Genomic DNA, 144,179 nt, shown 5'->3' with positions numbered 1-144,179 from the left:
AATGGAGGGTACAGGAGCCGTGGACGCCCAAAATTTACCAGTGTACGTCTTCAAAGCTCAGTGCCTCCAAACAAACACAGTCAACCAAACCTCCCTTCACAGGTTCAAATCTGAGGGCAGAGAAGCAATTGAGTTCTAACTCTCAGCTTCTCTTGTTGTGTATGTGAACATGGCTTCCGCACATGTGTGACACACTCAGGCAGCTGTGCCCTGGCCGTAGGAGATCCAGAAGGGACACTCTTGTCCCTGTAGCCGTTCTGGAGAACGAATAGCCCCTACAACACCCAAAAACCAACGTTTCTATTTATGCAGAAGGCCAGTAGCCGCTTGAGAAAGCCAGCCCTCAGGGGGATCACTGATGTTGGTTGTCAACTTGACACACCTGGGAAGGTGGATGCTCAGCTGAGGGACTGCTTCTGTCAGACTGCCTGTGGCCACATCTGCAGCACTGTGGGTGGTGCCCCACCCCTACCCCCGCCCTGTGGATGGTTCTACGAGGTGTCAGAGAGGTAACTGCATAGGAGCTGGGGATCAAGGCAGGAGCGGTCCTCCGTGATCTCTGCTTCAGTTTCCCTGCCCTGGTTCCTGCCCTGAGCTCCAGCCTGCCTTGGGATCCCTCAGTGATGGACTCCAGGCTGAAGGATGTAATAAGCCCTTTCCTCCCGTGCCTTTGGTCGTGGTCTTTGTCATAGCACACAAGAGCAAACTAGGACCATCAGATCTGAGCTGTCTGGTGGATGGTCTGCCTGGCTAACACCCATGTGTGTAGCCGCAGCTTCTGGAAGTTACTGACGCTTTATAATGTCCACCCACTGAGATCAGCAATGGCTGGCTCAAATCCTTTCCTTGGGAGCTTGTGTCCAGATGAGTGGGTTGGCGGAGCTGGAAGTACTGTTGTGCGTGGAGGGGTTGGCTTACAGGGAGAGAGAAAGATAGGGAGGTGATGACTCCCCCCTGGATGGCTCAACTTGTCTTGGTGCCCTGGGTCGTCTACTTTGGGTTCAGGAAGAAAGCCTTTGGGGGAGAGAGGGGGGAGAGAGAGACAGAGAGAGAGAGAGAGAGAGAGAGAGAGAGAGAGAGAGAGAGAGAGAGAGAGAGGGAGAGGAGAGAGACACAGAGAAACAGAGAGAGGAGAGAGAGACAGAGAGAAGAGAGAGGAGAGAGAGAGAGAGAGGAGAGAGAGACAGACAGACAGAGAGAGGAGAGAGAGAGAGAGAGAGAGGAGAGAGACAGAGAGACAGAGAAAGACAGAGAGGAGAGAGAGAGAGAGAGAGAGAGAGAGAGAGAAACAGAGAGACAGACACACAGACAGAGGCAGAGACGGAAAAAGTGAGCGATTCTTTAAGCCACTGATGCAGTTGAGGAGAGAAGCAGGTTTTTGGAGAAGGCACAGCCCCAGACTTGCTCAGCTCTGGCCTGAGGACTCGGGCTCAGGGTGCTGCTCTTACAGCTCCTGCATCACCACACAGCGCAGCTCACCTGGAATCCCTTTGCCTTGAGGCTCTCAGCTATGGAGAAGATTTACTTTCCTGTGCATCTCAAATGAATCATGAGCCGAGAACCATACAGTTGAAAACGCGGGGGCTTCTCAGCGTTGTGATTGAGTGCTTGGTAATTGCTCCTTAGTTCATGGACAGACACGGGGGTTTCTCCTCTGCCCGTGGCCAAAGACCTACCTTTCTCTCACAGGACAGTCACAGCCCATGACTCCCACCAGGGCTGCACTGGACTCTCAGCTGCAAGACAGAAACATGATATTCCGCTCAGGTCTGATGACATCACACTGATTTTTGTGGTACGAAGCTATGCTGTGGTGGCGTGGGGGGCGGGGATCTCAGAGTGTTGAGGACCTTGGTGAGTTGGTGCTCCCAGCCCCATTGCTTTGCCTGCAAGCTGGAGAGCAGTGTCCTGGGAACGCTGGAGGCTGGACGCCGCAGGCAGAGGTATGTCAGATGCTAACTTCACCTTTTCCTTTTGCTTAGATGAAAACACAAATGAGACCATGAGTGTCTTGGGCTAGGAGCATAGCTCCATGCTAGAGTACGCTCTTAGCATGCTGATGCCCCAAGTTCAAGCGCCAAACCAAAAACAATCAAGCAACCAAACTAAACAAACAAACACTCCTCTCCCCAAAGCCCACTCTTCAATCTGCCAAAAACAGGAGGAAAGAAAATCTTCCCTGTGGAAATATAATATCCGACCCACGTCAGCTACCCACATTCCAGACTGTTCCCCATAGCTATGTCACCTTGGAACAAGCTTATTCTTTAGCAGTGCCTTGTGTCTACTGAAATGTGGTGCGTTGAGACTAGGTGGCCTCCTTGGCCTGTCGGTGACTTGGGTCCTTAATGCCTAAGACATTCCTGCCACATGGTGGGTACTCTCCCAGCTCATGGTTCGTCCTTCGTGGGTGACCCACAGAAAATTTCTGCTTTTTATTTGGTGTTGAGCAATGGATCTCAACCTTTGGGGCCAAGCGACCCTTAAGGTCACCTAAGACCATCAGAAAACATCGATGCCTACATTACGATTCATAACAGTAGCAAAGTTATGGTTATGAAGTGACTATGAAAATAATTTTGTGGTTGGGGTCACTACAACATGAACTACATTAAAGGGTCACAGCATTAGGAAGCTTGAGAACTACACACACACACACACACACACACACACACACACACACACACACACGAACTATCTCAGCCTAGCCTCGATCTTCCTGCCTCTACTTCTCCAGTGTTGGGATTACAGGTCCATTCCACTATGTGTGATTTGTATGGTTCTGGGAATTAAACTTAGCACTCTAGACAAGCACCCTACCAACCGAGCTCCAGCCCCAGCAGCCCTCTTCCAATGTCTTGTACAAGGCACTATGCCATGAATATATACTATGAGTCACAGGTAAGACACCCTGTCTTTGGAATGCAGGAACTCCATGTCTCCTGTATGTATGGTAAAGATGGACCACAATGGAACGTGGGGGGTTGTTCTTTTTAACACCTTTGCTAATGTTGTATTATTTGTCTCACTGGTCCATTGAACGTTTTGGTTGTTTCCAAGCCTTTGCCTACAGTATTAGGATGAATAGAAATATAATTAGTACATAATTACACAGCACAGTTATGATTACATAAAGGCTATAATTAATATCTGGTACATGTTTATTTCCTATGTGTGTGGTTCTGTCTCTGGGGTACAGTCTTAGAAATGCAGTGTTCCATAAAAGAGCATCTGCGTTTATTATTTTGATAGACTGTACCCTCCAGAGGAATGGTGCCCTTTGCCATCTTGCCATTATAGACCGAAGTGCCCACTTCCTCATGGCCACACCCTCAGTGTTGCTATCATAAGGCTCCATCCCATGCCTGCCTTGTCATTCTGCCACTCACAGACAAATTAGAAGGGAAGCCAAGGAAAAACTACGTTACGAATGCAAGGGCGAGAAAGTTGACCAGCGTCAACTGTGTGGTCCAAAGTCCTACAGGTGAAGAATCCACCAGAGATGATTGTACCAGGGGAGGGACCTGTGCCTTCACTCAACTCTCACAGTCGCCAGCAGCTCCGATACCTCCCACCTCTCTGATGTTCTCTTGGTGACAATTCTGTGAATTGTGTTGCCTTTCGCGACTGAGGCCCCGCCCCCTTCCCCATGTGTGATTGGTGGCTTTCCCTTCGCTCGTTATTTTTTCAGTATTCAATTGCAATGAAGCCTGATGGTAGGGCTTCCGGGATAGTTTGCTTTAACTGTCGACCTCACACAACCTGGGCTCACCCGGGGAGAGAGTCTCAGCTGAGGAACTGTTTCGATGGGGTGGACCCGTGAGCTGTCTGTGAGAGATTTTCTTAATTGGGTCAACTGAGGTGGGAAGACTCACCCTGAATGTGGAAGGTTTGGTTTGGTGTCCTAGACTGTTTAAAAGCAGCAAAAGCTAGCTGAGCTCTGAGCAAGCATCCATTTGTTTCTCTGTTCTTGACTGTGGGTGTGATGTCACCAGCTGCTTCCAGCTGCATCTGATGGGACTCCCTGCACTTGTGAGGCAGAGTAAACCCTTTCTCCCCTAAGCTGCTTTTTGTCCGGATGTTTGTATCACTAAGACAGTTTCCTCTTTCCTTGACAAATCGTTTTCCACTGTGCAGATGTACCATGGTTTTCTTGCTCGCTTCCGGGTAGATGGATGTTTACCTTGCTTCCGAATAGGGCTGATGTGAACAATGTTACCATGGATACTCAGTACATGTTTTTGTTATTGCTGTTGTTGTTTCTGTGGACACATGTTCTGTTTTGTCTAGCGTACGTACTTCAGTATAGAACTACTGGCCTAAGCATTGTTCTCAATGATAAACAGGTTTTTAAGCTGAAGAGGCAGAAAAAGTCAAGGGAAAGAGAAAGAGTGAGAATTGAGAAGACATTGTGCATTTTGAGCAACGTCATAGAAGTATAAAACAAGGCGGAAGCAGGTAACTCAAGGCTATCTGGGGAAGAGTGCTGAGGATTAAGGCCAAAGACTGGGGAGAGTCCAGGCCATGGAAAACTTGCTGGCCACGGCTTTTCCTGTAGGTGCCAGGAGTCCAAGGATGGCCTCAAGTAAGGCAGGGCTTAGATCTCCTCTGTGGGCAGGAGGGCCGCTTTGGTTCAGGGCTGGGATCCTTCAAGGCCAGCAGCTTTAATAAACATCTTGCTTCCTACAGAGAACCTTGCTCTTCAGTGTCATCCATGCAAAGTATGTAGATGGATTCTTGTGGTCAAAATAACCCGGATTTGTGATAACGAAGCTAAGAGAGCTTGGAGCGAAGCCATCTTGTTTTGTCAGAACAAACCAAACAACCCAAAATGACAACAAAACTAGCTAGCAAAAAACAAACAAACAAACAAAGAAACAAACAAAAAACACCACAGAAGTGAGGTAGGCTTGTTCATATTGAGGCCAAAGTACATTTATAATGAATGTTGAAAGTAAGAATGTGAGTCTGGCTAGACTCTTTATTCTCTGTCACCCACTCAGAAAGTCTGTTTGCTGTTTGTTTGTTTGTTTATTTGTTTGTTTGTTTATTATTGCAAGCGAAGGACTCATGCAAGCCAGGCGTGTGTCCTACCACCTGGGTGGGACCTCAGCCCAGAAACACTCATTTGAAGCAGGAGAAAAGCACACTAAAATTTTGGTTGAGAAGGAGACACATCATGGCTTGAATCTGTGGGACTAGGAGCCATGCTCGCTTTAATTCCGCTAACAGAGCTTGCCCAGCATGTCCCTTGCTGCTTCTGGTGAGAGTGCAGAGGCACTGTCATCCTGAGTGATGCAGAACACCATTGTGTATTTCCCCTCCCTAAGCTGCAGATGGCAGGTTCTGAGGGTTCTTTAGTCTACCCGTTTAAAGTTTCTATATAATTTATGTTTATTTTATGTGCACTGGATTTGCCTACATGATGCCTGTGTGAGGGTGTCAGATCCCCTGGAACTGGAGTTACAGACAGGTGTGAAGCTGCCATGTGGATGCCGGGAATTGAACCTGGGTCCTCTGAGAGAGCAGCCATTGCTCTTAATGTCTGAACTATCTCTCCTGCCCTCTCTTCTGATTGTTCTTAACTCTTATCTTTCAGTCCTTTTCAGTCATGGACCTTGGGAAATACTTCTCTGTGATGACTGTAAATTGAAGTCATTTGGTTATTAAATCAGCTTGTAGCTGCCCTCAGGTTTTCTTGCTCGATGAACAGCGAACAGTACACTGCACAGTATGAAAAAGTGTGGCACGTTCAACAAAGGCCACTACTTCCTCATTCCTAGCATTTAATTTATTGGATTTGAGTTCTTCCTCTGAAGCAGAGAACCGGTTGGGAAAGTCTAAAGTGACATCAAGAGGTATTTAGCCCACAGTCATGTACTGAACGTACTATCCGATCTCATGGGAGACTCGAGGGCAGGCATCCGAGATAAAGATCCCTTCAGTGGAACTTGCGGCCTCCTGGGGGAGCTGAGGTGGGGCTTAAGAACAAAGAGAGTGGGAAAGGCGTGGGAGGGCAAACCCACCACGCACAGGGGTGGAACAGTGACCGACCTTTAGGGACTTTTCACGGATGATTTCATGGTGGATGGCGTGCGGAAAATAGGTCTGTGATTGAACATTAGGGGACCCAGATTTAACAAAAGGAAGCGGATAGCATAGCACAACAGAGAGTGTCTGGGTTCTCGTCCTGTACGTTCCACTTACACGTGGTGAGGTTCAGGTAAAACTCTTGCCATAGAGTTTTCCCTTTGGAAACATGGCTCTAGTCCATGGTTAGAGGAGATCATGGGATGCTTAGACATGCAGAGCATTTGGTGTTGTCCCATGTAGAGAAAGCGTGTGTGTGTGTGTGTGTGTGTGTGTGTGTGTGTGTGTGTGTGTATTTGCACACACATCAAAATTAAGAGAGGATAAATTATAAGTAAATTCATTTTGAAGCAGTTCTTTAATATAGATCAATGATTTTCAACCTGTGGGTCACAGCCCTCTTGAGGATGGAACACCCCTTTCACAGGGGCCTAAGACCATCAGAAAACACAGATATTTAAGTTGCAATTCATAATAGTAGCAATATTACAGTTTGAAGCAGCAGTGAGAATAATTTTATGGTTGGCGTCACTACAGCATGAACTGTATTGAAGGGTTGCAGCATTAGCAAGGTTGAGAAACCACTGGCCTAGATAGAATCTTACAGTTTAGGAGAGACCAAAGTAAGCTTGCACACTAGTGAGATGGATGTACCTAACTGTCAACACAGTGCAGTCCAGTGGTTTGCTAATCTGATACCCACATGCTAGGAGTGATGGCAGGGACATATTACACCTACAGCGCCTCCTGAGGTTCAGATGTGGCTCATTTGAAGACGGAGGAAGAGGGATACGAGAGACTTTTATAAAGCCGACAGTTGAGGATTCACAAGAGGTTAGAATATTCTTTAATGAAAAAATTTATTAAACATTATATAAACAAACACTTTTTATAAATGATTATATGACCAATTATATATGTATTGGTGTCTGTTTCAGTTAGTTTTCTGTTACTGCAATAAAACACCATGACCAAGGGAAGTTATAGAAGAGTTTATTTGGGCTATGTTTCCAGAGAGTTAGTGTCCATCACGGTAGGGAGCTGTGGCAGCAAGCAGAAGACGCAGCAGCTGGAGCAGATGCTGGGAGAACGCATCCTTTACTGTAAACATGAAGCGGGGAGCACAACTGGAAATGATGTGAGCCTTTGAAGTCTCCAAGTCTGCATCTGGTGACATACTTCCTCCAACAAGGCCACGCCTCCCAAGCCTCCCCAGATGGGCCAACTGGGGACCAAGTGTTCAAATACAGGAGCCTATGGGGGACATTCTCATCTGGACTATCACCATCATCACATATGCACACACACACACACAGGAACCACCATTTTGTTGCTATGCAGAATTCCAGGAATTGACCATCTGGGTGACATGTGGATGGGACTGGGGGCAGAATGGGAGGGAAAGGAGGTGGTCTTTGCCCTCACTCTTACTGCAAAACTGTTTCCTTTCTTCCACTCGTGGCCTAATTGATTTCCAGGGCTAAGGAGTTAGGTCTGCCTTCTTCTTGCTACAGATTTCTGGCCCCTGCAGGAAGCAAGAATCTTTGAATGAAGAAATAGGCTATTTAAGATAGGAAGAGAAAAGAACACAGGAAAAAACAGATGGCCGTCTCCTCCGTACCTTATCCTGTCACACTGGTTTTTGCAGCCGCCTTTCCAAGCAGTGGTGGGAGAGAAACTGTAATAGTTATCTTTGTATCTCTGAGGTGTGGGGACCATGGTGGAAACAGGTAAGAAAAGTAGAGAAGGATGTGCCAGGGAAGAACGCAGTCCCGCTCTGGGGGGATGGACCAGCCCGTAAATCTTGCAAGCCTGAGGACCTGAGTTCAGTCCCCGGAATGTACTTAAAAACCTGCTCATAAGCCAGATGTGTTGGGGTGAGGGTCTAAGTTCAGTGCCTGGGAGACAGAGCTAGGCTGATCCCTGGAGCTCCCTGGTCAGACAGTCTAGCTCACCTATTGAGAGACATCATCTTAAAACAAACAAATCAACAAAGGAAACCACCTGAGGAATAATGTCTGTGGTTGTCTTCTAGCCTACACAGACACACAGCACACGCACACACACACACACACACACACACACACACACACACACACACACATATACACACGGGCACAAACACATGCACACACACAAGCACAAACATGCACACACAGATGCGTGTGCACATACACATGCACACACAGGCACAAACACACACACACACACACACACACACACAAGTGAGTAAGCACACATCTGAGAGTGAGACGGTTTCTTTATGGGCCAGCTAGGTTTCCAGAGCCTTTCCAGAGTCACAGAAGGCCAGTCGCCTCCGCACACAGGCACCATTACATAGGAGAGAAATTTAACAAGCCAGGTTTGTTGCAGTTGGAACTGTTTGAAAAGAGAGTGACTTATGTAGGACGGCGCAGGCGTAATTACAATATGGGTTAGAAGGGGAAAGAAAATTCAAAAGTAAATTGTAATTTTATGGTATGAACTCATTGGAAGCTTAAAATGGCAACTGAAATTTCTGACAAGCCTTGGGGAGAGGAGACAGCCTTCTCTGGGGGTGCTGAACTCAATTACCAGGTGTGGCAAAGAGCAGAATGGATTTTGTAAAATGGTTTAAAATAATAATCGCGCGGGGCACCAGAAGCGGTTGCATTTATCTAAAGGCTTTAGCATGCCCCACCATCAGAAAGATAATTTGTATTATTGAAAATTTAGTGTAATTTTAATACATATGAAGGCCTGTGGGTGTAACGTTTTAAAAAATGTGTTCATTGTCAGGGATTTAGGGCTGACAAAGTGTGTGGCTGTTTCCTTAGTCCTCTGTTGGTAGCCTAGCAGCAAACTGCTACCATGCTCTTAAAAATACTTTTAAAAGCTAAAAGTAATATAACATTACCAATCCTTAGAAAGTAGGGGTAAAATCCTGTGTAGTTTTACCAGCCAACTGTAGGAATACTTCTCAAATCCTTCATGAGGCATAATTTTCATACTATTAAGCAATTTGCTTTCTGCTCCTTAAAAAAAATCCTATTTATTTAATTTTGGTATTTCAAGACAGGGTTTCTCTGGGTAACAGCCCTGGCTGTCCTGGAACTAGATCTGTAAACCAGGCTGGCCTTGAACTCACAGAGATCCTCCTGTCTATGCTGGCATTAAAGGCATGCGCCACCATGCCCAGATTTTTAAAAAAGTGTGTATGGATGCTTTCTCTGCATGTATACATATGCATCCCATGCATGCATGGTACTTGAAGAGGCCAGGAAAGGGTGTTGGATCCCATGGAACTGGAGTTACAGAAGGTCGTGCTTGACTACATGGGTACTGGGAGCTGAACCCGAGACCTCTGGGAAAGCAACCAGTGCTCCTAACTGCCAAGCCATCTCTCTAGCTCTCTGGTCTTTCTTTTCTTGTTACGAAGAATGTATTTCCTTATGATGTGATCCTCATATTTTATTTTAAAATAGCAATAGCTGTATGGGATTCCTAAAAAAAAAAAAAAGGATTAATTTCTTATTTATCTGTGTATATGCCACAGACCTGCAGGTATCTGCAGAGGCCAGAAGATGGCGTTGGAGTGCCTGGAGCTAGAGTTACAGGGGTTGTGAGCCACCTGATGTGGGCACTGGGGATGGATTCTGGCCCTCTTCACCACTAAGTCATCTTTCTAGCCCCCAGCTGGTATGGCTTTTTAGGAAGTATGCCAAAGTGTGTTTTAATGACATAAAATGCTGCAGTGTATGAGACCAGCACACTCATTTGTTGTGATCCTTCCTCCTCCTCCCCTTCCTTCTTCCTTTCTCTTTTCCATTCCTCCTCCTCCTCCCCCTTCTCTGTTCCTTCTATTTTTCCTTCCTTTCTTTCCAGCTTTGGTAGATGGAGAGTGGGTGTTGATTGCAGCTGTGACTGTACCATAGTCTAGAGCCATTCCTGTTTGGTGGCACCTGGAATGTATCAAGTGGCCGGTCAGGGCCTGAGCCTGTCCTTATGTGATAACCTTCCCGGAGAGTGACTGGGAGCTGCAGAGACACTGTCTGTCCATACCGAAATATAACCAGGAAGAGCGATGGCACTTCTAAAATTTGCAAGACGGGGCGGAGACAGAAAGGTTGCCCCGAATTTGAGGTTAGCTTGTATTACACAGTGAGTTTCAGGCTAGCCTGGGCTACATAGTGAGACACAGACTTCCTCTCTCAAACAAAACAAATACAAAAAGCAAAAAGTAAACCGGTGGTCCAGTGGCTCGTCCTTGTAACCCAGCACTGAGAAGGCCGAGGCAAGAGGACTGCCGTGAGTCCCAGCCCCGCCCAAGCCGACACGGATGGAGAATATCATGGGAGCGCGTGCAGCCATCGTAAACAGAGGTGGCCTAAGACACTCTTGTACTACGTGTGACAACCATCTTGATGTCAGAGCCGCAGCATTAAGCCCGGGGGTGGGGGTGGGGGGAGGTTACTCCGGGAACCTCGCTCCGTGGGACTTGGGTTTTCTTTCCTGTGTAGCACATCCTTCACTACAGACCTCACCGTGCCCTCCATTTCTTCTTGCCTCCTTCTTTAGATGACCGAAAGGCCCCCCATTGTTCCCTCACTTCCTGCTTCAGAGCCTGGCATTTAGTTGGTACTCAATGATAAATGGTTGGTGAACAAGTGAAAATATAAGAAGCATTTTTTTTTACTCACATGATAGAATTAAAAAATAAAATAAAATAGAAGAATTATTGGGATAAAAGTAATTGTTGCTATTGAGGGGTGACTAAATAAATTGCAGTAGAATGACGTGTAAATTTCATGACATGAACAGGAAGATTTTTCTTTTAATTTTTAAGTAATTTATTTACCTTTATTTTATGTGCATTTGTGCTTTGCCTTCATGTATGTCTACGTGACTGTCAGATCTTGGAGTTGCACACAGTTGTGAGCTTCCATGTGGGTGCTGGGATTTGAACCCTGGTCCTCTGGAAGAGCTGCCAGTGCCCCAACAGCTGAGCCATCTCCCTAGCCCAACAAACAATAAGATTTTGAGAGACTCTTAAACTCAGGTATTCATAAAACATGTGACATTGTAACATAATTCTTCTTGGGGAAGCTGTGTATCTTGATGTACACATGTCAATCTGTAAAACATAATTGGTATGTGTGTATGGACGTATGTATGTATGTATGTATGTATGTATGTATGCATGCATGTATGTATTCGAGGCATAGTACAGGAGTTAGAAATAGACCTGAATTATCTCATGATAACATCACTTTTGATCTAAGTGCCTGTATTCTACGCATTTTCTGCTTGTGTTTCTTTTCTCTAAATGAAATCACTAGCTGGGAGGGGAAGTGAAAACACAGGCTCGCACCTGGTAAGGTGTTCCAACCCCTGCTCTCACAGAGCGTGGAAAGGCGGCAGTGAGAGGGTCACTTTTCACTCCAGGGTTAAGGGAGAAAATTGTCCTCAGGAACTTGGGGTCAGAAAGACATCTTCTTGTGATCCAATATTAATAGAAATTCCTTGGGAAAAAAAATAACCCCACATGACCTGGGCTATCCCGTCTCTTGCCCTAAGAGCAGTGGCTGCCTGCTGTTTTTCTAGTTGGTCAAATGGGCTACATTCCACAGAGGTGTCCTCAACAGCTGGTTTTCCCTTTGTCCCACTAAGGGAGGCTCCTTCTCTTGGGGTTAGGGTAATCTGTGCTATCCAACCCAAGAGAATGCACCTGCAGGGTAGCCTGTCTGGTGACTGTTGAAAAACCTGTTAAGCAACTGATCTCTCATTGAGAAAGAACACAATAATAGTTAAGATTCTCACTCTAGGGTTTTGCGTGTGTATGCATGTGTATGTGTTCAAATGTGTGTGAGGGATGCCGGCTATCTCTCTCCATCTCCACTCCGCTTATTAAGGCAAAAGTCTCAGCTGATCCCGGCGTTCTGGAATTTAGCTATCTTAGACAGGAATCTCCCGGGTGGCCACCATGCCTGCCCCGCTACCATGCCTACACAGCTTTGTTTGTTTGTTTTGTTTTGTTGAGACAGGGTCTCTCTATGTAGCTTTGGCTGTCCTGGGCTCGCTTTGTAGACCAGGCTGGCCTCGAACTCATGGCAATCTGCCTGCCTCTGCCTCTCAAGTGCTGGGATTAAAAGTGTGCACCACTACACCCGGCTAAAATATTTCTTTTCTTTTTTCTTTCTTTCTTTCTTTTCTTTTTTTTGTTTTGTTTTGTTTTTTTTGTTTTGTTTTGTTTTGTTTTGTTTTTCGAGACAGGGTTTCTCTGTGTAGCCTTGACTATCCTGGATTTTGTAGACCAGGCTGGCCTTGAACTCACAGCGACCCGTCTACCTCTGCCTCCCAAGTGCTGGGATTAAAGGCGTGTGCCACCACTGCCTGCCTGCACAGCTTTTGTGGGCATCCAAATCTGGTCCTCACACTTACTTAGGGTGTTAGTTTCTGTTGCTGCAATAAATCATCATTGTCAAGGCACCGTTTATTTGAGCTTACGGTTTCAGGGGGTTAGACGGCATAATGGCAGGGATGGCATGGCAGCAGGCGTGACAGCGGGGACCTCGAGCTGAAGACTCACGTCTTAAAGAGCAAGCACAAAGCAGAGAGAGCAAATTAGACATGCTGAGGGTCTTTAAATCCTCAAAGCCCATCCTCCAGCAACACAATTCCTCTGGTAGGGTTGGGCGGGGCCTCATAAACCTTCCCTAAACAGTGCTACCAATTAAGAGCAAGTGCTCTATGTGTGTGTGTGGGGGGGGGAGGGGGTTTTTCTCATTTAAACCACCACACACAGCAAGCACTTTATCCACCGAGTCAACCCCTGGCTCTCTGGCGATACTTTTGAGGTGACCATAGGGTTACAGAATTGTTGCTGGCAGGAAGTGAGGACTGTACTGGAGTCTCTGACAGCAAAAGTTCCTAGAGAATGAGAGAGAGAGAGACAGACAGACAGACAGACAGACAGACAGACAGACAGAGACACAGAGACAGACAGAGAGACAGACAGAGAGAGAGAGATAGACAGAGAGAAGGAAAGCTAAATTTATTTATACTCCTCCCTCAAGTCATGCTGACCTGAAGTGGGAACTGGGCGGAAATCAGGAGACAAACGTAAACTAAATGGCTTAGGTAGGTCCCATCTCCTCTGACTCCCACACGTGTATAAATCACAGACCTCGCCTGATGCTTGCCCTGACTCAGCAGGTCTGCTGAGGCCTGAGAGCCCACATTTGAGGCAAGCTTTCTGGTCTCCCGAGCACACCTTGGAGAGTATGGGACTAGGAGATGGAGGGGACGCGGTGGAAATTCCTGGTGATGGGCGATCCTTTGATTTAATGCTGGCCCACCTGTTTCCAGCCAGCAGCATTCGGAAAGCTCGTGGGATGTGGCGACAGTGTGCATGGGGCGACTCTCAAAGGACCCGTTGTTGATCTTGTACAAGATAGGATGCTTGGAAGGGTTCACTTCCTCCTCTTCAGCCTGGGGGTGATGTGCCTCATTTGTGCTTCAGATGCGGACAGCCTATCAAGGCAAAAGTGCCTCCTTTCGTGCCAGGCTGAGGGACACCTTGTTCAGTAGAAAGACTAGCAGGACCAGATCTCAAGCTGGAGTCTTCAAGCTGGGTCCTCTGTGTATTTATTCCCTGACCCTTGCTCACAAGGAGGTTGGCTTTCTTGTCCCATGCCCTTGGTATACTGCAGATGCCAGAGCTGCAGCGTCCTCACCCTTTGGTCAGGGAGGCAGTGTTCTCCATCTCAGGCCTTCTGCATGCTGGGTGGATTGTAGCAGATGTAAGGTGAAACGTGTGTACGTGAGAAGCCCTGCCCTTCCTGGGCACCATGTAGACCTGGGAAATGAGTTGATTAATGAAACATTATTGTGTGCCGTGTTCAGAATGTACTGACTATCAGCTCTCCTGATTCACCATCAGAGAGGACACCACAGTCTCATCTCTTGGCCTAACTGTGTCAGAAACGTCTGTGGTATCCTAGAGGATGACAGGTACCCTGACATGTAAGAGTTTTCACCCCATTGGGCCAGCCGGACAGTAACTAGATGCTCTTTCCTGGGCACAGTGTACACGCACAGCCACGTCCAAATTACAACTGGACACCTTTGGCTACAAAGTTTACACAATTTCGTTACCAAAAAAAAAAAAAAGCTACAAAGATCTCAATTGTTATCAGTAATTTTATAATGTTGCATTGGACTGGGGTTGGGGTGGGGTGGGGGTTTAACTTGTGTACCTCATTGCAAAGTCCATCTCCTTCCCAGGACACCCCACATTTTATTGAGTCAATAAAGCCTCCAGGGAACATACTCACAGAGGAGGCTTAATGGCTTCAGCAGAACCCATTTTTTACCAACATGGAGTATTTCTGAAGCTGGGGGCTGACCAGAGCAGACTTGGACAGTGGCCTATGGAGTGTTAGTAACCGGCGTTGGGGAGGGCTGATGGTGTTCTGGAAATGTGTGCAGGGGTGTCTCTGTTCGCTATGGGTTCCTTCTAGACCTCATCTCAGAGCACATAAATTTCCGAGGAAACATGGCCCCAGCACCCAGTGCCCTGCATCCTCCTTCCCAGTGTGATGCCCAAGCCAGGACAGAGGCCTCCTGGATAAACAGACGGAGGCACTCAAGGCAGGCAAAGCAGAGGCAGCCAGCAAAGCTTCAGAGGTGCTGAGAGGCCACAAGTAAAGAGGTTTTGGCAGTGAAGGGAGAAGTGTAGGATGGGGAAAGTATGGTTTTTGTTACCACAGCCCTCAGAGGTAGAACATTCAAGAATTCAACCCCCACCCCTGCCCTCCCCATGGCAGGGGTGAGGTAGGGAAGTTTTCCTGATGGGATTCCCAAGAAGGTGGGCCTCCTGAGGTGACTGTGGCAGATCTGCCTTTGTACCAGCAGAGGGCAACAGCAGAGTCCATAGACACCAGAGGAGTCCTTGAGCCTGGCTTCTCAGTGGACAGTGACCCCAGGCAGCAAAGGGACTTGCAGGCAGAAGAATTGGCAGGATTACTTAAGGGGGAACTTCTCCTGCGGGAAGATCACTTGTGTAAATAGCTTTTAAAAATACCACAGACTCCTGGGCTGCCTCTGACTTGGAAAATCTGTGATTTTCGGCATTCCTTGGGTGACTAAGTTTGAAACATTTAGTGGGGAGTGGCACCTTGCGTCCCTGGAAAGGAGGTCAGAGGGCATGACCTTTAGTGACCTTGCCAGAAGCTCAAAGTCATAGCGTCCTGACGTTCATATCATACTTTCCATTGGTCCCCAGGGACAAGAGTAGTGACCCCTAGGACCGTGACTGGACCTTCTATCTGCCCACAGTAGGGCAGAGTTCGAAAGCCTCTGATTGACATAGCACATTCCTAGTGCTGCTAATTCTGAGACAGCCGCCTGGGTCGTCTCACTCCGCGCTGTGTGTGTTGATGACTTCATAGCACCAGCTGCATGAGACCAACTGTTCCAGGCTTCTCTAACTCTGCCTTTTCCCTTGGCTGTCTTCCCCCAAGCCTTCCTCTACGTCCCCCCTCCTCCTTTCTCCCTCCTCCCTTCCCCCTCCTCCCTCCTCCCAACCCCCCTCTCCCACCTCGTTTGCTAGAATCTTCATGCTCTGAGGATTTCCGAAAGGACTTTGGCTGTAGAGGGAAGGCAGATGGAAGGGCTGCGAAGCCTTGCTGATAGGACAGCCAGCTGGAGGTGATGAGCGCCGACACACCTGTTTTGTTTTGTCTTGCCGCCCGGCCCCCACTCATAATCCGAGTGGTGTGCTTTTGTGTGAAAATGAAACCAGCTGTTCTCTTGGTGACTGTGGCTGGAGCCTGAGACTGGTCTACAAAGCAAAACCCAAATGTCCTTGTGTGAAGGAGACTGTCTTGGCCCAGGAGAGGTGCTCTTTCTGTACAATGTAGTGTCAAATTAACTCCACTACATTTTACCTGGGATATATACAGGCGCTCCATGCCGAGGCCCCTTTCTGAGCGGGAAGACCACACTGCACCTAGGACAGGGAAGCCAGACCCTATCCATCCCATTGTTTCTGCGTTATCAATGCTGCCCGTGGGTTCTGTATTTCGGCCTCATGGCTGCAGGATTTAACGGCATGACTGGCTCCTCAGCTTTGTCAGCTCATCTGGATGTCACGAGCACACTGCTATTTCTCCCCGTGTCTTGGTGCCCTGGGTGAAAATACTAGGACACGTGGTGAACAACCAGGTTTACAGGATCAGCATGGCATCTGGGAGGAAGGTGCCATGTTAGGGATAGATGCTGTAAATAGAGAGCCTGAGTGACATTCTCCCAGCCACTGGCACAGTGATGGACAGCCTTGAGCTCTCTGCCCCCAGCCTGATCTCTGAGCCCTCAGCCTGTTCTGAGCCCCACAGGCTCAAACTAATAACCTACATGAGTGCCGTGGTCCAGGATGAAAGTCCCTTCCAAACAGCCTTCAGAACAGGGGTCAGTAAAGAAATACCTGCACCCAGTTGACCTGGGCCTCTCCCGAGAGCAAAACCTGCATTCACCAAACCCATGTGGGCCTGACTTAAGGCTTGTCTGCTGCTGGTAACTGCAGGTACCAACACCAGTGAACTTTGGATGACTTCAGAACCCCATCCCGGGGTTAAACCGTAGCCAGCCGTCAAGGTGGTAATTCGATGCACGGTTTCTTAAAAAGGACCCTGAAACCTAAGGCAGAGCCTCTGTGTACAGCGATAAGAGGCTTTGGAGGTGGGTGAGAGTGATGCTGTTGACAACAGGAAAGTTTATCAGTAGGCAGAAGGGCACCAGGGTAGATTGCACTCAGAAATACCTGAAGTTAAGTGACGCAAGCCAAAGAACCCAGCCTTGAACTCAGAAGCCCTCAGCCAGCTCTGTGTGGCCTGGAGGAAGTCTAAATTTATATGGGTCTTGGGATCCTTGCAAGTCACCGCCTGGGGCACACACAGTGGTGAGCGAGCCCCTAAGGGAGTTCAGATCCCTGCTTTGATAAGAATCACATGAGTGAGAAAGGCTCTCTGGGTCTGCTTTCTCAAACAAGATGCTGTATAGTACAGTGCTCGAGAGTAAAGTTTAGCTTTCAGACACACTGGATTTCTGGCCCTAACTCAACCCCTTTATTAATGCATTAGCTTTGTGTGTTGTTACTTCTCTCATTGTGACCCAGTACGGGACACAGCAAGGGACAAAGGATTTGCCTTGTTTGTGGTTTCAGGGGTCACAGCCCATGGTAGTTTGGCCTCATAGGGCTTGCAGAGCATCGTGTTGGTAGGAGCCTGTGGTGGTGGACAGCAAACAGAGTGTGTGTGGGAACAGACCAGGGTGCTCGCCAAGGCCACACATCCAGTGAGGAACTTCCTCCAACCAAGCCTCAACTCTTACCTTTCCCGCATCCCGATATTACCATCAATTTTGTATCAATTCAGAGTTGAACCACTCTTTAGGCCAGAGCCCTCAGGACCAGCTGGCCTCTGGAAAGGCCTTCTCAGACACACCTAGAAGTGTGCATCACTAACCCCCTAGTGGGGAGGGTCTGTTGCTTGAGCTAATCCAGTTGACAATCAAAATCGCCCATTATTCTTGGGTAAATACCCACAGTGCTAGTGTGAAGGCATTCCAGGTAGGAGGGCTGTGAGGCCAGAGCTGGACTCTTAATAAGTGAGAACAAAAGATGCTTTGTGCTGAGGGGGGGGATGACTAAGAGTCAGCTTGCTAACCCCCACCCCTACCCCACTGCCAGCCACCTTAGCATCTGGGTCCTAACAGGTGGACGGGGGAAGGTGGTAAAAAAAATGCCATCAGGGTTTTGATTCCATGTCTTGTTCAATGCTCAAGAACCCTGATTCTCGGGCTTTGCTGGTAAAGGTGCATGGGAGACCTGAGTTAGAGCAATCGATGGGCCAGGTAACATTCGTCCTGCTGCTCTCAGACCTGGATCTGAGTGTTCACTGTGGGAATTCTGGGTATCACAGTGGAACAGATGGACAGACAGACAGACAGACAGCATGTGTGAGAGTGGGGGATGGTTCATACCTTGCCTGCTGGCTCAGAATGGAAGATCCACCAGAGAGTTGGTTGCCTGAAGGTTGCTTCTCATAATTCTGACCTGGGGAGTACATGTGGCTCTTTCTGCACTTCCTCTAGGCAGGGGAGGGGCTGAGAACCCCCCAGGTCAGCTGACCCTCCTGGAGATGGAAAGGAACAGTGTTAGAGAGGGCTCTGTGATGGTCTACCCCAGGACAGCTTCCTGGAGAGAGGCGTGGTATAATCTTAATGTCTGCTACCTTCAGACTAATCTTCTCTTCGAATAATGTTTTGAGTTGGGACCCTTGGGAGGTCATCCGGTCAAGGGGGTGTGGTCTGCTGCCTGCAAGGTCACCCAGAGCATATAAGACCCTTCCTCCTCACAGTCTTTTTTGTGGCTCTCTCTCTCCGCTGTTCCTTTAACCCACAAACTCCTGAGGGCTGGGTTAAAGTAGAACACTGAGTTTACCTGGAAGAGAGGATTTCTGAGAAAGACGTGGGAAGCTGCTTTCTGTTCTGATGAACAAACTAGACAAGCAGAAGGAAGACTAGTTAGACATCTTCAAGAGCGCTTCTCTCTGTGACATGAGATGGCCACTTCTAGTCACTGCGTGAGTGCTTTGGATCCTTTGAAGGAAAGGGAAAGTGGGCAGACCCCCACAGGCTTGGGTGGGTGTCATTGACGTTGACACCAGGCATTGGCCTGGGCTGCAAATGCCCTCCTGTTGTTGATAGAAATGGGAGAGGCGTTGGGTGAGGGTCGGGGCTGGGTCTTATTTCACCAGTTCCTCTCCATATCTGTGCCCCAACTCTGACTCCAAGGTGAGGAATCTGAGGTTCAAGAGATTGTCATCTGCCATAGTAAGTGCTTGAGCTAAGAACCTGCCCCAACCAGTGTATCATGGAAGACGTCAGCTACCCTGCCTCCCGTTCCACACATGTGTTTGACATCTCTTTCACTGACTAGATGCCTGGAAGTCTGGTTTTGTTGTTGTTGGTGGTGGTTTTTTTTTTTTTTTTTTTTTTGAGACAGGATCTCTCTGTGTAGCCCTGGCTGACCTAGAATTCCCTATGTAGACAGGCTGGCCTCGAACTCACAAAGATCCTCCTGCCTCTGCCCTCAAGTGCTGGTACTAAAGGTATGTGTCACCATACCCTGCCAAAGTCTGGAACTGAAAAGCGTGCTTGTCAACTACCAAAAGACTCTGCAGCACATCTCTCAGCCTCTTCCCACCAACGCCTCAGGTCTTCCCTTCCTGCTCTCTCAAGTATATTCTTCTGTGGCTTTGGCCACATGCCTTCCCCTCAGCCTTTGGAAACTCTGTTTCCATGAATCTTTTTGACTCAGCTCACTTAGCTTATTTGGAAAGGCCCAGGTAGTTAAAAGCTATGTTGAGGTGTCACTTGAGACACACAGAATACGTGCATGTAGACACTTCCAGATGATACCAGCTCCTATGCTGAGTCATGTCCGGCCTTCAGATCTTAGCTTTGAGGTAAACTGCCTCTTATATATCCTCCCCAAACTCCAATTCACACAGTTTGGATCTCTACTCAAGTCTCCCCTCCCCCTCCCCACTGGCGAGCATGTCCTTTCCCATCCTCTCCTGTTTTAGGTCTTTATAGCTGTGGCACCATAGAGATACACACGTATGTGCTGTTTTCACTGTGTGTCTCCAGCCATGGGTTGCAAAGTCCACACATTTGGTGCTCAGAGCAGTGCTGAATGTGTATTAGGTTGGCGTCAGGGCAGATAATAAACATTTGCCAATCATGGTACTAGTCCCTTTCTCAGAGCCATGTCACACACTGTGAAGCAATCTCAGGCTCTCTGCCCTTGACCCTGGATTGTACCTCAGAATTGCACAAGGCGGCCATTCATTACTGACTGGAATTAGCAGAAGAAACAGGACCTGTTTACCACATCTGACTTATACCATTAATTATGCTGCTCTCTTATTGTTACAACCAGATCCGTGCAGCTCCCTGATGCCAGAGAATGAGCCGCTTTCTATTTTTGAACGCATAGAAGTGCAGAAAGTCCTGGATGAATTGAAATGATGTGTGATAATATTTGGGTCAAGGCTTTGTCAAAGAGAGCTCATCAACCAAGCCTTTAACGATGAGAGATGGGAGGCACATAATCAGGGCCGTGCTAGTGGAAGGGGCTTCTGGCAGGTTATCTCTTGGCAAAATACAGTGGCTGGGAAAGTCAGCCCCAGCCCCAGAGCTCTTGGAGCATCTGAGTGGCTGTGGCATGTGAACACTGGATATCTTCTGGTCCTCTCAACTCAAATGTCTAGACCTACAGCCTGTGTGCATTGCAGGCCGATCCAATGGGCTTTCACAGGGTCAGGCAGTGGCCACATTTTCTCTGGGCTTAAGGTAAAGAAGAACTTTGTTCCAGATGTACTGGTTAGGTTTTTGTTGTTGTTGTTGTCTTTGTTTTTTTAATTGTCAACTTGACACAAAACCAGAGTCACTCAGGAAGAGAGGGAACCTCAACTGAGAAATTTTCTCCATCAGATTGGCATGTTTGTCTGTGGGGAGTTGTCTTGATTGATGACTGATGTGAGAGAGCCCAGTCCATTGTGGGTGGTATCATCCCCTAGGCAAGTGGTCCTGGTCTATATAAGAAAATAGGCTGGGCAATCTGGAAAGCAGCGTTTCTCTAAGTCTCTACTTAAGTTTGCGCCTCCAGCTTTCTGCCTCAAGTTCCTACCTCAGCTTCTGCAATAATGGACTTGAAATCTTTAAGCCAAATAAACTCTTTTCTTCCCACGTTGCTTCTAGCCAGAATGTTTTATCACAGCAATAGAAACCAAGCTAGGAAACTAAGGAATCTAATTTAGCAAAAATGGGATCTGGAGCTCTTTGAGATCTAGAAGGTCCAATCTGTGTGGATTCTGGGTCATGTGGAAGCATGTTTTCATATCAGTCTTCTCAGAGGTGTGCTTGTTCCTGATGCTTTAAAGGCAGACCCTCTCTCTCCCAGTTGGTGATGAAGGCAGTCATTCTGCCTGAGAACCTATATAGTTGAAAGATGATACCCACAAGACTGGGAGGGGAATTCTATTTTTAGACAGAGCCTGCCTTCACACAGATGACCATTACACACAGACAGTATCAATGTACCTGTCACTCAGAAACAACTAAGACTTAGAAAAAAATAAAGAGCTCCTCAGTAGGATGAGCCTAGATGCTTTTCCTTCTCTCCTCCACTGGCCAACAAAGGAAGTCTTAGTCAATACGACTATGCTATCCTGATGCAAATATTTGAGTAAAACCAGAAAAACTCATCCTAAGAGAAATGCGTCAAAGCCGTTGGAAGAATTCTTTGTTATTTATTAAAACTGGGGTCTAGTCATAGGCTCTGAGCAATGGGTATTTTGTTTCTTTATAGATAATATGGAGACATAAGAATTGGGCAGTGAACCCATAGCAAACAGCTGATATTGAAGCACAATTTTTTAAACCTGGGAGGAGTTAGAGGGACGAGTGGGAGGTGGAGAATATGATAAAGATATGCTATGTGAAATTCCCAAAGAGTTAATAAAAATATTTTGAAGAAAGAAATAGCATCATTTTTTTTTTCTCTTTTGTTGAAACTGAATCTCCCTATGCAGCCTAGGTTGGCTTCAAACTCTTGACAGTCCCACTGTACTTTTGGTGGTAAGGGAAATTCAAACTGCTATGCTGGACCTTTTCCAAGAAGCATATGGCAGAGATTTGTCTATATTAATGTGAATCATTATGATATATTTTTACATGGGTTAGGACAATGTCAGTTGGTACCTTTTCAGGTACAGTCTTTTGTATGTTTGGGGCTAGGAGAATGACTGTTTAAGGTTCTGGGACTCGGGAAATTTTAGATGAACTTATATGCTGATGTTCCACAAATTGACTGGAGAGGTTTTTGTTTTTGTTTTGTTTTGTTTTTGAGTAACAATCGGATGAGTTTTCTTTACCCATAGTTATTTCCCCCACACATGGTCCTTCCATCAGAGCACCTCTTCTGCCTTGGACTGTGTTCTGTTTCTTTGGTAAAGCATCTGATGCCAGGTAACATTCAATACACACAAACAATCTGGGGGTCTGAGAAGTTCAAGGTAGGGTGCTATAGCCATGGAGAGGCTCATGATTTTCAGTGACCTGAGAAAAAATTGGGGAGGCTAAGAGCCATGTATGGGAAGAGACAAAATATGATTTTTTTGGGCAACTAAACCCATTCTGAAAGAGATCGGATTCCTTGGATGTGACCTGTAGAAGGCCTCACTTCTAAAGGCCACCATCTCTGCATTCAAATTTCACACGAGTTTCAAAGGGGACAGAGTGTATCAGATAGTCGTGGGAGCTTGGGAGGTCTCAGAATAAAGACGATGACTGAGCGCTTTCAGGTGCTCTTGAATCATGTTCCTGTTTCTTATACCCTTTCCTCTATCCGCTTGTTTCTTTCTTTGCCTTTAAGACAGTGGTCCTCAACCTTCCCAATGCTGCGGCCTTTTAGTACAGTTCCTCATGTTGCCTTGACCTCCAACCATTAAATTACTTTGTTGCTACTTCACAACTGTAATTTTGTTATTGTTATGAATCAGGTAAATATCTGATATGCAGGATATCTAGTGTGCCCCCCCCCCCAAAGGGTTTCCAACCCCAGGTAAGCTGCATTGAGAGCTCACATTCCAGGCTCATTGCAGGGCTTGCTGTGTGCCCTTGGGGCCATGGTCCTAATACTCCCACCTGAGTACTTGGCCAAGGTGACTCAGTAGTTGGCTTTCCCAGCATCCTTGAGGCCAATTGAGTGGGACTTCCCCAAATCATGTCCCCTCACTGCCCCCCACGCTTGGCTTCTTATCCTTCCCTGCTTCTTCCCCTTCAACTCACCTTCCAAGGGCATTTTCTAAGTAAATCCTTTGTGTGTGAGCCTTCATCTCAGGGTCTGTGTAAGAAAAATGCTCTTGAGACCAAAACGAGACAAATGCAAGGCACTGATCTTGGCTCGTGGCTGTAATGTGCTCCAGATACCTTTTTGGAGTCTGGTAGAGTGGTGCCAAGGTGAGCGGCATTGGTCCACCCAGTTGGGTACAGGAAAGAAGCATCTCAGTGAAATGAAAAGAGCATCAAGAAAGTGTATTATAAACAGCAGACAGGAAGTCTAACCACCCTGACTCTGTATATAAATGTAAGCAAAAAGGGGGCAGTGGAAGCAGCAGCTCCCCTTCCCTCTTCTCCCTCCCCACGCCCACCACCTCTCCTTTCTTTCCTTCATTCTGAATGGCAAGCCCTTTGTTCTAAGAATTAAACATTTCAGCCGTTTTTTCCACTTAGAAACCACTCAAGTATCTAAAGTGAAGGGGCATCTTGGCGGTGGTGTAGAGGGGGTCAAATCCTACAACGGAGGCAAGGCTGGCGGAGCAGTCAGTGGTCCCAAGCCCCTTCATCTGTGTAAGTGCCGGTATTTGCCACTTTGGACAAGGCACTAGGAGAAAGAGAAGTTCTTTTTCAAGACTGACTGTGGAGTGTTTGCAAGGCAGTGTGAGCAATCTACAGTAGTGGCAGGTTATATTTTTCTGGAGCTATGTGTAATGACAGAATCCGAAGGCAGTTTTCAGTGTATGTGGACAAGCGCGCCAGGGAATTATTTTCTCCTGAGCCCCAAGGTATAATTGGCAAATAAAAACTACAATTGCACAGACTTATAGGGTGCAAGATGATGTTTTGATATACGTATATATTAAAAGCTGGGGAAATCCTTCAAAGCCGGAAAACCAAGAATCTTAGTATCCAAGGGACTATTGGAAAGTTGTCTGGGTTTTTCTTTTTTCTTTTTTTTTTTTTTTCATTCTTTTTTTCCTTTCATGAGATGACCTAAAAAAAGCAAGGCCAGACAAAACCAAATAAGTCATCTTTATAGCCCATAACATGCACTGTCAGGAAAACCTATTTAAGCTTCTCAAGTGGCAGGAAGCTAAACCTGGTTTCTCTCCTTGCTGGTCAGAGGACAGCCGGTCGCCTGGCTGGGTCAGATCCTGTCAGCGTCTGCTGAATCATGTTGTCTTGGAGCAGGGGAAGGCCAGGACTTTCATCATCAAAGCCAAGTGTTTCCATGCAGGCCCATCTGCTCAGCAGCTTGTGATTAGTTATGTCTAGAGAGGGACCTGGAATCCTTATCCTTGTTTGGATTTTGATCCTAAGGCATGGGTAAAAAGATTCACTGTAGGGATAGATGTGAGTAGGGGACGTGTGTGTGTGTGTGTGTGTGTGTGTGTGTGTGTGTGTGTGTGTGTAAATTGATCAGTATTCCCATCACCAATGGAATGAGAAAGAAAATAGGGGTGAGCTCAGCATCAGCCCACCCAACTGGGCATGGCAAAGCAACATTTCAATGGACTTGAAAGAGCATGGCAAAGTGTCTTGTACTAAGATGCTCAAGACCCAGCCACTTTGGCTTTGCATGAGAGTGTGTGCAAAATGAGAGGAGCAGGAACCAGCAGAAACTTTGAGCTATGTGGTCATTTCATAAATTAGCACTTTGGAAGAACACATCCACGGCCTAGGGTGCTTAACTCAACTTCCATGCTTTTTTGCCAATGGCTCCTAACCCCTTTAGCCTTCGGTTTCTGCTTTGTGTTGCTTGTGAGTGCTTACAGTTACAAACCAATACACACATTGCACACACACGTTGTTTATGGCTAGCCTTTACCTTATCGACAACTTTTAGACACCAAATTCTTTCAGAAAGAAGATATTATTGTGCCTTGCCTACCAGAATCTGAATATATATATATATATGTTAATTCAAGTGAAAGGCTTGCGAATCTTGAGTTACAGAGAAGCATTCATTTCAGAAACATGACACCAACATCCCCAAACGTGGCATTTAGCTTGTTTTCCTCTGGTACAATTCGTTCGGTTTAGCGGTATCCGAGATAGGAAAACTAAGTTTGGACAATTTGAAATTTTAGGATCACTGAGCTTTCTCATTTGCGTGTTCACAGTTGGAATGTGTAAGCTTCTTCTAGGAGCTTGGGAGGCATGGGAGCTTCTCGATGCCAGCCCCATAGGTGCTTTCGACAAGGGCGGACTTTTTCCTCTGCAGTCTCAAAGAGCTCAGCCAGTCTGTGAGATCTCATTAAAGCCCTCGGACTCCATCGAAGCTTCCATAACCTTACATCTATACGTTGTAGATAGGTCCCTCTAGAGTCTTTTCTCAGGCTTGCTTCTGGAGGACTTCCTCATGGGCCTACCAATCCAGACCTTTTATTTGGTTGCTGTCAGAATTTCTCAAACTCTGATTTCAACCACTCCAATAGGATGGAGATGTCATGGTCGGCACTCCCCAAGACCACAGGATGTCAAGTGACCCCATGGCATTGGCTGAGAAAGAGCAAAGTGGCACACACCTCATCTATATCCTGGAATGGGAATCTGCTGAAAAATAACTAAACACAAACGACAGCCATGCCAACTTTGTTAGTTGAACGAGCTCCAGTGACGCAACGCCTTTGGGTGCTGATAGCTTTTAAGAGACTATTAAAACACACATGAGGATTTTACACAGTACACAAAACTAGAGGCACTTTCTTTTTTATATACTTAAACAGTTTTATTGGCTTTTTGTGAAATAAAAAACATGAGACAAACCACGATGTTTAAAGGCTAGTCAGTGTCAACCAAATGAGCCAGCCACTTGGTTTCAGCAGCTGCGAAGAACACGAGTGGGTTTTATTGCTTATGCCCCATGTTCATGTATGTGTCTGTCATGTTTTGGCAAGAGTACAATCAGATGGAGCTTTGGTTGTTAAATTCAACTACAACTACTTACTGAAAACACAACCGCTAGGATTTCAGTGTGGCCCTATGCCATTGACATATACCCTTTCAGTCTACCTACCTTCTCCTTCCATTAGCAATTCCCCTACTAAGCAAACTATGGAGAAGGCTTGATCAGCCCCACCCCCTCCTATCCGCTGCTCCCTCTCTGTCACGTGAGGGTGGTGCATTCCTGGGTCTTTCTAAGTTAGCTCTTATATCTGGCATGTGGCCATGCTAGAAACAGATGCCTGCCTGTGGTCTACACAGATTTCCAAATCTATATGGCATTTGGAGTTTGAACTCAACTGTCTCTTTCCCATGTTCAGAAAAAAACAAAAAACAAAACAAAACAAACAAAAAAGCAATAGCCCTTAGCATCTGTCAGGTGACCTCCCAACATGATGAGCCCCAGTATCCCACACACAACGTCCTGGGGCAGGTGTGTGTGTGTGTGTGTGTGTGTGTGTGTGTGTTTGTGTGTGTGTGTGCACCCATGTGCCCATGTGACTGAATCTGTGTACTGTAACATTTTAATCTGCAGAGGAGCGATGGTGTGGAGGCCTCTAGAGAGCTCCCATGCTCTGCCAATTCTGTTCTAACACTGAACTTCCCAAGGGACACGGGGTCAGAACTCCCACTCAATAGCACCATTCCCTAGGCTCTTGGCATTCGGCTCCTCTCACTACTGGAGAAGGCAGGACCCAGCCTCCAGCTTTGGGCTTTCACAGGCTCCGTGGGGACTGCTGCAGAAGCAGGTGGTCTGCCTTGGCCTACTTTAGTGGTGACCTAAATTTTCCCTGGGAAGAGTCCAAAAAAAAAAAAAAAAAGGCGTCTTACAAAGTGAAGTTGGCCGCAGGTGCGAGGGCTGAGGTGACAGACCTGTAGACAGTGAGGAGAGCCTTTTCCTCCTTTGCTCATCTCTGCTCCGGTTCCTGGAGGGTTTGCTGGTGGAAGCACGGCAAAATCAGAGAACACTGAAAGCCACCAGCCCTGCCCCAGTTACCCAGCAGTAGGACTCGAACGCTGTTGTAGGTACCCAGGTAATGCCAGCCAGTCTTTCCCCTGATGGTCCTGGGATTTAAGAAGCCCTTCTAATGATTATAAGGGTTATCCTCTTGAATCATTTTAAACAGTAGGATATTTGCCCTTACTGCAGTTTATATGGCACAGATAACCATATAATTACTAGCACTTAAATAGAAAAATCTCGTAAATAGGTTATTATACCAATGTTGTTCACTAGAACAAAGATTAAGCGCTTCCAGCTTGTACTTTGGGGGGGGGCGGGGATTTCAGCCCAGCCCTTTATCTCACAACAAAAGGATAACTCTGTAATTATGAGTAAAGCTCGGTGGCCATGTGGGCTGAGAGAATCGCGGGGCAAACTCCTAGGTCAGTGTGTGGCCTATGAAATAAAAGTAATACACAGCATTGTCATTTCAACGAAATAAACGAGACCGTATAAAAATATTTTCCAATCTGGAATCTGAAACATGAAAGCTGGGCTTGTTTCTCTTTGTATAAAAAAAGGAACAAAAATAACGGAGTAAAGTGTATTAAAGCTTCCTAACGAGGGGGGAAAAAAAAAGAGAGAGTGACAGGTATACGTTGAAGGAATGCGGAGAGTCAGTCAGCTTTCCTTTTCTGTCCAGGCTCATGGGTGGCAAGCTTGTGCTCTGATCCTGATGGAGAGAAACGCACACGAGTGGAGAAGCCAGTGTCCCAAACCCTAAGTGTGTGAATGGCAAAGGAGACTGGTTTGTTTGTCTGTTTTTGTTTTTTTTTTTTTACAGTAGAGCTGTCAACGGTGGAGGTGGCCTCAAGGATGAGTGTCCCTTCTCTGCTCTTCAGGCGACAGCTGGGGACGAGTGCCAGAAACACCACTTCCTCCTTGAATGGTGCTTGTTCAGAGCCATGGCCTCTTTCTCTCGCTCCCTCTTCACACGCTGGTAGTGGTCTTCCTCCTTCAGGTACCACACGGGGGGCCAGCGGTGCCGCTCGAAGTACTCCTGGTTGTCTGCGGGTGGGTGGGGGGTGGGGGGGAGAGGAAAGATGCTGTCTGTGATTCTTGCTGCTCCATGTCTGTCCTGGGTGCTCAGCCCTGCCTCGTGCTCCTCATAAACCTCCCAGCATGCTGATGTGGAGGGAGCTATGAGCTATGAGCAGGCCTCAATTCCAGCACCCCCCCCCATTTCCCTTCCCCACTCTCTAAGTAAGACATTCTGCAAAAAGATCCCCCCACCTAAAATCCACTCGGCTATATGACTACCACACACTCAAAAGGAACTGACTGTACAGTGTCTACTGAGTCGGCTTCCCTCCCCAAGGGCTTAGAAAGCTAAAGGGTGGGTGGCCGGGAGCTCGCATGCTCACCCTTACCTGCTGACTTAGATTTGATCTCCTTGCGGAACTTGGAACAGACACTGTTGTAGTTGGTGCAGATGTGATGTAAACACCAGGCAGCTAGCTGGTTGGCGTTGTGAAACTGTGGAAAGGGGACCAGAGTCGGGTCAGGCTCTGTTTGCTGAAGGGAGGCAATGGGCCAGTGGTATGGCTCAGCAGGTTAAAGGTGTCTGATGCCATGCCTGATAACTGAGTTTGATCTCTAGGACCCCATGAAGGTAGGAGGGGCCTGGCACCTGCAATTCTTCTGACCTCCAAAGGCTTGCTGTGGCACAATACACAGACACACACACACACACACACACACACACACACACACACACACACACACACACACAGGCATGCCAGCATGCACAGGCACACGAACAGGCACAGGCAATAAATATTACAAAAATTAAAGCAAGTCTACAAAGAAATGAGAACCGTTATGAGCATGGGAGAGAGAGTGAAGAGACATAAAAGGCCCGTGGAGCTAGAACAGATAAGCTTTTGTTTTGACCTCAGCGTTTTGACTTTGACTGTGGCTCTGATGTCAGCCGAGTACGGTGTTCATGTCCCCTCCCTCACTGCCTCCTGAGATAGATGGTCCCCAGAAATAAACACCGTATCACACCAAGACTTCAAAGTATGCCTGGCTCTCCTGCCCTGCCTGCCCATCCCCTGGCCCTCTGGTGAGAGGTGACCACGCATGCCCTCTGGAAGGTACCAGGCAGCAGCAGATGGACCGATGTCATCTCTGTTTAAGGAGCCTTAGCAATGAAATACTCCGTGTCACATGTCAGAGCTCAGCTTGCTGGGGCCAAAGATCGAAAGAGGAGACGGCAGCGGGCTGCAGCTGTCATGTACCTGCCCTCTAGTTGTGTAAGAGCAGGCATGTGGGCGAGACAAGGAGAATCCGAATGCTCCACCCAGCTTTGCTGAGCCTGGGGAGGTGGTAGCTGAGGTCCCCAAACCAGATGGTCCACTCCGCCGAATCTCCTCTGATCTGGCAGGACACCCTTGCCCTTCATGGCTCATCCTGGGCATTTCTTTGGCTAACAGGGAACCTGGGAACAGGAGCGTGGCTTTTCGGATGCTTGTCTCTTCATCTCTTAAAAGCCACCCCAAGGAGACAGAACCTACAACTGCAACCATGGAGATGGTTGGAGGCTGGTCCTTCCAGTTTTTCTGCCTGTCCAATTTGATTGGGTACGGGTGGGGTGGGGTGGGGTGCAGCATCAGCTCAGGGAACTGGCTGCACTCACTCTGTCTTTGGTTGTTCAAGTTGGCCACAGTGGGAAAATTTACACTACAGAAATTAGCACGGGTCCCCCCAACTGTGAAACTCTTGCTGGGTTAAGGGCTAACGGATGGGCTCATACATGGGGCTCACGTTAACTTCCTGCCAGGGTTTGTCAGGGCTCAGTAATCACACTGCACAGCAGGTCATGGGTGTGTAGGCAGGTGGGGAGGAGCCAGGAGGGAAGACAGCAAAAGGTTCAGATCTTTACTTCCAGTGAACAGTCATTACGAGTCATTTCAATTTCCTCTGTGCAGGATACTCATGGCTAGAATCCAGTCATAACTTTGGGGCACGGGGTTGTCTCCAAAGACCTCCAGTTTCAATTTTTGGACAACCAGCTCTGATGAGGCCTTGGAGCTTCTACTGCAACGTATCATGGGCCTCTCATGATGGGAGGATGAGTTCTCAGGTTGCGTTTTCACGTCTATTTCTCTCACTTGCCTCTGACTGCAGAGAATCTGCGGTTGGGATATAGTGGAGGGACTTGGGATCACACAACACAACATCTGCCGAGGGTCAAGTCAGAGGGAATCGGCTGCTCCAAGTCCCAGCCTATCTTCTCCCTATGACCCCAAGCCAGCACCTACGGCCACACTTGGCTGGGCTGAGCAACACCTGAGCAACTTCCTGAGGCCACCTCCTCTCCATCTGAATGGCCTGACCCAAGACCTAGTTAGCACTGCCCTTACTGAGAACAGAGGAAGCCAAACTCCACAGGCAGACAGGAAAACACACACACACACACACACACACACACACACACACACACACACAAACAAAAAAACAAAAAAAAAAACCCAAAAAAACAATAACGTCATGAATTCAGAACTTATTTCTCATCCCCTGCCCCCCAGAGTGTAAACTCCTGTTGATAAGTCTGTATTGGGACTGGTTCACTCTACCTATGTACTCTGCAGTGTGTGTGTGAACCTCCACCTTCACGGCTCTTCCCTGGACATTTCCCCCTGTTTCTCAGTCTGTAAGGTTGGAGGTCACGCACTGCAGAGTTTATCTTGGTGCCTAAAGCTTTAATTGGCTACTACCTTTGTCTGGAAGAGGCGTGTGTGGGTATGTGTGTGCTTGTCTATCTACTCACATGCACGGATGCTTGTGTAGGGATCATGGGCACCAATACTAACCAGACTGACCTTTAAAAACTCCAGAGGAGCTTAAGGAGATGGTATGGGGGGCGGGGAATGGAAGGGGTGTGTGTGTGGGGGGGGGGAGGTAAAGCTATAAAGCTTTATGGAATGTTCTACAAACTGTCTGTTCTTGGCCAAATGCTTGTCCGAGAACTCAAAGGAGGAAGAGAAGCAAAACTTCCTCCTAAGCTGGTGGTTCTCTCATATACGAAACCACTGCCTGAGGAGGGCGAGACTGGTACTGGGCAGGGTTAGGGGTGGTGGTGTTCTATCAAATGCAGCCTGGCAGGTGGAATGCTGACTGAAATGTAAAACTCTCTGATCGTCTCTGAATACAGGCACCCCTCTGACATCTTTAATTGGGCAGATGTGACAGTGAGGTTTTGTTTTTTGTTTTGTTGTTGTTGTTTTCAGTGTTAAAGTAGGCTCGGGGACCCACACACCAGGGATGGAAGGTAAATGCCTACAGACCTACCTGTGCCAATTCCAAGTAAGAGAGTACTTCACCATCAATGCCCACTCCACTCACAGCGGCCTTGGTGAGCTCCTGGACAGCGTGCTGCTCTGGGAGAGAGAGGGCAGGATAGAGTTACACTGCCCACCCCAAGCCAGACACCCGGCCTAGCCTGGAGTGGCGGGCAGATCTGGGACCACTTGAGAAAAAGAGGAGATAGTGGACATAGTTCTGGGTAGACACTGGAAAAGAAGCCAACGCTGATTCGGATGTGTGGTCTGTCAGTCTCCAACCAGGGCACTATCTCTCTAAGGCAATGGATCTCGACACCTTTAGGGGTTGCATATCAGATATCCCTTATATCAGAAATTTATATTATGATTCATAACAGTATCAAAATTATAGTTATAAAGTAATGATGAAATAATTTTTTATGGTTGGGGGGGTGTCTCCATAACAGAACTATATTAAAGGGTCACAGCATTAAGGAAGGTTGAGAGCCATTGTTCTAGAGGGTTCTGGTCGGTGTTTCTGGAAAAGTCAGAACTTCCAGACCTTTTTGACCATGCCTAGGATGATAACTGTGGATCACATGTGACTATTTAAATGCAGATAATTAATACTTAGTTCATTGGCCACACTAGCCCTGTTAAGTGCTCAGTAGCCACATATGCCTACTACCTTGGGCTGTGAAGACACAGAACACATCCATTGGGGGCAGATAGTTCTCCTAGACAGTATAAATGTTCTGGGAAGTCTAGCACATTTACAGGATGCTCTGACTGCAGACACAGCCCTCTCTGAGTTTATCTTCAAAGACTGGATGACACAGTACCTAGTCTACTTGGGGAATTAACAACTGAGGATGTAGCTGAGTTGGTAGAGTGTTTGCCTAGAATGCTTGAGGGGCTTGGGTTTAATCCCCAACACTGCATACACCAGGCATGGTGGCCCACACCTGTAATCCCATCCCTTGGGAAGTAGTGACAGGAGAATCAGTAGTTCAAGGTTATCCTTAGCTACATAGTGATCTGAGGCCAGCCTAGGCTACATGAGACTCAGTGTAGCCAAACAAAACAAGCCAAAACAATACAATGTGAATGCATGTATCGGTCTCAACAATTACAAACAGAGCACCCACAGCCTCTTGGATTATAAAGATGGGGAAGAATACTGGTCCTCAGTAATAAAACTCCTGTTTGAGCGAGCTATGTCTGAGTAAGACCTTGCGCCCAGCTCCAGTTGTTGGTGTTTAAATTGTGATTCTGAGGCTGAGGTAACTGTTTCTTGCCTCTGCTTGGACAGTCTCCAGCCCCAGGTTAACAAAGGTGTGTGAAGTTTTGGTGTGGCATTTCCAGCTCTTAAAAATAACGGCATCAGGAATGCTGTGGTGGCTCCCTACACTGCAGGCTGACTGCTTTTGGTTTGTGCTTCTCTTTGCTGCAATTGAAGGTTGTGGTTGTTGTTGTTAATTATCATTTTAATGAATTGAAAGCCATGGGGCTAGTTCATTGTTTTCCTAATTGTGTGCACTTACTTTGTGCCTCTGTGCCCCGTTCTGGTAATTCTTACACTATTTCAAACTTTTCAATTGCTAGTAAATGATGAAATAGGATTGAGACTGGACCCTTATAAGATGGTGAACTTAATAGATAAACGTTGTGTGCATCCTGACCGCACCCCGGCAGGCTTACACTTCCCGGTTAAGGTTAATCTCTCCTCAAGCCTTCCAATCTCTCGACACTGAAAGCAAGCTTTCCACGGTTTCTCAAGGTTCAAGTGATTGAAAGGAAACAGTCTCCTTTGAACTCCAGAGACAGAAAGGGTGATTAAGTTTGTTAAGGAAGGTGTATCAAAAGCCAGGACTCCCTCCACCTCCAAAGCTAGCCCACCGGTCGTGAGTGCAAAGGTAAGCCCTTGAAGGAAGTAAAGAGGGAGGGACTCGCCAGCGACACGCATAAGACGGCAGAATAGCTTTGCTGTTAGCTGGACAAGTCTCACAGGTGTGGATAGAAGCTCAACCCAGTTGCAACATCCCTTCAGCCCACTCCACGGCGAGGTCAACTCCCTTCAGTTCCATAGAAGCTGAGACTAACCAGCAGAGGTTGGCTACGTAGGGTTTAAAGAAAGACACCGTCACCGTAATAGATGAATGGAGGTGACACAGTAAGTGCTGATGGGGAGCTGTAATAGAGCACCCAGAAGGTCAAGCTGAGGTCACTGGTACCCAAAGTACCAGACCCTCAGCATGAAGAGAACAGCCTTCTACTGAAAGAGGCTTCATCATGGGACGTGCATGGCTAGGTGGACATCCTCTTGGCCGGTCTCAAAGTCTCAGAGGGTGGCCTGACTGGTCTTACTGGGGGCTGAGGCAGTGAATGGATCTCATTTCCTGTTCCTTTGGAGAACTTCCTTTTCTCCTAAATGGAGTAGCCAAGCTGCAGGGAAGAGCATCTGGCCTCAGTATGATGTCCTGAGTACTGGGGGGACCCGTGGCCAGTCCTAGTTTCATTTCTGTTGCTATGGTAGAGCGTGCTGACCAAGAGCAGCTTAAGGGAGAAAAACAATGGAGGACTTGAGCATTATCTATAAACTCTCTGGTAAATGGGTGGTAGGGGCCTGGGAGGCAACTCAGTCAAAACCCTGTCCATGCGAGCCTAAGAATCAGAGTTTGAATCTCCAGAACTCTTGCAGGAGCCAGGCTGCGCAGCGGCTGCCTATACTCTGACCAATGGGAGGCAGAGGTAGAGACCCCTGGGGCAAGCTGGCTAGCTGGACTGGCCAGAACTGGTGAGATCCAAGTTCAGCAGGAAACCCTACCTTAAGAGGTAAAGCGGAGAAATGATCGAGTAAGGTACCTGGCGTCAACTTTGGGCCTCCACATACATGAGCACACATGTGTATGAACACCCACATACAGGCGCAGCCACACACTTGCACATGTGTAGCCGTGCTGAGCATTCACGCAAAATAGCATAGAAGAGCTGGCAAGGCTTGTGGGGCAGGGATTGGCTTCAATTTTGAGAGCAATTCTACTGTGGGAAAATCAGCACCAAACAGAATCCCCTGGCTACCGAGTGACCTTCTGTGAAAAGAAGGGTCAGTCAGTGAGCCAAATGTGCCTGTCATCTGGTCAGAAAAAGCCGCCTCAGCTACTGTGACCTTTAGTCCCACACCTGATCAACTACATATCCCAGTACCCAGGTGTGAGCTTGCCCTGTGGCTAGAGGCCCAGAGGATGGTTTGGTTTTATTTATCTTATTTTTTACTTTTTAAAGCAATCTTTATTATTATTATTATTATTATTATTATTTATTAATTTTTGGCCAAAGACTCTCCATTTTCTACAGGTTTCACATTGTCTCACACTGAACCGACTGTAGCTTGGTGTTAACATAATTTTAATATTCACTGAGATTCTCAGCATTTCATGCCACAGTGGTCATGAGCTGACGCCGATGCACTGTGTCTGAGGTGTGCCTACACTGCCCAGGCATGCCGGCCTCCTAGCTGGCTCTGTGTTCTCCAGCCCGCAGACTTGTTTGCACACGCTGATGTTTTCTTTGACGGAGCCCTCCTCAGCCGGGTGGATACATAGGACTGCTTAGCACTAAACTTCCCAGAGAAGTCATCTGGGCTCCCTAAGTAACAGCAAAGGTGACGGTGGTGGATCGCGACTGTCAGGCTCACAGCCAGCATGACCATGGGTGTGTACGAGGACAGTTTTGGAAGGTCCGGCCATGGTGGGAAGTCCCACCCTGAGTGTGGTGGTGCCATGCTATGGGATGAGTTCTCAGACTGAGGGAAAAGAGGAAAAATAAAAACAAAACCAACCAACCAATCAAACCAACAAACATAAACCCTGGCAGATCCCTAGCATCAGCTCTCTGCTTCCTGGGTGTAGATGCCATGTGACCAGCTGCCTCTCACTCCAGCTGCTGCCCTGCCTGCCCTGCAGTGACGGGCCGTGCTACAATAAACCACTCCTTCCTTAGGTTGTGTCAGCTGTTTGTCACAGCGAATGGAAGCGCGACTAAAGCATCAATTATTTCTGGAAACAGAGCTTGGAACATGGCGCAGAGACAGTCTAAAGCGGAGTGGTTCTTACCCTTCCTAACGCTGCGACCCCCTATTCACGCAGCCCGTCATGTTGTGGTGACTCCCCAACCATAACGTTATTTTTGTTGTGACCTCATAACTGTAGTTTGCCACTGTTAAGGAGCTGTGAGGGACAGAGGTTTGCCAAAGGGGTCTCCACCCACAGGTTGAGAACTGCTGGCCTAAACGCTTTGCTGGGACGCAGCACACCAAATACCATGGGTGTCTTAAGGAGCCGTGTCGGGAAGGTATGTGGATCAGCAGGATTTCGTAGCATCACCCAAGAAGACTGGAGTGAGTGCACACAGAAACTTTCTTGGGGGTCACTTAAAAAATAATTCATGTAGAAATCAACACTACATTATCAGTGTCCGAGTTAATCTTTACTACTACGCTGACACTGAACATAGACTGGGCTCAGCGTATCTGAGTCCAGTTGCTTTTGTCTATTAATAATAATCAAATTTACCCTCAAAGGACAAACACCTGCATAACTCATGGGTAGTTATTCGGCTCGGAACTCACATTTCTGAAAAGAGAATTTCCGTTGCAGTTCCCTGGAGTTAATGTCTGAAAAGTAACACACTCTTTTGGGTCTATGACTTTAGTATATTGGGGAATTTCTTTTTCCTAATTGTGATGTTTCAAATTCTTTTTTTTTTAATTGGGGAAGAAAAATGAAGAAAAGGGGACTTTATTTCTATGTAATTTGTGTGTAGAGGGGGGCAGAGAAATTGATCTTTTATCTAAAGTCATTGCTAAAAAGTATAGTATATAGTAAATGGGTTGGGTTGGTCTCTGCTCGTTTTATGGGCTCAGTTATTCAGTCAGTTTTTACTGAAAGGCCAGTGTGCACAGACAGTTCTCCCAGTACAGGAACAGGGCCAGTATGACTGTGTGTCTCAGAACTAGGAATCAAGCAAGTATAGAGATAAGCACCCGGACTGGACAGCTAACTGACACCTCTGGGGAAGAAAGCAGATGGCTTAACGTTTTAAAATCAGGGATTTAAATGCACATATTCCACCCAGACCTACTTTAGCTTACCAACTGGACAAACCTAGAAGTTCCAGAAAAGACTTTTCAAGTTAAGCCGGACCTTCCCCACCCCCCCCAACCATACGTTTATTGGGTAGCGAGGCTTATCACAGGGGAACTTAGGAGAGACCTGTTGCATCAAGTTCTGCTGACTGATAGATGGGGCTGGCTTTGTCCCTGTCCCGCCCCACCCTGCCCCGTCCCGCCCCGCCCCGCCCCCTGAACATAACTGTTCCATTCAGAAAGATACAAATCGGAGTCCAGTCCTTAGAAATCTTATTTTTGCTTAAGTGCCATTTCGATCAGCGTGGTTATCACACACAAAGTCACCACCGGCCTTACCTACGAGCGCAACCAAGTGTGGCAGGCAAAATCTGTTTGCCAAGGCAATTAACTCCAGGGGGTCCATGTCCAAGTTGGGCGACAACTGCTTGGTGTAGAGGTATTCCAACACAGCCTGCATCGACATCTTGTTTATGTTTGGGAGGTGCACCTGCAACAGTGTACGGAAGGCTCAGTGCTGCTGCAGGAACTGGGGACTGGGGACTGATACGGGAGCTGGGGACTACACACCTTCAGGCTCTAGGGCTTATAAACATCCCTACCACGTAACCCATTGCTGACCCACTTGCAGGTATTTCTCTGAGGCTGTGCTGAGAGGGTCTTCAGTATTTCTGGCTGTAAATGTCAACAGTTTGATTTGTAGGTGACAAAAGACTGTTGCCACCTGACAGAGCCCGGTGCGTGCGGGATTTTTAAAATGGCTATTTGGGCATATAAATCAGACAAATGGGTTGTAAATGTGCTGTGACATTATAGGCCCCTCCCTGCCAAGAGCCTGAAGACCCTCCATTGTGGGGAGAGAAATCTTCTGGCCATGTGACAGGGAACGAGGGGCTGTTAGCCACACTGCTGCAGACATGACAGAGCCCTGCTACCAGGTGGCCGAACACAGGCGGAAGGACCACACCAGCTGCCATGGTGACACACTGCATTCTGAAGACCCATCAGCATCTCTCAGCACCATGTCTGTACTTCAGTATTTTCTCCCATGACCACGTGGACCCAGAACTACAGATAATATCATCACTCAGTCTCAGCAGACCCAGGATAGCCAAAGGACTCCTGTCTGTGGTCCATCTGGAGATGCTGGGTGTGGGGCAGGATGCCTGGAGCCTCTGTCTAGTGTGTCTAGAGACACTGTTATCTAATATATGTTACACTCTCTAAGAGGCCATGGATGACCTGAAGTCTCCTTCCTAAATGGAGGAGGGAGGACACGCACATCAGTGGGGATACACAGACCATTTCAGATCTTCACTAATTCTATGTGGTGGTTTGAATGAAAATGACGCCCACGGCCCCGTAAGAAGCGGCACTGTTAGTGAGTGTGGCCTCGTTGGAGGAGGCGTCTAACTGGCTCTCAGGTTCAGAAGCTCAAGCCAGGCCCCCGTGTCGCTCTTCTCTTCCTACTGCCTGAGGAGCCAGAAGTAGCTGGGTTTCCTCTCCAGCGCCATGTCTGCCTGCGTGCCGCCATGCTTCCTGCCGTGACAGTAAGGGACTAAACCTCTGAACTGTAAGCCAGCCCCGATTAAATGTTTTCCTTTGTAAGAGTTGCCGTGGTCATGGTGTCTCTTCCCAGCACAGAAACCCTCACTAAGACACCTCACAAGACAGGATGGGGATGGTGCAGAATGACACCCTTGTTTTTCCGTGACTTTAACAGAAGCTTCTGTGCGCAGCTTTCCATACACCCCATCTAATTTGATCCTTCCATCTGCCCCAGGAAGGAGAGACTATTAATTTTGCTATTTTACGGACAAGGTCACGGTGGTCAAGGAGGCTGAGTTTCACGTCCAAGGTTGGAGGGTTAGGCAGCAGTGACTGGGTCATTGTGTCCGAGGAGTGCTGCTCTCAAGTTCATGGGCCAAAATGCTCTGTAGGTCAGGAGTCTCCTTTTGGCAACACTTTGGGTTGCAGAATGATAAGGTCTCTGATTTTACAAATGGTTCTGAGAACTAGAGTTCTAATTCGAAGGAATGAACCATTGTAGACTTCTCAACTGTGGCAGTTAGTAAAATCAGAATACAGCATATAAAATACATCCCCAAAGATATATACATCTTTATATATACTATATAAATCTATCTATAAGTATGTGTATGTATGTATGTATGTATGTATGCATGCATGCATTATGTATGGTTCTAGCTCTATATACATGGTTATATCTGTGCTGTAGGATTAGTCATTTCCTGTATAAACACACACAAAGAGGGGTTTCTGAAGATAAACTTGCACATGGGTGCCTGCATCTCTTTCACATTCTATGTGGGCTCATGGGCGAGCGTTCCAGAACAAAGCCATTGCCATTTGTGAGGCTGCTACCCTGGGCAGCCAGTCACTAGCCACATCAAGGGAAGAATATACTCCCAGGTAGAGTGATTCTCCAACATGCCATGAGAAAGGCTCAGAACACACCCCTACAAATAGTAAGTGGTTTATTCCCTGCTCTCAGGCATGGGTATGGAAAAACATGATGATTCTGTGATTCCGTAAATAAGACTTATTCTGTAAATAAGTCTAGAGAGGACGGGGTGAGAGTACATGGCTTGGCCCAGAACTATGCCACAACATGGTCCATGGGCATGCCGGTGAGCACGGTGTGACCCTCGTTAAGTCACCCACTCTCTGACCTTCAAGTTCATCATCCGTGACTCGGGAAGACTTTAGAATGCATGCCAAAGTGACTTCTTCACTGAGGCTGGCTTTTGGAACCTCTCTGATTGCCTTTGCTGTGTTTGCAAAGGCTGCCTTCCCAGGCTGGTCAGCAAAGACAAAAAGGCCATCGGAAATACACATGTGACAAAGGATATGTGTCCTAAGTAGAAAGGACTTGTTGTGGGAACAGGAGCCAAGAGTCCCGCTTTGGTCTGGTACCCAGTGTCCTCACAGTGCTCCCATGTGTGTAATCACCAGAGACCAGCTGCTTCCCTTTCGCTAATATGATGTCAACACCTTTGAAGTGATTCCTCGTTTTTGGCAGGTCATCTTAAGGACCTTTAGGTGTAGCCAATAAATGAGAAATGAAAAAAAAACTTTTCATAACATGCATTCCCCCCCCCCCATTGGTGATTGCTTTTTTATTTAACAAAACAAAACAATTCCTGTTTCTGTGATCTCCACACTTCTAATTAACCATGTGACAATGGGGAGATCTACTTATAGCCCTTGAAAATGGCCTAAGGACAGAGCCACGAGAGACGGAGCACGGGCGTCCACATCCATCCTGTTCCAACAACTCCAGAAAACACTGGCATGACCAAACCCAGGAGAATGCCACCCTCATGGACGCCCCGTATTGTTGGTTTAACAATGTCATTGTGAAGATTAGCTCAGACCATTAGGGTTATATAATTAGAGCCATTGTCACATAGAGTGAACAAGTATTCTAGATCTAGCTTACTGTGCCCGGCATGCATTGGAAGAGAATTGCTTGCTGGGTACCTCAGTGGGAAAGAATGAAGCGTACTGCTACATGAAAAGTAATGAAGAAGAAGAAGAAAAAAAAGTAAAATAGAAATGTCTTCTTCCACACTAAATGATAAAATCGGAAGTGCCGTTCATGGCTCACTGTCATCTTTTCTAGATACACGTGTATAAAGGTCCTCTCTGTACCCTGACAAAAAGAAATTGGCTGACTTTCAGGAGGTAAGTCAGAGTTGCCCAAGACGAAACAGACTTAAAAGGTGACCTAGAAGGCCTGGAAAGATGGCTCGGCGATCAAGAGCACTAGTTACTCTCACAGAGGACTGGAGTCCGATTGCCAGCAGCTGTACAATGGCTGACACCCATCTGTGACTCCACTTGTAGGACATCCGACATGTGCTTCTGACCTCCTTTGGCACCGCACACACCATCACACACAAGTAATACATCCATATGCAAAAAAGGGGGGGAAAAAAACAACTTTAAAAAGATGGCCTATAAAGGCTAATTCCCAAGAGTAGACATGGAGCCCTTCCCAGAGGCCTTAGCGAGCATTTCACGATGCTCAGTTCTCTCTATCTGTGACCACTGCCACCTCACTGTCTTAGAGTAGAAGATGGGCTGAGCTGGGAGTGATGGCGCATGCCTGTAATCCCAGCATTCAGGGAGGCAAAGGCAGGTGGATCTCTGTGAGTTCGAGGCCAGCCTGGTCTACAAAGGGAGTTCCAGGACAGCCAAGGCTACACAGAGAAACCTTGTCTTGAACAAAGCAAAACAAAACAAAAACCTTAAAAAACAAATTAAAAAGTAACTTTCACACAAACTCTGGTGCTCCATATTTGACCACGTCCCTTGGATGAGGAGGCCTGGTGGCACTCAGAGGAAGGATAGCAGGCTACAAAGAAGAGACTTGATACCCTATGAGCATATACAGGGGGAGAAGGTCCCCCTCAGTCACAGTCATAGGGGAGGGGAGTAAGGGGAAAATGAGAGGGAGGGAGGAATGGGAGGATACAAGGGATGGGATAACAATTGAGATGTAATATGAATAAATTAATAGAATATATTTAAAAAATAAAAAAGAAGGTAGGCTGGCAGCTTCTCAATCTAGAATTGCTCCCTTACCTACCCCCAGTGAGAGCACTTTATGGTGGGCATTGCATGTGCTCTAGGCATCACACACACACACACACATACTTCCCTGTTTTGCCTTCCCTGTTGTTTTCATTTAATAGATGAAGAAGAAGGTTCAGAGGAGGCTGGCCATCTGCCCCAGGTCATAGTCACACTGAGAGAAAAGTTCATGAACACCTCTACAGTCTTTCTTAGAAATAGAGAAAAGGGACAGAAAAACAGAAATGTCAACAGTGGATGGCATTGTTAGGGATCATGGAGTTTTGGTGACTTGGTACGTGGTCTTCTTTTCTCCCTCAGTGGCTACAACCTCTGTGTGAGTTTTAGCTTCAGTCTTCAGAGAGGAGGGCTAGGATCTAGTCCTTCCAGAACCTTGCTGAACAGGTGGCCACTTCCGTGGGTGGGCCTGTGTGTGCTTGCACGTGGGCCTCTAGGCTTTGTTTTGGTCACCTCCACTGCACATGTTAATCTGGAGAGATTAGAGTCCCTTCTGTGAAGGGATAAAGGGGATTAGCATCTCTCTCCTTGGGTCAGAGCTGACACTGTTGCTCTTGCGCCTGGGGTCTTGACCTTGATAATCGGGCTCCAGCTGTGTAACACCACCATCAGCTGGTATGGTGGGGCCAGAAAAACAAAGGGCACAAACCAGAAAATGCCAATCACTCGAGTTCAGATGGAGGGGGATCTACCTCAATTTTTCCTGTAAGAGGGCAAGATTCCAGTCAGCATCAGGGACTAAATGCTCTGGAATTATGTCAAAGAAAACCACAGACTCTCACACCTCAGCGACATCTGGGTCCTTAGTGAGTGCTCTGCCCGAGGTGGTGCAGTTGGGAGGGCAGTAAATCAAGGGACTTCCTGATTTCCTGAGGATGCCAGAAGAGGCAGCTGAGGTATTTCTGGAGTCTTCTCCCCCAAACAGCAGGGCCCTTTTCTGGGGTCTGAGTGAGCAGCTGCTGTGGTTCCTTCTGGAAACGGGAGGATGGCCCAGTGACCTTCTCAGCCTCAGCCATTCCTGGCTTGTGATTCTAGGGTTCTGTTTCCCTACTTGGAGACACAAAAGCAGGCTCCTGGGGCACTGTGGGAGTCCTCGGAGTGCGCCCTGGGAGCGTCCCTTTTGAAAAGTTAGCCTTTGTTTTCAGTGTTTCTTTTGAAAGTTGGGAGAGGTGCTGAGATAAACATCACTTGCCCCTAAGGACAATAAACCTGATGGGGTGTCCCCGTGTTATTTTTTAGGAAAAAAAAGAAAGAAAGAAAGAAAAGAAAAAGATGTTAAGGAATATTGCAAAACTCAACAGAACTGCTTGCTCCACCTATATTTTGTTAGAAATGCTTGAATGGATTTTTTCCCCCCAGCAGTGTTTGTAGAAACATAAAGACAGTGTTTTTTGAGATACTGCCTGAGACTTTCTAAAAAGGATCTTTCTTTTGGCTGGTAGGACCCAAAAGTGTGTCCAGAACGCAAACACTCACTCAACTCTTGTTTCCTTACACACACACACACACACACACACACACACACACACACAGACAGACACACACACACACAATCACCCCACTCCTACCCTCCCCACCCCCACCCCCCAACAAGGTGGAAAAGTCAGGGCTGAGCCTCCAATGCACTCACAGCTGGACCTCAGGGATCACTAGATAGATTTCTCAGTTTGCAGATGACTTACATGAGGCTCAAAGACTAGGCTGGTCCTCCATGGACAGAGGGCCTTTTTACTTCCCCAAACTTCTAGAAGACAGGCTCTTGTACTTGACTTTGATAGTACCCTGCCTGTTGACGTTTGTTAGAAAGTATGGCCGGTCATGACTCTTTAGTGGAAGAAAGTTCTAGAATGCATCCTTGTGCTCTCACACTAGTGACCAACAATCTGCGATTCCTCATGACTGTAGACATGGCAAGTATGACTTCACACCAAAGGGAGAGCCTGAGGAACTGTTTTGTGGAAGCTGTTAGAAGGGAATCACCCAGCTATTTAAAACATTCTGGGCTTCCAAAGTAACATACCTCACTGTTGGCGCTCTCCACAAAGGACCCCCCAAACATGGCGGCCATCCACTCACAACTACAGATGAGCAGCGGCTTGTGGGCACTGATGGCTCCGTCATCCAAGGTAAATGTCACATCTGCCAAAAAGCGAGGAAGCAAAACTGTGAGCTGGCTTTGCCAGGGGTTTCACCCCAGCAGCCTCCTGCTCCGGGAACACCCACCAACCCGTATTGCTCACTTTCTCTTCCAGGCCTAAGGACCTTACTTCAGTCCCTGTTTCTGGTACCGCCCAGCTCCCACATCAAGGAGTGTACATTGAAAAATGGCACACAGGGTCACCACACAAATTCTCAGAGCCAGAAAGTAGGAGAAAGGAGAGGACTATCTTCTTGTGTTTTTCATGTTGTGTTTATACAGTTTCTGACACATGCACACATACATAGTGACAGTCCTGGTGCTGGGATGTGAGTTTAAACATGAAATTCACACGTGTTTCCTAGATACTTCATACACACATCTTGTGAGTAATTTCAATCAACAGTAGTCACGGTTCATTGTTCCATTTACTGTACAGTTGTAAGATAGCCTTTTTATTAACATCCATGATTGCTTCTGTATCGCTGTGCCCAGTGTTTGAAAGGAATGGTTTTTTGCTTTACGTTTTGTCCTGTCAGGACAGGTATGAAGGTTACCACATGCTGACACTCAAAGAGCTGTCATTTGGAGCATTTGGGTTTTGGATTTTTAAGCTAGGGATGGACGTCCAGCATATACAAGGTGTGTTCATCTGTCTCTTGTTACCGTTTAGCCACATGTGTGCTAGGTCGATCAGTCAGTCTGTTGGTCGGTCGGTCTCTCTGTGTGTGAGTATGTGTTAAGTGAAAGTAACACTTCATTCCCAATTTCTTTATCATGAAACACCTTAAAGAAGCATGCCATGATTTATTGTAGCTAAGAAAGCAGAACAGTGTCCTGATGCCATCCATTACCTCACTCTGATGTCTCAGGCCTCCCTGAGTGGCATGCCAGTGGCATGCCATAAACAGGGATCCCCCCACACCCCGCTGCCCATCCATGTGCGCACGCGCGCACACACACACACACACACACACACACACACACACACACACACTTGCTTGGCTCTGTCTCGGCAGTTGGAGAGGCATTTGGTGAGTTTTAATGGCTGCCTACCAGTTCATCTAGTACACATTTGCAGCACATTCTTTTCAGTAATGTGCAGGGCTGCTTCCACACCATGGCAACCAATGTTTGTAGTAAACGTTACCCATACTCCTTGCTTTGAAATGAACAGAGCGACTCGGTATCTGTTCACGTGGAGGATACCTCGGCAGGGGTTATGGAAGACAAAGACGAAAGTAGAGGTATCCCAGTAGACAGAACTCAGGGACTGGCCTTTTTTTTTTTTTGGCTATGAAGTCCACTTCCGCCCCTTCCCCATCAGTTCCCCCCCCCCAGCCCCCCCCCCACCTCCTGAGATGAAAATTTTAGGATAATAATAATATAAATGTAGCAGACAGAATACCATAAAGGTCAGTGTATCAGACTGGATGCAGTCTCCAGGGAGCTTACTTGTGGAAGGACACCGAGGCATAGTTATCGGAAATGGAAGAAGAGAGATCAGGGTCCAGAAGTACAAGAGCAGAAAACAGATCAGCCCTGCATGTCCATCCCCCACCCCCACCCCCAACAATCCCCAAGGGGTGGTGGTGGTGGTGGTGATGAGAATGCAACTTGTTTCTGGGGTTTCAGTGACCTCAGGGACAATAGAGAAGAACAGAAAGACGGACATTAGTCAAGGCGCAGATCCTGAAGGTGAGGTGGGGTGGGGTGTGGGGTGGGTGAAAGGGTGGAGAGAGGCTCAGGGTCACCTGCTCTACCCTGTGACAGCTGGAGATTGAGGGACTAGGTTTCTGTGGTGGCCTCACTGTTGCCACTTAACTGACTTAGTGACCTGACCTCTCGCTTCCTTGGTTTTCAACATCTGCATGGTAGAGAGGCTCTGTCTAAGCTCTGACAAGGACTAGCAAAGGGAAAGCTGATCCTATTCACCCGATCTCATGCTGGCTCCGCCCATCCCTCTCCCTCCCCCTCCCCTCCCCCCCTCCTACCAGCCCCCAAAGGCCTTCATGGCTCCCTGGGGTCCTGCTCACCGGAGAACGTGCCCTTGCTGAGACACTCTTTGATCCGATTGGCTTTTCTGACGTGGAAGGCTTTCGTGATCTCCTGGTTCATAAAGGCTTCCATGTTCATGATATTCTCCACCATCATCCTCAGATCGAACATCTCTAGGACCTCGGCCATCTGAGCCAGCCCCAGCAGATCTTTCTCCTTTTCGTCCAGCTGCCCAGTGTAGAGGAATCTCAACAGGGTCCGGAAAGGGCCCGACTGCATTGACGGGTCCAGCCTGACTACGGTCACAGGGCCTACCCTCTTGGAAATGGGGTTGACCAGCACCTCCCTGTGCATGCTGACGAACCCTTTGCTCCAGCCAGACAGGACCTGTGCCTCGGAATCCGAGCCCTCGCTCTGCAAAGTCGGACTCTCCAGTAGGTCCTGGCCTGGAGATGCTCCTGGGCCAGCCTGAGGGGTCCTCTGGGGTCCTTCCTTCCCTTCCTCGGCTGTTCCCAGACTCTGCGTCCGCCCCTGAAAATCCTTGCATGGCACCTCCTCACCAGCTCCTCCATCCCAATTGGGGGATTCTTCACACTCCATTAAAAAAAGGTCGTAGAATTTGGAAGAAGAGGTAGCGAGGTAAATGCGGTGTGCGAAGATGTGCTCCTGGCCTTGGAGAACGAAGAGGACATCAGCGCACAGAGGGTTGTCCAGTAAACAGGCAGCGTCGTTGATCCCGGAGGACTGACACTCAGGGACCTTGATGACCGGGGGAGGAGCTTTTGGAGGTAGGAAGGGTGCCTGAAGCAGAGGCTTCTGTACTTTTTTCAAGTGAGATTTCCAGAACTGCAGGTGCCGGCGGGAGATGAGGGCTGCCCGGATGGCATTGTCGAACACATCCTTGATGCCAAACTGGTCAAATACACTGGTCTCGTAGTACGGGATGCCAAGTTCCTTCGCTACCTCTCGGCCTTTTTCTGGGGGCAAGATGTCACCTCTCTTTATGGGCCTGAAATAGGAAAAGTAATTAATATATACAATGAACTTTCGTGTAAGGAGGGGAAAAAGAGGAGAGGGATGTGTCTAAGTTCCTAATTGAATTATACAATTAAAAATCCCATTCGCTTCTAGAAAGTTTACTAAACGTAAACAAATCCTGCAAGGCTCTTGGAAATTCATAATCAACAGCCTTTCCAAGATAAAGGATTTACAGTCACTGTGGTAATAAAAGGAGTGACATCTGATGTTGAGCAAGCTGTCTAACCCCTTTAAGCCTTGCTTTTCCATTTGACCACCAGATACGGCAACACTGGGGAGCATGGGTCGCTTAAGGAAGAGATTTAGATGGGATGATAAGTACACTTAGCATTGTTCTTAGTGCATAGGAAGTGCTCGCTAAAAGTTATCAATTCCGGGTGGTGGTGGCCCACCCGCTGGGAGGCAGCTGCAGGTGCATCTCCGGGATCTCTGAATTAAGAGGCCAGGCTGGTCTACAGAGCGAGTTTCCAGACAGCCAAGGCTACACAGAAATACCCTATCTGGAAAAAAAAAATGTTATCACTAACGTGCCCATCTTTATCATCACATCATCATCATTATTATTATTATTATTATTATTATTATTATTATTATTATTTTGAGACAGGGTTTCTCTGTGTAGCCCTTGTTATCCTGGAACTTGCTCTATTGACCGGGCTGGCCTCGAGCTCACAAAGACCCACCTGCTTCTGTCCCCCAGTGCTGGGATAGAAGACACTCACCACCACTGCCAGGGTCGCATGTTTTGTTTTTATAACTCCAAAATGTACCCACTTTACTGTCTGGGAGTTCTATGATGTACTATTTTCATTTTGTAGTGAGAAGAAACAGAGGCCGGAAGTTCAATTGCCTAGAGCACATCAGCAAGCTACTAGAAACTTCCAAGTGGCTAGCGTTCAGACTTCCCCAGTCTTGGTTCAGTGGTCCACATCTAGTGGCTTCTAAAGTTTCTCTATTGGACTCATGAATCCTCTTTTGTGTATCCTCCCCCCACCCCCCACCTGTCCCGCCAGCCCTCACCGGGACATAAATCTCTTAGCAGGCCTCCCCTTAGGATCTATCTGCACTTATATCTCAAGGTCCACCACTTGCAAGGAATAGCACGGGTACGGCGCGGCCTGCCATTCTGTGTCAATTTCTTCTCTTTCCATAAAGCCAGCAGGACAAAGCCCACACCCTTTTTTTTTTTTGGTCTGGCACACAAAACTCATTTACAATTTAATCAGACCCGGGAAGGCCAATATAAGCAGTGCAGTGTGGGGCTTGTGACATAACCAGGGAAAGATTCCAGAACCCACAAGATGTGATTTGCTACAGTTCTTCAAGAAACACAACACTTGATTCTGACAAATGCTCTGAGAAATTGGTCTTGAGTGCTTCAACCTTGACACCAAAAGCCATATGCTTCCCAGGCCTACGCCCAGGAGAACAATGATAAAACTGGGTGGAATTAGGATTTGACGGGCAGGGGGAGGGAGGGAGGGAGGGAGAGAGGGAGGGAAAGAGGGACGGAGGGAGGGAGGGCAAGCACACCCCCACACCCCAGGAAAGATCCGGGGAAGAAGGTTCAACTTTAAGGCTTTCTGTGGATCTTGAGTGATCTTTGTCCTTGGGGCTGATTTGACCTTTGGTGATTGATTAACCCACAGCTCATCATTAATGCTCTGCTCCATGAAATCTCGGTTACTTTATAGAAGGGACCATCCTGTCTGTTGTTTGGCCAGCTCTAACTACCTTCTTCTGTCACCCCCCCCCCCACCCCGGGTGATTCTCAACATTCCATTCCGAGCACGTAAGATCAGAGGGGCTGTGGAGGCTGAACGTGAAATGTTTTCGGGAATTTTATCCAGGAGGTAGCAGAAGCACCATTGTCTAAAACTGTCTCATATGCCATCGCTGCGATAGCATAAAAACTGGGCAGCAGAGAAGGTTTTTGTGCTAGGCCAGCCAGGTAAATACTGAAGCAAGGCATCGCCATCAGGGTTATGTGGCGATTTTGTTCTTCAGCAGAGGATACGGGTGTGAAACAGACATCATTGTTTTATATAAGAGTAACTTCTGAGGCTGTGTGGTGGTGGTGGTGGCGGTGGCGGCGGTGGCGGCGCACACCTTTAATCCGAGCACTTGGGAGGCAGAGGCAGGTGGATCTCTGTGGGTTCCAGGCCAGCCTGGTTTACGAAACAAGTCCAGGACAGCCAGGGCTACACAGAGAAACCCTGTCTGGAAAAACTGAAAGAAAAAAGTAACTTCTGAGAACATAGGTCTTTAAATATTTGTTTATTTTTTTATGTACTTTATGTATATAGGTGTTTCATCTGCATGTACATGTACACTCCAGAAGAGGGCATCAGATTTCATGGGACCACAGTTACAGATGGTTGTGAGCTGCCATGTGGGTGCTGGGAATTGAACTCAGGACCTCTCTCTCTGAAAGAGCATTTGGTGCTTTTAACCACGGAACAATCTCTCCAGCCCCAAGCATAGGTTTTTAAACATTTTTTCCCCCAGAATTGGTATCCATACTGTGCACATAGTAAGAGAAATCCTCTACTTTTAAAAATTCTGATATTTTAGTAATATAAGGACTAGACACATTTAAAAAGTATTTCAAATTCAACTCCTTATGATTTTTAGGTGTTTTGCTTTTTTTTTTCTTTTAAGGCAGGATCTCACTACAGTCCTGGCTAACCTTGACCTTGAGCTATCAATGTAGACCAGGTTGGCCTCAAACTCATGGATATCCACCTGTCTCTGCTCCTCAAGTACTGGGGTCGGAGGTGAGTGCCAGCATGCTCAGCTCAACGTGAGTTTTTAAACCTGGCCCCTGGCCCAGGCTTCTCGGTGCAGAGGCCTGTAATCCCAGCTGCAAGCAGATCACAAGTTCAAACCCGATCCTATGCTGCAGAGTGAGCTATAGGCCAGCCTAACCAGAAAAACACTCACAGTGACACCAAAACCAATCCCGTTTTCATTAGGATGTGATACTGGCCGAAACTCATCATTCTGAGCTTTAGTTTACTTTATTTTAGGTAGGGCACAATCTCAAGAAGGACACCATTTTGGTTGGCTACCATTTTGTATAGGACTTAATTCAAATACCGTACTTTATTTCAAGCACACCTCCCTCCCCCCATTTCATATCATGGAATTCCCTCTAAGCACTGGCCAACCACTTTATGAGACTGGTTTGTGACATGAGGAACCCCGGTGAGCCTGGAGAGGCATCGGGATGCTAGCTTATTCATGACGAAGGGCTGCCTGACGTTACCAAGGCCTAGGGCTGATAGTGTAGTCTCGGTGGCCACTGAAAATCTGACATGCCTGCAAACTTGATTTCCTCACTGAGGTGCCGGCTGAGGGCGGGGCCCTTGGCTTACCTTGCTAAGGGGCGCCTTGCCCGGTTAACAGCCTCCAGGTCAGCGTAGCGGAGATCTAGCTGGCAGCCAACCAGGACGACAGGCGTTCGGGGGCAAAAGTGCTTGATTTCTTGATACCACATGGTTTTCACATGATTTAGGGAGTTGGGATTCGCGATCGAAAAACAGAGGACCACAACATCAGACCTGAAAGGCAACCACAGAAGAGGCTCACATCATCATCTTCCCGTGTGTCTCTCTAGCCATCCGGGCCTCTCTTCGACCCCTTGTTTGACGCCATCATGTCATGGTCAAAATAATATTTGAAAACAGGGCTGGATATTAAACATCTACGAGTCATGCAGACAGCCTGCTAACCCCGCCCCCATCCCCCCACCCCCAACCCCCAGCCCCTACCCCCACCCCGCCCTCAGCCCCCAACTCCCCCAGCCCCGCCCCCAGCCCCACACCCACCCCTCCCCCACCCCCGCCCCGCACATTCCAGCCCAAACACAGCCTCGTGGCTGATTTGCACATCTCACTGTGGAGTGAGGATGCGCTCAGGTCTCCCGTGAAGTGACTTTCCCAAGAGATGGTCACCCAGAGTAGCTCAGTCCTTGAATTCCCACATGCTGAACTATTTCTGCTCACGAGAAATAGTTGCAAGATGAGAGGGAACGGTAAAGACCACCTTTTACCCACTGAACAAAAACACAAAAGGCGAGGATGATCCGACCCCAATGAGAGAGAGCAAACAGCTGATGAGGAGGTCAGCAGTATTTGCTGCGTGCTGTCAGCAAATACAAAGAAGGACGTGGTCCCTTCTTGCTCACGCACACAGATACAAAGCACACAACCCCTTATCTGCTTCCAAACATAGAGACCCTGACTTGGCAGGAATTTGGATTTTTTTTTTTAACTAGGTGTAAAGCAAGAAGATGAAGTAGATAGAGAGCTGATAAGGTCAGAAAATACTGGAAGCAGACCCCTCCCATGTTACAGGTGATACACAACGGTACATGGGGAAAAGGGGGGGGGGCAGGAGTCTTCTACTTAAATTTGATGACAGGAGCTTCTATTTTTACAGTATAACTTACCAGTCTGGCAGTCAAAGAACTGATGTACAAGACAGGTTGTTCAAATATGGTGCTTGACGGTAGCTGGCAAATAGGGATAATACCCGCCTCTCCCTTCTGGGTTAAAATATACTGAGTGATGATTTTTTTACCACAGCCAGGCAGGGGAAGCGAGGACAGGAAAGGTTACAGTCAGGGAGTCAAGACTCTCTTGCAAATAAACTCACGACTTTATGAGCTGTTAATTTATTGCCTTTATTGTTTATGAAATGGGAAGAATCAAGTCTATGAATCAAAAAAAAAAAACCCTTCTTCTTAAATCATTAATGAACTTTTCTTCCTACATATCAATGGAGACAAGCAGATGTATGCAGGCAGCCATAAAAGTTCTAAAAATAATCATTTGCGATGCAGGGCGCTCACATTAAATGTAATTCTCAAGTTGAGTCTTTTCGTGTATCTGCAGCGGGGGTGGGGGGGTGGGGTGGGTTGCACCAGACCACAGCAAACAGAGGGGAAAGTCCCAAGTTTAAGATGTTCTCATATTACGAAAGAAAACCTAGGACTGGAAGCAGATAAATGTATTGCTCTGCGTGCTCAGGACCATCTCAAAGTAAAGATATTACCAAAGGTTTCTGGATGCCAATATGTGTGAAAATATGCACAAGTATTACAAATGAAAAGGAGATTCTGATTTCGCTCCCAGCATATTTTGTGCCCAGTCTTACTTCTCCCAATCAGCATAAATAACAGAATCCAGTAATACCAAGAATGCCTTGAATATTACTTTTTTTTTTTTTTTAAAACAAGCTTAATGTGCTATTATTCATCACCCTGTTTGTATTGGGTATCTGATGAAGTCTTGCTATAAGCTTTGTTCTGATTATAAATTAAAGCCACCACAGAATTTCGGCATAGTGAGAATAATATGTGTGGTTCAAAAATCTCAGACAAAGAATTAAACAAATACATCCATTGTCCAAATTGAGGACTACTCTGTATGTGTGTATGTGTGTGTGTAATATATATTATATATTTATTCTAATTGGTGCCTTTGGTTTCCATGTTAGGGCATACAGCTGTAAGGAGAATCATTCTAAGAATGTCATTTTTACAATAGACATATAACTAAATGTCAATTCCACTATCCGATTTTATGATGTAGCCAAGTGAGGTTTTTGAAATCGGAGCTGGCTTGGTTACCAAGGTAACCGTGATACCATTCATGCCATGAAATGATAGGAGTTGCTATCCAGATGACCCACAAGCAAGCCCAGACAGGACCCGGGAGGGGGTGACGGTAGTGGACAAATGGAATCTTCTGATAGCAGCACAATGCCTTGACACAATGCAGGCTCAGAGGTACCAGTGTCTTACCGTGTCGCTTCGGTATCTAAATGTTGTCTGTGGGGGAAACTGGGAAAAGGTCCAATGTTCTGAAAACATGTTGCCTCAAAATTTAAGAGTAAGTTGCATAGCGAACAGCACTATCACAGATGTTAAAACAACCCATTGAGTGAAAATATTATGTGTATCTCAGAACAAAGTCTTTCTTTTGCTTTCTTACCCAGCTGCTGGGAGAAACCCATCCCTCCTAGCATTTGACACTGAAGCCAGTTAAAAGTAAGGTTATATATTTAACGGCTACCTCGCTTCTCTTTAACCCAAGTTGATCTAAATGCATACATGGGAGAAGTCGGCTGTGTGTTCTAAGTAGAACTCTATCCTCTGGTCTTGCCATCCAATGACAGATTCCAACAGAGGTTGAGAGTCAGTGGTTAAAGAGATAGATAGGGCTATAGACAAAGATGCCTCTGACACATCTTCCCAAACACCCTTTCCTAACTGGCAGCATGTTGTCTGAACACCCGTTAAAATCAAGTCACAATTTAGAGAATGCCACTTATCCCTTCTAGATTTGCAGGTCTCCCCCCCCCACCTCCTCCCACCCCCTCCTAACCTAGTTCAAGAATGCAGGAGATGGGCAGCTAAGAATATCTCCAATTTTGGGCAGGATTCCAAGGAGTTTAGAGATATGCATTCTTGTGTGGGGGCTGTTCAGTGTCTGACATAAACCCGTATTTAAAAACACTGCTCCTAGGGAAAATAAAAAAGGAGAGAGAGCAGCTTCTAGAAGTTCTGTCTCCATGGCTCAGTTTTGTTTTGTTTTGTTTTGTAGAGTGGGTTTAAAAATAATTGTGGAGGGTGTGAGGAGGACATTTTCACGGACTTGGCAGAACGGGTCGCCTAGAAATGACCTCAGGTTCCATTTCAGTTGTAAAAAGAATGGTAGGCTTTAAAATGGAATCCTACGGGCTACCTGGGGTAGAAAAGCTCAGAATTCAGAGACAAAACCCTGCGTAAATTGACCTTTAAACCCCACAATTTGAATAGTGAGGAGAGGCAGGCGGAGATTTGGAGTGAGTATTGTATTGCTTTTTATTTTAAAAAATTATTACTGGGATAAATGGGCTTATTAAGCAAAGCCAGAAACACACTCAGGGGGCTGAGAATGCATCCTTGTGTTATTAGCATACTGAGTGTGTGTGTGTGTGTGTGTGTGTGTGTGTGTGTGCGCGTGTGTGTGTAAAGGAAAATATTTCTCTTGGGTACTAGCATATCAAATAATGTCCACAAAGTAATATTTTGATTGAATATCTGAAATCAATGTTAAGCAATTGGGCATGCCGGGCCCCAGGAGAGAGGGGCAGGAGTGGAAAAGGGACCAAGTCACCCAGGACTGTAGGGCCAAGGTCAACCTTGAGTGTATATGTTTTTCTTTGTATAGTAAATAAACCCCTCTCAGTTGTCTTTTGGAGAGAACACTGGCCAAAAAGAGCATGTGCAGGATTGCTAGAGACGCTCAAGGAAAGGGGAGTGTTTGTGCAAGGCCAGGGCTAATCTTTGTTGAGGAATTAAAGGAATCCAAGAAAACCCACCCTTTCCACATACCTTGTCTGGAGCTAGACTCAATGGCAAATAGGAGGGGTCTCAAAAGCTGCGTTTACAAGTATAGAGACACGGTGGGAAGAGCCCGGAGAAGCTACCAGAAACTTAAATACATTGATTGCTAGGAGTACAGTTTCTAAGTCCTTTCCCATCACAGAGGGCTCTGCATCTCTGCTGGGCCCATCCACCTTCCCGTGGGTGTCACACTGAGAGGGCTTTGGTCCTGGGTCTCCTCATCTGGTTAAGTGAAAGGACCCATCCCCCCAAATCATCTTTTAGCTAAAAGCCCCACATCAGATTAGTTTAGCAGGCAATGCAATCGAAAGCCTATTTTGCCTCCTCTCCAGAATGCCCTTCCTTCTCCAGCATGCTCAGTTCAGGGTGGGTCTTAGGCCAGACTAACATCTGAAACTTAAAAGAAGCTCAGTGTGATATTTTCTTAAGATCCGTATGGGACCACCTTCTTTTAACTGTCTATATGTCTGTCTTCTTGAGACTTTTATTCTGTGTTTATGCCCTGCCGCCATATAAGCCACCGTTGCCTATACCTACCTAGCATTTCTAGGAGGGACCCCGGGCCCCATGATCTTTACACAGGTAGGGGTCATAGTCACATCCAAAGAGGCTTTCTCTGCCAGCGTACAGGACTCTGCCTCTTAGCCAAGCTTCAAGCAAGGAGATCCTGACCTCCACCTTGGGCCACTGAGTCCCCTTTGCCGGCTGATACCTGAGGTAGGTTCTCTCCGGAAACCCTTCAGAACCACTCACATGGACCAGGCACCTCTCATGCATTGAGCTCTGACGGTGTTATGCAAACAGACACGTTGGAGACAGCACAGGGAGCATGGTGGAGGGTTGGAGCATGTGGCTCTGGGTTTTAGTAGGGGAGCAGCCTGGATGTATGAGATGTGGAGGGAGTTGTCAGAGATGGTGCACACGACCGGGCTGGAGATGGATGGCTGGGGAAGCTGGAACTCATGAAGGATGGACAAGGCCTGTTGGGGGAGCACCTGGTTGGGGGAGTTCTGGAGGGGCGGGAGAGCAGGGCAGAACCATGCAGGGCCCCCGGATGTGAGCGTAGAAATCGAGCCGATACTTTACCAAGAGCAGTGAGGCTTCTTTAAGTACAGATGTTATGTGGGGGAAACTGTCAAAACATCCTGAAATATATCCAGATTTGGGGAGTGATTAGCATGCGTGACTACTTCTTCCGAGACTGTACATGCAGTTTTTACCAGGAAGTGACGCGTTAAACCCGGCTCCCTCCACCCAACAGAAATCTGGCTAAAGCAAGGCAAGCTCTTAAGAGCCGGCAAGTAGCATCAATGGCCCACCAGTGTCACCGGGGGGCTGCAGACAACAGTAGAGTTTAAAAAAAAAAGAAAAGAAAAGAAAAGAAAGCTGGTTCCTCCACCCCAGTACAAATGGCACAGCAGCTAGTGGCCATACCAACCAAAGTAGTTCTGGGCTGTTATCGTGGTTACTCTTGATCACCAAGGAGGATTTAGAACGGCTCAGGACACACGCTTTTGGCTGTGTCTGTGAGGAGGGAAGACCCAACCTCAATACAGACGTGGGCTGAGGCCTCAAACTGAATAAACCCAAGAAAGCAAGTTGAACACCAACTCTCTCTGTCTCTCTGTCTCTGTCTCTCTCTGTCTCTGTCTCTCTCTGTCTCTCTCTCTCTGTCTCTCTCTCTCCTCTCTCTCTCTCTCTCTCCCTCTCTCTCTCTCTCTCTCTCTCTCTCTCTCTCTCTCTCTCTCCTTCCTGACTGTGGACATTCTTGTTACCACAGTTTGAGGCTCAAAGCTGCTCCCTACAGCTGTGGTGGCTGAATGTGTTTCCAGACTGTGAGCCGAGGTAGACCCTTCCTCCGTTAAGTTGTTTTTGTCAGGGATTTCGTTGCAGCAGTGAGAAAGCAACTAACGCAGCTATCATCTAGCAGCCCAATGCCGGTTCTTTCCCACTATATGCAGTTCGGCCTTACACTTCGTGCAACCATTACCAGGAGAAGCAGAAAGACAGGGAAATCAAGTGACGACCTATCAACTTATTAAAAGCGAACAGTTTCAATAGCCTCACTTAACGCCTGGCCAATAGGTGCAAAAACTCCCGTGATTGGCAGCAGGAGGCAAGCCGAAACAATGACCTCTCTTCCCACATCCCAACGTTCGCTCGCTAGTCTTCTTTAGTTTCCCTGGAAGCTAAATGCCACAGAAACATTTTTCCTGTGCCAAGTGGTAAGGTCAGCCGCAGACCCAGGAAACCCTCCATGTCTCTTGCAGTGTCAGGTGGGAAGTCTCTGGGGATTAACACCCAGGACTCTTATAAGATTTTTTTGCCCAGACTTCTCAGCGATCCTCTTCAGTCTGCAAGGTACCCAGGGCTTGCTTTGTCTTTCATCCTGTCTCAGAGAACAGCCATTCCTTCCACATACATAGTAGTGACAGGCCACTGCATACCAGGCTGTTTTTGGAGACGCTGGGGACAACTGCCCTTGCTGTGTCTGTCTTTTATCATGCCTGCACAGTGGAGGGTAGACAGGGATAGCAACCCACAGAACTGGTGGTATGCCAGGCAAAGAGCCGGTCAGAACACGGGACAGAGGAAGGAGACAGCAATATCAGGGAATAGAGCTGCTGATGAAAATGAGGCCTTGGGGGGGGGGGGGAGGTGGAGGGTGGGGAGGGGTTGGGTGGGTGGGGTGGGTGGTGGGGGTTGGGTGTCTGTCTCTGAGGTTGACATTTCAGTAAATAAATGAAGGAAGGGAGGGGGACAGACATGCCTCGCTGTGGGAAAAGGAGAGTTCAAAGCCAAAGCAAGAGCAAAGGCGAGGCCCCAAGGCCGGCATGCCTGGGATGCTTCCCCTGAGGGAAGAGGCATGTTGCTGGAGCACAGTGGGGAGGAGGAAGAGAGGAGAAACAGAACCACCAAGAGGCTGGAGTGACTCTTTGGGGTTGTGTGGCTTTGGCTTTTTGCTGAGCTGGTAGGCTCCTGAGTGGGGTTCCTGAGTGGCACGACATGACATCATTTCTACCTCAATAAGGTGATGTCACTCTTATGATGACTAAAAGTGGTGATGGAATGGCCAAGGATCAGGGGCCAGGGAGGAGAAAAAGCAGGCAGCAGGAGCAGGGGACCAGAGAAGAGGTGGTACCCAAGATCAGTGGTGGCATCCTTGCTTTGGTTTGGGAGAACACAGCACCGGTAGCAGGTCATGACTACAGGGCTTGAATGACAAGACCAGATCCAGGATGGGACCGAATGGCACAAGATGATGTCTCACTTTTACTCAGTTATAATGTGTGCAGCTAAGTGCCTACAATACCAGGAGCTAGCCCACTTTTAGGACCCTGATTTGGGGCCTCCCTAAGTTCCCTTGATTTATTTTATCTCATTAAAAGACCTGTGAGATGTCCAAGAGTACAATGCTAAGACTACACAGATGTCTGCAGCTTTTGAGTCTAAAAGAAACGAAACTAGGCTGAGTGAAGTGGGGCAGGGCATCAGCTGGAGTTTTTGCAAGGAATGAAAACAGAACGTGAGCCCTTACAATTTTTCAGACTATTGTTCCTGGAAGCCTGCCATGTGATGTCTTGGGGATGTGGGCAGAGGTTAACCAGTTAATATGCTTTCTTAAAAATGATTTGAATTTGTTTTTAAAAATCCGTTGGCTGCTTTCCTAACTCCAGAGGAACAATGGCTGCATGATCCACCCCCACCCTCACCCCAGGGTTGAGATCACCTCCGGAAGCTGAAGAAATGTAAAGAAAAGGAGCAGGTTGCCTTTTAGATTAATTCTAGGAGAGTACAGCTAGATTAAGGCTCAGGGATGTCCTCAATTACAGAGACCCTCTTGCTTTTAAATACACACACACACACACACACACACACACACACACACACACACGCCACAGATAGACACAAACACACACCACAGACAGATGCACACCAACACACACACACACACACACACACACACACACACACACACACACACACAACCAGACAGACAGACAGAAACACACACAAACTACAGACAGACAGATAGACAGACAGACATACCAACTATATGAATCTGAAGACAGTGGGATAGCTTTAAGAGACAATTCACTATTTTCTCTTTTTCCTTCCTCTTCCTGCAGCCTAGAAGCAGGTCCCTTGTTTTCACAGCCTGGGGCAGAAGTTTGCAGGGAGGGTATAGTGTGGTTCTGGGCTCACTTTAGGAAGTCATGGCATGGATGACTGGGATTAAGAGATGCTGGTAGTTAGTTAAGAGTGAGATGGAGTTTCCTTTCTGGCTCACAGCTCTGTCTTACGGTCTGGTGTTTCTGAAAGAAGGTTCTAGAATGACTGACCACATAGTTACTCAACACTGTCCTGCCTTTGACCTACCTAATTTGAAAGAAAAAGTGTTGTGGCCTGGAATCTGTTTCCTCTTCAGAAAATCCCAATACAGAAACAACCCAAACTGGTGTTTTTTTTTTTTTTAAAGTTCCTCTTACTCCTTACAGAAAAGTTGGTGTTGCAAATTTGACCCAATTTGAAAAGCTTGCAGTTAGTAAAGGAAAAAAAAAAGTCCGAAGAAGTCAATTATCATTCTCTTTGCCCACCTCAGCACCCCTCTGTGACACTCTTGGGTCTCAGCATCCGTCTGTGACACTCATGGGACTTCTCTTGGGTCTAGCTACGCTTTAGTGGCCCAGCTTCTACATGACAGCTTTTCTGGCCACATGACCACTATCTATGCTTGTTTGGACCTTGATCACTGTTATCAAATGTAGTCTAACAAAATTCAGGAAACGGATACCCAGAGAAGTGACCTTTAACTGGAAAATCATCCATATCTATATAAGTAACCCTTTATTTCAGAATATTCACCAAAACAACGCTATCTAACGAAAATAGTAAGGAGAGGCACTTTCTGGGGATGTGGTTCATTTGTCCAGAGCAAGATGAAGTTGGAAAGAGAGGACGAGTAGTAAGACAGAAAGACAAGCGATAGCACACCTCATTCCTCAGCTTAGCACCCCAGTTCCCAGAGAAGGCAGCTAGTTAGACCACACAGACCACGCCCTCCCTCCAGAGCTTTCTGCTACATCTCCATGTCTGAGCGGACAGCAGCGGAAGACAGAACAGATGAGATGGAAACACTCTTGGAACGGAGTGTTTTGTTTATCTCACTGTCACTGAGTGGTACCCACTCAGAGTACGTATGGTCCCTGTGACCAGACAGCAAGCCTCTGGGCTGGGCGCTCCCACTCTGGGAGAAGAGAACCAGTGGATCTCTGTATGGCAGAAGGATGGTATTCCATCATTAGCTGTGAGAGCTGGTAAATTCCATCTTCTGTATCGGCCCCTAGGCTCTATCTAGTTCTACATTTTCTCCATCTTAAACTTTATGGTGATAAAGTTGAGATCCGTTAAGCGTTCACTATTGACTTGTAGTATATCTAATTTGGTTGGCTGGGACACCGCCATTCCTACTGAAACCATGATCACAGTTAAAGATAACATTTCCATCGCTCCCGGCTTTCGTGGGCTGGTTGGTAATCCACTCCGCCTGTTGTGGTTTGAAAGTGAACCACGTCTCATTGGCACATGTGTTTTGATCACGTGGTCTCCAGCCAGTGGAAAGGAGAGGGAACCTCAGAGAGCAGAGGAAGTGGGTCACTGTGAGTGGGACTTGAGGTTCTGTAGAAAGAATGTGAGCAGCCACCTGAGGCTTCCCCACCGAGGTGGGCTGCTGCAGCCCTTCTTGAACCAAAATAAAGCCCCCCTTTCTTGAGTTGCTCTTCTCAGCTCGTTTGTCTCAGCAATGAAAGCTAGGCTTTCATTTTCTAGAATTCTGTACACACGGAGTCACACAGCATATGCACTTTTCTACCCAGTGCCCATCCATCGCAACTTCTCGCTCCCATTTTTCCCTTCTATTGAGGCTTGGTAATGAATGCCATGACAATTCCTGAAGAGAACTGTCACACCTACGTGTGGCTGAGGGCCACCTGCTTCATGGCCGTCCGAGGACTGGCCAGCACTGGCGGGTTTATCTCACCTCAGAGCTTAACCCTAGAACAAGCACCGTGCCAAGGTGCACACAAGCACAAGTGCTAAGGCTTTTGCCTTCATCTCTGTTCACAGAACTTGGGTCAAGTTCCTTGCGTTACAGAAGCCGTAGAACCGGTGCCTCCAGGGCACGAGCTCTGATAACCTTCCAAGACGCCTTGGCACTGGTGCGTGAAAAGCTGTGCTTTGGGTGGTGGTCTGAGTAGCCCTCTTCTCTTTGCTATCTGGCGTCTCTGTAAGGACTGCTCTCAGGGCTGAGGCTAGAGAAAAACACAGGTCACCTGTCTTGGATACAAAGTGCATGGAAGGTCTAAAATACTCAGCAACCCAGATGGAGTAATTTTTTTAAAATTAAGATAAATCCAGGATTAATAAGGCATTTTAAACAAGGGCAAGGCCAGTAGCAGGGCCACAGTGAGCTTGAGGTGGGAGAGAGAGAGAGAGAGAGAAAGGAAGCCTGTCTCTAAAACTATTTACATTTTCAGCCCAAGATACTCATGCGTTTTGTTTTGTCCTGACCTCAGCCAACCTTCTCCTGATATACCTGTGGTGCGACAGGCTGTCTGCCACTCTGAAATCATCCAGAATGTTCCTGGGCAGGACAGGTGAACTCAAAAAGACTCCTCAACTGATGTTCTCATTGTTTTTTCCTTTCCTATTGTGATTGGCCCATAAGCTTACTCAGAGATGTATACACTGGGCAACCAGAGTCTTGAATATTTTAAAAGGCCTCCACGAGGCCCTGGAAACTCAGTGTATCCACGCCATATCTGATTTCATGGACTTTTAACACGAAACCCAAACCATCTTATCTAAACAGACACACTGAAACCGCAGCTCTGATTAATGTTATCATTTAAAACACACACTGTACTCCTCAGAGGAGCAAACAGTGCCCGAGAGAAATCTTTATAAGGATGCAGCATGCCGTAAATGAGTCCGGTTAAACTGCAAATACGCACAGAACTGCTGGTGACGAGGGCAATTATGGTGGTTTTGAATTGTTCAGTTAACTGTTTTGGAGGAAAAACACCCTCCCCTCCCCAGTTACCCAGAATCCCCGTTCCTTGAGGGCTAGTAAGATGGCTCAGTGGCTAAAGTGCTTGCCATATAAGCATGCGGGTGGAGGGCGGACACCTGGGTCCTATGTGAATGCCACGTGGGTGCGGTGGTGCGACTGTGATCCCAGCACTCAGAATGCAGAGCTTAGGGATCCCTACAGTAAACTGACTAGCTGGAGCAGCTGTATTGGTGAGTGCTGGTTTTGACTGAGAGACCCTGCCTCAAAGAATAAGGTGAAAATGATCGAAGAAGTATTTCCAACACCACCCACAGGCCTCCATATGCAAATGCCCAGTATACAAACACACACACACACACACACACACACACACACACACATTTTTTTTTTAACACTTTGGATGTGTCATCTCTACTCGCAATGATAAAGTTCATGGCATCACAGCTGGGGAGATAGGAGCATACTGGTTTTCACCTTCCACACAGACAGCGTGAGCCAGGAGACCAGGAGCAAGTGTCAAATGAGTCTGTCACTTAGCCAGATTGTCAGCCACGGGCTAGGCGGTGTGGGAGGACGTGGCCAGACCAGGAAGGAAAGCTCAGCTCCGCTCACTCTCAGCTGCCTGACCTTAGCCCTTCCTGTAGCTGCTTCCTCAACTGTGAAATGAGCTTACTTCACAGGGTCACCGCGACAACAAGGCTGGGTAGGATATGGAGGGCGCCGGGCAGGAGCTCAGACTATGCTGTGCTTGTTGTTAACGCCTTTGGCACCCCCAGACTCATGGGTGTCTGACCTGACCCCCAGAGCACATCAGTCAAGGAAATGGTGACATCTGTAGTTATTTACAGAGCTGGGCTCAGAGGAGAGGGTCTGAGCGTCCCATGATCCTCCTAAAGGTACAGCTCATGCCATTTGCCAACCTTTTCAGGTGCCTGGTATCCAAGGCTGGCTGACCTGCCATTCCCAGGGATGAGTGATAATATCCCTTTAAGAGGCTCTTCCTTGCCAAGAAGAGGGCAGCTGACAACAATCATGGTTACTATGTATGGTTTTGCTCTGGACATCTGAAGAGATCCAGAGAAGAGCTTTAAAAGCTCACCCAGAAGTGGATGGTGCTCGGGAGGCGGGAGGAAGACACCACCCCCTGCCCCCCCTCCCCCCAGCTGTTGTGCTGGGATGGGTAACTTGCCTTGCTGAGGGCAAAGGATCCAGAAGGTAAACTGTGGGCAACACTTCCAGTCTTAAGCCTTTGTGCAAATACAGAAGAACAAACAGAAACTTTGCCCTCCAACGTGGGGTGGTAGGGTCTTCCAGTGCATCCAATTTAAAATGAGGTGGGGGGTGCCTTGATGTAGGGGAAGCTGTGGGAACCCCTCGAGTTCTGGAGAGCTGTAGGAGGGCCTGCCCTTTGAGACTCAGGACTTGGGAGTTAGGACAATTCCTCATCTGTGGTGTGGAGACCATCTGCTCCCTAGCGTTCCCGAGCAGAGGGGACATACATGATGTTGACAGAGCTCCTGCCATGTTGTCTGGGATCTAGGAAGGCCTTTGAGACTCTGGAGCTATTTTACTAGTTGGCAAAAATGGGGCCTTATAGGGTTATATAGTAAGCCACAGAGACAGCGATGGCATTCTGTGTATAGCTAAAGCATGTTAGAAAGTTTTCAAATTCAAGTTGGCCAACTGCCTACCACTGGTTACCAACTGGACCTGATGAATTGTTCTAGAAGCCAGACCCTGTCATTTGGGGAGCACTGGAGGGGTAGCATGTAAGGGTCCTTTGTGCTGAGAAGTAGAGGAGGCCAGCACTGAGGTCTGAGGCATCTCAATGCGAGTCTGGTGTTTCTCACTGTCACCCTAGGAATCCAATTAATTATTTTAACAAGGTTCCAAATGCCTTGGCATATGTCCCAAGTCCCTCGGAGTTTATGCCGGTTGTTTGTCCCATTGAACTTGTGGCTCACACCAAGAACATAAGTAAAACAAAAACAACTAATGAAACGACACAAACAGTTTGGGGGTTGGGATATGGCTCAGTGGCTTAAGAACACTGTTCGTCCTTACAGAAGGCCTGGGTTTGGTTCCCTGCTCACAACAGCTTCAATTCCAGGGGATCGAACACCCTCTTTTGACTTCCGAGTCCTCCGGCACACACATGTGGTAAACATACATAGACCCAGATGTACACACACCCCGCCCCCAAAACCAGGTTTCTATACCAAAGTGATTACCTGCAACTGCAACTACGCTTTTTCCTCCACGAAAAATAAACAGCTAAAAAGCGAAGTCATGATCCTAAATGCCTCTCTTATAGCAGTGAGAAGAGTTGGTTGAAGCTCTCTACAGAATAAAAGAAACTCCTTTTGCTACCAAAATTTCCCACAAATGTAGCTTTCTGGGCACGAAATCAACATAGAATCATACATTAAGCATTTCCAAAATGATGCTGGTGCCCTAGATGGGGTAGTTTTCTAGGCTGTAGTCTCTCCTGCAGTGAGTGGGGCCTGAGGCTGTGGGCAAGGAAAGGAACAGAGGAAATGCAAGGTGAAAACAGACAGGCAGCCTGAGGCCCCCTCACATGAACCAAGGCCGCAAAGCCAGCACGCTGCTCTGGGGGAGCACTTCCTGTTTCCATCTCAGTGGGAACTGGGTGCAGATGACAGGACATTAGGACAAAGTCACAGAGCAATAACCCAGAGCCCATGGAGTCCCAGGAAAGAGCAGTTTGCTTTGCTGAGACTGAGGGGCGAGGCAATTCGAGCTCTGTCAAGGGGGCAGGACAAGGTCCATTGTTCATTCGTGTGGTCGTGGGGCCATTAAAGTCTCGCAAGAGCAAAGCAGCTCTCGTCAACACTATGCAGCTTCTGCACACTGCGTAGTCTCAAACACAAGCGTGTGTTGCCGAAGACATCTGGCTAGTCTACTGGGAATCCCTCATTGAGCTCATCCTGTGCCTCTTTTTGCAAGGCACTTTCTAAGGAGTGGGATTTTAAAAGTCCCTCACACCAACTGCACCTCTTGTTAGCATACTGCCCCAGTCTGCCTAGCAACCCATGATGTCATCACCCACTTGCCACTAGGATTGGCCCTACCAAGATTATAAAAGGACAAACCCACCTCTCTCTCTCTTGGTCTTCTTCCACTCTCCTCTCTTGATTCTCTCTTCCTCTCTGGGTGCCCCTCCCACTTCCCTGCTCTCCCCTGCTCCATATCATATTTGTTGCCCGGCATCTTATTTTCCATATTTAAAACCTATTCTTTTCTTCAAAGATTCCATTCCACACTAATGCTTCTTTAAAAATCGTAGTTATAAACCTGCATGTGTGGTAAGGGCAGTAGGCTTATTATTATTATTATTATTATTATTATTATTATTATTATTATTATTATTATTATCATCATCATCATCATCATCATCATCATCATCATCATCATCATCATTATTTTATGTGGAGAACAATGTGAGGCAAAAGAAAAGAGAGGGGGAAAAAAAACCCTCCAGACGACAATCAAAAACATTACTGGGAAAAGAAAAGAAAAACAAAACAAAGCAAACCTCAATCTCAAAACAACCAAACCTAAACAACAACATCAAAACCCCTAGGGCCTTCAAGGAAAGGAGTCAACCCCGCTAGCTACTAGGTTGAAAAATTCTGCTAAAGAGGGGGCTATTTAAAATCATGTTCATAGGGTATCAAGTCTCTTCTTGGTAACCTTCTGTCCTTCCTCTGAGTGCCATCAGGTCTCCCCCTCCAGGGGACATGGTCAAAGGTGAGGCACCAGAGTATGTGAGAAAGTAATATCCCACTCTCCACTCTACTGTGGAGAGTGTTCTGTCCATTGGCTAGATCTGGGTAGGGGTTTAAAGTTTTACGGCCTGTATTGTCCTTGGCTGGTGCCTTAGTTTCAGCGGGACCCCTGGGCACAAATTTGCCTATCATGAACATATACAGGGGGAGGTAATCCCCCTCAGGAACAGTCATAGGGGAGGGGAATAAGGGGAAAATGGGAGGGAGGGAAGAATGGGAGGATACAAGGGATGGGATAACCATTGAGATGTAACAAGAATAAATTAATAAAGTATAAAAAAAATAAAATCATGTGATTTTTTTTTAATGCAGAGAAGGTGAATGCAGAGAAGCAAGGCTGCTTGAAGTGTTGGGGGGTGGGTGGGGTGGGGAGTCACGTGACAGCTCAGCCAGCACAGACAGAGGTTCACAGCATCCTCTCTTAGGCTCATGGATCATTTAGGAAGAGGAGGAGGAAAGAATGTAAGTAGAAGGTTTGGCTAAGGAGGGGATTCAGCAGGTGAAACAACTTCTTGCCGCTAAGCCTGATGACCGAGTTCAATCTCCAGGACCCACATGGTGTAAGGAGAGAGAACCAGCTTCCCCAACCCTCCACGTGTTTGTGGTGACGTGCACTGGGAGATGCCCTAGAGGGTCCTGGCTAAACTCAGTGGGTCACAGAACAAACAAACAAGACAGGCACCTGGGAAAGGGAATTATTAGAAGGAGGGGGTTGACAGGAATTGGAGAGCAATAGAAGAGCCTGTGGGGCTGGGGATAATCAGAATACCTCCTAGGTGCACTTATGAAATTGTCAAGAGATTGTTTGCTTCCACAGCCTTCCTTCTTTCGGAGCGTCCCTGAACAAACTGGTCTAAATTGCAGACTCCCCTGCCCCTCCCCCAACCGGGTGAACTTGCCAGGGGGAAAAGCAAATGTTCCCAACAGTTTACCCATCATTTTAGACACACTAATAAAGTCGGCAGGCCTGCAATTCCAACACTCAGGAGGCTGAGGCAGGGGGCGATGGGACATTCAAGGCCAACATGGGCTATAGAGCGAGACTCTTTGTCTCAAGGAAGAAATGACACAGGAGTAAAAGGGCTCGGTTGGTTAAGGCACGTGCTGCCAAGTCCCATGACCAGAGCTCGAGGCCTGCAGCCCACATAGTGGGAAGAGATAACCCAGACTAGCCAACAGTCCCCTGACCTCCACACATCTGCCCTGTTGTGTGCACACACTCAACAGAATTAATTAATTAATTAATTAATTAATCAACACAGTGCAGTGTAGAAAGGAAACAAAAGAAATTTAAAGACGTCTTAGGCCATCACTGCTGTCTGCTGCTCTGACTGAAAATGAGTAAAGGGTGTGTGACCTGTCTTGTGCTACCAGATGAAAAGCAAAGGGCACACTTGTGGGTGTGGCGTGTTAGAAACCTTCCAGGGCTGGAGAGCGGGGAACCTTCCAGAATGTTTATCTAGGAGGGAGGATATCATCTGCCTCTCCGAGGTCACGTTGTATTAGGCAAGGATGACTAAACGATGCTACTTCAGTCTAACATCAAACAGCATGGGACAATTTACATTAAGGAGGACTAGGAATCGCCCTCTGTGGGTCCGGAGAGCTGTAAGAGTTCTCGGGGAGACTGCACAGAGGGGTGGAGGATAGAAGATGGTGCTATGACCATCAGAAGGCATTTTGACTGGGCTTCTCTTTTCCCCTTTGAATGAGAAAACAAAAAGAAAAACCAAAACCCAGGCATGAATGTTTCCATTCATTTTGGAGTAGTCACGGCCTTCTCAGATGGATTTCTTTCTTTCTTTTCTGAGTGACCTTCAAATCCGAATCAGGTAGCACATTCTAAAAGAAAGCCAATACCATGGACGAAGGCAAAGGTTAAAGGGACTCTGAACTGGAGGACCAGACTGATAACTTGTCTTGCAAACTTCCCAGCTTGGCCAGCTTGGAGGTTCAAAAATGGATTTTCCGAGTGATGAGAACTTTTATCCTTGATACCAGGAAACAATACTGTCCATTTATTAATTTCCTAGGCACAGCCCAGAGCCCAGCACTTCGCAAGGCTGAGTGATTGGGCTGTGGTTGGTGTCCTAACCCCACCCTGGACAGGAAGAGAAAACTGGATGCAACCACCCACTTATGTTCCTGGCCTTGTTTTACCTGCCGTATGCGAAACGTCTGTCTTTGTGGTGATCTCCAAAGGTGTCCCAAAGCCTGAGAGAAATGCTCACTTCATCAACCACATCTCTGGACCGCTCCAGGACCTGCAAGGGGCAGGAAGGAAGAATGTGAGAGAGGGGGCATGGAAGAAGGGGAGGGTGGGATATGTTCAAATATTCCGAAGGGGGACACTGTTAGGATTAAAAACGAGATGGCATGCAATAGATAGGAATATGGAGAGATTAATTAATTATAGAAGCAAGCATAGGGAGAGAAGGAAGAGGGAGGGACGCCCAGGGTGGGGGGGGTGGAGAGAGAGAGAAAGAGAGAGAGAGGGAGAGAGAGAGAGAGAGAGAGAGAGAGAGAGAGAGAGAGAGAGAGAGAGAGAGAGAAAGTAAGAGAGCGATGGATGGGGGATTAGCGATGGATGGAGGGTTTGTACTTTTTATCCTGGGCATGCCCCCTCCCCAATGGCAACTGCAGGTGATGACGTCAGAGGTTGCTAAGCAACCTGGAGGCAGGTTTTGAAGTTGCTTATATGCTAACAGGCACCCCTCAGGCCCTTCCACCATGTAGCGGGACACAAGACAGCACTTAAATCACCTTCCCCATGGTATGACTCAGACTTCCTTTGTTTATTATAGCCACACCTTCAAGTTTATTCTTTTCTTTTTTTTCTTCTTCTTCTGCTATCAAACAGGTCATTTATTTTTAATCAGACTAATAAATAGCAAAGAGCAGTGATGAGTTAAGCATTATTTAAATTTTTTCTTCCTTTTTCTTTCCTTCCTTCCTTCCTTCCTCCCTCCCATTCTCCCTTTCTTCCTTCTTATCATTTTTCTTCATCTAGGCCAAGCTAGCCTTAAATTTCTCCATCCTCCTGTCTTAGCTTCTAGAGCACAGAGATTAGAGGCCTGGGCCACTGGGCCAGGCAATTCACTATTTGGTTTCAGCTTTCTGTTTGTCCTTGAGGCATGGTATTGAAAGTAGCTCAGGCTGGCCTGGAACTGGCTGTGGAACTCAGGACAAACCTGATGTACCTTACCTCCTGGCAGACCCGGTACTGGTCAATGGCCCACACAGTGGGCACATGGGTGGCCAGCAGCTGGTACTGGGTCAGTGTGGTGTTGCATGCTCGCGCACAGATCAGACGCGTCTTCCCCACAGCGTTGTCCCCTACAACCACGCACTTGATGGTCTCAACGTTGGGTCTTTCGTAGTCCATGTCAGTGTCCATTTATAAAGCTCTGTAAGAAGACGGTAGGCGGCACATTAGAGAAGCCGAGGCTTTCCACAGCAACTCACAACAATTTGCCTTTGTCCAGCCGCGTCCTTGGAGGTGCCCAAGCACAGGCAAGAAGTTTGCAAGTGAAACTCAAGCTTTCTTTTTATATCTCACACTAGAACAAAAACACCACACTGTTATTTTGACCCTGAACAGTTTATTCTGGTGAACGTGTTATTTTCTCCTTGGTTTTCTCTAAACATAACCTGCCTACTGCAGACCCGTCCAGGCACCGCTGGCACATGTTCACAGCTCCCGAGCTACACGAGTTGACCAGCTAATGATCCTGGTCACCTGTAAAGTTGAGCTTTGACACCTCTGCCCTTGGCTGCCCAAGAAATACTAGCTTCCTACCTCCCCACACCCCTGCTGCAGTCTTTTAACCAACCAAGGTCTGCCATTGAGGAGTTACGTGCAAGTTCATAGATGAAAACCAAAACACAGGCCGAACAACTGCCCAATACAGAACAGGAAGCTCTGGGTTGAACTGTGACGTGCTTATGAAATTAACTCACACCCATTCACTATTTATAGTGCCTGGACCCGATACAGCAAAGTATTTCGAGAGAGTTCACCAAAGCTAGCAGTACAAAAGTACTTCCTTCCCTTCGGGGTTTCCATCAGGGGATCTATCTGGAGCATAGGGTAAAGGCAGACACCAGGAAGGCAAAAGCTTGGGAGATCTTCCTGAAATACTGAGGGAGGTGAAGAGGCGGCGGCTGTAGACCCAGTGTGGTGGCTTACCCTCCAAACCCTGGGTTTCGTCCGGCCAAGGGAGGAGGAGTGTTAAGGTCAAGGCTAGCCCAGGCTCCGCCTCAACAACACAACACACACGAACAAAGCAAAAAGGACAGAGTCTCGAGAGAAAGAAGAGAAGCTGCGGTTACACCCTTATTTTCTGCAGCCAGGCCCTCCACACAGCAGAGAGCACACTCATCTTACTGTGGTCAGGAGGTTGCCAGATTTCTGTGAGTCGTAACTGGCCCTTTGAGATAGTTCAACCTGAGCAAATTGGTCAGGTGGTCGTTTTCATGGCTGGCAATTATTTTTACCAGCTGTGGTTAAAACAAAACAAAAAACCAAGAAGAAGGTTCAGAGTAAAGAGCCTTATGCCATATACCTAACTGCAACCTAGTAGAACTCAAGTCAGCTGACTGGAGGGGATTCATCTTTTGGATGGTAAAGACAGAGATGGAGAGTGTCCACCAATGCAGACACTGTCTTCTCACAGTTGGGTCTTGCCTGTAGGTGCAGCAGTCCTGCCCGAAGTGCTGTGTGGCATCCATAGCGAAATTGTCACCGGGAGTTGTGAAACCTGTGGGTGGAGAATGGCCTTTCGGGAAGGATTTGAGGGGGCAGATGTGTGGTTTTGGTCAGGATTTGGCCTGTGGTTCATGTAGCGCGAAGAGGCTGAAAATAGCAGTTCCTGGTGCTCTTTTTTTCTCTTTTCTTTTTTTCATCTTGAGCACAAAAACCAAAGTCTGATCCTGATGATCAGAGAGGTGTGGTAGCTCCTTCAATTGATCTCTCTTTTTTCCTTTTTGTTTTTTTTGTTTTTTTTTGTTTGTTTGTTTGTTTTTGTTTTTTTGTTTTTGAGACAGAGTTTCTCTGTGTAGCCTTGGCTGTCCTGGACTCACTTTGTAGGCCAGGCTGGCTTCGAACTCACAGAGATTCCCCCTGCCCTCTGCCTCCCTGAGTGCTGGGATGACGGGCATGTGCCACTGTGCCCAACTTCAGTTGATCTCTTTACCAGTCTGTCTTACAATTCTATGGCATTTTTATTCCCTTGTTTAACAGAAAACTGTGTAGCAGAAGCATAGATTTGGCACTGGATGAGCGATTCTTCAATACTCGATAGGGTATTATTATTATTATTACCTGGTGTCTAGAGACCAAAGATAAATTTTGCTAAATGTACCCAATGGTTGGGACAAAGGCACGACCAAGGATCATGTGATTCAATGACCCCAAATGGTGGGGTGAACAGTGGTTCCTGAGCTGGAGTGAGTTTGAATCCTAAGCTACTCCTTTCCTATCCCCCAACACTGGGCGGGGCTTTACTTCCTTATTTTCAGTCTTTTTCCGAAGGCAATCACAGCAAAATCCACCTCCTACAGTCAGTGAGAGAGTCGAGTAGACTGATGCTTAAGTTCTGGGTGTAGCCCTTGAGTCCCTGATAAAGAAGATGGGTTCTTTCAGGGGACATGGAAAACAGAGTCAGAGAGAAGGCTTTCACACACATCCATCACACACTGGGTGCTGACAGAGAGCTCCCCAGAGGATGGATTTTTGTGAACGCCAACTCAAGGATAACTCTCTGGAGACTGAAGGCTGTTAAGACAAGAGGAGGAATAGCTAGCTTACACACACACACACACACACACACACACACACACACACACACACACACACCCCAAATCAAAACAATAGTGCTTATTTGACAACATCCTGGTGATGTTGCCAAGGGGGTGGGGTCAAGCCAGTAAACCGGCTTCATCTGGAGCCTATCATGTATGTCTGTTTGAAACTGAGGCACATTGCCTTGAACGTTCTAAGTGGCGGAAAAATCTCAGTCTTTGTCAGCAGATTTGGTTCTGATTTTGAAAGACAGATGATTTAGAGAGAGGCTTGAATTTAAGGACAAGTAAGATAAGAAACTAAAGATATAGAATTGGTTTTCTTGTCAGCCAGGCAACGTGGCTCTTACAGATGACCGAAGAGGACTTCCCAAGTCACGTAGATCATTAATATTCTGGTGACATAAATAGCCACGTTGCTTTTACATACATATGTGTTTGAGGTGGACAGAAACCCATTATGTTTCATATTCAGGCTCTTGCTGCAAAAAATTGTCCTTGATTTTTAGGTCATATTTATATAATTCTAAAAGAAAAAAAAACCCTGGATGTCAAAGGTAAAAACAAAACAAAACAAACAAACAAACAAAAAAGCCCGCCCATTGCTGGGGCTCTAATCCTAGCAATCTATTTAGGGTCAGAACAAACTGACTCACACGAGCAGGAGAGGGTCATGGATGAGGGAGACTAAGTGGCAAAGTGGAGTTTGCTGCTCACAGCCCCACCCAGGCCGCAGAGGTGGAGTTTGCACTACTGAACTCCCCAACAACCTGAACATTTCACTCAGAGTAAAGATTTGTTTTCTATGTATATGACAAGCCAAAAGAGTATTGTAATAATTCAGAACTACAGCCAGAGAGGCAAAGTCATGCCGCCCCAGTGCCCCAACAAATCAGCTGCTCCTAAGTTACAGACAGACAGACAGACAGACACTCAATCCTGGAAGCAATTGCAAAAAGAAGCAATTTTACCCTTTTCTACTTGCAATGGGTTTTGGTCTGTTCATCTACACGGTTTGTGGCTGAGTGAGTTCTTAGGACCATCTGGGTAACTGCTGTCTGCTTACAGTGGGAGTGATAAAGAGCGGCCATTTAACAGACTTAGTACATTTCACCTTTGTAAATCCTGCTCATCTGTTCGAGCACTCTTTTGGCTTTAGATATCTTGAGGAGACTAGAGTGGTGGAGGCAGCAGCTGTAAACCCGGTGACCAGTCACTGCAGTTCCTACCTGAACAAGCTCGGAGGACGCGGAGGCTGAGGGTTAAAACGAGACTCCGAGGCGTCTGCCCACCCTGTCTGGATGTCAGAAGTGGTGAATTTATTTCACAGCTGGCAAGTAAGCAGGCAGATGTGGTGGCTGGCGGCAGAAGACAGCTAGAGGAAACGGCTGTGGGTGCCCAGTGTCCACTGTTCGTGAGATGGACCTGCATTCATGTGGTGGCCATAGTCCTCACGGTCCCCAGAGCTGTGTCACTGGTGTGGCCATCCCAGGCTTTCCCTGCTGTTACTGGCACGGTTTGGGCTACGGGCCACTCCCTCTCAGGTTGACCCCATCTCTGCTCTCGGTCCACAGGATTGGTTGTTCTATGCTCCAGCCTTTTAGCTTCCTCGCTTCAGTGTCTATGGCTCTCTTCATGCTCAAACCACCCACCCCTTTGGCTGCATTTTTGGGGTATTGCTGTCACCAGCAGCACCTTACCCTCTCCCATCCCGGCCGGATGCCAGCCAGCGTCCCACAGTCAGTACAACAAAGCCAGGACTTCGCAATACACGGCAGTCACCTCTCCCCCAGCCGAGGGGCCATCCCTTGCTCTTCCCCTGTAACTTGGGCTAGCCTTGTCATCTCAGACCTCAACACTGCACAGTTTAGCCTCCCAGTGGCATCCTTGAATTCTAAGCGCTGTTTGGGACCCGACTACGTGTCTCATCCCTTCTTCCGCCTTTCCCCCACTCCTTGCTTATCTGTAAAATTCTATTTTATTTTATTTATAATTTTGTAAAAATTGAATTTTATATAAAATTTTATACCTTGAAACTGTTTTCAGGTATTACCTCCAGAAGATATCCCAACTGCCCTTCCTTTCCAGGGACCAGTTTGTTCCGCTGCCTCACTAACAGATGCTCAGAGCAAAAGTGTCTAAGGTTTCATATCGACTTTAGCTAAAGCTTATACCTCCCGAACGCCCACCTCATTCACTCAGTAACATCACACATCTCTAGAGCTTAGCCGTGTGCTAATGTGTGATACACTTCATCCATACGCCATCCCTAACTGTGCCCTCTGGTCCAAAGTTCCCTGATTTGACTGTGACGCACATTCGCTGTCTCTGTCTCTCTGTGTCTGTGTCTGCCTGTCTGTCTGTCTGTCTCTCTGTCAGCCCTGGGGAAAACAAAACAAAACAAAACAAAAAACCCAAAACCAAAAACAACAACAAAAAATGACAACCATGTCAGAACATGACCTCAGCTCCTCTGGCATCTTCTTCAACCCAATCATCTTCCTGTGGTAGGTACCTTGCCCACCTTAAGCCCTTGAGATGATGGTCTCTATGGTGCCTGGTCTTTCCTGATGAAACAGGCTCCCAAGAAAAGTGTCACCCTGTGGCCTTAGAGTCTGGTCCCCATAATTCCACATAGAGAGGAAACTCCGGGATAGGCCTGTTTGTTCAGTGCACATAGTTCAGATGAGGCTGCACGACTCCTCAGCCATTAAGAAATTCAGATCTTAGGGAATGTGGGGGTGGGGGTTTGTCATTTGTCAAGGCCAGTTCACCGTGGGTTCCTTAATTAATTTAGAGCAATCACTGTTGGGCTGTGCTGCCTCTCCCATCATCACTTCCTCTGCCTCTCTTGAATTTGTTATTCTGATCAAGGCCCCAGGAGCAGTTTGCTTAGAAGTAGAAGTTGAAACTGCCAGCTTCAGGCACAGGTAGCTTCCTGTGAGAAAGAAATAATCCTTAACAGAAGAAATTGTTTATGTTGGTGAGTAGCAAAAAAAAAAAAATATCAGCAGAATAAAGATCCTGGTATTTGAGGAGTCTGTTATAAAGAAAAATGGAGAACTTTCTATTATTGACAGGAATAAAGGGAAATGCTGGGAGTTGCACAAGAGAGACTGCCAACTGCTGACAGCCTAGCTTCCATTCTGCAGAGGGTGCTGGGCTGTACTCTTCTATTTGCCAATCTACGCAGGCAGGGGCTGTACTGCAGTACTAGTTCAGCCTTGGGGTAGGGGCAATCCGGGCCAGACTAGCCCTACCAGTCAAGGCTGCTCAGACTAGGTCTCCAGGGGGAAAAGTCACCCAAGTCAGCAGAACTGTCATTTCCATCCACAACATTTTAAATTTCATTAAATGTTTTGGTGAGAAGAAAATTAAACAACAGGATGCTGTTCAGGGGCAGGGGTGGGAGGCTGGGTGAGCGCCAGGAAACCCAGGGAAGTGAAGCGGTGCTTTCTTAACACATTCACTCATGGACCTTCCTTGAGTCCCATGATAACAGCAAGGTCAGTGTGGGAGATGAGCCAGGAATGGAGATGAACTTTCTCTTCTAGCTCAGCTACACTTAAGCTGCCCACACTGAAGAAAAAAAGAAAAGGCATTACAAAACTTGAAAGATAAGCCGGGTGTGGAGCGCATACCTTTAATTCCAGCACTCAGGGAGGTAGAGGCAAGTAGATTGTTGTGAGTTCAAAGCTAGCCTGGCCTACAAAGCGAGTCCAGGATAGCCAAGGCTACACAGAGAGACCCTGTCTCTAAAAACCAAACCAAACCAAACCAAACCAAAACAAAAAAACCACCAGCCAACCAACCAACCAAAAAAATGTAAAAGATGGGCCAGTGAGATGGCTCACTGAGTAAAGGGCTGAGCTCGATTCCTGACAGAAAGAGAGAGCAGACTCTCAAAAGTTGTCCTCTGACTTTACACTTGATTGTTGGCATGTATATGTGTAAGTCTCTCTCTCTCTCTCTCTCTCTCTCTCTCTCTCTCTCTCTCTCTCTCTCTCTGTCTTTCTCTCCCTCTCTCTCTCTCTCTGTCTCTGTCTGTCTCTCTCTTACACACACATACACACACACACACACACACACACACACACACACACACACACAACGTGAAATTAAAAACAAAACCTTAAAAGATGTACAAAAATGCTGCATTTTGGTAGTACACACCTGTAAATTCTACCTTTTGGGAGGACGAAGCAGGAGGATGTCAGCTTTGAGACCTGCCTAAGCTACACACAGACCCTGCCCCACCTCCTAGCCTGAAATTCCAGACTAGATCTAACCACCCCAGCTTGGGCTTTGTGCTTCGTTCTAGTCTCCTCGGCCTACGTTCTCTTACAGGTAGGCCATGGAACACTCCCTTGGATGGCTCTGCTTACGCTGTGGCTCATCCTCACCCATCCACTGAAACCGTTTTCTACTTCCGGGCCTTAGGAAAACCAACCTCAGACGTCTCTGAAGGCCTGTAGGGGTATAGGAGTGAGTGACTGAGTCAAGGGGCAGGCTTGCTCTCCAGGACTTCAGAGTCAAATGCATACTGAATTGCTGAGTTCCCAGAAGACTGTGAAAGGGAGAGAGAGAGAGAGAGAGAGAGAGAGAGAGAGAGAGAGAGAGAGAGAGAGACAGAGACAGAGACAGACAGAGACAGAGACAGAGAGACAGAGACAGAGACAGAGACAGAGAGAGAGCAAGAGAGAGCGAGCCTTAGTGTAGGCTTGCAGAATAGGCCTCTATGAAGAGGCTCTGTTTTCTTGCTGCCTGAAGTTGAGAGGCTCCGAGTTACAAGGCAGAAAGCTCAGGAACTCTCCAGTGGACAGGGCCAGGAGAAGATAGTGTGATGGGCGGGCATGGGTCAGGTCACCCACCCCTTTAGTCCACAGCCAGGAGTTTGGAGTTACTCCGAATGCTCTGGGAAAGCGGCTAGTGTTTCCGCAGAAGAACACCAGGCTCTGATGGGCTTTCAGAAGATGCCACTGGTATCACAAGGCTGCAACAAGAAGAGAGAGAAGAAAGGGCAAGGGGACAATGACAGAAAAGATTGTCTCTAGTCCAGGGTGGGATCCTATCAAGTAGACAGGCCCCAAAAGTCTTTCCTCATACACTATCTTCTGGGGTGTTTATTGCATGCCAATTTGTAAGACAGATAATTACATTTTTATATATTCTGATTATACCCCCCACCAGAAATACACATTTATTCTCATTTTGAGATAGGGTCTCATGTAGCCCTAGCTGGCCTCCACCTCAGTATGTAGCGGAGGATGACCTTGAACTTCTGACCCTCCTGTCTCTACCTCCCTAGTGCCAGATTTATGCCTTTGGGCTTTATGCACGAGTACTCTACCGACTGAGCCACATTTCCATCTCTAGACTACACAGTTTTTTGTTGTCAGAACTTTTGTCTTTTAATATTTAAGTATTTTCACAGTACCTTACCCACATGCACCTTTCAATAAACGTTGAGGCGGGCACAGAAATTCAACTGCCCCACTCTCCTAGGAAATATGCCTCTGTCTCTGCCTCTGCTGGCTGGTTGTTAAGCGCAGTGGCCTTGAGAGTAGCATGTGGCTAAGCCCATGGTGGGTGAGAGGAACACTTTAAGGGACATCTGTTGTGGCCCATCTTGAGAGCAGTGCTTGGCAGGTGGCATCACACCCACTACTGTCCCCCAGCGGGAAGGGCATCCGTTACCATGGCAACCATGAGGCTCAAGATCAGGTCCCTCCACCAAATGGCAATTCAAGGGACAAAGAGTGTCAACAAACACAGGCAGGAGGCGCTAAGGGATTTATTTGGTTGGGAACAAGAAAAGAACTGGGTGGGCTGACTAATGTTCTCTAACACCTATCGCCGATTGATAAATCTTAGCAATAGTTACATATAAAGGTACAGTAAAATTCTCATTGCCTTTTGGACATTAGCAACATGCTTCAAAGGGTTTCCAAGCCCTTCTCGTTGGGTCACTACCGGGCTACAAAAGAGAAGGAAGGAGGCATATGAACCAGTGAGATACGGAGAATGGCTCTGCAACGGATAAGGAGGCCGCGCCACAGAGTGCAATTAGCTGGTTTCGATTACAGTACCAGGAAGAAGGATGGGGAAGAGCCATAGGCCAGAAATTGAAGGACACCTGCCAAATCCCTTCCCTGGGGCCAAAGCGAGGAATTTACTCATGGCCCGGGGCTGGTCCGTTTCAATGGGAAAGAAGCAGTCCCAGCAGTAGATGGCATGTTCTTCACCATTCATAACAGCAATGGAGTCATGAGAGCTGGAATGACCTGGAATGTGGCTAGGGCCAGTGGAGGGCCTCTGAGAGAGAACGTGTTGTCCTGAGCATGGCGTAGCCCATGGCCTCCTGCTGAAGATGGCCAGATACAGAGATCTGAGCATGGAACGGAGATTTCTGGTCTGTCCCAGCTTCCCACTAGGCCTTGCCATCTAGATCACTGCTTCTCAGCTTTCCTAATGCATCGTAATATAGTTGTAGTTATGATGACCTCCAACCATAAATTAATTTTCGTTGCTACTTCATAACTGCAATTTTGCTCCTGTGATGAACCTTAATGCAAATCCCTGTGTTTTCTGAGGATCTCAGGTGCTTCCTGTAAAAGGGTCCTTTGACTCCCCCTCCACCCCCCCCCCCCAAGGGGTGGTGACCCACAGGTTGAGAACTGCTGATCTAGGTGCTGTGAGGGGTGTGGTGGCTGTAGTGCAAGGGCAGGGAGGGATGGTATGAGGGGGCGGTTTTCAAGTGGGAACGAGCCTTGGAGACTCTTCTGAGCTGAGATGCTGCTCACTTCTGTCCTCATCTCACTCCTCCAGTGTCTCTCCATCTGTCCCATCCATACTCAATGGCTTCTGTCTTCTCTGGAACTGGGTGGCTGCTGGGAACTCTGAGCCAAGGCCAGCCAGAGGGACTTAGCATATCCTTCCGTCCCCAGCCATTCCGTTTTTGTCTTTGCTTTTAATGGATGGAGGGAGACACATGAGGCCTGTTACAAAACCCAGAGCAGATAGATCTTCTATGAGAAATAACAGAAGAAAAGACGATGAAAAACACCGTGTAAGCAAATAGCAACTGAGGTTATGCAGGTAACGAAACTAGAGAAACGAAGGCAGCCTGTGAAGGACATAAGAGGCTCCTTGTTAAAAACAAGACAAGACAAAACAAGACACACGGGAGGTAGTAAATAGCAGAAGTGAAAAAGCGGCTGGGCTCGTGAGTGGCAGGTGGAACACAGAAACCCTTCCACATGCAGGACTGAAGGCTGCGATGGGACCGCAGCTGATGAAAGGGCTGCGTGTCAAAACACGTCTCCCAGGTCATATTTGTTCTGTAGAACTGATGGAGCAAAGGGCAACTTGGTAGACCAGAAGAGAGGAAGGTAAGCTCCATGTGGTGTCATGAGCACAGATTTTCAGCACTTGGGAGGTAGAGGAAGGGTTTCAGGGCAGCCTGGGATATTAATGAGAGAGGAAACAAACAAACAAACAAACAAACAAACACAGTTGGCCTAATCAGTTTGAATCAGGCTAGGAAGTTGTGTATATGGAAAACTTATCTCTGAAAGATAACTTGGAGAGTTAAAAGAGGCAATTCCTAACAAACACATCAAAGCGATAACAAATTTGATAACGAATCAAAGGGTACACGGTACACAGGAAGAAAACGGCAGGCTCAAGAAAAAGCTCACAGAAGTCACTGAAGCATGTGGTAAGCACAGAGTAAGAGTGAAAATGAAAGAGCATCGTACCTGGGATTTGAGTGATAAACAAATGAGTTGGTAGGCATCCCCAGTGATTTCAAATCTATAGACGCCAGCGACCCTTCCTTCAAGTATGATTAGCACACATGGGATCATAAGGATCAACTAATCCCCACCTCCACCCTCACCCTCCACCCTCACCCTCCACCCCCACCAAGAGGACAAATCATATGAACCAAATATGTTGGTCACAAATACATTAATGAAGGCCTCAGAAGAAAAATCTTTATGATCACCGGCCCTTGAACGCAGACTTGAAGGGACCACTTCCTGAAATGTCCATCTGAGGAAACATCTCTATAACCGTTCAACACATTGGCGAAGATGTATCTGCCATGTCTTTACTAAGAAGAACAAAAGTCAGGGTCTGAGGAAATGGCCCCCTCGATAGGGGCTTGCTGCACAGGCTGGAAGATCCAAGTTTGATCACGAGCACCCACAAAAACTCTGGGCTCAGCCACGAGTGCCTGTAATGCCAGCACTAGGAAAATGGAGGCAGGAGGACCCCTGGGGCTTTCCTGGCCAGACAGACTAGCAGAACCCACAGCTCCAGGCTCGGTGAGACCCTGAGTCAAAAGGAATTGGATTGAGGAAGACACTGCTGTCAACTTCTGGGTTCCACACATGTATATACACACATGTACATACACTATATTACACACACACACACACACACACACACACACACACACACACACACACGAGACAAAGCAACCCAAATCTATAACAAGTGGGATGAAACTTAACAAAGGTGCTTGCTGTGTGATCCTGGGCATTTTCCTTCGTTCCTTCGTTCCTTCGTTCCTTCGTTCCTGCCTTCCTTCCTTCCTTCCTTCCTTCCTTCCTTCCTTCCTTCCTTCCTTGTGTCCTTTCCCCCCTTTTCCTTGACTCCCTGACCCCCTTCTTTCTTTCAAGACAAGTCTTACTGTGTTGCTGGAACTCACAGCAATCCACCTGCCATTGTATCTGCTTCCTGATTGCTGGAGTTAAAGGCATTTACCACCACAGTTGGCATGAGCAAATTTCTAAAGGCAAACATTTCTCTCCTTTGTAAACTTGGGATAGCCCCTTCAGGAGCTTGCTTCCAATTAGATGATGCTTACAAAGTACTGGAGTCACGCACACCTGGCATCAAGATAATACCCTGGCAAGCCTCGTCTCAGGCTGGTGATGAAGGTGTGTTTCTGTGAGTACAGGGGTGGGGGTGGGGAGGAGCAAAACACTCAAGGGAATACAGTAGGGCCATGGAACATAGTAGGGCGGTGATCAGAAGCACAGCTGAGAGCTCTGTCAAATGCACCAGGAGGCATAGCCAAAGAGCAGGGGGGCCCCTCCTTTCCTTGCAAAGAACCCCATCTCAGTGATGTGGCATGGCCCACCACAACAGGCAAGGGACTCTACAGAGAAGTGCTCTACGCAATGTGTGTGAGTCTCACAGCCAAACCCTGAAAATATTCCCCTCAGAGTTCTGGTCCCTCGGGTTTGCTCTTCCCTGGAAGCCACTGGAATGTCAGCCTATCCGGCCCTCTGTCTCTCCTTGGGACACCCTTTCTTTCCTCCCACAGGAGTAGACATCGTCAGCTTCCTGCCCTTCCCATCCATCACGTAACATCCAGTGCCGACTTAATGGACCTTCCTTGAGCTCCAGCCTTGTTGGTGAGCAGCGCTGTTCATATATGACCACTTGAAGTGTGGTTATATGGAGACTATGTCCCTGTCGTCTCGGAAAACAACATCAACTTCTTCCATCGCATCAATGACAGAGAACATACTGGAAGGAAACAATGAGCTGACAGCAGCAGGTGCCGCTGAAGGAAGCATCCACCACTCATTCCTATCGTTTCTTTCAGTGTGTGGGCGCGCGCATGCGTGCTCTCGTGTGTGTGTGTGTGTGTGTGTGTGTGCATGTGTGTGTGTATGTGTGTGTGTATGTGTGTGCATGTGTGTGTGTATGTGTGTGCATGTATATATGTGTGTGCATGTGTGCATGTATGTATGTGTGTGTGCATGTGTGTGTGCATGTGTGTGTATGTGTGTGCATGTATATATGTGTGTGCATGTGTGCATGTATGTATGTGTGTGTGCATGTGTGTGTGTGGTTATCAAGGCAGGGTCTCCTGATGAGCCTGCAGCTCACCAATTTGGCTAGGCCAGCTTGACTCAAGGGTCAATCTCTCTCTGTGTCTGCCAACTGCTGAGGTTACATGTGAGCCACCAGGCCTGCCTGGCTTTTAATGTGGGTGCTGGGTATGCCAATTCCTGTCTTCACACTTGTGTGGCACGTGCCTTACGGACCAAGCCATCTCCAACGCACTGTTCTGGCCACCTATCTACTTTTTTGTTTGTTTGTTTTCACATTTTTTTTTACAATGTACTTATATGACCTTAAAAAAAACTGGTCCCAAATTCACATGCTATAAATCTTATTCATTTAAAATATATAATTTATTGTTTTTTAAAAATTTCCCGAAGTTAGACAATGACACTGATATATAATGGCAATGCATCATATTACCCTCTCTGTCCCCCAAAACAGCTTGTAATCCTGTCAGTCTGTCCCAGTTGGTGCTTCCCCCAGCCTTGGCCACTGCTCATCTTTCTGTTGGTAAATTTGCCTGCTCATGGCGTTTCTCATGAACCATCCTGCAGTCTGGATTCTTTATCTTTCTTCTTCTTCTCAGCACAGGTTTTCAAGTTCATTCATGTGGCAGCTGACAGTAGGACTCCGTCCTTCCGTCTTCTATGGTGGGACAGTGCTTTTTACATGGCCTGCTTTTTTTTTTCCTTTCTTTTAGTACAAGGTCTCATTTATGTAACCCTTGCTGTACTAGAACTCACTGTGTAGACCAAGATGGCCTTGAACTCCCAGAGATGTGCTTGCTTCTGCCACCACCAGTGCTGGGATTAAAGTTGTGGGCCACCACATTTGGTGTGCATTACTTTTATAAAGGAAAATATTTCAGGTTTTAAAAAATATAAGGACTATATAAGTGTAACCATGTATTACTAATTAAACTGAGTGTGCCTATATAAACCAATTATAAAATTACTTTTATTACTATTATCAGTGGTGTGTACGTGTATGTGTGTGTGTGTGCTGTGTATGTTTGTATATGTGGTATATATGTGTGGTATGTATGTATGTATATATATGTGTGTATGTGTGTTTATGTTTCATATGTGTATGGTGTGTGGTTTGTGTGCATATGTGCACGCATAGGTCAGAGGACAGTTTGTGTGTCCTGCTTTATGGTTCTCTTCCTTATTTCTTTTAGACGGGGTTTCACTGAAACTGGGGATAGGCTAGTGGCTTGCAAGCCCAGAGATTCCTCCTGTTTCTGTAGCCACAGCACTGGAGTTACAGGCCAAGAGGCCATGCTTAGCTTCAGGTGGGGGTCCTGGGATGTGAACTCAGGTCTGCATGCATGGATAACAAACATTCTTTCCAACTGAGCCATTGCTCAAGCCCTTAAAAGTTATTTATTATTTTTTTTTTTAAGTTTTGATTTTGATGTGTAGATGGTTCTGAGCTTCCAGGTGGGTGCTGGGAATCGAACCAACGTCCTTTGCCAGAGCTTGAGTGGCAAGTGCTCCTAACCTCTGAGTCATCTCTAAAAGTTATTAGAAAAATCGTGTTTGTAAACTGCAGCTAGTTTGTTTCCTTCTGACATGGGCTTTCAAATGGAAAAAAAAAAAAAAGAAGAAGCAGAAATGAAAATGATATTTTGCTGAATACCAGACACAGAAAGAGAACTAAATAAAAAGACAGCCGAGGCCACTTAGAACAAACACATACACTTCTATTTCTGGCAGAAGAGAAAAAAGTCTTGGCTTTGAACATTTGAGCATCCAAAGAAAATATTTATGCTAACAGAAATGAGCAAATTGAAGAAATTAGAAAGCAAACGTATCCTGCAGAAATCAATCACAGTCACACTATTTTAAGCACGGGTCAGCAGTGCTGTGCGACCAAACTTGACACTTGTTAGGAGGAAAGAAACTGAATTTCCCATTTGGTGTGCTGTGCACATGTTTGTGTTTCTGAATTCACGGGCATATAAATACTGACGCATGTTCATGCGTGGATTTCACACTATTACCGTTCCCGGGAAGGGGCGACTTCCATGAATTTTCAGATCCATGAGTGACCGTGCTGTACCAGAATCCAACATTAGTTAGCTCAGAAGAGGTGACCGCCCAGTGAAGAGTCAGGGTCTGTCAGTGAGGGGTTCACCTTGGGTGTGGGATTTAGCACTTCAACCCTGAGCAAAGCATGGTGGGATGGCGGGCCAGCCAGGCAGGTATTAATGGTGTTCTTGTTGGTTTTTAAATTTTATTTTTAAAACATTTTTATGTGAGTGGTGTCTGTGTGTGCATGCGTACATACGCAGAGGCCAGAGGCCAGGGTTTTCCTCAGCAACTTCGCATCGTCTATTTTGAGGCAAGGTCTCTCGCTGAACGTGGGAGTTCAGAGACTGGAGAGGTCAGTGAGTTATCAGAATCTGGCTGTCCACTCCCACCCCCATCCCAATACTGGGACTGCAGGATCCCTATCCCAATACTGGAGGTGTATCACTGCATCCAGCTTGGTTTGGTTTGGTCTGGATCCTGGAGAGCTGAACTCAGGTCTTCCTGCTTGCGTGGCAAGTATTTTAGCAACAGAACCAAGTTGCTAGCACCTCCCAAACTCTCCCCCTGCCCCCCCCTTTTTTAAAAAGAAAAAGTATTATATAATCTAGACCATAAACCTTTGAAACTCCTGCTCCTATTTCCATGCCTCCCTGGCTTTCTGGCTCTTGATTTGTCTTGCTGTGAGTTCTGCGGCTGAATTGTTTAAAAAAAAAAAAAAAAAGACGCATCCCGATGCACACTTGTGATCTTCAGAAACTTTTCCGTGAATGTTTCGTATGATTCATACTTGCGTCCCTTTTTTTATACAGATACCTTCCAGAGCTGTGGCATGCCTGAGCTGTGGCAAAGAGTAGGCTGGGAACAGTGGGTTGGGAGTTAATAATGGCGATGCCGATCGGTTCTTTAAAGAGACGTCGTCGTAGGGGCTGCTGGTGCTCCTCGGAGAGAGGAAGAAGTCAAACATGAGGCGGTGGATAACAGTAGTGTGGAGAGGGCGAGGGGGTGACAGTGCTTTGCGGTCGGCTCGCAGAAAACATACTCCCAGGCTGTCAGAAGGGGAGTCTCTGCAGCCCAGATGCTCACCGGAGACACGGTACAGCCGAACAGATGCAGCTAAACACTGAGGGGACTTCGCTATGCCAGTTAGGGTCAAGATGTGCTCAGATCCAAGCAAATGGAAAAAAAAAAACCCAAACAAACTCCCCTTCTCCCGCCCCCTCTTCCTTTCTTACCAATCCCACCTCCTCTCTCTAAAAATTTCCCCCGAGTGATACCCCTAAAGGCAGGGGTCACCTGCTGAACAATTGATGGACAACATTCTCTCTCCAGATCAAGACATGTCAGGGCAGAGTGCTTGGTGGACTTCCAGTCGAGGGAGTTCGCTGTTGATTTTTGTTTGATACGCACCGGGAAACCATTTCCCTGAACTGAACCTCTCTCTAGGAGCCTTACTGATCGGCTGCCAAACTTAGCCTCTGGTTCCATTGTCACAATGTCTGTCCTTCTCCCTCTGCTAACTGATGTGAAGCCAGATACCATGACCTTCTAGAATAAACGCAGATGGGGTGATGAAAGGGGAGGCTGGGAACACTGCACGGAAAAGAGTCTGGGGGGGGGTGCAGATTGTGACCAACAGAAGCCATGGCCTCAGGGCTCAGGGAAGTAAAAAAAACGGATTCAGATGAGGAAACCAATGGCATTGACTGTGCTATATGAGAAGGGGAGGAGGGTGGCGGGACAGAAGTCAGGAAAGAAATCTGATGCCCAGTAGAGTCAGTGGGAGCTAGGGGGTGGGGGTGGGGTTGTTTTGATTAAAATAATGCTACTGTCTGTACCAGAATGTTCTTGGTACCTCAGTTCATAAGAAGCAGCCTTTGGAAACAACCCATTACATGTAGAATGAATAAATCAATAATACGAGATTTATTATACAATGGACTACCCTGCACTGCTGAAAGTTGATGAAGTCTTGCTGCATCCGCTAGGGGTGAGCCTCGTATACACAACACTGAGGGGAAGAAGCTTGATGCTATAAAGCACACCGGATAGGCGGTTAGTAGGGTGAGGCCCTGCGTTCAGATTGCTAGCACCCACATAATGGCTAGGTGTGGTGGCACACATCTGTAACCCCAGCCCTTGGTGGGAGACAGAGGCGGGCAGATGGCTGTGCTCTTTGGCCAGCCAGCCTACCGGACTCAATGAGCTCCAGGTACAGTGAGAGACTCTCTCTTAAAAAGTAAGGGGCTGTGGTGGCACATGCCTTTAATCCCAGCACTCGTGGAGGCAGTGGCAGGTGCATCTCCGTGAGTTCGAGGTCAGCCTGGTCTATGAAGCGAGTCTGGGACAGCCGAAGCTATGCAGGGAAACTTTTTCTTGAAGAAACCAACCAATCAATCAACAAGGTGGTGGGCAATCAAGGAAGACAGGCAGTGTTGACCCCAGGCTTTTGCATAAGCCTGCCCATGTGTGAAGGCACACCTGTGTGCATTTGTGAGCACACCTGCACAAACACGTACAACATGCACACACATGATAGGATTTCTTAATTTATAAAAAGGTCTAACATACACACAGAACTCATCAATGCACATAATAGAAGAATAAATCCTATCAAAGTGCCTATGAAAATGACCAGGTGGGCTGTAGTTAGGCCACGTTTCTGTGCTGCTGCTCGTGTATATGTGTGTGTGTGTGTGTGTGTGTGTGTGTGTGTGTGTGTGTGTGTGTGTGAGTGTACACACATGCTCAGCTTCTGAACATTTGGTATTACCCAGTTTTCTTTATAGTAGGTAAAATTCAATACAAATATTTTTTCAGTTCAAATTCCTGAGACCCAGTGCAGACCTAAGACTAAAACTGTAGAGAGTAAGTTGCCCAGGGCATCCCAATCAAGGTAAGGCTAGAGCTGAGAACCACAGAGCTGTCAACATTCTGCCACACACACACCCACCCCCCACTAGTTCACAAGAGCAAACTGCAGAACTTGACAAGTCCATTAAAATGGTGTCAGTGTTAAAACAAAACCAAGTTATAGAAACTTACAATTAAATAAACCATATTAAGTCCTCAGAAGTCACCATTTTCTAATTTATTTTATATTTCAATAGAATCCATGTTGGGCTGCAGTGATGATGGCTCAGCAGGTTGCTGACTGCTCTTGCCCAAGGACCCAGATTTGATTCCCAGCATCCACATGGCAGCTCATAACCACTGTCACTCCAGTTCCAAGGAATCTGATGTCTTCTTCTGGCCTCTGTGTGCACTGGGCACCCACGTGCTACACAGACATATAATACAGGCAAAATGCTCACACAATAAAAAAAATAGGGTTCAGTAACTAAAAACACACGCACGGAATCTATGCTTAAGAGGTATGCATGGCAGTCTCATGTGTAGGGTGGAAACACTGCAGCGGGGTGTGCTGCTGTAGCACCTCAGAAGTATTCCCACCACAGAGACTGGCCACCACAACAAATCGGGGCTCAAGTTTATTGTTCTATGGAATAACACAAAATGTGTGTTGTGTGCAGGGCTGGACATATGGCTCAGAGGTTAAGAGCACTGGCTGTTCTTTCAGAGGTCCTGGAGTCCAATTCCAAGTAGCCACATGGTGGCTCACAACCATCTGTAATGGGATCGGATGACCTCTTCTGTCAGGCAGGCACACATATAAATAAAGCACTCATATCCATAAATAAATAATAAAATCCTTTTAAAAAGTGTGTTGCACGTGTGATTATTACATTGTGAGTAGTTCATCTGAGGAAGTGTCTGCAGAATTTAAACACTTCTACCCATTTGGGCACAGACTCCTTGTACTGGCTGGTTTTGTGTGTCAGCTTGAGCCAGGCATGGTGGTGCACACCTTTAATCCTGGCACTCGGGAGGCAGAGTCAGGCAGAGCTCTGTGAGTTCAAGGCTAGCCTGGTCCTCAAAGAGAGTCCAGGACAGCCAGGGCTCTGTGTAACAGAGAAAGCCTGTCTTGAACAACCGGGGGGAAAAGAGAGAAAGAAAAGGAAAGAAAGCCGGGTGGTGGTGGCAGCGCTCGCCTTTAATCCCAGTACTTGGGAGGCAAAGGCAGTTGGATCGCTGTGAGTTCGAGGCCAGCCTGGTCTACAAAGCGAGTCCAAGACAGTCAAGGCTACACACAGAGAAACCCTGTTTCAAAAAAACAAAACAAAACAAACAAGGAAGAAGAAGAAGAAGAAGAAGAAGAAGAAGAAGAAGAAGAAGAAGAAGAAAAAGAAGAAGAAGAAGAAGAAGAAGAAAAGAAAAGGAGAGTGTGTGTGTGTCAACTTGACAGAAGTCAGAGTCATCAGAGAGAAAGGAGCTTCAGTTGAGGAGATTCCTCCATGAGATCCAGCTGTGAGGCCTTTTCTCAACTAGTGATCAATCGGGGAGGGCCCAGCCCATTGTGGGTGGAGTCATCCCTGGCCTGGAGAGCCTGAGGTCTATGAGAAAGCAGTCTTATAGCAAGCCATGAGGAGCAAGCCAGTAAGCAGCACCCCTCCATGGCCTCTTCAGCAGTTCCCGCCTCCAGGTTCCAGCCCTGCTTGAGTTCCTGTCCTGACTTCCTCCAACGATGGACTATGCTCTGGAAATGTAAGCTGAACAAACCCTTTCCTCCTCAACTTGCTTTTTGGCCATGGTGTTTCTTTGCAACAATAGACGCCCTGACTAGGACATTCCCGCACATCACTGATAGCCAGGTGCTGTTCAGACCCGTGCTTCTGTGGTCTCATTTCTGTCTGACTCGTCGCTGTGAAAGAGGACAAAACACTTGTGTGGGAACTGAACTTTGTTGCCAGATTAGCCGTATGTTGGCTGTAGATAGAAGAGTTCGTGTGTGTGTGTGTGTGTGTGTGTGTGTGTGTGTGTGTGTGTGCCCGACAGGACAATTCAGTAGGGAACAATCATCAACCTAAGAGTTATAGTGAGAGGTGCTGTGAATGCCATTACTGTCTGCTAATAGTCTGTTATATAGTGGTGACGTCATTAGCATTTGTGTGGGTATACATACATGTGTGCGCTGGAAACCAGACCCAGAGCCTTGTGCATGTGAAGCATATGCTCTACCGCTAGGCTATATTTCCAGCCCCTATAAGCACTTATATTTATATCTGTGGACACACATGCAGTAGTCATTGTGGTGGGTACTCTTCCTTGTTAACTTGACTGGGTTTAGAATCACCATGGCAACGGACACCTGGGTACATCCATGAGGACATTTATAGAGAGGTTTAACTAAGGGGGAAGAACTTATCATGAATGTGGGAGGCACCAAGCCCAGGCTCTGGGGTCCCAGACTGAATGAAAAAGGGAAAGTGAGCAGAAACCAGCCTTCGTCTTGTTCTGCTTCCCGATGCAGTGCGATCAGCTGCCTTATACTCTGGCTGCTGCCCCTTCCCCTCAAACTGTGAGCCTTTCTCCCTTGAGTTGCCTCTGTCAGCAGTTTTGTTACAAGAATAGCTGAGACTATTGTTTTCCCCATGAGATGTACCAGCACATCGCTGGCTCCACTCCCCCCATGCTTAAGAGTCAAGCAAACAGACCAGGTGAGGGTGCAGCCACACACAGCCTGTCCAACCCATGAGATACGGTGAGGTATCTGCCTGAAAAAAAAAATCTCACTGGCTTGGTAGACATCCCTGATGCCAGGTCCAACCTTAGAGCTCCTGAATCAGACCATCTTCCCCTGAAACTCCCATTCCCACCCGTGCACGTTAATGAAACTGAAGCCCAGCTTTAAGCATAATTAGCTCCTTGATAAGAATGGAAATCAAAGCTCGGCCCATCTGAGATTAGCAATGGGGCTAGGGAACAAGGTAGTGACTGCTGAGCAGAAACACTGGGCTCCAGCTTAGCTGCTGCATTGCACTGGGGAAACACACAGTGGCCACACCCATTTTGCATGACACAGGTGCCAACTACTAAGTGGTAACTGTGCCATCAGGAAGAAAAAAGAAGTCCATTTGAGGCCATTGAATTATTAATACAGAAGGAAGAAAAAAAAATACAGGTATGAGTGAAGGCAGAAACGGCCCCCGGCAGCTTCCGTCTGCTGTGTGATAGATAAGACAGGATGCATTGCCAGGACTCCGTTCCAAAAGTCCAGAGCAGAGCAGCAAGAGCCGCATGACAAGGTGGCAGCTGTGGGGAGAGGTGTGTGCTGAAATGCTTCCTGGAGGTGTCATTTAGGCCAGGGTGGTTATCAAGTGCGGAGGGGGAGGAGCAACATTGCAGTGCTATGCTCTCCTGTCTCCTCAACCTACAGCGGCACAGGGCACAGAGAAAAGACAGCAGACCATAATGCTCAGCGTGCCAAGGAGGCAGGGGACTCTGAATGTGCTTCAAAAGAGAAAGCAAAAGTTCCCTGTGGGCAGCGACTGGCTCTGGATATATATCTTGGCGACTTGGCTGGAGGCACAGCAGTTGCTTTGAGATGCAAAGTCTATGGGAAAAAATACATTAGAACCAGGCCGTGTCTGGAAGGGGATGAGAGGCCTAGATCTTCAAGATGATCTGGGTATTAGGGCAGAGGCTACAACAATGAGAGAATTCATGGAAACTCCAGTGGTTCTAGGCTACAGGAGAAAGGAAGGCAACTGTACATATGCCACTGGAGCCAGGAGCCAGAGAATCAGGGGAGGGAGAAGGAGGTGGGGGAGGGGGAGGGTAAAGAGGGAGATGGAAAACAGAGGTGGGGGAGGAGAGAGAGAGAGAGAGAGAGAGAGAGAGAGAGAGAGAGAGAGAGAGAGAGAGAGAGAGAGAGAAAGCACTCCATCTTCACTCAAGTGATGGCTAGCAGGAATGTTGTTATAGTAACCATCCTTGTAACATCAGTATCCAATGGCACAAGTAAACTTAGCGACAAAATAACATGACTACTGGTACCCTTCTCAGTGCTTCCTACTGAGACCTGCCAGGAAAGGCCTAGAAAGACAACTAACCTTAGTGAGCACCTACTACTCAGTCTGTGCCTGCCTGTGCTTTCAGGACATCCTCCTGATCTGGAGGACGGGGCTATATCCTGTTGCTATTTGCAGGTAAAGAAAGTGAAGTCCAAAACATACTTCACCCAAAGCATGCAGCTCATCAGCAGCCAGAGCCAAGACAGAAAGAATTACAAAGCTCCTGATGGGTTGCTCAGCTGAGACGGGCTTAGACAGGCTCAGAGCTTTGAGAGTTATGTTCTGATGAGGAGAAAAAAAGGAACGTTCTGTGTTGACATCTTTGCAGATAAAAAGCGTTGCTCCCAGTACCCACCCTATCTGTATCCCTCTGGCATCCACTTATCATTCCTTGCTGGGCATGACTTAGGCTGTGTGTGTATTTTGGACTCGCTCATTGGAACTGTGGCAAAGTTGGAGAGTTCAGACGCCTTGGCACTTTCTAGGTGGTATTATGTAACGGGATGGAGCCTGGGTTGGAGCAAGAGACCTGGGCTGAGTTCAGCAGAAGTCACTTATTAACTATGAGCGTGGTCAAGTTACATCACTTTCCTGGTGCCAGCTAGTGCTTTGTCACCAGAGGGAGGCTGAGAGAAGTGACCTTATAGGGACTTTCCTTCACTCCATGATTCAACCCCCATTGACTTGAGTGTTTATGTCTGTGCCTTCCGTCAACATGAATTAGAAGTGACTTGCGGTGAGCAGATTTGTGTAGGCAAGATGGCTAGGTAGCTCAAATTATATGCTTTTTTTTTTTTTTTTTTTAGATATGTCACATGCAGAAATGTGTCACATAACTCCTGTTTCCCCCTTTGCAAAGGTAACTTGGAATGAAACGGTTTAAAGTACCCTAGCCTGGAGTTCATCTACGATGTATTCAAGTTCCTGGTCAGACTAAAGTGCAGCCAAACCAAGCTCTGTTCCTTATCAGCCCCTTGACCAAATGTCCCCCAGTCCCTGTCCTCCCCTCCCCTCCTTTTCTGCTTCTATAAAATTGTAATTGATAATGATGCATATCAGTTGTAGTGCAGTCAAATGCTTGGTGCCTTGGAAGGATGCAAGAAGCCTTAGTTGTTGTTATGGCTGGGAGGTGGGGGTGGAGGCAGGGGAGGGAAGGGGGTCCTCTTGGCTTGGCTTGCGGTTGGCTCAAGATTCAAAGGAAATTTCTCTACAGAGAGATAGAGCCTGAGACCAAAACCCACCAGCACTGGGAACTTGCTATGGCACAAGAAATAAATCTCAAGAGCAGGGTAGAGCAGCGCAATTGCTCTGTCTAGACCTCCTGGCAGTCCACCCTTCTGCGCTGATGTGTCTTAGTCACAGCTAGAAGGGATGATGTCTGAAGATGGGCAATGCTATGGGCACTGGGAGGACCAAAGCCATGCTTCCCCCCCCCCCCATCATTTCCCATGTCTTGACTGGCCCATTTCCCAACTTCTGTCCGAAGGTGCCTAGGGAACAAAGGAGCTGGGAGAAGTGGCTGGTTTTATGTTAGGTACTAGCTTTATGTGATTTACAAACTAAAATAAATAAATAAATAAATAAGTAAACTTCTATCCATCTGAACACTATCTCTTGCCATCCTTTAAGCCTACTTTCCCCTCTCCTCTTTCCCACCACTCCCATACTTTATCCTGCCTCCTACCTTTTTTTTCTTCTTCTTCCTGTTTTTGTTCCTTAGCTATTTGTAATTTATTTCAAATTCCTTCAAGTTTTAAGTGTTGTGAGGTTGACGGATCACCTTGGCGGAGAAGAGACAGGAAGTAAAAAGACAAGAGTCAAATCACCAACAGGAGGCCTTCACATAGTGAGGCTGAGAGTCTGTCACTACAATACCAACAGAAAGGGGAAGAGGCTCCCATTCCCCAGTCGCTGTCTATCTTGTATTTTTTATTATTTTTTTAAAAACAGACTGTTTCTCACTAGCCTGAGACTTGCCGATTTCGGCTTCCTGACTGTGAAGCCCTGGGGATCCATCTGTCCCTGCCTCCCCAGCGATGGAATTACAAGCATGCTCAGCCTTTTTTAAGGGAAGTTCTGGGAATCCAAGGCAAGGCTTCACCTTTGTGTAGCCAGCACTTTACAGACTGCGCCATCTCCCAGGCCCAGGTTTGCTGTTTTCTATGAGTGAGTTTATCAAGTGAAGACATCAACATTCAAAGCATTGCTAGCCATCTTACAAGAGACAAGCCACACACGTAGTGACCAAACCCTGCCAATATCCAAAAGAGCAAAGGAAAGTCTTAGTGCTAATTCAGTAATTATTGTTAGAGACAGCATGCTAATTCTAAGGTTCTTTTTTGGCTCCAACATTACATAATTTAGAGTGTAATTTGACTACTTTAAATAAATTATAGATTTATGATTGTCATATTGATTATTTTTTATGGCATATCATTTATCACAGCAAGCCATATATCAGTTAATGGTGAGGTTCTGGCCTGTAATGGGATCTCCCCAATACAAACCATGGAATGTGATCTCTCTTGGAATGGTCTAGGATATAGCAAGCTTTATAGATCAAGCTCTTATAGAAGAGCATATACCTACCTTTTAATTGATTAAAATTACTCCTTAACTAACTGTGCCTTTGTAATGCTATTAGGTGAGCTGGGGTTGTCAGTACGTGAAAAAGATTTGATCTAGAGGGCCTCCTTTGTAATTTGTTCCCTACTTTATTGTTAATGACTTTGTGTTTAAAATTCCCTGAGAAGGATTAACAACTGTTACATACAAGTTATCCTTTTAAAAAGAAGCAAAGGAGGAAATAGAGGCAAGCGATGCTGTCAGTTCAGGTGCAAACTGAAAAATGTCCATAACTTTAGATATGAACTCTTTTCAGAACTTCGGTTGAGATTTATGCATCATGTTTCCAAAACTATCCTCTCTAAGTAGAATATTTCAGGCACACTGAGGCTGTGAAGGGACAGGATACTCTGAAGCTCTGTGTCACATTGTAGCATTTCATCAAAGATGCTCTGTAGAGTGACAGCTCTGAAACTGTGTGTGATACCTTATATGCAATAGCATCTCTGCTGCCATGGTCCCAGAACAACATGCCTAGGAACAACTGTATGATCTCTGTTAGTTTGAAAATCTACATCCTGCCTATTCCCAAATGCTCATTTATCACCGTGCAAATGAAAACTTGTGCTTGGCACATGGAATTCAAAGTAATCTCATCGAACAGAAAACACTGAATGTCTTACAAAAGTTCTACAGACCCCCAAATCAGCCTCTGGACATGTGTGATGGTGATCTAGTCTCCACTTTTTCATGTGGAGTGCTTAACATCTCGCCTCTTAAATCTGCTTGGAAATTCCTTAAGAGTCAGACGGCCTCCCCTGGATAAAAATTTGTATCTTTTAACAGATCCATGCTAGGAAGTACCCACGTGTACCTTAAACAGTGGAATCTATTCTATGGGAACAGCTGCACCATTGAGCTTTACTGTGTGGTCTGTAGTTACTGAGTTAAGTCATTTAGCCTTTCTTGGCCTCAGTTTTCCTGTTGAAGAAGAAATTTTCTAGTAGGAATTTATGTTTTAGAATAAGATAAAAAATCAATCAAAAGTTGTTGCACACCACAGGAGTATATAATGTGTGTGTGTGTGTGTGTGTGTGTGTGTGTGTATACTTGGGATTTTGTTAATTTATATGCACACACATATATGAAGAATAAAAACATAGGTGTATGGAACCAAGCACTACCCAGATCTTGACTCATGCTCAACAAATGTCCACTATTATTCTGTAGAACTTTCTCATAGTAATAGCATCTTTGCCACCATGGTCCCAGAACATCATGGCTCCTGAAGACTGAGATGAAGGTAAATCAGATCTCCACTACTGACACCCAGACTCCCAGGATCCTCAACTGTCTAGCACCATCTTGATTTTTCAAGTTAAAAAGAACCACAGGAAAGAGAGAAGGGTGCAGGTTTCATTGTAGCATCCTTTTCCTCACAGAGAAAAATAGAATGATTTCAGCAAACAATGAACTCAAACCATATAAAACAGCAAAACTCAAAATTTTTTTTCCAAAACACACCAGCAATAAACCTGTTCTAAAGCACACAGTTGGCATCAGAGGATGCACCATCCATCTGCATTTGCCGGCTTGCGCAGGGATACTGACCTGGCTCACTAGAAGTGAAGTGAAGATGTCCTTGCTCACATCTGGACTTACCTAAAGAACAGAAAGAAACAGCGTTGAAATCCCATTGCCTGCAAGGAGCTCCACAGGAAGTTTGTTTGTTTGTTTGTTTAAGCATGCTTTGTATCTCTCTCCACCTGACCTCTGCTGATGCCATGCATACACTGGCGTTTCTTTGGGGCAAGTGTATCCTGAGATAGCTGTCTTAACGTCTCATAGAATTCACAAAAGTGTATCTCTGAGCATTTTGGCATGGTACAGAGAAGGGCACTTAGACACAAGCTGAAGGGAGGCACAGGGAAAACTCACCGGTCTTTTCAGATCCAGAAGTCACGAAAGTGGGTGAGAGATTTTTCTTTCAAAATGTCATTTAAAAAACAACATCGTCTTAACCCCCAATTGAGCAATTCTGGCTTCCTCTATTGTTTTTGTAGAAGTATTATTTATGTCAATAATGCCAACTGAGTTTCTGTGCAGCTCTGTGATCACACATAGCTCCGGACCCTGAAATGCCCACTGCCTCCACAACTTTGGAAGATAGGTGTCCACAAGCTTAAAAGGTTGCTGATAATATTCCCCCCCCCCCCAAAGCCTTCCATCCTGGGATGGAATGGCTTGCACCCATACCCCCATCACCACTCAAATATGATTCAGGAATCTCAGGGAAAACTTATTTACTATAATAACGGACCATTTGCTCCACCTGTGGGGGCAATGCGTAGACGTTACCGTCCACACGCTTGAGTTCATCTTGTGCAAACCACCAGCTCTCACAGACCTCTAAGAGATCACAAAGATAAAAATACAGCACCTAGTCTCAAAGCAGTGTTTGTAAGCGAACTTAGGAGCCTATTGGTGGCGTGCCATTTGCAAAGCTGAGAGCTCCTGGATGTTTCTTAGGCAGCCCAGCCCCTAGCATCGAGGACCTCCAGAGCCAATGTAACCCCAGGGTGAATATCCAAGACCTTCCCCCAAAGCACAGGCCAGGGAGACTCAAAGTCGTCCCTGCTTTCTAGATTTCTCCAGCTTTCTGGTGCCTACTATCATTCATAATGCACTCCCGACCGCCCCAGCACGAGAGTACAGACAGTCCCAAAAGCGCAGCTAGTGTGCTGACATGCAAAGCCAACTCCAAACCCTGCGCTTGGCGCTCCCTCCTAACTTTCTGGCTTGTTCAAGTCTAAATATTGACTTTGCTCCTCCGTTGAGTAGTTTGATACGGGACGGAAACCGCACGGCCAACAGTGGGATCGAATGATATATTTTTTACACAGCCTTGTCTTCCTTCCGCTTGGTTTTTCCCCCCTTTTTTCTTCTCTGGGTGGGTGTGGATCTCTTCTGCACATTTCTCCCTACAACTGACTGTTTACCCAGTAACCTGAGCTGAACACATAAGTTCAGGTGTGTGCAAGCCCCTTGCAGGCAGCGTGTACTGGTTGGCACAGCAACTCACAACATACTCCCTAGACACAGGGCTTGGGTTGAGGGGGAAGGGCGAGGGGCGTCGCCTTATACCCGAAGGCACTGCTCTGGGCAGGCGAGCACCCAAGGGATTAGAGCACCCCACTTCTCGGTCCCTGGTTCCCCACCACAGTCCTTCGAGGAAAAGGCGCCTTCCCCGGGGGGCGCGGCAGCACCCGCCCTGGTGCGGCCGGCCTGCTAAAGGTGCCTGTTGTACGTGTACTGAACAGCTACAAGTTAGGGGTGCGGCTGGGGCGGGTGCTCCACATCTCTTCAACTCACTCGCCTGGGAGGGGACTGCCCCCACCTCCCATCAGCTCGCTCCCGCAAATGTCGCTGGGGCACATTGGCCGGGGTCCCCACCTGCCACCCGCGAGGCGATCGGGAGCTAGAGGGGAGGGGGGCTCCGCTGCTCACTGGGGCTCTCTGCACAACACAGCCACCTACCCTGCAGCCGAGCGAGACCCGGCTCCCTTCGCCGCTCAGTAGCGGCCCCCGCCGCGCGTGCTCGCGGGGACGCCGGGACCCTGCGCACCGCGCGCCACCCGCCTGGCGTGGCACAAAGGCAGCATGGCACAGCCGCGCCCGGCAGCGTCCGCGTCCTGGCCCAGGCCACGGGGCTCGTCCCCAGGTCTCTGTTGCCGCCAGCCCTGCCCTCCTCCCGCCCCCGTCCCCGGCCAGGCGGGGCACCGGGCGGAACCCTGCGCCCCAGCACGGAGCAAGCAACCCGGTAGCGGCCTCCGATCGCTCCCTCTCTCCACGGTGACGTGAGCAGCCTTGGCGGCTATTTATAACCACATGATTGGATTTCATTCATGAAACGAGGGCCTGGTGTGTCTAAACTGTGGGGCGCGAGGTGGCGAAGGTGCGGCGGCTGCACTCACACCGGAGGGGCCTGGGCTCCAGGGTGCTTGGTAGGGACTAGTGTGCGTCCAGCACTCCGGGGACCGGGCCTTGGGCCAAGCAAACACCAGAGCAGGGCAGGGTGTGTGCGAGCTGTCCCCGAGGCCCCCTCCCCACAGCAACCCACCCACTCCCGAACATCCGCTGGCCCTCAGTCCTGGGCTCAGGAAAAGTAAGTTGGGCCACTAACCGGCTGGGCAGCATAGCTTTCTTCCCCCTAGGAACTGACCGGCCGCGGACTCCGAGGGAGGACATTGGCTTTTGTTTCAAAACCGAGCCCAGCTGCTGACTAAGCGCTGCGCTGGCCCAGCCTCCTCCCCTGGGCGCTGCACGTGCAGGCTGGCTCTCCCCCTCCTGGTCACCTTCCCTTGCACTGGGTTTGAGGTGGGTCCCCGCAGGGGGCAGGGGGCATGCCCTGCTGAATCCGACCCCTCTCCCCTGGCCCCCAGAAACCAGCCGCTTTACAGCTCCTTTTAGAGAGGCTGGAGGAAAGAGCTGAAACTGACTTCAGCCTCCACTGAGTCGGCAGGAAATCTTGGAAATGAAGGACAGCCAGCTCTTCTCAGGAACACTCTGGACTTTCAAGCCAATTGTGAGTTCGGAGGGCAGAAGCATGGCCACTTTTCATGCATACACCTAAGAAATGCCTAGGTGCCTAGGGATGTCAGACGTCACACCAAGCTCTAAAGAGGTAACAGGGGACACAGCTAACTTGGCTCCTGCCCTCAGGAACTTTCAGTCTGCCTTCTAAACTGCCAATTAGACTCAACTGTGTCATCTGCTCACCCCAGGCCTGCAAAGAGACTGCTGGCGGATTAGGGTGTGGAGGCCTTGAGCTAGGCATGGATGTGTTATGTTTATAAACCTTTGGAAAGGCTGGGCACCAAGGTGGACACAAAGATGGCAAGCTACATCCTTAGCCTCCATCAATTCTTAGGCAAGGCACTGCCAGAATCAAGCCTCCCCTAAAGAAAGAACAGCAAAACGAACAAAAACCCAAAACAAAACCCAAAACAAAAACAAAAGAAAACAAAGAAAAACAACAAAACCCCTCTCTCTCACAGAAATACCCCCACCCCTTTCGGAGAACCATGTTTGGCTTTCTTAGATGGATTTCTCTTCCTCCCTAGAATTCCTGAATGGATTTCAGGCCCGGTTGGTAATTCTTTGGCCCCCCCCCCCTTGATCCAGGGTCTCCTGTAGGCAAGGCTGATCTCAAATGTGCTATGATGCCAAGGCTGGCTGTCAACTCCTGACCCCTCTACTTCCACAATCCAGTCACTGGTGATTTGTACTACTCATGCTGGATAAATTAAATGTTTTTAAAAGAAAATGTTGTGGGGGCAACTTTTGTGATGTAAGCAATCCTTAATGCACTGTTGTCAGAAATGGGGTGGGGGTGGGGGTGGGGCTCAAGGCCATAACTTTTATATCAGCAAGAGGGGGAAGTGAGGAATCAAATTCTGGTGTCTGAGAAGTTTAAGGTAGATCCGTGAAGGTATCTGGTAATTTGCTTGGCAAGAAGCAGACTTTGCTCAGTCTGTCTTAAAAGGACATCATGTTAAAAGACTCAATCAATGGTCTTTCTCTTCAGGAATGTGTTTCTTAGTGAAAATTAATTAGTGCCATTGCTGCTAGCAAGACATTCTATTTCATGACAAGTCACTTCTCATGACACCCTGGGCACTGAGAAAAAGAAGAGTAAAAGGACATTTTCTCTCTCTCTCTCTCTCTCTCTCTCTCTCTCTCTCTCTCTCCCTCCCTCCCTCTCTTCCTCTCTCTTCCCCTCTCTCTCTCTCTCTCTCTCTCTCACACACACACACACACACACACACGCGCGCGCGCGCGCGCCCTCTCTCTCAGACCACCACAACTGAGGAGGCATGCGTGGTTACCATCAGGACCATTTTACAGGTAGGGTAATTGAGGCAAAGAAAAATGTAAAACTTTTGTGTTGTTAGTAGCTGACATGTATGCCCGGGGTGATCAGGGGCTGCTTTTATTTTAGCACTAACCTTTGCTGTAACATCCGGTCCTCTCCAGTGCCCTTTATTTCCTCAGACATACATTAAAGAGATGAGCCTGGTGAGATAGCTCAGTCAAGTACTTCCTACACAAACATGAATGACCGAGTTTGGTCTGCAGCACCCATGATAAAAAAAAAAAAAAGCCAGCCATGATGGTGTGTGTCTTTGGGATTCCCCACATGCCTGAAGTGGAGACATCAGGGTGCCTGGGGTTCAGGGCTCAGAAGTTTAGCTGACTCAGCAGCCCCTAGTCCCAGAGAGAGACCTTGCCTCAAAAGAGGAGCGGGGGGTGGGGGGTGGGGGTGGGGGGGTGGGGAAAGAGGCAACAGCTCCCATGGGACAACTCCAAGGTTGATTTCTGGATCCCACGAGTAAGAGCACAGATGTGTGCCACACCTTACACACACACACACACACACACACACACACACACACGAGCATGTGCACACACCTGTACATGTATACACAGAATAAAACGATTAAGTGGCAATGCTTTTCTAAAGGCACAAGGCAAGTGATAAGAGTAGAAAGACACCAAGCAGTGTCCGTACTCTCCGGATGCTTCTGCCTGCCCATCTCCAGAGCTTCCCAAGGGTCATCCTTGTAAGTGGGCAACAAACAGCTACTAGCCATTTTGTCATGGACCTCGTGGAGTACCTAAAACCTAGGAGGGGTCGGGAAGGGGAAGGATGATTGGAAGAACTTTGGGAAAATAAATTGTTGATAGTGGTTCCAGATAGAGTAGAAGAAAAATTGTTGGAAATTTCTCCCAAGCAAGGGCAGGGATCTGAAGAAGACACTGCCAGGCATGTCCGGGGGCCACACAGCCCCAAATGTCACACGTATGGTGTGTGCTGTGACTACCAACAGGAAAGAGAGAAGGGGAAGAGGAAGGAGAATGTGTACTCCCATGCAAGAGCTTATCTCTGCTCCAGCCCACAGGAGGACCAGACTTTCTGGTCAAAAACTGGTGCTTGCTAACACAATCCACACCATTCACCTCAGACAAACGAGAACTGGAGCCTCAGTGGAAGTTAGCCAACATTTTTCTCTCTGAACGCATGTCTTGTTGCACAAAAGTGATGTAGTTCACGTCGTTTCCTTGCTGACTGACTGCTTATTGTATGGGCATACCGGGTGTGTTAATTCACCCTTGGAATGGCATTCGAGTACTTCCAGTATTTTGCTACAATGAAAAAACACTTCTTTCATAAACATTTGCACACAAACTTTTGAGTGAATATTTTTTCCCCTTTGAGATGAGTGCTTAAGAATGCCAAGTCCTGAATCAAATGTTAAATAAGATGTCAGACTGTTTATTTTCAGAGCGACTGTATGTTTTCCCTTTCTAGTAGTAGGATATGGTATCATCATATTTTTTTTCTTTTTGGTTTGTTATTTACAAAATTACTATTCAATGATAGTGAGGTGAACTCATTTGGTCTTGATTCGTCTCATCCTGAACTAACTGACCACCCTTATCTCCTTATTGCTGAAAGAGATGTTCGTGTCTTCGGCTACTTTATATGTGGGATTTTTAAGAAAGTATTTATTTTTATTTTTAAGTATGTGTATTTCTCTGAGGGGATTCCTAGGCCTATGCGCACACGAGTGCAGGTGCTTGCAGAAGCCAGAAGAGGGCGTCAGATCCCTGGAGCTGGAGTTTGAAGGTGGCTGAACTCTGCCCAAAGTAGGTTCTGGAATTCAGTCCTCTGCAAGAGCTGCAAGGCTCACGGCTGCTGAGCTAACCCTCCAGCTCTTTATTGTTGAATTAAATTAAAAAAATATTCTGGGGTCACAATTATCAAATTGCAAATTAAATATGCACTGCCCCCAGGAAAACTCTATCATCAACTCAATTACAAGTGCTTAGTGCTTCTATTGCCCGAAGCTTTTTTTCCAGTATATTCGTGGGTATAGGAAGTTACTTACATAAAATTCCCACGGAGAGAGTTTTCTCAGTCATGTGGTGTTAAGTACTCATTTGAGCGGTCTGTAACCGACAGTCGAGGCGCCAACGCCCCTCCCTCTTGCGCAGGCGCAAATGCCTCCTCCAGTGATGAATGCTACAGCTGTGGACCAGTGGCTTGGACCAGTGGGTTGTGCAGCGGGAGAGACAGCTTCCATCTCCTACCCCTAGGTCTGGAGTGCCAGGTCTAATGCGAGGTTGGCGGTAATAATAATGAAGGGCAGGTGCTAGGGAGCCATTTCAGATAAGCACTTAGGAGAAGAGAAAGTAAGCTGGCCGATGTACCTACTTCAAAGAACAGCTGCGTTTGGTGCATGGTTTATTGAAAAACAGCTGTTGGGGGAGATTGCTGGGGTGACACAGCTGCTGTTGCGATGGCCAAGGACTTTGTGGCATCTAAGAGATGAAGTGGCCCGTGACGCATGGGGTAGGTTGCCTCCACTGACGGGCTCTAAAAAACTGTTCTGGACTCCAGAGCCAGGGTAAGGCAGGGCACTGGATTTAATCAGCATTTACAAGCAGCTCTGCCTAAGCCACCCAGGATGCCAGCCTTCCAGAAACCATAGGGTTGGTCTGAACTATTCCATCCACACGCCCATTCTCCATTTAGTGACAAGGGACAGAAACGTGTGCCGGTGCGCTTCCATAATACTGTGTGTTGATCGCCAAAAGAGAAAACAACCTCTAGCCGCGCCCCCCCCCGCCCCCCGTTTCTGCAGATAGCCTTTTATCCATGCCCTGATATTGGAACAACATGTTGCTCTAGCTAGACCTAGGACAGGTCTTTCCCAGCTTCCTGTCTTGGGGCCATTTTCCCAACTCCTGGGTGGTTCATACGTCGACCATATGAAATAGCCCTTTCTGTCTCCAGCACCATGGGAAGGTTTTGAATGAAGCTGCATTGGCTTGAGTAAGAATAAAAGCCAGGTGGGCAGTGGTTAGCCAGGCCTTTAATCCTAGCACTTGGGAGGCAGAGGCAGAGACAGGTGGATCGCTGTGAGTTCGAGGCCAGCCTCGGCTACAAAGTTAGTCCAGGACAATCAAGGCTACACAGAGAAACTCTGTCTCGAAAAACGAAAGAAAGAAAGAAAGAAAGAAAGAAAGAAAGAAAGAATAGTTCTGAGCAACCCAGCTATGTGGAGGTGGGCTGTTGCAAAGTTAATTTACTGCAGTCTTTTTCAATATAGAGGTCCCCAACTCCGACTATCTGCTACGTGCTCTGGAGGACTCCAGAGGAATGATGGTTCATGGGAGTCACTGTCCTCTGCAGGTGGACAGCATCACCAGCTCTCATAGAGCTGTGTGTATTGCACTCTGTCCTAAGGATCTTGGATGGACAAATTCATATTTTAAATAATAATTTTAGAAAAAGATACAGATGAATACTTAGGCTAAGTTAGTGGGTCTAACTGTGGGGTTTGGGTGTTTACTGTCTTAAATGTCAACGTATTAGAGATTCTTTCTTTCTTTCTCTCTCATTCTTTCTTCTTCCTTCTTTTTTTTTTCTTCTTCTTCTTTTTTTTCTTCTTCTTCTTCTTCTTCTTCTTCTTCTTCTTCTTCTTCTTCTTCTTCTTCTCTCTCTCTCTCTCTCTCTCTCTCTCTCTCTCTCTCTCTCTCTCCTTCTGCCTTCCTTTCTTCCTTTTGCAAGCCAAAATTCACAGCACAATTTCTATATCTCTATGTATCAGTGAACAAAACTAGACAGGATTGAGCCTGCTTGGAAGGAGGCATGGCATCTTTTTCTGTGTCCAGTTTTTTTTTTTAAGGGTTTCTGTCGGTGTTAGGTGTTAGATGAGCTTGTTAAAAATGTGATTTTGCAAGCTGGGGAAGTCCTAACTCCATTCCTCTTCCAGTTAAAAAAGTCTCTTCTGCCAAGATGGCTCTGAACTGGCTTAGCATGGTCAAGAGGCGGCGGCCAGCTGCCCTTTGCTCCGTTATGGAAGCAGAAACTGGGAAAGAAGTAAGTTTGGGATGCATTGCCAGCTTTAAAAAAGTTTTCTTTTAAATTCATTCTCCTCTTATGCAATACATCCCTACTGTAGCTTTATGTCTTGGAAGAAATGTTCTGCGTCTGAAAAGGGCATTTATTTCATGGGCGAACTGACATGGACATTCACTGTCAGTATTACAAAATGCATTCACGATATCCTTCAGTTTTACCTAATTAAAAATGGGTAACATTGTGTGCCATGGCATTCTAAAGGCTATTTTACCTGATTGTTTTACACACGTGTTTATCTTCACCAAACAAGAAGCATCCCCAAACCTATTACCACCTCTCCAGCACCACCACCACTACCAAAAACAACTAGAAAATTTAAACAAAAATTAATAGGAGAGAGAGAGAAAAAAAAAAGAAAAAAGAAAAAGAAAAAAGAAAACAACTGTATTTAGGTCGTCCATTAAGTAGCCACATGATTTTATTCAGTGTGTGTGTGTGTGTGTGTGTGTGTGTGTGTGTGTGTGTGTGTGTAGCATTCCAAAAGCCACGAGGAGGCAGGAAAGATATCTTACTGAACAGTTGTCTATGGAAGATGAGAGCAGGTTGATATAAAAGGAAAAGTTATGCACAGGCCGATAGATATGAAAATTGGCTCACGAGGCCGTTTAGAAGTATTGGGTGTGGGGCTCAGTGGTTCAAAGCACACAACAGCTCAGGTAGAGGGCCCAAGTTCAGTTCTCAGCACGCACATCAGTTGGCTCACAGCTGCCTGTGACCCCGGCTCCAAGAGGAGTCTTGTACTGTTCCTGGCTTCCGGCTGCCGTGCATCTCTCCATCCACAGAAGTGAAAAAAAAAAAAACTGGAAAGATAAGTAGACCCCACATGCACGTGCACACACACGCTCCCTTCAGAAAAACAGTTCCACGCACAGCCTGTGTTCATACCACATGTGATTTAATGTTCAGGATGACCTCGAGACACACCATTTGTAACACAAGAGACTGAGAAGTGAGGTTTTTTTCCCAGAGGTTGAGTGACTTGTTTCTGTGAGAGGGGACCTGCATCAACTAACTCCAAATTCCATGCCTCGTTTTAGACAACAGGCAAGCAAATAATTAAGTAATTTGGTTCTATATAGGTTTCCCTTAAAAGGAGTAAGCATAGAAATGTCAGCACCCTTGAAGGACACCTACCCATGGCCAGGAGAAGGCTAAAACGCAAGGCTTAATTTCAATTGGTGCAGTGCCTTACCGCCTGCCTGGGACTCATAAGCATGCTTGTGTAGACAACACCAGGGTCTCTCCTTAGCTCTGAAAAAGATTTATGTTGAATATTTCACAGGCCACTTATCACTTGGTAAGTTCCCCTTCGTGGGCAAGCCGTTAACTGCATCTCTGTGAGGGACATCATCAGTTAAGCATTCATTTCCTCTCTCGTACACATAAGCCAAGGAGGCTGCGGCCAGGCACATAGGATCAGTCTTAAGGAGTTTTTTTTTTTTTTTTAAGACTTATTTATCTGTGAGTGCTCTATCTGCATGTACACCTTCACGCCAGAAGAGGGCATCAGAGCCCAGTATAGATGGTTGTGAGCCACCATGTGGTTGCTGGGAATTGAACTCAGGACCTCTTGGAAGAGCAGACAGTGCTCTTGACCCCCTGAGCCATCTCTCCAGCCCCAGTCTTAAGGAGTCTTAAGGGCTTTGAGGAGAGGCATGGAAGGAGTTTCCGTTTAGTCTTCATCTTGGTCCAGAGTAATTCAAACAGCACCATAGGCAGGAAAGCCAGTAGTTTGTCCATCTATCATCTGTCTGTCTATTATCTATCTATCTATCTGTCTATCTATCCATCCATCTATATTTCTGTCTGTCTATCATCTGTTGGTCTGTCTATCTATCTATCTATTATCATCTATTTCTGCCTTTGTCTCTATCTGTATTTTGGTGTCTCTGTGTCCTTGTGTGTACATGTATAGACAAGGTGTGTGTGTGTGTGTGTGTGTGTGTGTGTGTGCGCGCGCGCGCCCACATGCCTGAGGAGGCCAGATGTCACCCTCAGGCAGCGATGTTCTTCAGAACATTTCCTTTGTCTACTTGAGTCAAGGTCTCTCATGAGGACCTAGGGCTCACCAGGTAGAACTAGGCTAGACTGGACAGTCAGTGAGCCCCAGGGAGCTGGCAGTTTCTGCTCCCACGTGTGGGAATCGCAATCACCAGCCGCCATACTCTGTGATGGGCATTGGATTTGGGTCTTCATGCTTGCATGCTCTTTACCAACTGAGCTCTCTCCCAAGATGCCATCATTTGTAAATGTAGGTTCGGCACCCCTAACCTGAAAATACAAAATACTCCAAGTTTCAACAACTTCTGACATGCTGACGTGATGTCACAGTGGGAAGTTTCATATTACAAGACTTTGTTTTGTGCACAAGATCAATGAAAATATTCAATAACCTCCAGTCACATGTATAAGGCATATGAAATACAAACGCATTTCTGGCTTAGACTTGTTTCTATATCCAAGATAGTTCATTATGCCGGTATAATGTATCCCACATGCCAACAAAATCCAAAATCTGAAAGTTTTCTTTTCCCAAGCATTTTGAATGTCAAATAATGCCATGATAAATGACTTTTTTTTTTTTACGGGATTCCTTAGTTATAATTTATCTAATCATATATATAATCATCTATTTAATAAAGCCCGGGCTTTATGTCCATTTGTCCTGCTGTAAACACTGCCAACACACATTACCCATGAAGAGGTACTTTGACATCTAAAAGCACATTTCAGAAACATTAACACGCCTCTTGAATGCATGATTTTGTAATCGGTAATACCAGCTAAGGGGCCCAAGACTTTGACAGTCATGGACTTCTTATAGTGGCTTTATGGGACAGTAGCATTAAAGTCCCTATTTTATAGATGAGTTAGCCTAGGTTCAGAAAGGCAAAGGGCATCATAGCTTATATTTGAAGCCAAAGAGAGTTAAAGGGCTCTGGTATTTCTGAGGCGAGAACTCAAGAATCCTCAAGTGGCCAACACATATTGATCAGGTATTTCTGAATGATATTACCTCCTTTCCACTGAGATGAAGCACATCATTTGTATTGAGTTCATTATCTTCTGTTTCCTAAAGATAGTAAGTCATCACTCCATTTCCTGGTGAGACAACAGGAGGCTGCAGTGTTTTGCCTCATGCCAGCACCATCATTCTGATACAAAGGGAAAGCCATGTATCTAGAACAGTCTGCTTTGCCAGATGGAGTGGCTTTGAAGTACAATTCATGTGTCTATATGGGCAACATGGGGGAGTAGAGACCTGAGCTTCTGACAATTATGTCAGTTATTTAATTATTCAAACAAAAATATTTGTTGATGTTTAAATATCCATAGTTATCTGGTTATCTGGTGGGGAAGCCAGCTATACACATGTATGTGGACCATTGGCTTAAAAGTGATACTTCCTCCTATTTTGGGCCAATACAATGTCCTTGGTAAAGACATTAAGTTTTATTTTTGCCCCCTGAGTTACTTGGCATTGGAGTAGCCATGGATATTTGTATAAAGTGGATACTGAATGAGACAGCCACAGGAAACCAAAACCAGTGTTGAACTTATTTTTTTTTTTTTTGAGATGGGGAGCAGTTTTCAGTTCTTAAATCAAGTCCAAATAACTTGTGCTCATAATGGCAAAGTAATTTCACACACACACACACACATACACACACACACACACAAGAGGGGGGGGGGGAGAGAGAGAGAGAGAGAGAGAGAGAGAGAGAGAGAGAGAGAGAGAGAGAGAGAGAAGAGAGAGGAGAGAGAGAGAGAGAAGAGAGAAGAGAGAGAGAGAGAAGAGAGAGGAGAGAGAGAGAGAGAGAGAGAGAGAGAGAGAGAGAGAGAGAGAGAGAGAGAGAGAGAGAGAGAGAGAGAGAGAGAGGGGTGGGTGGGTGGGTGATTCTAGAGTCTTGCTTTGGTAGAAAGGGACCTATTCTGCTGTTCTTACAAGCTCTGTCATTTGTGCTGTGTGATTACATCTGGGCTGTATATATTGACATGGCTGTATATTCTCATGGGGCAGGCGAGGTGGCCATTATCCTGAAGAAGAACTTATAAAGAGACAGACACAGGTAGATGAAATATACTCTTTAAATGTGTACTCTTCCAACAACTGGTTGTAAGCTTGTCTAACAATTCACTACTGTGTGACACAAGCTGTTTTTTTTTTTTTGACTTATCTCCTAATTTCTTTGACATTCTTTCTAGCCTCTACCTACTGTTCACTTTCAATTCCTATTAGTCTTTTTGGACTATAGCAGAATCTCATTTCTATGCCAGTGGTATCAATTTCTATGTCACTTGATCATCGTTCTAGTAAAGAGTGCTTGACAAATAGTGACTAGATCTCATAAAAACAAACTGTGTATGCTTCCATTCTCTGCATTAACGAGGGCCTACGAGTCTGGAGAACGAAGAGATTTGTTAAAGGGAACACTGTGTTTCCTGCAGTTTAGTGCACTCTGCTCTAGGTCCCTCTTATTGTTTTGCAATGCTAATTTTCTGGTCCTATCATATCTAGAGAGGAACAGAAACAGGGTGTGGGCAGGGCCTGATCATTGGTGTGTGCACAGCCCATAATGCATAGCCAGCCTGTTTGGGGTCCCTACGGGACAACTCTCCTGGGTGCACTGTGTCACTTGCCGGGGCCACAGTTAAGTCGTCAGTCAAATGAAAATGCTCGCACTGCAGAAGCGAGTGCATGGCTGAGAAGCGTTCTGGAGCATGCCACTTCCCTTCTAAAATAATTCCAGAAAGATGGTAGAGTGGTTTCCAAAGTGCTTCACACCCTTACCGTGGAAGACAGGAAATGTGTGTCCAACAAGGACCGAGCGGAATCTTCTGGACACTCATTGCTTAGATGACAGTTTCATTAATCGTGTCTAAGTGGCTCATTTGACTGGAATCTAGGGTCTCCAAATAAAACAGGAGAGACTCAGTCCTATTCAAATATTCTAAGTAGTACTTGGCACATGTGGGAAAAATTATTCATGTTCTTTATTTTTAACATGTGAATGTGCAAGTTTTTGAATGAAAAGGATGAGGAGAGATAAGAACAATTGGGTGGAAGGAAGGCAGATAAAATTCACATTTCTTTGTATTATCCAAGTAATTTAGCAATAAACAGTACGTGAGATATCTTGGTCACGTAGACATTCCCAAAGTTTGTAGGACCTGTTGAGTGAGTGACAGTCAGCTCACAGCAGGGGAACAGCCATTTAGCTTCTAAACACGCAGCCAGCGCAGGAAATATCTTATTTGATCTTTTCCTGAAAGTTACATTTCTCTTTGAAGGGCTTCTTTGGGTGGCATTTACATACGAGGGTACAAATCATGTATTTATCCCAGGGCAATGGTCTCTGTTGAGCCGCCCTGCCCGTATTTATCCTACATGGGGACCTCTGTGTTTAAAATATCTACCGTTGATCTATAACCTTCAGCTGAGCATACTGTGAACATCAGAGTAAACGACATAAGGACACTGCCCAGCGTGGGGCAATTATGTGGCACACGTAGCAAGGATGGCTCCTTCTGATTAGGAAGACGTATGGGTCACCGTGTCAATTATTCAAGGAGTAGCTGTCCTAGGTTACTCTGTATCACAGATACTTGCCAGGGTCTTCTTACATAGCACAAATACTGCTACACATGGCTTCGTGCCTACAGAGGCCAGAGGGTGACATCAACTGACTTCCTCGCTTATTCTCCATCTACCTTATTTTTTTTGAGACATGTCTCCCACTGAGCCTGCAACTCGCTGAAGAGGTTACACTGGCTAAGCAGGAAGGACCAAAGATCCTCCTGGCTTCACCCTCCCCCAGCACTGGCCTGCTGCAGTGCCTGGCTTTCACATTATCTACGGGGACCTCTCCCTAGCCCGCTTCTGCAAGATTTGTTTTGAAAATTGCACTTAAATTTAGAACAATTACTTATACAACCTAAATATAATGAATATATACATGCATACACATATACGCATATAATATGATACCAGGGGCCAATAACCCAAGATTAAGAATCAAGTCACTTGATAACGTCTGACCAGGTTGTCACAAACACAAACTCAAAAAGCCTAAATAAGATGTTAGCAAATAAAGCGTACAACCTATATAAGAGTGTATCCACAGCAAGGGGTTGGGTCTAGAGTACAAGGCTGGGCTATACATCCAAATACCCAGTAATGTGGACTAACCAGGGGCTAAAAGTGCTGGCTGTGCAACCTGATGACATAAGGCCAAGGAGAGCAGAAGTCTTCGAAGGTGTCACAGACACATACATCACAACTCCCCAACCACAAAGTAAAAAAGTAATAATAAATACAACTTAGCAATCAATAATGTGGGTGCTTCAGCAGAATATGCACACAGTGAGAAGGCAGCGTGACGCCTGCTCAAAAACCAATAAGGTAAAAAATCCCTGCTAGAAGAGAAAGCCCCGTGACTATGCCAACATATCTTCACCAGCAGCTGATGAAAATTCAGCACCCATGCTTGAGCCACTGGTCATTTTAAAGCAGGAGGAAGGCGTGCCAGACATATACTCTTCAGGTGGAAGGCTCCCTACAACACAGGCGCGGCCCTTCCTCTCGGAATGGGCACGTACAGTACTGGCATTCTTGTTTTATTGTGAGTCAGGGTCTCACATATCCATTGAGCTCTCTATGTAGTCAAAGATGGCCTTGAATTCCGGATCCTCCTGCCTCCAGCTCAGGTAGTATATAGTATATCCTGGGGGAATTTTTTCCCCCCAGAAATGTGGGAGAAGGCAAAATTCACAGGATCTCTAAGTGTCACCAGAGGAATGATGCCAGGTGGTAGTTGCCAAATAAGCAATGTTCACTCCAGATTACTTCAAAAGTTATGCCAGTGTGCAAGGACTCAGACACTGAGCTGACTAAGATTCGACTGCTGAACACATTACAGGTAGTTGGACTAAGGAGTATCACTGATGTCTTTCTTAGCCTGGATTCTAGACGCTGAACCACAATGGAGAGAAATAAAATGCTTAACCACTCACGACTAACGTGTGTCTCACAGCACTTGACAGGTGGATGTGTCACACTCAAGTGCTGATACTGTCCCTGCCACTTTGCAGTCATATGCACTTGGGATAGATATTCTAACTGTCTGTGTTTATTTTGATGCCTGTCAAATAAATGCATCAAACTATCTATTGCCATATATTTAAATATATAAACCCAATACCAATTAGCCATTATCTATCATCCATCCATCCATCCATCTATCCATCCATCCACCCATCCGTTATCCATTTTTCTATATATCCATCCATCCATTATCAATGCACCATTCTATCTGTCCATCTATTATCCATCCATCCACCCATCCATCCATCAACCCGTTCATCCATTAATCCATCGATGGATCCATCTATCCACTCATTTGGTCCATTATTCATCCAGGGTTTTTATAGAATGGTAACAACTTTGCCATTCTAAAATATCCTCTTTCCTTCAATTTCGTAGTCTATGCTGGCCTCAAAGTCCCCATGTAACTGAGGATGGCCTTGAACGCTGATCCTCCTGTCTCCAGGGATTAGGACGAAACCAGTACTCAAATATAGCCCTGGCTCTATCCTCTGGCCTCATGCTGCGCCTCAGTTTTCACAGCTGTGCCATGGAAAGAAACTTCAGAGTGTTTCTTGGAAGGTTGAACAAGTTTCTCTGCGTAAAACTTTTGACATATTCACTGCACATATTGAACGCTCACTCTAGGTAGATGTGTTAATGTTCTCAGAATTTAGCTATTAGGCTTCAAAATGCCGCAATGATAAACAGAGACTAGAAAAACCAATTTGTTCTGACAAGGGGGATTTGGTAGGTGTGGAAAGTTTTGAAATTTCTCGTCTCGTCTCACATCGCAGGTGGCACCGTAAGAAGCCTGTTAACTTTAGCAGGAAGAAAATCAGAAGGGCAGACACATTCTTGTGAGATTTAATCTTGGTAATGTACCCATGATTTCATTACCATGTGTAAAAGGATACGGTGGCATTTCTTAGTGTCTGAGAGGCACCGAGGAAGCCATCACGTTTAAGTGATGCTCCCGCAGACTTTCTGTAGAATGCAACTGATGTGGTAACAAGAAACCCCTATCGATTATGCTGGGAACACAACCAAACGGTGTGCTTAGGTGAGTCACACCGCAAGAGGCTGAAGCCTGTTGTCAGGTGTCGCTTTTTGCCACTTGCAAATCAGCTTCTCATAGGGATGGAATTGAATGACTGGGTTTCTTCACAAAAGTTGTCAGAGCCTCACTTGAGAGTTTCGGCTATGTAGTTGGACCAAGTGTTGATAATAGAAATGGCCCGAGGGGGCCAGGCATAAACAGCTGGGAGGCCAGGATGTCACAGCTGTGATAATTTTCTAGCACATGCATAAAGTCTGGACTATTGCATGAGTGGCAGGTGGCTGAATGCTCCCAGGTAGATTCCCACACGTGTAATCTCCTGCCACAAGCTGCACAGACAATCCACTATGTGGGGACAGGACACACCCCTGAATTTGAGGACAAGCTGTGTCAGGACAGTCCTCACAGCCACTTAGTGCTGTGTAGAGAGATGGTTTTTCACTGCCTTGCATTCCATATAGAAACCTGCCCTGCTCAGCCAATATCAACTGAGATACTGTACTGATACCCCATGTCCCTTCCTTGCACACTTGTGGCTTCCGTCTTGCCCTTACTTTCACGACATGAAAGAGAATAAAGAATTCTACTCAGCAAAGGACTCCCATGCAGCAAGAGAGACCCTGGAAGATAAATTCACAGGGATTATAGGAAGTTCATGAGGTAGCCTTGCAAAAAGGTGCTGCCTTTTAAAAGTTGCATATTTTTTTTTTTGTCATAGAAATGTCTCCGAGCAGAATGCAAAATTTAAAGAGCAACATTAAGAAAGAACCTTAGCATTCAAAAAGCACACACTCAGTCTCTCCCCTTGTCTCTCTGGGATGCACCCAGTGTTGGCTTGCCACCATGTCTTCAACACGGAGCCCTCTGCCCTGTCAGAACAGGAAGAATGTTTCAGAGCTGTGTTTCCTCCAGGAGAAATCCAAACCTAATACAAAAGGAACATTTTTATATAGACATTTCATATGGTCATAAAATATAAATATTTATATGTAAATATATTTATATATGAACATTTTATATTAAAAAGTCAACGTTAAGAGTTAACATCGCCGCCACAATCTCCAAATTGAGTAGTCATTCTCCCTATATGAAATTATTCTGCCCCCCTGTCTAGGACGTAAGTCACCTCAAGTTCTAGTGCACTGTCCAGCCAGATCTTGCACACTTGGTCACTCTGGGGTGAGACCGTGAATGAATAGATGCCTGGCAGTACCCGGCCACCTTGCTTTCTCACCTTCACAAATCCTGCCACCCGTCTCAACCTTCTCATGTCATCTCTGTTCTCAATGTGCACAGAACCCACAGGCACAGGGCCCCCTAGGCCACTGGTTCTCAACCTTCCTAATGCTAAGACCCTTTAATACAGTCCCTCATGCTGTGGTGACCCTCCTCTCCCCCAGCAACTATTTTTGTTGCTACTTCATAACCAAAGATTTGCTACTGTCGTGAATTGTGATATGAATATATGTGCTTTACGATGGTCTCTCAGGAGACCCCTGTGAAGAGGTCATTTGACACACCGTCCCCCCTCCCCCAAAGGGGTGGAGACCTAAGGTTGAGAACCACTGACCTAGGCTATTGTGTGTGCCAGTCATATGCAGAAATAAAAATGTAAACTTCATATAATCCCCCTTCCAAATTTTTTTCCTCAGTACGTTGTGTCCTAATATTTAATGGGTTTTTTTTTTTTTTAGATAGACACTAATATAAATAAACACCACTGACAATTTGATTGGAGGGAGCAGATTTAGGAAATAAGCAAAGGACTCTAAGGACAGGTTGGCGCCAAAGAGCTAGGTCCTGGACTGTGTTTTGGGCTACTGCTGCCCTCTAGGGGACATGTGAGAAATGAGCCAAGTCTCGAGAAAATCGAGACTGGGCAATTATTTCATCTTTTCAGCTTTTACGAAACAAGGCAACTAAAAACTAGTTAAAATAGGTCCGTGGCTATCTATCCGAACAACACAGACAAAAATCCCTCGGGCCACGTGCTTTTCCAGGGCCGTCTAGCCTGGAGTCACTCTTTCAGATAAAATGTTCTTTATTTGGCCAAGCCTGAATCTTCCTGCAGCATTTCGGAGCCTGTTATTTCTTGTCCTGCCAGGGAACAGCTGCGTGCTATGACTAATGTGTTACTCACTGTTTATACTTTCAAGCTCTTCGCTTCCAGGGCCCCAGGAACGAGAAACTCCGGATCCTCCCCTCTTTATGAAGTCAGTTCGTTCAGAAGAAAATATGCAAACATTTCCCCAGTTGCCAAATTGATACTTATTTCTGGGCAAGGAGCTTCACTAATTTCACGCATAGGAAAAACACCAACTCATGATTTTTCTTTTTTCTTTTTTTACACAGCGTATGGTATTTCACTCTTTTTGTAAACACTTGGAAAACTAGGAATACTATCTGCTCCTCTCCTAAAGCTGCTTTTTATAATAATGATTTTTTTTATGTGTGTTTTGTCTATATGTACGCCTGTGCACCATTTCTGTGGCCTGGTGCCCTCAGAGGACAGAAGAGGACACTGGGTCTCCTAGAACTGGAGTCACAGATGTTTGTGACCCACCATGTGGGGGATGGAAATGGAAACTGGGTTTCTGGAAGAGCCAACAGGGGCTCTTCACGGCTCAGCTTCCTCTCCAGCCCCTCCCCCCACCCCCACCCCCCACCCCACTCCATAAATCTTAACGGAGAGTTTAAATGAATCACAGACTTCCGTGTTTGGGGGCCAGGGTGTAATTTCACGACCTCAGGAAAAGTAAGTGGCATGCCCATCCATGTAGCATCTGTTGAGCTTGCTTTGTTTGTTTGTTTGTTGTTGTTGTTTTGTTTTTCCCTAGACAGGGTTTCTCTGTGTAACAGCCCTGGCTGTCCTGGACTTGCTTTGTAGAGCAGGCTGGCCTCTGCTTCCCGAGTGCTGGGATTTATAGGTGTGTGCCACCACGCCGGATTGATGTTGAGCTTATTAAGGGTGCCAGGTGTGTAGGAAAATTTGAGCATACAGGAGAAAGGTGGTACCATTTAGGAAGTTTGGGTCTTTGGTCTTTGGTATCAAAGTGGTAAATACATTCAACATAAATCACACTTTTTTTGTTTTTAAGGATTTTTTTCTGGGCTAGCAGCATCCAGCACGACACTCTTTTATAATGGGAGGCCTCGGCAGTGAGAAGCCAAAACCAGCAGTGAGTCATGGTGCACGCTGTATAGTAGTGAGATTCATGCGTGTGTGCACATGTATTTGTGCCAGTGGAGGCCAGGAGTCAACATGGAGTATCCTCCACCATTGCTCTCCACCTTAGTTTTTGAGACGGGGTCTCTCACTGAACATGAAGTTCACTGAGCTAGGCTGTTTGGCCATGAAGCCCTAAGGGTTTACCTGTCCCTGTCTCTCCAGCTCTGGGTTTACAGGCACTGCTGTCTTGCCTGGATTTTGTGGAGGTGCTGGGGATGGAATTCTGGTCCCTACACTAGTGCAGCAACCATTACTGACTGAGCCATCTCCCCAGCCTTAAGTGCATTTTGACCTATGATATTTTCAGCTTCGGCCAAGGGCATCACATTTCACCCCTGCACAACATTTAGTGGGATCCAGTAAGTATTGTTGAAGTCATTCGTTTTATGTATATTATCTACTAGACTTCAAGTGTCTTGAGAATAGAACATATTCTCCTTTTTTGGATTGCTAGGACCCAGGATGATTTCTTTTTCTCCACCTATTAATATTCCTTTAGGTGGGTAGTATTACCCAAGGTTTATAGATAAACAGCATGACGGTCTTAGGGAGGGTTACTATAGCTATAGTAAAATGCTTGGGGAGGAAAGGGTTTATTTGGCTTATAATGCCACATCACAGTTCATCATTAGAGGAAGTCAGGACAGGAATCCAAACAGGGCAGAAACTGGGCATCAGGGGCTGATGAAGAGGCCATGGAGGGGTGCTGCTTACTGGCTTGCTCAGCCTGCTTTCCTATAGGACCCAGGATCTCCAGCCCAGGGATGGTTCCACCCACAACTGGCTGGGCTCTCACGCATCTATCCCTAATTAAGAAAATGCCTTACAGCGGGATCTTAGGGAGGCATTTTCTCAATCGAAGCTCTCTCCACTCTGTTGACTCTAGTTTGTGTCATGTTGAAATAAAACTAGCCAATACAACTGGACCCTTATCAACTCAACACTTAAGAACATCACTTTTCAATCAGAACTTTTCCTTTCCCGTGTATTCCCAAGATGGCACGTAAATATTGACATCACAATATAAAACATAAGTAGCTTTAAAAACACCACAGACTTTACGAATTCAAACATATTAAAACTTTGGTCTCTTTAAAATATCCAATCTCTCTGAAAACGCAATTTTAAAAATCTCAAGTCTTTCAGCTGTAGGCTCCTGTGAAAATCACAATTAAATTAAATATCTTCTCAGTTCAAGAGGGGAAGAAACCCGGGCACAGTCACAGCCTGAACAAAGCAAAAACCAAACTCTAAAAGTGTAAATAATTCAACATCCAATGACTGGGACTCAGTCATGATCTTCTGGGCTCTCCCAACAGGCTTGGGGCCACTTCTCCAGCTCCACACCCTGTGACACATGGCACAGTTTGGGGCCACTTCATCTCCATGCCCTGTGACACACGCACAACTTGTTTTCTAGGTTCTGGCCGGCTCCATCTCACGGCTGCTGCTGCTCTTGATGGCCTCTTCCCTCATACTGGCATCTCAAAATGCTGGGGTCTCTGCTGCAACTGGGATGCACCTTCACCAATGGCCTCTCCTGGCCTCTCATAGTGCCAGGCCTCTCAGCTGCTCTCCATGACCCCTTCATGCCTTCAAAACCCAGTACCACCTGGGTGACTCTTACACTACCAAGTTTGGCTGCCAGCACGAGGTACAACCTTAGCTGCCTCTGGAACACAGCTTCTCTGTGCTGACTCTAAGGAAACACTTCCCAGAAGATTTCACCTCAGTGATGATGGTCTCTTCTTTTAATCGTAACTGATTCTTCAGCCTCAGATGACCAGCGTCCATTGTTCCAGCAAAACAGAGGTTTTACTTTAATGGTTCCGGTGTCTTATCAACCACAGCTGATTCTTCAGCCCCAACTAACCAGAACCATAGCTCATTCACACAAAAGGCCCAGTAGAGTCTTTGATTCCCTCTGAAACATCCCAAAGCCAGGCCTCCATTGTCTGCGCTGCTCTCAACATTCTTATTTTTTGCAAGCTCCTACAGAACAGCTCACTGAGCTCTCAACACCCAGTGGCTTTCCTAGCTCAAAGTTCCAAAGTCTTTCCACAGTCCTCCCCAAAACATTGTTTTCAGGTCTGTTACACCAATACCGCCCCCCCCCCCAATCTTGCCCCCCCCACCCCAATCCTGGTACCAACGTATCTTCATAATGGTTACTGATGCTGTAATAAAACACCATAAACAAAGAAACTTGGGGAGGAAAGGGTTTACTCAGCTTACACGGTACACAGTGATCAGTGAAGGAAGCCAGCACAGGGCAGGAACCTGGAGGCAGGAGTGAGGAAGCGGCCACGGAGGAGTGCTGCTTACTGGCTTGCTCCTCATGACTTGCTCAAACTGCTTTCTTACATGTTTCTAGGACCATCAGCCCAGGGATGGCTAGGCTGATGAGCTACCCACCCACAATAGGTTGCATCCTCCTCCTGTCTGGTGACTCTAGTTTGCGTCAAGTTGACATAGAACTAGCCCATACGATGACCCAGCATTGGATTTTAGCTTTTATTTATTTTATAAATGCGTTAGTATTTGCCCGTATGTGTTTCTGTGCATCACGTGCTTGCCCGGTGATGATAGAGGCCAGAGATGGTATCGGACCCCATGAAACTGAGTTATAGATGGTTGTGAGCCACCATGTTGGTGCTGGGAACTAAACCTGGGCCCCCCCTGGAAGAGCATCAAGTGCTTGTCATTATTTTTAATTGTTCTGATATCTGGAGCTCTTATTGCTTCAGCCCTAGATGACCCAGCATGCGTTTTTATAAGGTACAGTATGGCAGACTGGAAACCAAGAGTATCTATATTGTTGTAATTGTATTTATCCCAGTTTAGGTACCTAGTGTAATGCCTGGCACATACTAGATGGTCCACAAATACATGAAAAATTATTCACTCTTCTTGGGTGGTATACTCTTTGTATTCATTTTAGCATTTCAACTGCTTCAGACAGTGTTTGGTACAAAATAGATTTCCTTTCTTCTTTCAATACTAATACTAATACTAATACTAATACTAATACTAATACTAATACTAATAATAACACTAATAATAAAAATAAAATGTATGTATGTGTGTGACTCTGGGTGTGTTTATATGCATCACATGTATGCAGGAGCCTGAGGAAGCCAGAAGAGAGTGTTAGATTCCCTTGGAGTAAGAGCTACAGGCAGTTGTGAGCACCTGACACCAACACCCGGTGCTGGGAACCAAACTCAGATTCTCTGCAAGGGCAGCAAAGGCTCTGAACTGCTGAGCTCCTTTTGCCTCGACAAAATGGTTTCCTCATATGATACTGGGGAGGAAACTGAAGCTAGCACACATGATGCATCTTCCAAGGGAGCCCCATTCCCAGCATCCCCTTTCTTATTGTGTGTTATAGTGATGGGATGAGGTCAGGACACATATTTTGACAAGAAAGCCTCTAGCCATTGGTTCTATAACTCATTTTCAGCTAAACTCAGGATTTCTGAGTGCCGAGCAACTTGTCATCGGCAGTTTCCTCTCCCAAAATTTTGAGACAATAAAAAGAGAAATTGATATTTTAAAAAGAAAATCAAATTCATACTCCTTGGGGGGAAGAAGTAGTTGGCCACACAGAAGAAACAGGCATTTTAAAGAACACTGACTAGTTTTTTGGTGTTTTTTTTTTGACAGTGATGGGATATATCTGGGAAAAAAAATCAGACAACTATGACAAATTTATGAGAACAGATTTTTAAAAGTTCAGAGAACAGACTAAAGGATTCTACAGTGCAGAATGTGAAAGAGAAAAATGCCTGGAAAAGATAGAGAAGTTGGAAAATATTCCAAATATCCTTTAAAAAAAAAAATCACCAACCTTCCAGTACTAGCTTTTTCTGATGTTAACATTATGAGTGGTTTTGTTTAAACTTTCTATGTTTAAGTTGTGTGTCAAGTGATTTAAATGTACATTTATTTATTGTGCATGCTGGCGGGAGGGCACACCTATATGCTACTGTGCACACATGGGGGTCAGGATACAACCTGCAGAAGTTGTGTTTTGTTTTGTTTTTTTCTCTTTCCATCATGCGGGTCCCGAGGATCAAACTCAGATCTTCAGGCTTGGCAGCAAGAGCCTTTACTGGCTGAGCCATCTTGCCAGTCCTATCAAATGATCCCCACCCCCTCCCAAGAAGATCAGGGTAATTCTATCTATAATGTAAACACCCAAACAAAAGGGGCTGCCAGCCATGTTTTAGGATGACTTTGCACAAGATGCTTCAGTGAAGGACAGCTGGAGAGTGAGATGAAGCCACTGCCCCCTCCCCCCTAGCTCCCCTTCCCCCCTCCCCCCTCCTCTCTTCCCACCACCCACCCCCAGCAGGGCTTTGGGGTCTCCGTGCTATATACACTTAGTGGATGGAACATCTGCTTCCTGAGACATTTCTGGGTGTCACCATCATCTGGGTACAGGCATGAACAAAGCCCTGGTTCTAAGTTACACTGTAAGGGGCAGAAATATGTTAAATAAACAAAGTAGGTAATAATAGTGCTTCTTAGGAAAAAAACAAAACAAAACAAAAACCAAAGCAGGGCTCGGGCCAAAGGAGGGAGGTGGTGTGATTGTTCCAGAAGTGGTGATCTGGTGAGCCCCTAAAAGGATGTAAGAGTCTTTTTTTTTTTTTTTTAAGATTTTTTTCATTTTATGTATATGAGTATATTGTCTTCATGCACACCAGAAGAGGGCACCAGATCGTATTACAGATGGTTATGAGCCACCATGTGGTTCCTGGAAATTGAACTGAGGACCTCTGGAAGAGCAGCCAGTGCTTTTAACCACTGAGCCATCTCTCCAGCCCTGATGTAAGAGTCTTAAGGAGAGGCTTCCATGGTGTGAATTTTGTTTGTTGAAAATCTGCAAGTGTGATGGTCCAGGTTAGGCAGGAACTAAAATGAAAATCCCTGTATGGTTGGAGGCCAAAACAACAACAAAAAAATCCCCTCTGTCCATGTCTCTCTGTCTATGTCTCTATGTCTCTATCTATCTACCTATTATCTATCTATCTATCTATCTATCTATCTATCTATCTATCTATCATCATCTATATGTTTGTTTCATTGTTGCTTCTTAAGGTCAAAGAACACAACATTGTCTGAAAGCGGGGCCCCTACACCTCACTGACAGTGATACATTAACAAGGACGATCACAGAACGGGAGGGTGCCAGGTTCCTGGGTTTGTGTCAAGGAGAACCATAAGAAGACTAAAAATAAGGAGAGCGTGGAGGCTCTGCACCCTCCTGGTCTGCCTGGTGGGCATTAGGAGGGCAGTTTCTATACCCTGTGCCCTCCTGATCTGGCTGGTGGGAGCTGGCTTCCCCATGGGTATACAGTCTCCGTTCCTTAGAAATAGTTTCAACCCTGGAAGGGACAGTTATTTTGAAGACTCTCTGTAGATGATCAGGCTTTTATTGAATGGGAGGTGCGGCTAGCAGGACTTCTGCAAGGTCTTCAAAACTGACCCCAGGGAACTTCTCCTAGTCCCTGCCTTTAGTTTCCAAGGAAGACTCCGAAAGGGAGACGTACATGTCATGTTGGCTCATGGAAAAGAAGTCAGGACCCAAGAGAATTTGGCCCTGCTGAGAATTTCTCTTCTTTGTTTGGAGCACAGAGTGACAGGACCTCAAGGGTCTGAGGCGAATCTTCTGTCTCAGAATCTTCTTTCTTGCTATTCTTCTTCAAACCCACACTCAGTTCTCATCTTATTTTATTAAGCACCCAGGCTTACCTCTCTTTCCTCTCTCACAGTCATTTCAAATGTAATGCCGTCCATTTGCCACAGGGAAACAGTCTTTCTGCCTTTCCCCAGACAGATTCAAATGATGGTTCTAGAAACATGCCAACTATGGCTACAGCAAGCTACCATGGAGGGGTACCACGTGGGTGTGACATGTGGCTTGTTGCAGTTCAAAATGGTAGTGGTTGGTTTATAAATGGGAATTTTGTGTCCAGATACAGAAAATTTCTAAGTCTTAAAATAGCAATATGCCCAAATTACCAAGTTTTCAATGTTTTGATTCTAAAAGTAGGATATGCCTTTTGTCCCCAAAATGGCAGTTTGGGACAATGAATGAAGTGAAGTTTCCACAGAGAGCAAACTTTGCCCGCCCATTGTCTTCTGCCTTTGGGAAAGAGTGGGAGAGGAGGAAGAAAGTACACTGATGAAATCTGAATTTTCAAAGGCAGTAAGGAGGCAATGTCTTAAAAATATATTAGTTTAATCAGATTTAGTGAGCTAACATTCACAGGAGCAAATTTAAATCTCCTACAGAGGTCTTGATCCAAGAGACAAAACGTAGGCCTGAAGCCAGTGGGTGGGGCGCGTGCAACTTGCACTATGTGCAGTGAGGATCTTCTGTTTTACGGTGCAGCCATGGACGTCACATCAGAGGTAGAGTGAGCTAAAAATGACGTTATCACTAAAGGTGTTTTTACCAGAGTGCTTGTCAGACAATACCCTGTGTCTGCCAACATTAAAACCATTCAGAGTATATCCCAAGGAAAGCGATGAAGACACTGATGGAAAAATCAACTGAGCGGAGTGAGGGGCACAGACAGGAGCTCTTCACGAAGGACTTCAGCAGTTCGTTAGTGCCGAAACTTACATTTTAGACTGATAAGGGGTATTTATAGAGGCACATCATGTCTGAAATGCTTGGTGTTCTATTAACCAGGATAGGCCAGAGTCTCTTGACTCACTTCTGCACACGAGGTTTCTACCTCATGACAGATGTCAGGCGCGTATGTAGGACAGTCATGGCCTCTGGGGTTTTCTTCGAACCCTGAGTCATCAGTTTTGAGAATTGTTCACCGACCCTTTTTATTTCTGGTTAATTTGAGGGTGACTTTTATGCTGTGCTCTTGGGAACTGATGGGAGGGAGGAGAAGGAAGAGCAATAAAGATCTTGGACTGTCTCCCCTGACCTCACGGTGACAGCTGGAAGGAACTACAGGGTTCCTAGCTGATCAACCCACATCATTGTTTTCCTTTGACAATGTCTTCTGGGCTGACCTCCAACTCTCCGTTCTGTTTTCTCTGTCTCTCTCTCTCTCTGTCTCTCTGTCTTTCTCTGTCTCTGTCTCTCTGTCTTTCTCTGTCTCTCTCTCTGTCTTTCTCTGTTTCTCTCTCTCTCTCTGTCTCTCTCTCTGTCTCTGTTTCTGTCTCTCTCTCTCTCTCTATCTATCTCTCTCGTGTGGTGTTACTACAGGCATGGACCACCATGCTGGGCTAAGCCATCTCAGTTGTGATGTCAGTGAAGAGAAAAACCTGAATTGGGCCACTGCCTGATTGATAAATACAAGGCCATCTTGAAAAAAACAAAACAAAACCAAAAACCACTGCTACTACTATCACCACCATCACCACCACTACCATTACTACCTGGGGACTTGGTTTCCCATTTCGTCTCCTTCTTCATCTGTCTGAGGGACCATTCTATGGTGATCCTGCGATGTTGTCACTTAGCATAGTGTCATCAAGGTCAGCAATGTTTGAAATAGTTAATATTGGTTTGAGGGCCTTTGAGCATGCCCGTGTGCCCACAGTGGGGCGAGAATCGTGCTTGGCGCATTGGAAACGGCTTCCAGCTTCCTTTAAGTACTTCTTCTAGATGTAATGCAGTGTCCCGTTATGCCGTGCACACGTGACATGAGTGCTGGCGCCTGCAGAGGTCAGAGGTTGCAGATCCTCTGGGACTTAAGTTACAGGTGGTTGTGAAACACCCAGCATGGGTGCTGGAGAGCTGAACTGGGGTCTTCTGCAAGAGCAGTATTTGGTCTTAACTACTGAACCCTCTCTCCACCCTCCACCCCTAGTTTTGAGCGTACATGGTTCAGGTGATGTGAATGATGGATAGCCGTTCATATTCAGAACAAACACATCCTACCATCTGTAGGTATAAACTTATTATTCTGCCCAGTAGTCTTGTGTTTATTTGAGAGAGAGAGAGAGAGAGATGACGGTTACTGTATACTTTCTCTATTTAGTATTAGGTATTTGTTGATAATTTCCTTAGGATATGTACAGAACATCAACTTGCTATTTTATCACTTTTAGTAACTGTACTAAATCCAAGGATACATGTTTGCCTATGGAACTAATTTTTCATTCTTTGTTGTTGAGAACAGTTCACTAGGCAGCATCAGAATCATTTCTGACCTGAGTAGAATTCTTACTGCCCTTCTAGGATGAATGAAAGGACATCACCAAATAATATGAGTCCAACTACTTCCCAACAATACCGAGCTCAGAAAGGAGCTTGCAAAGCTTTTTTTTTCCTGCTTGCTTTCTTTTTGTATGTGTGTCACATTACAAATGGGGCTTTTACAGCTTGAGATTAATGCCATGGCTTATTCTGTTTGTTCTCTAGTGTCCAAACTACAGTTGGACCAGACAATAGCAGCAGCAGCAGCAACAACAACAACAAAATTAACACACTGAATACTCAATAGCTGCTTGTGAAAATGTTCAGAGTCAGTATCAGAAAACAAGTGTCCCAGAGTATATGTGTAATCCATTATTTTTATTTTGGTAACACTTCAAAGCATTCATTCTCACAATGATTCAATAAAAAAAAAAAATACATGTAATGGTCAGGGTATGGTGTGTGTGTGTGTGTGTCTGTTTGTGTGTGTCTAGTTGTTCATGTGTGTGCATCTTTGTGTTTGTAGGTGCATGTATACCTGTGTGTGTGGAGGTCAGAGGTTGACCACTTTATTATTTTAGTTTTTAGACACAAGGGTCTTTTCACCAAATCTGGACGTTGTAGATGTGGCTAGATTTGCAGGCCATTGAGCATGAATGGTCCTTTGGTTTCTACCTTCTCCCCTCATGCTGGGTTAACAGTATACACTAACATGCCCGACTTTTCATGTGGGTTCTTAGAGATCCGAACTCAGGTCTTCGTGCTTGCGAGATAAAGACTTCACCAATTGAGCTGTGTCTCCCGCTACAGGGTGGGTGGTTTTTATGGAACACTCTCATCCTAGTTCGTTAATAGTAATAATCTAATAAACAGTAATATTAGAACTCCTCAGACTGACCCACCTGGATTGTATAATTCACTCGACCAGTGTGTTCCAAATTGTGTCAGGGATTTAATAGGTAAAGTCAGTGCTGGTAAATTAAAAGGGTAGGGCTGACGCTGCTGATCCTCTCCAGATAGGCTTGACAGACGCAGTCTGCTCTCTGACAACCCTGCTGCTCCGGAGGCAGCTTCACTCAAAAGTAGAAGATCCCCTGACGTTTAACAAAGACGATGTTTAAATAGAAACAATTAGGACGTAGAAAGCAAGAGTTGTAGTTCCTCTAAAAAGTAGTAGCTCAGGAGTCCTTTAACCATGCCTACAGGAGTAAATATTTCTAAACTACTGATGAAGGCAAGAGTTGAAGACAGATTACATTATTATACGGTAAGACTGGTGATTTTTTTTTTTCCTTCGTGCTTTCCTGCGGACGGATGTTATAGCGCCTTTCTTGAATGTAATTGTAAGCGATGGCTAAGGAGATCATTGCGGAGCAAACAAGCAGAATCCTGCTTCGTGAAGATGTTTTCATCTGTTAAACACTCTTAGCGTACAGCAGATTAGATGTTAACGTTTGGTGAAAAGGAGATGCTTAGGAGCTGCGAAGATCACAAAAACTCGCCGCTTCCAGGTCGTCAGGAGGTCATTTAGCTCTTCTTCCGGTCTCTACTCAGAATAGCACCCAAGAGAGAAAACCATTTCCTTCCCTCGAGTCTATTTGGAGCCTTCTTCTCTGACGCAGCGCTTCCCTTTTGTTTTGAATGAATACTTTATTCTTGCAGGGGTACTGCAAACAGTGTTTGGGGATTAAATCACTGTATCATCAGGGCTCAGTCCTGGGGCCTCTGAAACAAGCAGTCTGTGCTTGTGCTCAAATGGAACAGGGTCAAAATCTGGCTGTGGCTTGCCAGAGACAAGACACAGAGAAATTCCACGATAAGAAATCCGGAGCCTGGGAGGCCCCAGGAAGTTCAGGGTTCAAGGCAACACAACAGAGATGAGAAACAAGTAACCTGAGTTTGTGTTGTGTGGCTTGCATAAGGGAACCGTGGGGCATATAGAGTCAGGCTTGAGCTGTAGTTCGGTAAGGATGTCTTCAAAGTGAGGAGGGGGGCCACACACTGACCTCAGGTGAAGATGTGGTCGGTAGAGCCTCAGCCTTTGATGATATTTTCTTAAACTTTTGGACTAGTTTAGGCAAAACAATTTACCTGAAGGTTTAAGGGTGATCCTATTGAATCAAAGAGTGGCCAAACGCGGGCCATTTGATGCCTATTGTACCTTGAAATGGAGACGTAATCTTCAGAACTTTCCTTATACATGGCAATAAGTGTGATATTCCTAACATTGCATATGAATGGTTGGAACCCACAATATTTCACCCGTGGACTCCCATACCCTCCCATCAGTCCTCACTCCTCTGCCACCAGCTCCGATTAGGCAGGCTTAGCTGGGCGGTGGTGGCTCACACCTGTAATCCCAGCACTCGGGAGGCAGAGGCAGGCGGATCGCTGTGAGTTCCAGGCCAGCCTGGTCTACAAAGTGAGTTCACGACAGCTAAGGCTACACAGAGAAACCCTGTCTCGAAAAACCAAAAAGCAAACAAACAAAGAAAACAAGCAAACAAAAACAAAAAAACCAAAACAACAAAACAAAAAACCAAAACCTACTACCACTACCACCAACCCCCAAAAAGCCAAACAAAGCAATTAGGCAGGCTTAAGACCTCTGCTGAATTAGTTATAGGCAATGAACACAAACCTAGAAACCAGTAAAACTATCATGCAATTAATAAACAGTAAGCACAGAACCTAGGATCATAATTAATTATATACCTGTGCCACACAAACAACTGAGAGTAGATACAAAAAGCCATGGCAAATTGATAAATTAACCATGTTTCCTCTCTTTTCTTCCCCAAAATAAGGAATATTTAGTAGATTCTATGTTTATTTGTATCATTTATTTATTATATAGCGTCCCTTGTAGCCCAGGCTGAGACCTTGAACATCTGGTCCTCCTGTCTCCACCTCCAAGTGTTAGGATTAAAGGCAAGAGCCAAAACATCTAGTTTATATGGTGCTGGTAATGGAACCCAAATCTTCACAGCATCCAAGAAAGGGCACCACGCCCACTGTGTCTCATGAGGCAAGACTATGGAAAAGGAGGACACAAGAAATTGCATCTGGATGTCCACCCACTCAGCTCACCCGTGTACTAGGAAGTGGTGTAAACTCACAACCCTCCTGTAAGGCTAGGTAGGGACATGGAGTTCCCAAGGGGGATGGTATGTCCATTTTGGAAGCTGTGATGCAGGTCAAATAAAAGTACAGGAGGATAGAAAGAACTGTCAAAAATTCTCAGCTTTTGGTTCACAAGGAATTCTGGGAGAACTGGAGAGCTGGGAGAGGGGAGAGAGCTGGAAGAAAGGGGAGAGCTGGGAGGGGGGGAAGAGCTGGGGGAGGGGGAAGAGCTGGGGGAGGGGTGAGAGCTGGGGGAGGGGTGAGAGCTGGGGGAGGGGTGAGAGCTGGGGGAGGGGGGAGAGCTGGGGGAGGGGGGAGAGCTGGGAGAGGGGGGAGAGCTGGGAGAGGGGAGAGCTGGGGGAGTGCCTCATCAGTCTTCTCACCAGCTGAAAGGGGTTTTGAAAACATGGGGTTTCTATACCTTATTTGGACCATTTATTTTCATTGTACATACATCTTTTTCCCCCCCCTGTTTTTATAACAGAGAATAAAATGGCTGCAGGATCTATATTTTCTCTTTCCGTACATATATCTGTACATGTGTAGTCATCGTTATATAAAAAGAACCTAGAAAACCTGGCTAGCAAACTTCTGAATTAGGAAGCTGCATTCTGGACTCCTCTTGTTGTTGCTATATTTAATCCTTAAGCAGGAAAAAAAAAATCCATGGGGAGAAAGAACTTCAGTGACATTTCTTTCTATTAATGCCTCTTGTCTTAAAAATTCACTAACAAGTTTGCCTATGTTGTGATTGAAAGGCTCCTCAGCAAATCACGTGAGGTCAGACAGGTGATAACAGGCCGCCTGACTGGTGCATCCAAGCTGATGGATTTTATATTTCAGTGTACAGAAGATTTTTATAAAAAATAAAACTATTGTCATTAAGTATACCTCAGGGCACTTTCTGGATTTGATGGACTTAGTGAGTTGGCATGTGAGAGAGAACTTCTGGATCCTTGAAGAGTTTAAATGTTCTGTCCATACAAGATATTTTCCATCAGCTTTGACTGACAACTCACAGGCTGTCAATATGTAGACTTTTTGAGAAATTTTTTTTTTTGTAGGTGACATTTAGGACAGGAGGTGCTTACAATGAATTAAAACAAATTTTAGTTATATTGGCTCAGTTGAAGAGTCCTGAAGTCTGTAGATGAAGGAGAATTACACATTGCACATTATCACGTAAAGAAAGCATATTTCTAACTGACTGTAAAAACTGACCCCATGAAGTTATTTACTTCTCTGGTGCCTCTCCATCCTAAATTGTAAGGAGTGAGGTTGGAGCATGATGGGAACATCATGACAAGGGCATCATGGTAGGGGCAGCATGATAAGGACATTGTGGTAGGAACAGCATTTCAGGGGCACCGTGATAGGGACGTGCATCATGAGAGGAGCATCATGGTAGAAGCATCAGGACCAGAGTCAGCGCTAAGGGAGGCAGTGCTTTGGGAATCCTGGAGTCTGGGCACCTTATGTACAGGGAAAGATTTTTAACTCACAGCCCTGGATGACGCTGAGGATGAAGCAAAAAAAACAAAACAAAACAAAACAAAAAACAAACAAACAAACAAACAAAAAACAAAACAACAACAACAAAAAAACTTGCAGGTCTTTTGCTTTTTAAAAGGGAACCCCAGCCTGTCTTTGCACGAGGTCGCCATACCTCGCTACATAAGCCGACTGTGGCATTGTTTCATTGTCTGCTCTACAGAATTGACTGGGAGGTGGGCCTCTGGGATGCCTGTGGCTGGTGGCTGTCTAACTGTAGGAAGATGCATCCTAACTGTGGGTGGCGCTATTCTTCACCTGGGATCCAGGACTGTAAAAATAGGGAAATGGAACCCAAGCGTTCCTTCCTCTCTACTTCCTGATCGATTCTGGGTGCTTCAAGCTCACGCCTCCTTAACGTCCCCACCACGATGGGTGGTATCTTGAACTGTGACCCAAAATAACCCCTTTCTCCCCGAAGATGCTTTCGTCAGAGGATTTTTTTTAATCACAGCAACAGGAAAAGAAACAAAGGCCACCAAGATGAGACTTGATAGCCTATGACCATATAGTGGGGATGGAGGTCCCCCTCGGTCACAGACCTAGGGGAAGAAGGAGGAGGTGAGAGCGGGAAGGAGGGAGGAACCGGGGATACAATTGAGGGGGAAACAATTGAGATGTAAGCTGAATAAATTAATTAAATAATAAAAAGATAAAAAAAAGAAACAAAGGCCACAGAAACAGCTGTTTTATGGGTGCAAAGTTGATGAAGATCATCACTAAAGGAAGACAGAAGGGGGACAAATCAAGGGCCCCATAGTCACAAAGCCATTCTGCAGGCAGATATACATGGATGAATTTTATTATTTTTCTGTCGATGTTGAATGCAGTGGGACAGTCTTTTGGGTCTTTCTTTTAGTTAATATTTCAAACTCTAAAAAAAACCTCAATACATTACATCTTTCCGTGGTGACTGTCCAGGTGCCACCTTGTCATGTTATAGCAGAGCCATTTCTTACCCGAATGAGCCTGGGTGGGGACAGAGGGGACTGGCTGATTTAAATACCTTAGCTTGGAATTTACTATGGATTTAAAATCTGACTTAATGTTGCATTAGCCTTTGGTGGCTGCTTTACTGCCTTTAAAACATGCATATATAATTGGATACTGTAATGCTTTGCAGGCAAAATAAATACCAACTCACACTTAAATAAATACTCTGAGTGATGAAGTTCATGTAGACATAAATTAATCATTTACCAGTTAACCAATATGCACAGGAAAGAAATGAATCACTTATTAAGGCTCGCCTCATCCATCAAGCGGAAAAAATAAAATGCTGATATATTTTATAGTGCTGCTGTGAGGGAAATGTATAAAATTATGGCAAACCAGTTTATAAACCATAAAATGCAGTATGAACATTAAATTAATAATATTTGTACTAATTCAGATTCAACACCCTGTGCATTAAATATAACTTTTTTGCCTATTGAAGCATGCACAAATCCAAGCTGAGGCTTTTTATTTAATTTTTAATGGTGTCTTCAGAATCCTTCAAAGCTTCTCAGGAACTGTTGGCTACTTTAATACATTTCCTGGCTCACTCCACCGTTTTCGAGACAAAGTTCTTAGTTGTTCATATCCCTAAGGGCATTTCCAAAAGGCTTCTTTCAAAGGGCATAACGATCTCTCACTTGTAGGGACACAGTGAGTAGGGGTTGAGATTTTCTTTAATTATGTAGAAGATATATTAACATGCTCTGGGCTTTGCTTTATTGCAAGCTGCAGACTGAGGTGGAGAGGGAAGTGAAATTGGAAGTAGTGGGTCTCTGCATGTTTGTACTAAGCAGACTTGTAGTGCAAACTTGTGGGGCAGCAGGGAGGTAAACTAAGGTCATACCGCTCTGGAGCTGCCCTAAAGGTTGTAGGCTTTTCAGAAAAATCTGCACTTTCCCCCCCTCATGTCTGGAAACACCATTCAAGGGCACGAGAGAGAGCTGAGCAGCATAGACCGGAATTCTTTCCTCTTGTTGTTCTGAATGGAGGCTTATTATTTAGAAGACTGACTTCAGCAAGCCTGAGATCCACTCAGCACATCTTTAACATTTTCAAGGTCCCTTTGCTAAATGATAAAACACCTTAAATGTTTCTCCCCTCATGCCCTTTCATAGAGGACATAGATAGAGAAATTCTTCCCTTTCTACTGCAAAATGATAAACAGCTGGTCAGAGATACCTCAAACTCTGCTCATCTTCCCAGTGTAGCACATGTCATCATTGAGAATCAACAGTGAGCAATCTTTGGCCATGATCTATATTTATATCATTGTTGTTGTGGGAAGGTAGAGACTTTCTTGGATCAAGTTTAAGTGCCCGATATTTGTTTTGTGTGTGTGTGTGTGTGTGTGTGTGTGTGTGTGTGTGTGTGTAAATGTTCTCAGCTTCAAAGGAAACTTATCTTCATGTTTTCCCTCATTTAACTATTTGTAGACTTGGTGCTTCCAATCCTCTGCCCCATCATGATTCACCCATGAGTCATCTCATCAGGAGTCTAATTCGTACTAGGTAACTTAGATTTAGGTGACAAGCATGTCCTTGTCTGATAGCAAAAATATTGGGGAGAGGAGCGTGGCTGAAATGCAAACTTATCCTGTTAAACTCCACAGTAGTAAAAGCAAGCAAGATGAAATTTCATCTATTTTCAAAATCTAACTGGGAGAAATGTTTTCCTTGTGGAGCCGTTAAAGTGTCTTTTTTCATGCCGGTGCCAAGCTGTCCTTGTCACTGTGGCTCTGTAGTACAATTTGAGATCAGGCTTTGGGCCATCTCTTGCATTAATTATTCTTTCTGCTTAGGGATTACTTAGGCAACTTGGGGTCTTAGCATAACGGAGCTACAACTAAGGTAGAATATCAGGACAAAAAAGTGATCGAAGGCAAAATCATGCTTTGAGGATAGAGAAGAAAAAAGGTTAATAAGGGTATAAACCAATGCAATTAATGCCTATCAATGCATGCAGCAAATTGTGGTTCAACCAGCAAACCCAACAGAGGTAAGTGTCCTCTTGTAGTTCCTGTGCTAAGAAGGAGAAAGAAGTTAGCTATAAAATTTATCTGAGGGTGACAAATCCCCATAGAGAGGAATAAGTCAGGAAGGGAAAAGCCCAGGGAGTGAGCAAGCTTAAGGAAAGTGGATAACAAAGGTCTTCTTGAGAAGGCAAAATTTGAACAAAGACTAGAAGAAGAAGACAAATAGAACAAAGCGATCAAGTCATGGAGACTGGAGACCAGTGTCACAGACACAGAAAATAAAAGTGCAAAGGTGCCGAGGGAAACAGAACCCAAAGTACCCGGACTGTCTGGAATGCACTAGAATGGGGGAGGGGATAGCCAGAAGGAAAGAGGTCTGGGAGCCACAGCTGTCGACGCTGCACGACTTAGGGAGCTGCTGGAGGCAAAGAGAAATATGAGGCTGCAGTGAGAAAGGGAGGGGGGGGGCGGCAGACACATCAATTAAATTAATTAGCTTCATGAGTCATGTGTCTGCCTATGTTGAGTGGATCTGATCCAGAAATTAATGATGGATTGGAGTTTGCAGTTAGATGCAAAGGCATCCACAGAGTATAGTGACACAAAAGTGTAGAACAAGCAGAACTTGTCACAAGTGAGAATTCAACGGCATATCAATTGGCGTCACGCAGAATCAACTACTAAGTCTGAACACATTTTTAACCTGGGACAAAACACATGATCAAAACCGGAAACTCAAACCCAAACAAGGAAACACTCTTGGGCTGCCAAGGTAGCCTTAGTGTCTGCATAAATCTGGGTATGCTGACACTTTGGGGAAGTAGAGGAAGGAAAACCACCAATTCAAGATAATCCTTAGCTACATAATGAGTTCTAGGCCAGCCTGGGTTACAGAAGACTGCCTTCGAAATAATAAAAACAAACAAAGAAAAGCCCCAAACAAAAACTAACCAAAGAAATAGAAGTAAAAAACGCCATTCATGTTTGGGAATTTCAAGCATCTATTCCTAAAGTAGATTTAAACAAACAAAAATAAACAAAAAACCCTTTCCTTAATCTCGTGTAGGATGTGGTGGGAATAAATGCTTGATAGGGTGTCTTCTTCATTGCTGTTCAGGCCTCTGTTTTTTGGAAGCTGGGAATGAGGGAAACATGACTCAGTAAAGAAGGGGGCTTAACTCCAGGCACGAAGAAGGGAGACTGTGTTTGGCTCAGCCTTGTTTTTAGTTTCAAACTTGAGGAATGTTGGTGGTAGGAAGAGGGAAAGAGTGAATCTTTTCAGAGGAATCAAGGGAATGCCCAATGGAGCACACCAGCGACAGGTGACTTTAGCTGACACCCAGTCCTTGGAATAACTAGATTATGCAGAGCTTGCTCCTTATGTCTCCTGAGATTATCAGGCTAAGAACAAATTACGGTTGAGAAAGTGTCACAGTTCGAGGTAGGAGTAGCCACTGGGTGTCGCTTCCCTCTCTGAAGTAGGTTACCACGTTCATCGGGGAAATTTTCTGTTGAGTTATAATTACATGGCTAATTAGGAAGGGGATTATCAGCTATATTAAATATGCCATAAAGAGAGGCACATCATTTATTCTTTAATTTTGGAAATCTACTTTTTTTTTCCTTAGAAAAAGTCTCATTGGGAAATTACATGTTTAATATGTGTTTTCTTGCTCCTCCTCTTCCCTCACCTCCTCCTGTTTAGAGAGAGAGAGAGAGAGAGAGAGAGAGAGAGAGAGAGAGAGAGAGAGAGAGGTATGTCTCTCTATGTTCCCCAGACTGGTTTCAAATTCATTATTCTTCTGCCTCAGTCTCTTGAGTGGGGCATTAGAGGTGTGTGGCACTATGATTGGCCCTTCCTTTTCAAATCAACTTAAGTGAAATGAGTTGAAGTTTTGTTTGTTTGTTTTGTTTTCATGCCAGAGTCTCACTATGTAGCCCTGGCTGTCCTGGAACTCACTTTGTAGACCAGGCTGGCCTCAAACTCACAGAGATCATCCTATCTCTGTTTCCCAAGTGCTATGACTAACAGCATGTGTCACTGTGCCCGGCTGAACTGAAGAGATGTGATTTGAACTTATTTTCATAAAGAAGTTACTCTAAGTATGACAGTCATATGTTACAATGACAATTGAAGGTCACTATAGCCACCATATCAATGCAAGACACCCAGAATTGCTTTTGAGTGAAAGGGGAAAAAGAAAGAAAGAAAGAAAGAAAGAAAGAAAGAAAGAAAGAAAGAAACAGAAAGAAAGAAAGAAACCAATGACCATTATCATTTATTACCTGCTTAACATCTGCCAAATGCTTTATGTCTCATTTGATTCTCCCAACCCTCCTATGAGATAATGATATACTCATTAAATAGGTGAGGAAACAGTTCAGAGAAGTTAGGTAAGTTATTCAAGGTCATACAGCTCCATGCTTCGTTCCAACATTGAAATGCAAGCTCACGTCTTTGGACTCTGAATTCTTGTGTCAAGAAAGAATCTTCTCTATTTAAAATAGATTAACATCAAGTCAAACATTGTGTGTGTGTGTGTGTGTGTGTGTGTGTGTGTGTGTGTGTGTGTGTGTGTGTGTCAGTGAGGGTTGTATTTAACGTGGTTTGAGATTGTAATAGCCACGTACCATGAAATTAGTTAATGAGAGATCTTACCCTAGACAGAAGGTAATGCTGGTGAACTTCCTTTGTCTAGCCACATGTCTTGTTTTCCAAAACAAAGCTATGACCACCAGAAGACTCCCGTAGCAGAAGTTAAAGTATGCCACATGTTTACTCTGCCTTTTCCTATTTCTCTGTAATTTCTGAGAACATAGACATCACATGATAGACGATGGACTTTAATACTACCTATCCGTAGGCTTTCTAGAACAGTTAAGCATTAAGTAGGTCAGCACCTAAAAACAGGCCACCCCAAGCAGGTGTCCCCGAGAGGGCTTGCTACCTTGTTTGCAGTGCTCAGGGCTAACACCATGTGTATGATTTTCTTCCTTCTCAGCTCCATTATGGTAACAAGAGCATCAGTCCATCCCAGTATTTTTTTTATGAGGAGTAATTGGGCCAGGTGCCACGCTTGCTCCATGCAGGTCTTTAACTAAGCATTTCTCAGCCTTGTTACCTTGACCTCTTGGGCTGAGGAGGCTTTGTTGTGGGGACTTGTCCTGTGTGTCTAAAAGATATTCTGCATCGAGGTTTCACTCACTAGCTGTATGTTTTCTAATGGTGACAGCCAAGACTATAGTCCTTACCAAGTGTCCCTAGGGGCCAAAGGTACCCACCCACTGAGAACTGTTTTGTTTCCTCAAGGACTTAATGAGGTAGTGTGGTTGGCCTAATATTACTGAAGGGAACTCTGTGGCTCCTGGAAGTCTAAGGAAGATGTATAAGATATAACGATAAGCTATGGAGCTCAATGGCCATAGACCAACTTAAAACATGTGGATGATTTCAATGCAGAAGACCACCACAGTGCACATGGATTGCGTCAGCGCAGCAGATCACCTTAATGCGTGCATATTGCATCAATGCATGTAGACCACCTCAACGACTGTAGACCACCTCAATGTATGCATCCTGCCTCAATACCTATAGACCACCTGAGTGTATGCATCTTGTCTCAATGCGTATAGACCACTTCAATGCATATACACTTCCTCAATGTATGTATACCACATCAAGGCAGTAAAACATGTCACTACATGCAAACTGTCTCAACACATGTAGACAGCCCCAAAGCAGTAGAACACCTTAATTCAGTAAACCACCTCAATGAGTGTACACCATCTCATTGCGTATGGATTCGGATGTCCTCAGTTTCAGAGTTTCTTACTCTGTGGGTGAAATTTTCCCTCTCTCTCCCCTAGTCCCCTCCTATTTTCCACAGTGAAGATGGAAGAGTGAGAAGGAAGTGGCTGTACATGATACACTACACAGAACTCATATTGTCCCATGATCTTTTATTCAACAGATTAATTCCGTTTTAATTGGAATTCTGGAAACTAATGAAAAAAAATTACAAGTGTTAGCTGGTATAGTCTCAGGGTTCTTGAATCTGTCTGATTTAATTCTAACCAATTAGTGTTCCATTATGGAGGGATATTATGCTTAGAATCAATATTAAGCTAAACACTAATATTTTATTCAGTATTAAAAATTTATACAAATGGTAACACAAGTGCTTGCTCTAAGTGAGAGAAAATGCTTCCTTAGGGTGATTCCAGCAAGAAGGAAACTTGTGTCTTTTTAGGAAACCATTGGTATTAAGTTTTACATAGATCATTGCTTAAATGGAGAGTTAATTAAATAACATTTATTTTTCTTAAAGGTACGGGAATTTTTCAGGGTATCAAGGTTTCTTTCCTTTTCAAATCTTCGATATAATCCTGTGTTAAGATGGTAACAGTTGATGCCTGTCCTTGGGATGAAGCAGAGTAAAGCTATTGTAGGACTTTTCTCCATTTTAGGGGACCGTGTCTTTCTGCCTTTTCTTTTCTTTGTTTTTCCATTTGGCTTGTGTGATGGCTAGTGTTAGTCATCCAACTTGACAGGATCCAGAATTAGGTGTGTCTGTAGGGTCTGTAGGTAGGTGATTATCTTGATTACATTAATTCACGTGAGAAAAACCTGTCTTCATTGTGTGCAGAATATTTCCCTGGGCAGGAGTCTTGGTCTATAGGAAGTAGGGAAAGCAAGCTGAGTATTAACGTGCACCCAGTCCTTTATTTCCTGATTGTGGATGCCATGTGGTCAGGTGCTTCAAGTGCCTACTCTCTTGAGTAGCCCTTTCTCTGTGTAGCCTTGGCTGTCTTGGACTTGCTTTGTAGACCACGCTGGCTTTGAACTTACGGAGATTCGGCTGCCTCTGCCTCCCTGAGTGCTGGGATTGGATTACAGGTGTGCTCTACCACACCTGGCTTCCTTCCTTCCTTCCTTCCTTTCTTCTTCTTCTTCTCCTTCTTCTTCTCCTTCTTCTTCTTCTTCTTCTTCTTCTTCTTCTTCTTCTTCTTCTTCTTCTTCTTCTTCATCTTCTTCTTCTTTAATATTTTTTATGTGTAGGGGATATTTTGCCTATATGAATGAATGTCTGTGCACCATGCCCATGCAGGCCAGAAGAAGGCATTGAATCCTGCTGGGACTAGAATCACAGCCTGTAATGAGCCACATCAGTGCTGGGGATTGAGCTCGGCTCCTCTGGAAGAGCAACCTGTGTTCTCAACCCCCCTGAGCCATCTCTCAAGCCCCAATCCTCCCTTTCTTAACTTGATTTGTCAGGACATTTCATCCTAGCAACAGGAAAAGTAAATATTGTTGACACACCCCGTTTGGTTTGTATATACTCTTAGGTTGGAATTTGAACCCAAATGTGTCCAGCTTCTGCTTTGTGTGTTTTCTTGCAAAGAGAAATACACCCTGTAGTATGCTCAGGCACACAGCAAGCTAGATATGCACCTGACAGCTGCTTAAAGATAGCTTTATTAGGCATGGCTTCTTTGCCCTGGCTTCAAATTTGTTTTCCCTGTTACTGTCCAGTTCTAGCCTTCCACACTCTGATTGCTGCCCCTGAACACCCGGCACACTCTGCCTCCATCCATCCTGTTTGCTACTTTCCCTCTGCTTAAAAAAATCCCACTTTTGTCCCTTCAGTAATGTTTTTCAAGCTTCCAAGTAAAGGTGGATAGAAACATTTCTGTGGTGTATTTTGATTATATAATCTCCCAGTTTCCTCAGTCACATGTTTGAAAGTTCTTTGGAAACTCTACCTTTTAAAAACCTCCAACTTTGAGAGGTATGCTACTTTATCCTTCAGCATTAGAATTAGGAGAATCTGGCTTCGTAGTTTTTGCTGTCTTCCAGTTGGGTAGGCAAGGTCAGTCTTTTACATGCACCTTTTTAGGAATCATGAGGACAGGGAGGGTGGGGAGGTTGTAGGAATCAGAGGGCAGAGAGGACCAGAGCAGAAACAGTGTCTTCTGGGCATGACGATCACCAGAGAAGACCGCTTGGGAATGGGCTTAAGCCAGTGGAAAGTCTTTATTAGCCTAGAGGATACACGGGGTGTTCAGGGTCCCAGTGTAGCACCGAGCCTTTCTAAAGGTGAGCTTTTAGGCACAAAACCACGTTCTGGCTTGACATCCTTCAGTTAATAAGAACAGTGATCCAGATGTGAAACTACAGAAGCCAAAATGCAAGGTTAGCCCATTTAGAGACTTTTTTTTTCAGAACTACGGACTTTGATGGATTAGCTATTTGTTTTTATTTTGGCATGCTGAGTTTTATGGCTTGAATGGTACTTCCATCATGGAGTCAGTTGTGCTAAGTTCTGGAGCCCTGTTATAACAGGGTAGCCGTGGTCACGACCTCAGAGCAGCTGTGGTTACCTGCACGCCACCTAGGCAGTCACCATTCCAGCCAGAAGCTGGGAAGAGCTCATGAGGCCCCCACCCCTGGCTGAGACAGATGATGGATTCTGGGAGAGGGAGAGTCAGTTTTCTCTAAGGGTGTGGCCCCAATAGTCCAACCACACTTCAGTGGGTGGCTCCACAGCCAGGAGTATATGGACAGCACAAGTTGGACTCAATGAGTCATTTACAAAAAAAAGATTGAGGTTGAGGTTAGGGTCTAAGTATATTCATTCTTGTACTGTGGACTTCCTTATCTTTTCTGTGAAGTCCTTATTTGCCATGCCACTGAGCTCCCGCCATCTTCCTCTCCCCTTGCTTTCCCCTACCTATGAATCCATAAAAGAAAAAATAATAAATGAAATTGGAAAATGGTGGGGGGCTACAGGAAGCAAAGGTTGAATATGATCTAAATACATTGTAAGCATGTGTGAAACTCTCAAATAGTTCATAAAATATATATATTTAAATGCATGCACCTTGAAAAGCTTGCCTGAAATCCTAAAGGCAGAGTGATAATTAAAAATAGCCTTGCAAAGTCAAAGCCAGAAAAAAGAAACCAGAACGCTGAATAAATGGAACTTACTGAAACATTAGAAATCAGACACGCATTCAGCATAGCTATATTCACCATCACAAGAGAGCATTTTACATAATAATGTTTAATAGGTTGACTTTTCTAAAATACAGGGGAATTTGAGTTAGCATTTTTTTTTTTGAATGTACAGAGGTCTTCGGAGACTTCCTTTAAAACCAAAAGGTTGATGCCTTCATAAAAGGCATTATGGCATGAACCTATTTGAATCAGGCCTATGAAAAACAGAACTGAAGAATTTGAAAAGTCTGCATACACTGCAAATGGATTTAATTAATGGGAACCCCCAAAGACGGAACTTCTTCAAATAAGCAATTACTTTGGGGATTAATAGTGTAAATAAGATGGTGACTCATTAGCGCAAGCCCCAGAGTCAGAGATGTAGGATAAACACCCCTCCCCCACGCTACCTTTTAAGTTACTTATATACACACACGTAGTGGCATATAGTTACTCTGGGGCCCTAGCACTTTTAAAACCTTTCGATAACTTGCTCACAGGCTGGGCATATGTTTACTTTTGCTTTGCAAATGCTGTATTTATGGGCGATAAGATCTGGTGTTTTAAACATGTAATTCCAGCCTTATGTATAATTTTTAGACACAGAATAAAGCATTTTCAGGGAAACTTGGCCCTTTCCAAGCTCCTCCATACATCCAATCTATATGCTAATAACGGAATGTTCATATGATTTATTATTAAGAGTCCCCCTTAGGACGTCTAGTTTGTAATTTTTTTGAAGTTGCTCTATGTAGTTAAAGGTAATAAAAGCCACATTTGTTTAAGAGTTATCTGTAATTCAGCCCTCAGACACATTCAGGTATGTTCACTTCCCCAAGCCTGGGATAAATGAAATGCTTACAATATTCATAGCCACACACACACACAACTTTTCCTTAAAATATACATTACAGCATTAAATATAGAAATAAAACACATCGTGGGCCGAAATTAGCACACGGGTTCATGGGCAGGCAAAGCAGAGTCATTCTAGAGAGAGACGGAAGACCCAGTAATATTTCCCTTCCTTCAAAAGCTGGCTTCCCCTGTTCAGGTTGACCTTGGTTCCAGCCACTTGTGATCATGCACTTCCGAGTTCAAGACAGCCAGTGCTGAGGACACGAGGGGAAGATACTTCAAGCCGGGCCTCTGGGAAGAATGGCAATGCTACAGAACAGCAATCTGTCCATTTCTAAATCTTCCACGTATGTGGTCGTGACTTTTCAGAGGCCACATGTCAGTTTTGTACACAAAACTGTACTTGGCGTTTGAAATATGCAGGGAAGACTCGCGTTACGTTTGTGATCCCAACTCCTATGCAGGTCAAAATGTCTCAAATTCTGCATCGGAGGAAACATGTTCAACTACAATTTATAAAACCCATGATGTAATGGTTAAAGATGGAATGTTCTTTTTTCCTATTTTTTGTTATAAAAACACAAATATCTCTAAGACAAATTTGGGTGTTATTCATATGGTGGCATTTTTGCTTTTTTTTTTTTTTTTTTTTTGGTAAATACTGTGGAGTGCAACACTAATTTAGTTACGCACACTAGTGCTTACCAGGCACAAGGGAAGAATAAGCTTCAATTCCATCTTCATTACTGAAGACAGCCTGGCGAAGGGTGCGCTTCTAGAAGCCTCTTTGTTGTGAAACCTAGGAAGGAGACAGAAGCATGAGACACAAAATCAGGAGGAGAAATCACCGTAACCGTCTTAGTTCGGGATGCCAGAGCTTATCCTTCATCAGGGCAGGAACTATTCAGCCAGGACACACCACTTAGAAATCTCTGAAAGAATGAGAGCAAGAGGGACTGGAAACTGCAGCAAGGGAAAGGGGCCGCCTTTGGGAAGCAGGGTGCCAGAGTGAATGAACCCTCTTCGCAGGATCTTGTTTTTTTTTTAAATCATGTAGTCTGGTCTGGCTTCAACCTTGTTATGTACCTGAGGGTGGCCTTGAGTACCAGCTCCTCATCCATCTACATCCCCAGTGCTGGGATTACAGTGTCAACCACATGTCTGCTTTTATACAGTGCTGGGGGTAGAACCAGGCCTTTGTGCATGCTAGGCCAGTCTGTTGCCAGCTGAGTTCTATCCCTGCTGCCTCTCAGGCTTTGTTCAAGCCACAACATCCCTGTGGTCAGTTCTCCGACCTTTTTGGGGGGAAGTGATGCTCTCAGCTATTCTGTAGGGTTGTTCTGATGATCAAATGAGGTGAGGGATAGAGAGACAGCCCACTAAAACTACAAGGGCTGTTGCACTGAACTAAGATAGAACCCAACTGGCCTGCATATTTTCATGGGTGGCCCAAAGCAAGCCCCGCTATGGTGACCTGTACTGTAAGGTGATGTCCAGACTGCAAGCATACCTAAGAACACCTTTGCAGTTCTACCCAGTTGCAGCCATCTGCCCTCCAGCCAATCAGAGACTGAGTGCTGGCAAAACATAACCCGGTAAGGCAAACACCAGCTGGGGCCAATCAGGTGGCTTTGGTCTGCCACTTTCTTTTCTCTGGTTATAACTCATCTATGTGGAAGGGTGCAATCTTCTGGACATATTTGTCTCAGAATGTTATAGGGTCACAGGACCTCTTTTCCTTCTTCTTCTTCTTCTTTTTCCTTGTATAGTGCTGGGGATAAAACAAGGCTAAATTAAACTGCTAGAATCAGCCAATCTCAGTTTTCTTTTAAGAGGCATTTAGTATGTTTGTACCCTGACACTTTAACTTACAGATTTGATGTGGTTTCCAAAATAGAGTTAATGAGTTATGAGTAGAAACCAGAGAAGAATGTTGAGAATAAAAAGGAAAACACACACACACACACATACACACACACACACATGTATCCACACACATACACGCACATGTATACACATACACATACATACATACACACACAAGTGTATAAACACATACAAGTGCACACATGTTCACACACACAGGCATACATGCATACACACACATGCACATGCTCATACACTGATCAACACAGTAAAAGTAGCTAAAAGTAGTAGAATTTGTATTTGAATTTCCTGGTACTTTGGGGGGAAAAGAAAGGATAAATTTTTAATATCCCTCAGAAAAAAAATCATGTCACTTTATCATACTCTCTAGAGAAAGCAAGTATTTCATCCTTCTGGGATGGAATTCCTAGGGACTTTTTCATGTGCAACAGTACAGGGACACTGAGATAAAATGGCCTATTTATACATAGGGCTAACTATAGGAAAATCGAAAGACAAAACAGCACTTTCCCATGGAGGCAGTCATTATTTCTACAAGGAGGGTGTTATTCCTAGAGATGAACTTGGAGCTTAGCTCGGCAGCATCATGAATATAAGCCAGAAATTATTCAACTAGCAAATTATTTGTCTTTCCCCTTCTTTGGGCCTGTGTGAGTGTGTGTGTGTGTGTGTGTGTGTGTGTGTGTGTGTGTGTGTGTGTATGTGAGAGAGAGAGAGAGAGAGAGAGAGAGAGAGAGGGAGGGAGGGAGGGAGGGAGGAAGGGAGGGAGGGAGGGAGGACTATTAGGCTGTGGTCTCTCAGGGGCTGTCTACCTTGTTTCTTCGAGACAGGATCTCCCAGTGGCCCGAGGCTCACCAAGCAGGCTAGGCTGGTTGGGCAGACAATGAGTCGTAGGTATTTTCTTGTCTCTGCCCTCTCAGTGCTGGGTTACAAGCACAAGGTAACACGGTTAGCTTTCTTTTGTGTGGATATTCATCGTGTACAGCAAATGCTCATCAACTGAGCTCTCTCTTCGCCTGCATGAGGACTCCCTTTAGGAAACCCCTTTTCTGGGCATGGAGGGAGAGACTGCTGGGGACTCTAGGTCAGTCGATGTCAAATAGAGAATCATCGATATCTTTGCTGAGGTCAGACCCTCATCTTCAGTCTCTCCTGAATTTATCGTTCCTTCCATGCCTAAAACCAGTGGGATTATCGCCCTCTGTGGCTTACAGGCTGGCTTATCTTTATTCTCCAGTGTAGCATGCTGCCTCCTCACTTCACCCATATGCAAAAGCTTGGTTTCCCATTACAAGTTCGTAGTCCCTGTCAGAGCTCATCCACGCTCTACCATCTCCCTCCCAGTTCCCGATCTCCACCACTTCTGTTTTCTGTGGGATCTGGATGTTCTTTCCAAACCTCAAAGTCCTTCTGTTTGAGAATTCTAACAGCTCTCAACATACCCCAGCAGAACCGTGTCCAAAGCACTTATCCAGTAGAGTGCCCCAAGAGCTGAGATCAGCACAGACCACTTTACACAGGACCTGTGTTGACAGTAATTTATCTCCCCATGCTACCACTACCCCCTGGAAAGGTTGGTTCCTGTCTCTCAAACCTATGCTTTGAGATGCTCATCTCTTGTGTCCACGCCAACTCATTGGCACTTCCCTCTGGCATCTTCCTAAGTTCTTGGGTTAGTCATTCTCTCTGCAAACCAAAGGCACCCTAAGCATTTCACTATGGGAATCGTGTTTACGGTCTCTGGTTTTGTTTCAGATGGTTCTAGCCCAGTAACGTCTTTGCTCTCAGGAAGTTTATAAGTCACCAGGGGACACCTTACAGATTCACATTTCCAACCTCCATCAGGGTCCCAGTCTGCTTAAGTGTTGTGAGCACTACATAGTATAGGTAATTCCATGATTTTCAAAACCGTCTGGAAAGACTCTCAAGACATGGGTCAGGAAACTATTTAGAAAATATGTTCTGCTGGGCAGTGGTGGCACGAAGCAGAGGCAGGCAGATTGCTGTGAGTTTGAGGCTAACGTGGTCTACAAAGTGAGTGCAGGATAGTCAAGGCTACACAGAGAAACACTGTCTTGAAAACCCAAAAGTAGTAGTAGTAGTAGTAGTAGTAGTAGTAGTAGTAGTAGTAGTAGTAGTAGAAGAAGAAGAAGAAGAAGAAGAAGAAGAAGAAGAAGAAGAAGAAGAAGAAGAAGAAGAAGAAGAAGAAGAAGAAATGTTCTGATTTTTAAGTGGTAACAGTTCCACTGTCGAAGTTGGTTAGATGAAAAAAAAAAAATGAAAGGACAGAGGATAGAAATGAAACAAAATGAATACTTTGGTGGGTGGCGTGTTATCTTATTTCTCTATTTTTGAATACAAATTGGTTTGATCTTTACATAAAAGTCAAGTTAAAAGAGTACGTATGAGGAAAATTGCTGAACCTAGTAAATCAGATCACAAAATGAATTTGAGACTATCACGTTAATGTATCTTATGGCCCAGGATGTTTGTAATAGGACTCCCTCGAGAACAGAAAAATCGCTTCCTGGGTCCTGTCCCTAAGGGCTAGCAAGTGTAATACAGCACACTGCAAACCACCCATGTGTCCTTCTAGGTGCCTGCTCCCAACCTCTCGATTTCACTTCACATCCCTAACACAGAGTAATCCCCAGGCTCATTTTCTTACCTTCCATCATCAGCTGGTTTTTTGCTTCAGTTTAACATCTGTGTTACCACCCGGTCACTGTGCTGAGACACTGACCCCCACTGCGCCTTCTCTCTGGGAGGGTTCAAATGTCCAAGTTGCAGCAGGAGCAGGGAGGGAAACGGACTGCCGCTCACCCCACAGAAGTCTCTGGGTATGAGTTCTTCTACACGGCAGCCTGTGGGTCTCTTCCCCGACAGGCAACCAGCAGGAGAGGCGGCAGTGGTGTTTTGTGGACAGTTCTTGGCTTATTTACACTGGGCACAAGTAGGTCACTGATAGCAGAAGCAGGCGGGGCTGTGCCAAGGTCTCTGGACTTCAGGCTCACAGTTTCTTTCCAGTTCAGACCACAGGACTTGGTTGGTACTGTCCCATGCTCACAGGCTACCCGCATTCTCTCCTTTTCTCGTGGTCACCAACATGATACACGGTTATATTATGCTCCCTTCCTGAGTACAGTTTAGAGACACAAGTAAAATTGATCAGGTAAGCAGAAAAGAACCACAGGCAGAATGAATGACAGCTACAGTTATGGTATGCATCATTTATTTATTTATTTTTGGCATGATTTACTTATTTTTATTTAAAAACCAATTACCTACTGACCAGTGCTCTCCATTTTTGTTCAAGAGAAAAATAAGTAATAATAACCCCAAAGGGTCCCAGCATATACAAGGTGTTATTTCTCCCTCCCCCGCCTCCCACTCTCTCTCTCTCTCTCTCTCTCTCTCTCTCTCTCTCTCTCTCTCTCTCTCTCTCTCTCTCTTAGTCTGGATCTGGCCCAGAATTTGTAGTCTCCTTGGTTCTGTCTCCCAAGTACTGGGTGTGAGTCACCGCACCCACCAAAACCCAGTGCATCCACCTGTATCCACCCTCTTTCTTTGAAGAAGTTGACTACTCCCACCTCTCCCCGAGCCCATTATGACTCATTCAGTCATTTCTTGGATCTCCTTCTGTTTCTTTTGCTGTTCTTTCTTTCCTTCTTCATCAGTCACCCTCTAGTGCAGGGCCATCATGGCCTTTGACTTCCTGAAGACTTTTGTCTAATGTTCTTGTTGACTCATTTTACAATGGCTCTCTCCAACTGTATCTATGCCCAGACTCTGCAGTGGGAAGATGACTCATCAGTTTATATGTAAACCCTCATCCTCTTTGACAAACTACACACCCATAATACGACCATAATACAATTAGTGTCTGTGTAGGATGTCTTGTGACGTCATCACGTCCCCAAATCCTGCCGTCTTTAACAAACATCACACCCATAACACAATCTTATGTCTACATTCCATGACCTGTGATGTCATCAACACACCCAGTCTTGAACTCAGCACCTATCTCTGGTTTCTGACACTTCCTTATTGTCTCCAGGTAACTGCTGCACGGTGCACACATGGTCCATGTACTACTTTCCCCAAGGCCCTCGGCTCTTTTCATTTTGTAAAACTCACCCACCCCATTTCCTTCCATCATGGGCCCAGTTACCATTATCTTTCCATGGGAAATATTCGACTGCATTATATAACTTTTGCCCCTTGCTAACTCATACTCCAGACTCTAGCCAGAAATATATTTTCAGAATACGAAAAGGAGGTAACTAAGTACAACTCTCCCACAAAGCGGCAAACAAGAACGCAAAGCCCCAACCTACTCACTAGTCCTGGCCTCACTGCAGATTACTGCCTATGGCTGGAGAGGTTTCCATGGCAATGGCCCCTGGGTACATCTGGAATCAGCCCGCTCAGCCCTCCCACTCTGCTCCCACACTGCGCATGCTCTCTCCTGCTAGAGGCTTTTCTTTGTAAACCTTCATGCACCAGGAGGGCCTGGTCTGGGAGACGCTTGCATGCTGTTTGCATCTCATGTTCCAGGGTCTCCCCTCCCTTCTGCAACACTTGTTCTTTCTCTCTCTCTTCTTTCTTTCCTCCGTCTCCTCTTCTTAAAAAAAAAAAAAAATCCCAAGATCTTATATATCCCAGATTGGCTTTGAACTCACTCTGTATTGGGGATGGCTTTGAACTTCTGACACTCTTGCTTCCAACTCCACAGTGCTAGGATTACAAGTGTGCACCACCACATCCAGCTTATGTGGTCCCAGGGAACCAAACTCTGGCCTCCTGCATGCTAGGCAAGCACTCTCTCAAGCGTGCTACACCTCCCTCCCCTCCCCCTCAACTACCACCCTCCTCTCCAGAAAACACTTGTTATTATTTTAATTTCATGTCAATTTGTGTCACCTTTATTTTTCTCCCCTACTAGGCTAAGGGAAGGCAGGGAACACTAGAGGGCGTTTTTGTTGTTGTTGTTGTTGTTGTTGTTTTTTGTTTTTTTTGTTTTTGGTTTTTTTTTTTTTTTTTTGCCTTCCAACAGTGTCTGGCAGGCAGTAGGTAGTCAACAAAGATGTTTTGGGGAAACTAAATACAGGTATATGGGGTAGTGAGAAAGATGCGCACATAGCTGCAAGCTTAAACTAGCCAAAGATGGTGTGGCACTGAGATCACGCAAGGCCACTAAGAGCTTTGGGTAGATCTAAGAAACTAAGTCAGGAGGGTTTTCTTTGTCACCCAGTAATAGGTGGATGAGAGTAGTGGAGTGAATTTTTTTTTTTTAAGCAAATTTTTCTCTTATTCAGGAACACTCAGCCTTATTGCATACGATGTACTGATTCTGAACGCCGTACTCTCTGGCCCTAGCCTGACAATCTCATAGCTTTCTCGGGGCTGGAGACACTGTAGGTGTGAAGGGAGGACTCAGGGCAGAGACATGCCAGGGAGAGGAAAGAGGGAAGAGATTTCAAAGAAGCTGAAGTCTCTTCTTGCCTGTGAGCACCCTGCTGGGGATGCCTTTTTATATCCTAGCTTCCACCGTGCCTGCCGCCAAATGTAATATAATTGTCTCCACTTCCATATGGTGACAGAATTCTAGCAACCGAATAAGGATTTCAATAACCAGGCAGAGCTAAAATGTTGCACACGTTACTT

At 46.1% G+C, this 144,179-nt stretch overlaps 1 protein-coding gene and 1 pseudogene across 8 annotated transcripts; one reads left to right on the top strand and one right to left on the bottom strand.

Moving 5' to 3' along the window:
- Positions 1-27,365: 27,365 nt before the first annotated feature.
- RHOBTB1 (Rho related BTB domain containing 1) lies at positions 27,366-141,443 on the bottom strand. 7 transcript variants are annotated; one of them, XM_084751992.1, is made up of 12 exons: positions 141,181-141,443; positions 137,331-137,424; positions 93,197-93,247; positions 67,610-67,811; positions 66,565-66,668; positions 49,505-49,690; positions 45,128-46,098; positions 42,975-43,093; positions 36,677-36,827; positions 31,220-31,308; positions 28,297-28,402; positions 27,366-27,934 (listed from the first exon to the last, which is right to left on the bottom strand). In XM_084751992.1, the coding sequence occupies exons 4-12, from the start codon at positions 67,799-67,801 to the stop codon at positions 27,765-27,767; spliced, it is 2,088 nt and encodes a 695-aa protein (XP_084608118.1). In that variant the 5' UTR covers positions 67,802-67,811; positions 93,197-93,247; positions 137,331-137,424; positions 141,181-141,443; the 3' UTR covers positions 27,366-27,764. The 7 variants fall into 7 exon arrangements, with proteins under 7 accessions (XP_084608118.1, XP_084608119.1, XP_084608123.1 ...); XM_084751993.1 differs by lacking the exon at positions 141,181-141,443 and adding an exon at positions 139,325-139,343; XM_084751997.1 differs by lacking the exons at positions 137,331-137,424; positions 141,181-141,443 and adding exons at positions 75,078-75,199; positions 95,123-95,308.
- LOC311581822 lies at positions 95,491-95,767 on the top strand (annotated as a pseudogene). Its single transcript has one exon. The product of its transcript is annotated as an uncharacterized misc_RNA (transcript).
- Positions 141,444-144,179: the final 2,736 nt, after the last annotated feature.

Source organism: Acomys minous (genome assembly GCF_964271855.1).
Source record: "Acomys minous genome assembly, chromosome: 13".
NCBI classification, from domain to species: Eukaryota; Metazoa; Chordata; class Mammalia; order Rodentia; family Muridae; genus Acomys; species Acomys minous.
The sequence above is the reverse complement of the archived record's forward strand: the minus strand, read 5'-3'. Positions and strand labels throughout refer to the sequence as shown.

Excerpts from the sequence above, each read along its gene's own strand:
- RHOBTB1 (XM_084751992.1), bottom strand. The coding sequence starts at position 67,801 with ATGGACACTGACATGGACTACGAAAGACCCAACGTTGAGACCATCAAG. Across the intron at positions 46,099-49,504 it reads GCAAGGCGCCCCTTAGCAAG|GCCCATAAAGAGAGGTGACA; the intron begins GTAAGCCAAGGG and ends TTCCTATTTCAG. Across the intron at positions 31,309-36,676 it reads ACACTTGGTTGCGCTCGTAG|AGCAGCACGCTGTCCAGGAG; the intron begins GTAAGGCCGGTG and ends TCTCTCTCCCAG.